The 136,147-nt window shown below is 38.1% G+C and overlaps 8 protein-coding genes, 3 long non-coding RNA genes and 1 pseudogene across 14 annotated transcripts; 6 read left to right on the forward strand and 6 right to left on the reverse strand.

The window, feature by feature from the left end:
- Positions 1–4,533: 4,533 nt before the first annotated feature.
- On the forward strand, positions 4,534–21,502 carry LOC112171137 (annotated as a pseudogene).
- Positions 21,503–21,732: 230 nt separating this feature from the next.
- On the reverse strand, positions 21,733–23,729 carry LOC112171138 (protein NUCLEAR FUSION DEFECTIVE 4). Its single transcript, XM_024308365.2, has 2 exons — positions 22,462–23,729; positions 21,733–22,295 (listed from the first exon to the last, which is right to left on the reverse strand). Exons 1-2 carry the CDS (start codon positions 23,661–23,663, stop codon positions 21,875–21,877), a joined length of 1,623 nt encoding a protein of 540 aa, XP_024164133.1. The 5' UTR covers positions 23,664–23,729; the 3' UTR covers positions 21,733–21,874.
- Positions 23,730–24,598: 869 nt separating this feature from the next.
- Positions 24,599–26,678, reverse strand: LOC112171139 (protein NUCLEAR FUSION DEFECTIVE 4). Its single transcript, XM_024308366.2, has 2 exons — positions 25,463–26,678; positions 24,599–25,305 (listed from the first exon to the last, which is right to left on the reverse strand). The coding sequence occupies exons 1-2, from the start codon at positions 26,665–26,667 to the stop codon at positions 24,888–24,890; spliced, it is 1,623 nt and encodes a 540-aa protein (XP_024164134.1). The 5' UTR covers positions 26,668–26,678; the 3' UTR covers positions 24,599–24,887.
- Positions 26,679–34,451: 7,773 nt separating this feature from the next.
- LOC112172566 lies at positions 34,452–37,710 on the reverse strand. 3 transcript variants are annotated; one of them, XR_002925311.2, is made up of 5 exons: positions 37,546–37,710; positions 37,165–37,211; positions 36,823–36,993; positions 36,292–36,456; positions 34,452–34,903 (listed from the first exon to the last, which is right to left on the reverse strand). It is a non-coding gene; the product is annotated as an uncharacterized LOC112172566 (long non-coding RNA). The 3 variants fall into 3 exon arrangements; XR_005801204.1 differs by having other exon boundaries at positions 37,086–37,211; XR_005801203.1 differs by lacking the exon at positions 36,823–36,993.
- A 415-nt stretch (positions 37,711–38,125) lies between these two features.
- Positions 38,126–47,809, reverse strand: LOC112172565 (fatty acid amide hydrolase). Of its 2 annotated transcripts, XM_024309956.2 has the most exons (20): positions 47,546–47,807; positions 47,356–47,465; positions 47,197–47,257; positions 46,909–47,099; positions 46,686–46,815; positions 46,453–46,530; positions 46,221–46,368; positions 45,186–45,298; positions 45,021–45,096; positions 44,415–44,486; positions 43,106–43,157; positions 42,548–42,628; positions 42,381–42,464; positions 42,158–42,261; positions 41,938–42,030; positions 40,729–40,797; positions 39,831–39,895; positions 39,453–39,514; positions 38,832–38,927; positions 38,126–38,567 (listed from the first exon to the last, which is right to left on the reverse strand). In XM_024309956.2, exons 1-20 carry the CDS (start codon positions 47,622–47,624, stop codon positions 38,505–38,507), a joined length of 1,827 nt encoding a protein of 608 aa, XP_024165724.1. In that variant the 5' UTR covers positions 47,625–47,807; the 3' UTR covers positions 38,126–38,504. The 2 variants fall into 2 exon arrangements, 1 of the variants encoding a protein (XP_024165724.1); XR_005801884.1 differs by lacking the exon at positions 39,831–39,895 and having other exon boundaries at positions 38,515–38,567; positions 47,546–47,809.
- Positions 47,810–52,395: 4,586 nt separating this feature from the next.
- On the forward strand, positions 52,396–53,556 carry LOC112171140 (protein FAR-RED IMPAIRED RESPONSE 1-like). Its single transcript, XM_024308367.1, has one exon. It carries the CDS (start codon positions 52,396–52,398, stop codon positions 53,554–53,556), a length of 1,161 nt encoding a protein of 386 aa, XP_024164135.1.
- A 6,725-nt stretch (positions 53,557–60,281) lies between these two features.
- Positions 60,282–61,993, forward strand: LOC112172171 (trithorax group protein osa). Its single transcript, XM_040508844.1, has 2 exons — positions 60,282–61,774; positions 61,808–61,993. Exons 1-2 carry the CDS (start codon positions 60,389–60,391, stop codon positions 61,850–61,852), a joined length of 1,431 nt encoding a protein of 476 aa, XP_040364778.1. The 5' UTR covers positions 60,282–60,388; the 3' UTR covers positions 61,853–61,993.
- Positions 61,994–74,701: 12,708 nt separating this feature from the next.
- LOC112171141 lies at positions 74,702–75,151 on the forward strand. The gene has a single exon (XM_024308368.1). It carries the CDS (start codon positions 74,702–74,704, stop codon positions 75,149–75,151), a length of 450 nt encoding a protein of 149 aa, XP_024164136.1.
- Positions 75,152–76,285: 1,134 nt separating this feature from the next.
- LOC112171142 (monosaccharide-sensing protein 1) lies at positions 76,286–78,811 on the reverse strand. The gene is made up of 6 exons (XM_040508505.1): positions 78,681–78,811; positions 78,161–78,505; positions 77,832–77,838; positions 77,436–77,580; positions 77,168–77,243; positions 76,286–76,458 (listed from the first exon to the last, which is right to left on the reverse strand). Exons 1-6 carry the CDS (start codon positions 78,757–78,759, stop codon positions 76,286–76,288), a joined length of 825 nt encoding a protein of 274 aa, XP_040364439.1. The 5' UTR covers positions 78,760–78,811.
- A 613-nt stretch (positions 78,812–79,424) lies between these two features.
- On the reverse strand, positions 79,425–79,862 carry LOC112170373. Its single transcript, XR_002925070.2, has 3 exons — positions 79,718–79,862; positions 79,559–79,595; positions 79,425–79,466 (listed from the first exon to the last, which is right to left on the reverse strand). It is a non-coding gene; the product is annotated as an uncharacterized LOC112170373 (long non-coding RNA).
- A 14,368-nt stretch (positions 79,863–94,230) lies between these two features.
- LOC121049807 lies at positions 94,231–95,211 on the forward strand. The gene is made up of 3 exons (XR_005801377.1): positions 94,231–94,281; positions 94,397–94,494; positions 95,160–95,211. It is a non-coding gene; the product is annotated as an uncharacterized LOC121049807 (long non-coding RNA).
- Positions 95,212–113,362: 18,151 nt separating this feature from the next.
- Positions 113,363–117,682, forward strand: LOC112169280 (putative disease resistance protein RGA1). The gene is made up of 2 exons (XM_040509193.1): positions 113,363–117,128; positions 117,435–117,682. Exons 1-2 carry the CDS (start codon positions 113,611–113,613, stop codon positions 117,448–117,450), a joined length of 3,534 nt encoding a protein of 1,177 aa, XP_040365127.1. The 5' UTR covers positions 113,363–113,610; the 3' UTR covers positions 117,451–117,682.
- The last annotated feature ends 18,465 nt before the right edge of the window (positions 117,683–136,147 follow it).

Raw genomic sequence — 136,147 nt, forward strand, 5'->3', positions numbered from 1 at the left:
TTTGGGAATGAAGAAGTTTGGGGAGAAGGAAGGAGTGTTAAACAAACTCAGAGAGGATGTTGATGCACTGGAGACTGAAATGAAGAGGTTAAGAGAGAGGCTATCTGTTGCTGAGGTAGATCACGCGTTTGCAATAAGAGACCTGGCAAATGGAGAGGAAGGCTTTGGTGAGGCAAATTTGAACAGCAAGCTCAGTTATGGGAGGCATTAGCCTCACTGCAGAATTCTTTCTTTGATATGCAGAGATTTGTATTGTGTGCAATATATCTAAAGATATGTAATTCAGTTTTCTAAATGTAAATCTATGTATCCCCCTGTGGCTTAAGCTCAATACATGAGAATAATGGAGACTGGTTTAGCTTGTAATCCATATTTGAAACCATTGAACAGATCACAATTTCCATTAAAAGCTAAAATATTTAGATAGAGAAACATGATGGCCTTTTGGTTTCCCTTAAGATTCAGGAACAAAAATCGATTTACTATTGTGCTGGTGAAATTGTTTACAAGTGGTTTAATTGCTTCATGGTTTAAAATAATGGCCATCATGTTTCTCTATCTAAATATTTTAGCTTTTGATTAATTCATGTACTGAGTTTAGCCTTCACATTTGTGCTTCTCGACAGTTCAGGCAAAAAACATACCCGCAGCATCGCACGGGCTTCACACCTAGTGAATATCTAAAGCATCAAAAGAGCATTCCACCTGCAACCAGTTTTTATAAAATCCTTCAATGTAGACCCTCTTTTGAGTCTCTTTAGCTGGAGACCCAAACACGTACAAGATACAGCTAAAGAATAGGTTATCCCTCCCTTGCTTTATTAAACGATACATACCAAGTTTGATTTGAAGTTATTGATTCCGGTGGAGAAATTCGTGTAACATGTTGAACAGAAACGCTCTACTATGCAATGTTATCCCAGTAAAAGTCATTGCCTAATTATTTTTTTGTGAGAAAATTAAAGTTGTCACATAAACATTAACCGATAACTCGTACAGGTAGTCGTCTAATTGGTTTTCAGCGAGGAAGTTCAAGTTATCATACAAACATTAAGCAACAACCTGCACAAGTCCTCACTTAATTGGTCATTTGCAAGAAAATTAAAGTTGTCACATAAATATTAACCGACCACTAATAGAAGTTGTCGCCTAATTGGTTTTTAGCGATGAACTTTAAGTTGTCACATAAACATTAAGCGACAACTTGTTGAGCTCGTCGCCTAATTGGTCTTTTGTGAGAAAATTAAAGTTGTCACATTAACATTAACCAACAACTCGTAAAAGTTGCCACCTAATTGATTTTCAGCGAGGAAGTTCAGCTTGTCACGTAATCATCAAGCTATAACCTGTAAAAGTCGTCACCTTATAGGCCTTTTGTGAGAAAATTAAAGTTGTCACATATACATTAATCGACAACTAGTAGAAGTTGTCGTCTAATTTATTTTCAATGAGGAAATTCAAATTGTCTCATAAACATTAAGCGATAACCCATTAAAGTTGTCGCCAAATTGATTTTTAGAGAGGAAATTCAAATTGTCACATAAATATTAAGCGACAACCAAATAAAGTTGTCACCAAATTGATTTTCAATGAGTAAGGTAAGGTTGTCACATAATCATTAACCGACAACTCACAGAAGTGGTTACTAAATCAGTATTCAGTGACAGAAATCTAGTTATCACATAAACATTAAGCGACAATTTATAGAAGTCGTCGCCTAATTAATCTTTTGCGAGGAAGTTAAAGTTGTCACAACAACATTAACTGAAAATTTGTAGAAATTGTCCCTTAATTGATATTTTGCAAGGAATTGGGCGTCGCATAATGTCATATGGGCAACAACTGTCAATTTCTCGCAAATTCCTACTTTATGCGACAAATTGGTTGTCGCTGATGGGATAATGTGCGACAACTGAAATTTCCTCATATTTTCCAAGCTTTTGCGACAAATTTTGAGTTGTCACAATGAAATTCCTCGCTTTTGCTATTTTCTCTTGTAGTGCCTGTTTGACATGTGTCATTTAGCTCCTTTACTCAATACATAGCTCCAATAGACCTATAAAAATAAACCAAGTTAAAAACTATACCGTAAATGTAAAAGCATAATAAAGTATGAGAAACAAACATTATAAACATCGCATGTCCAAAACAAAGCAAAGATCTAAAAAGACACAAAGAAAAAGCAACAAAATTTACTAAGTAGAGAAACAAAAAAATTGACTAAAAAGAAAGACTCTAAAAACTCTAACCCTTCAAAGAATTGTCTCAGGCATCTCATATTTTCATAGCATCAAGATTAGCACATCAACCAAGACTTAATGTATAGATATTCAAGAGCTAATTAAAACATATTGTTTAAGAGAGTGTTACCACTAGGAGATTCTTTCATCGTGCGCGCCAAAACGACCAATAGCTTGCACATGAATGGAAGTTCCCTGTGTAGAAGAGACACCCAACTAATCATTGTCATTCTCTTGGGAGCCCAAACTACTGTTGTAGCTACTGTTTGCGTTTCTACTACCATTATGTAGAGTGAATTTGCGTTCTCCAATTTGCTTCATCAACCAAGTCAATTGGACTACTGGTTCTGGATTTGCACCATGGATTTGATACTCCCCTATTCTTCAAACCCCACACCCACTTGCGTAGTAGAAATTTTGGTCTCTAACCTATGACCCATATCAAGTTCAAGAGAATTTGAAGAAGGTTCTTTAATAGTCACAGCTGGATTTCAAAATTGGGGACGTTCCCAGTGTTCATCAATCCAACACAGGTGGAGGAACAAACAAGTTTGCGAGAATGAAATGAGGTTGGTAAATGGTTGATGTAGTTGTGGTTTTAGAGGGGATGAAAGGCAAAGCGTTGGTAATCGATGATCGGATATCTTGTGGATAAGTGGAACCACTCGAATCAGGTTCAAGCTTGAGGTAGATCAGGAGCATTGGCATTGGGGGGTATTGATATGGTGAATGAAAATTTCTTGGATGTTGAGAGGTTGAGAATTGGAGAAAAAATGGTGACTAGGAGTTTATGGTAGTGAATAAACAGAATGGGTGGAATCGACCATACTACTCATATGAGTGTGAAATTGAGCAAATTTGGTAATTGGTTGTGGTTGCGGTGATGGTGGGTAGTATTGATAGTATTGCGGTGGTGGAATGTGAGGAGTATACGAATGCAGATAGACAGAGAAACCAGTAGGTTGAGCAGCACTGCCGTCCAACACCGCCGTTCTCGTTGGAGCAAAACTTGGTGAAACTTGATATTGTGCCACCACAATAGACAGCTTTGGGGCCTTTGCCCCATCAACCTAGGGCTTTGATACTAGCTGTTATGATCTCCGAGATCATAGCCATGAAGCGACATAGTTGTAAAAGCTAAAGAAGGAAAAACTAAGAGAAGACTAAGCAATTAGAAAAGCATATTTATAAATTTCGAAAATATCTAATTGAGTGAGGAAACGCTTCCCTTTTCTAGGAGCACCCAGGCCGAAACCCTAGGTTTCGTGAGAAAGCACAAAGGCGTTTCCGAGGATCCTCCGCCTGTGAGAAGGACGCTTTGGCGTCGAGTATCTAGGTCAGTGAGCGAAGCGGCGGCGGTAGATCTCGAAATCAGTTTCGGGTCTTACGCACACTCGGTTCATGGGGAAGAATAGCATAACCTTGCAGAGAAGAGGGAGTTTCTGATCAGCCTGCAGCAGCGATGCTGCGACTGGGACGCTGTTGTCCGTCTTCGGGAGGAGGCGAGCGGCTCTTTCCATATTCTGACTACGTCGTGTTTTCTAGCGTCAGCACACCGGCAGGTTGGTGCGCGATATGGAGGCCATGGTAGTTCCAGTAGGGCGGCCACCGGACTGACTAGGCGACAGCGACGGCTCCGGCCAACCCGTTAGGGTTCCGGTTCTTGCTAGCCTGGTGCTGGAGCAAGGGTGGGGGTAGTGAGTTGGGCTTTGTGTTTCAGCCCATTTCCCCTACTCTTTTTTCGGCCTGGGCTTGTTTCGGCTGGACCTCTTGATGTGTTTGGTGTAGGCTGGCCTAGTACCTAGCATTTGAATTCTAGTCTGTTGCTATTTAAGTTTAACTTCTCTAGTTGTACACCAATTGAGGTCTCTAGGCAATTAGAGTTGTTCTAGCAAGGGTTTAGGTAGTGTGGGTTTGTGTTCATCATGCTAGGTGCATAAATAAGTGTGCGTATTTTACAATGAGGGTCACTTGTCATTTGTTTGGCGGTTTGTGTCATCTAGTATGGTTGGTATGAACAACATGTGATGTATGTGCCTTCTGAACATGGATAAATTAATGAAGTTATCTATTTCTATAAAAAAATTAGAAAAGCAGAATTTTTATTGATATCCTTCTCTTCAATCAGACAATAGATATACAGGCAACTGACGGACATGATTAACCATAGTTACTCTCCCTAAGCAAAACGGGGCGTTTAGAAGATAGATAGCAAGACTCCTAGTAACACAAGAATTTGTTTCCCAACACATACGAACATAGAAATCAGTAATAGAGGGGGATCCACTCTCGCATGCGCATGCATCCTCACTTCAGATACCAACTGGTCACGGTTTGTTCAGCCGAGGACCCGTTCCGCAAAGCCCTCTCCGAGAAGGTTTCGAAGGTCGAGAGACAGGGCAACCAGGTCCCCGCTGTGAAGAAAGCCGGGGCCGCCAAGACGGTACTTGACGTCGCCATTGAGGCCATGAACGCGCTGAAGCTTGAGAAGGCTTCGATCGAGAAAGACCTTCAAGCAACGATCAGCGGCTCCGTTAACAAGGAGGCGTTACGTCAGGCTGTGGTTAATACTCTGGAGCCCTGTTTGTTTTATATTCCGTCTTTCTAGATTTACAGTGGCGGTGCTGGCCTCTACGACTACGGCCCTCCTGGTTTCGCCGTCAAGTCCAATGTCCTAGGCTTTTGGCTTCAGGTAATTGTTTATTGAATTTTATTCATGTGCCTTTTGTGCTGATTCTGTGGTGCTACTTTGATATGGATTCCTGTACTGGATTCTAGTCCTGTTTTTGAAAAGATACACGCGACAACAAATTGATACATTTGAACACCAAATAGAACTAGATAAAGATCAGATGCCTTTTCGCCATTATTTCCAAACTTCCCGAGTTGTAGTTTCTTCATATATTTGCTCCTGCTTAATTTCTTGATGTATTTGTAAAATTTACCCGTACTGGCAAGCGAAACTTAAGAGTAGTGTGGTGTTTCATGTCTGGTGGTATTCAATTTGCAGCATTTTTTGCTTGAAGAGAACATGTTCGAAGTTGACTGCCCTTGTGTCACGTACACCTGAGGTTGTTTTGAAAGCATCTGGTCATGTGGAGAAATTCACCGATCTTATGGTTAAGGATGAGGCATCTGGGACTTGCTACAGATCTGATCACTTGCTCAAGGATTACTGTAAAGATAAGCTTCAAAGGGACATCACAATTACTTCAGAGATGGCAGTGGAACTGAAAGAAGTACTTTCAAAATTAGATGTCCTCTCTGCTGAAGAGTTGGGTGAATATATAACGAGATACGGTATTACAGCCCCAGACACACAAGGAATCCTCTCTCGCATCCTTATCCATTCAACCTCCTGTTTCAAACATCAGTTGGTCCTTCTGGTGTGAGCACCGGGTGATTACTTAAAATCTCATGAAACATATTATTGTCCCATTGTTTATGCCATTAATTCTTTCGGAAATATTTGCTTTGGAAATTTTAGGAGTCTGGTTAGCTTGTGGGTAATTTGTTCAACTTCGGTGTTTGATGACATGTTGGTGTAATTGTTATAATTAAATTGATTTGGATTGATTCGATTTTTATGACATTGCTGATTTGTTTACTCATGGAAGTTGATCTCCTCTTTTTTTCTTTTTTTTTTGAACGAATTTGATTTCCTCTTTGGTATCCTGATTTGTTACCAAGTTGAATCATTAAAGTTTGGTTGGTTCGTTGTGTTTGCTATGCTGTGAGATTCGGAAAGCAAACTGCAGATGGAAAGGAGGAATTTTGGAGGTTTTGGTACATTTTACATTTTCTGTTTCTTTTTTGTGTTTCGAGTCTACTTAGGACTGAGGCGAGTGGTTTTTCTTTCATTCTTTTGTTCTTAAACAACCTGTTTTTAATTCATGTGTTTTCTTTTTTGTTTCAGCGTTTGGGATTCTTTTGATTTTGGTGTTCTGGGGTTCTGATGTCTTTGTTCTAAATTGATGTTGGAGGAAAAATTGATTTCCCATTGTTTATTACTTCTAGTTAAAATTGAAGGTGGTCAAGCTTTTCTTCTTTTGATTCTGTGATACTGCTCTCCTTGTGGGCACATATTTGTTCATGTATTGAATGGACGTGAAATTATAAATTAAAAATGGTTTATAATTTGTTGATTCTCCTACCAGCCAATGGTTCTGTGCTCATTCTTCTTGTAGGAAGGTCCAGATTCTGTTTTTTGTTGAACTTAGAGTTTATTCTTGATGCAGATATCACCTCGCCAAGGTCTTTTGAGGGTCCGTGAATTTACCCTTGCGGAGATTGAGCACTTTGTTGAGCCTGAAGACAAATCTCACCCAAAATTCTCTGATGTTGCACATTTGGAGTTTCTTATGTTCCCAAGGGAAGAACAGAAGCCTGGCCATTCTGCAAGGATAATCTCACTAGGTGAAGCCGTATCTTCTAAGGTTGGTTTCTATCTCATTTTACCTTACCTTGGTTTTGTTCTTCTCTGTATTTCATTAACGTTGTTGTTATTTAATAATCATTTAGGATTCTAAAATTGTAGACAACGAAACCCTTGGCTACTTTATTGGGATAGTATACCTCTTCCTCACTTGTCTGAGTATAGACAAGAACCATTTAAGGTTCCGGCAGCACATTGCCAATGAAATGGCTCACTATGCCCAGGACTGTTGGGATGCTGAGATTGAGACTTCCTACGGTTAGATTGAGTGTGTTGGTATTGCAGAAAGATCTGCATATGACTTGAAGGCTCATTCGGTAAGGATTTGTTAATTATTGCTAATGGACTTTAACAACTACAGTATGGATTTGTAGTAAAAATGTATAAATTGCAGTCTGTTCAAGTAAACCCTAATTTGTGACTGACCCAAACTCTAGGTTACTTGACCTAGTGGTAATAGGGTTAAATTAGAAGGATCTAGATTCCTATTCAATGTACGATTACTTTCTTTATATGATTGAGATTCTATACATTGTAATCCTTTATATAAAGATGCCCCTATTATCAATGAGAATATACATCGAATTTCTCCCAATTTTTGATTCTCTAAAACATGTTATCAGCATGAAGCCCTAACCCTGAATCCCTAAATTCGTAGCCTTCAAATTTCAGATACCACCGCCGCCTACCTTGAAGATCCAAGTTCCAGAAAGCCAGAACCGGCCTACAAATACCTGAACCGGCCCCCTGAAATCCCAGAAATCTTTCTGCCCTGTTCGAAGCCTTCCTCCCTGCCTACTGCTGCCATACTCCACCAGAAGCTGCAGTCTGATCCCAGATTACCGAAACCTAAGAATCATCACTGGAATCGGCCTCAAGATACCTGAACGGTCACCTGAAGATCCATTGCACTGAACCGCCGCCTGACCACCAACCCAGAAGAAAAGTCTACCCAGAAGACGCAGCCCTAGCCCCAAAAATTGAGGTGCAGCCCACAGTCCAGAAACAATCCTCTACCCAAAAGCACTGAAGGCCTGAAGCTCAACCTCTCAGCCCACTGACACGCAAGCGCCCAGTCAGCCTGCCACGTTAACATTAGAGTGCCACGTCAGCACCTCGGTCAACCTCAATCAACCCTCCTGTCAACGACCAGTCAACGCCGGTCTACCCCTTTCCGCCGACTTCCGGCGACATTTTTCCTGCCAACTTTTCCAGTCAAGATTTCCGGCAATTTTTCAAGGTAAACTTTTCTAAAAGTTCCCGTTTTTTATGTTTTTATTACTTTTCTCTTCTTTTTCTCGGGAACTTCCAACATCCATTCTTCTACCCCCATTTCTTCTTCATAGGGGAGACCAATAGCCGAACTGTGGGGGTTCGTGCTCACTCCAATCTTGGAGCTTGTAGAGTCCTCCAAACTTAAGTTTGTTGAGAAGAAAAAAACGATCGACCACATACATCATTGTTTCAATCTAATCTAAAACCCCTCTTGGAATAGGATTTTCTTGGAAGCAGCTACGTTCAGAAAATCCCTAATTTCTTGGAAGCAACTACACTCAGAAATTTTATAGTTTTTCGTGGTACCCTTTTTTGCTCCGAAACTAACCCTATTTTCTTGTTGTTTTTCAGGATGAGTAACCTGAACAAGTTGAGCTTCGCTCCACTAGAGACAACAGGCGCAGGATACCACAAGTGGGTCCGTGATGTGCGCCAGCATCTTAAGGCTGACGGGATCCTGAGTACGATCCAAGAGCCAAGTCAGGACGTGCTTACTCCTCAACAAGCTGCTGCTTTTGAAGCAAATAGAGCTAAGAGATAGGCGAATGAAGCTAAAGCCATCATTCTCATGACAAGGCACATGAATGAAGCGCTCCAAAATGAGTACCTCAATGAGGAAGACCCAAGAAAACTGTGGGTAGAACTCGAGCAGCGTTTTGGCAACATCCGTGATTCCCTGCTTCCAGACTTAGAAGTGAGATGGCATAGCCTCCGCTTCTGTGATTTCAAGTCTGTACTTGACTACAATTCAGAAGCACTTCGTATCAAGTCTATGATGGAATTCTGTGGACAGAAAATCACTGATACGATGTTGATCGAGAAGACTCTCCTCACCTTCCCCGTCTCTGCATTGATGATAGCCAAAAACTATCAAATTGATGTCAATGCTAGACACATCACAAGATTTCATGAGCTAATTGGTGCCATGAACGTAGCTGAAAAGCACAGCAACATACTTGTGAAGAACTATAACTCTAGACCTGTGGGAACCAAGTTAATTCCGGAGTCTAATTATAGTCGCACCTCCAAGGGAGGACGCAAGGAGCGAAACCCTAAGAATATGGATAACTCTGGACGTTCTGGTCCGTATTCTCGCCCCAAAGAGGAAGGAAACCGCCAAGATAGGGGTACATGAAAAGGTGGAGGGAAACGTGTGAAGAGAGAGAGAGGCCAAGCCTCCGGTTATGGTGGTAACACCACCAAAGGCAATAACCGTCCTCAAAACGCCCCTAGAGTGCCTCGATCAAGGGAACCTGACCATAATGATGCTTGTCTCAGGTGTGGACTACCAGGACATTAGGCAAGGGCTTGTAAAGCTTCCCAGAATGTTGCAAACGCATACAAGATGTATCGTGAAGCAAGGGTGGAAAATTACATGGAACAAGAAGATCAAGATGGCGATCTCGATCTAAGGGTGGAAGACTACAAGGATCAAGACCCAGAAACTGGAGATTTTGATTAAGTCTTTTTTATTTTCCAAGAGATGTAGGCAATTGCCATATTATTTTTGTAGTAGATGCCAATGGTATTAGTCCTTTTTCAAAGTAGGCGTACTCAATGTAAGTGTGATGTCTAGGAAGGTCTTGAGATAAGTGGTACTTAAGTGAGCTTTGCTCCACCGACATCTCTTTACTCACTTTGTCACATTTGCATTGGAATTACCGAAAGGAGTTAGACGACTACCATTGTTTTGCATTAGCTAGTTTATTAGATTAGATTTTCTTTAGTTAAAGAAACGATGATGTAATTCCGTTTGGCTTATTAATAAAAGTTGAGTTCTTTTCTTTATGACTCTTTTTAATTATGAGCTTTTCTTTTAGGAATGGATGAACTACAATGTCTTGCGGATAGTGCGACTACGCACACCATTCTACGACATAGGCAATTATTCTTAGAGATGTTGCCTACATATTCCTCTGTAACTACGATGGCTGGGCCATCAGGTTTAGTTCAAGGACATGGAATGGCCCAATTTCTATTGCCAAATGGCACCTTGATTAAAGTCACTGAAGCTCTCTACGCTCCTAAGGCAAATCGAACCTTATTGAGCTTTAAAGATATAAGAGCCAACGGATTCCACGCGGAAACACATAATGAGAACGGAAAAGAGTTCCTTTGCATTACCTCTAATGATTGCGGACGGAGACGCATCTTAGAGAAGCTTATGTGTCAATCTAGTGGACTTTATGTCACTACAATTCAACCAATTGAATCCAATAATGTCATAAGAGAAGATCTCTTGGATTCTGACACATATTGGCTTTGGCATGACCGACTAGGACACCCTGGTCGTGATATGATGCTCCATATACTAAAGACTTCACACGGACATCCATTCTTCAGAGTGAGAAGAAGCAAGAATCGAAAATTGATTCTTGGACTTAGCGAGACCACAACAATTGCAGCATCTGGTGCTGCAGCAGTCTTGGGGCACCATAGGGCAGCCTAAGTCCCATGTGATGACATCATCAATGGCACCAACCACGAGCATGACGCCATGGTTGTTCCTCCTAATGGCCATGACTCCATACATACTAATTCTCATGGCTCCAACGCCATGATGGGTGATATAGTCACACATTTTACTTCTAATAGCACTACAGACGCTCAAGCCCAACCAAAATCCTCATTGGTTGCTTCTAAGGCCCCTCGCTCATTTTGCAAAGCCTGTTCTTTCGGGAAATTAGGACCGAGACCGTCCTACGCAAAGGATCCCAAAATACTCATTCCGTTCTTACAGAGAATCCAAGGGGATATCTGCGGACCAATTCAACCATCATGCGGACCTTTTAAATACTTTATGGTATTGGTTGATGCGTCGACATACTGGTCACATGTCACACTATTGTCCACTCGAAATGTTGCTTATGCTAAACTCCTCGCCCAGATTATCCGTCTACGGGCTCACTACCCTGATCATCCTATTAAGTCGATTCAACTTGATAATGTTGGGGAGTTTACATCGAAAACATTCGATGACTATTGCATGTCACTGGGGATTGATGTAGAGCATCCAGTTCCCCATGTTCATACCCAAAATGGTTTCGCAGAAGCTGCTATCAAACGACTACAGATGATAGCGCAGACATTGGTTTATGCGCACCAATCTCCCTGTTTCTGCTCGGGGATATGCAATATTGCATGCAACGACGCTAATTCGTCTACGACCCACTGCAACCCAATCTTACTCGGTGTTACAGCTAGTGACTGGGTACGATCTTGATATCTCGCACTTACGCATTTTTTGGTGTGCCATTTATGTGCCAATTACGCCGCCACAGCGTACTAAGATGGGTCCACAATGACGAATGGGCATTTACGTTGGATATGAATCTCCAACCATCATCCGCTATCTTGAACTCTTGACAGGTGATCTTTTTACCGCTAGATTTGCGGATTGTCACTTTGATGAGACAGTCTTCCCATCGTTAGGGGGAGATAAGAACACATATGTTCAACAGGAACGACAAGAATTGTCGTGGTCTGTCCCCACTATGTCTCATCTCGATTCCCATATCGTACAGTCAGAACTTGAAGTGCGAAAAATAATCGAACTCCAGAACGTAGCAGACACTCTACCTGATGCGTTTTCTAATGTTGCCAAAGTGACGAGATCACACATACCTGATGTAAACATGCCTGCAAGGATTGATGTCCCAAATAATGGATTGATGTCCTAAATAATGGACATAACGCCACTCCTGTGATACCAGGAGATGGCGTCATTGCCCAGAATGGCAATGATGTGACGTCTATGGCCGCAGGTCCTACAAGGAAGCGCGGTAGACCGATTGGTTCAAAGGATACTCGCCCTAGAAAGAAATCGAATGATGCACAAACAAATCCTTTGATCATCAATGCTCAAAATCCATCCCATGAGAATGTTCCGGATTATGGTTATGTCCAAGAGACATCATTAGGGGACGCCTCAATGTCAGAACCAATCCCTGAGAACGTAGAGATCTCTGTTAATTACACTAGTGTACATGGGACGTGGGAAAGAAACTTCATTATCATTGATGATGTATTCGAGTATTCAATGGCGCGTGAGATTATTGAGACCGATGACATCGAACCACGCTCCATTAATGAATGCCAACGTAGAGCTGACTAGCCCAAATGGAAAGATGCGATCCAGGCAGAACTTGATTCTCTAGCAAAAAGAAAGGTATTTGACAATGTTGTACCAATACCGCCCAACACCAAACCAGTTGGTCATAAATGGGTATTCGTTAGAAAGCGTAATGAGGAAAACGAGATTGTAAGGTACAAATCTCGCCTTGTGGCGCAAGGCTTCTCACAACGCCCTAGAATAGACTATGAGGAGACCTATTCTCCCGTAATTGACGTCATTACGTTCCGCTACCTTGTCAGTTTGGTAGTTTCCAAAAAACTGAACATGCAGCTAATGGATGTGGTTACAGCGTATCTATATGGGGATCTAGATACGGAAATATACATGAAGATTCCAGATGGAATTCAGTTACCCAAATCAAGTGGCTCTAAACCATAGAGCGCGTTTGCGATTAGATTGAAACGCTCACTATATGGATTGAAACAATCCGGACGGATGTAGTATAACCGTCTAAGTGACTACTTGATTGGAAAGGGATATGTCAACAATGAACTATGCCCATGTGTGTTCATAAAAAGGACAAGTTCTGGATTTGCAATAGTAGCGATTTATGTCGATGACATGAACATAATTAGCACTTTTAAAGAATTAAGGGAAACCGCTGAACACTTGAAATCCGAGTTTGAGATGAAAGATCTTGGGAAAACATGGTTTTGCCTCGGTTTAGAACTTGAGCACCGTAGAGATGTTATCCTGATTCATCAATCAGCTTATAACTAAAAGATGCTTAGGCGTTTCAACACTGACAAGATTAAGCCTTCGAGCACCCCAATGGTCGTCCATAGTCTTGATCCAAAGAATGATCCATTTTGTCCAAAAGATGACGACGAAGAAGTGCTAGAGGCAAAAGTGCCATACATAAGTGCAATAGGCGCATTATTGTACTTAGCACAATGCACAAGACCGGATATCCCTTTCGCTGTGAACTTGCAAGCTAGATATAGCTCTGCACCAACACGACGCCATTGGACTGGTGTTAAAGATATATTGTGATACCTAAGTGGTACGATCGATATGGGCTTGTTCTATCCCTACAGAGAGAAGATGGATTCGAACCCATCAAGTCCCAGGGACTCCACACATGGTGGACTGCGTTCCCTCTCCCCATCCAAAAACGATATAAGTGTTTTGGAAAGTTTTGCTGATGCTGGGTACCTCTCTGATCTACACAAAGGTCGCTCCCAAACCGGCTATGTTTTCACCATGGGAAAGACCGCGATATCTTCGAGGTCTACAAAGTAGACCTTAGTCGCTACCTCTTCGAATCATGCAGAGATTATTGCTCTTCACGAAGCAGTTCGTGAATGTATATGTCTTCGATCCATAGTTACGCATGTTCGAAGCAATTGTGGTCTAAAGTCTACCACAGATGAGCCAACAAGCATTTATGAGGATAATGCTACTTGCATTGAACAAATGAAGCAAGGCTATATCAAAGGCAACAACACCAAGTACATATCGCCTAAATTCTTCTACAATCAGCAACAACAGAAGCTCCTCAATATCAAAGTGAACCAAGTTCGATCTGAGGACAATATGGCAGACTTGTTTACTAAGTCATTGCCTAAATCCACGTTCGAGAAACATGTAGCAAGAATTGGCTTGAGGAAATTATCTGAACTCCCATGATCGTAGTCATCAGGAGGATGCGCAGACATCAGGGGGAGATGTCTACATGTTCGTCTCGCATCGTGAAGGGTGTGTTGTGCTCTTTTTCCCTTTCGACCGAGGTTATTTTTGTCTCACTGGGTTTTTGTTACTCGGCAAGGTTTTTAAAGAGGAAACGAGAGAAGCACCGCGTTTGGACAACACAAGGGGGAGTGTTCAAGTAAACCCTAATTTGTGTTTAGCCCAAACTCTAGGTTACTTGACCTAGTGGTAATAGGGTTAAATTAGAAGGATCTAGATTCCTATTCAATGTACGATTACTTTCCTTGTATGATTGAGATTCTATGCATTGTAATCCTTTATATAAAGAGGCTCCTATTATCAATGAGAATATACAGCGAATTTCTCTCAATTTCTGATTCCCTAAAACATAATCTTCTTTTCAGTGATCATTATCACCGGATGGTAGGATTTTAAATCAATAAAGCAATTGTACGTCGTCGTTGTTCTAGTTAATACTTGTCTAGTTCAGTGGTTTGAATGTGGACAAAAATTTTACCAAAATGATCATTTACCCAATTTTAGCTTAAAAATTGCCCACTTACCCAAACACTTTAAGAGATTGCCCACTTACCCAAACACTTTAAGAGATTGCCCACTTACCCAAACACTATAAGAGATTATTTCCCTAATAGCCAATTAAGTATTTTTTTTATTCTTTTTTATTTATTTTTGGGACAATTTTGCCCTCTCCTTCTTTGTCACTTAGTTGGAGAAGTCAGCGGAGACCTTGCTGGACTCCGGTGACCAGTGGCTGGCCGGAGACTCCGGAGACAGATTCCGGCGACCAGTGACTGGAATCTGGCAATCGGTAACCGGAATCCCAAATCCGGCTACCGGACTAGTGACCGGATTTCGACATCTGAATTTATTGCCCCCTAATAATACCCACAGTAACCATATTATTGCCCCCCCCCCCCAATAATCATATTATTGCCTCCCAATACTCATATTATTGTCTCCCAATAATCACATTATTGTCTCCTAATAATCATATTATTGCCCTCAAGTGAATTGCATAAACTCCCAAAACCAAATTGAATACACTACAGACCCAATTGATCAGTTTATATGTTCAATTGTACATGTTCACTTTTTTTCTTTTTTTTTTCCTTCCCCATTCTCGAACTCTAAGTATACCCAAAAAAAAAAAAGTGCTTTGGGCACCCATAAATTGCTCTGGGCACCCACCGGAATGTGAGGCCGGCAATTCAGGTCTCTTCTGATCGAGGCTCTGGGTTCTCTGAGGCGAAGCGTTGGAAGTTGACGAGGACTTTCAGGGGCTTCTATTGGGGAGGCTTCGAAGGAAGACGAGGAGTTTGTCGGTACGTGACGATGTCGACGGACGCCGATTTCGCCTTCGCCTTCAACGACAATAACTTCTCTGACCAGATAGCTCCGGATCAAGATCATGGTCGGCTCTTCGAGGAAGCTAAGATCCTCGTTGTCCTCAACATCTCCTCCGTCTTCTCCTTCTCGAGCCTCAAAGCCAAAGGAAGAACAAGGCCGCTGAATCCATCGTTGATCAGAATAAACTCGTCCCCGGCCATGATTTGGCAGAGACAGCATTTGCTGGCTGTGGAAAAGGCGGCGGAGGAGCAAGTTCGATCTCCGGGAGGCGCTGACGATGTCATTTTCGTCGATCTCCGGGAGGACCTTATCCTTCTTGCTCCACGGCGATGGCGGTAGAGCCAGTAGCGACGGGGATGGAGTCCGGCCGGCCGGAGAGAGAGAGAGAGAGAGAGAGAGAGAGAGAGAGAGAGAGAGAGAGAGAGAGAGAGAGAGAGAGAGAGAGAGAGAGAGAGAGAGAGAGAGAGAGAGAGAGAGAGATTCTGAGAGGAGAGAGACGATGAGTTTCAATTTGATTAATGAGGCAAAACTATCAGTAGTTGTTAGATTGAGTAAGTAGGGTTAAAAAACTCTTAGTGGAGTAAGTGGGAAATTTTTAAGCTGAAATTGGGTAAGTGGTCACGACCCCTTAAATAAATTCATATACCCTCTAAATAGAAGATTGAAAGCATAACTGTTGCTATGAGGCTTGATATGATAGCTTTATGCTCATCGATTATTGTTTTTTGTTTTGTGGAGGAAAAAAGTAGAGTTCATCTTGAGGCACAAGAGAAATATTCTGAACCAAGAGAAGTTGAGGTAATGCTTTTCATCCTGTGCACCACCATTGTTTTCAATATACATGCTTTTTAATTGCCGGTTTGTTTTATGTTAGGATCCCTGGGATCCAACCAATGGTATGACATTGTGAAAGGAAATAGAGAGAAATTCTAGAGAAAACTAAGAAAATAGAAATGCAGATTTTCATTCATACTTCTCACCAAGATTACAAACGGATATATAGAGCAGTAGCAAGACACGTGCAGTGCGCAACAACCTACCAACAAAACGACGTCACTTGACTAATTAAAATGGTGCGTATCCATTCTAACAATTGAGCTCTTACTCAAATCTGGAAATCAATACTTAGATTCATAACAATCCATCCCCCCTCAGTAAAACTTGACCTCAAGTTTCAAATGAGAGAAATTGATAACTCCATACCAAGTAGTTAGCAGAAAGAGGGTGTAAATATTCAACGCTGCAATTATGTATATGAGAAGTACCATTTTGAAAAATTGGAACTCAAACAACCACTTGTAAGCTAGCTTATCCTCAAAGGTGGTCATCAATACTGTTGTCTTCCCATAGAAACATGAAGTCTCTGTTGCAATTCGTGTGAGACTTAAACCCTCTACATCTTTGCACAATGCAGCTATGATCTCAGTTTTCGAGTCCTCTTTAACACCCTTAATCAAATGCCAAGTAGCCAAAATAGGAAATCCAATCACCACAGATGCCACAACCTTCAAGTAATTGACGTTATGTCATGAAAATGATTGCTTCCATTCTTGCTTTTTAGAGATCAAAACAAGGCTTTCCCTTGTACCTTTCAGATCAAACATCATTTTCACAATTTTGTCCATTTTCTCCAACTTATCAGTAAGAAGCAAATGCACTTTCTCCAATTTATTCTCAAGAGGTAAGCAAAGAGCATTATCATTCAACAAGGCATTCAAAGTAGTTACAATACCAGCACTGCCTTGTCTAAGAGCGTCCACACCTAACCTATACCAGTGATCTTGTTCATCAATTGTTGTAGCAGATTCAACATAAATTTGAATACTTCCACTCTCTAATGCCAGATTGAATCGAGTTCTATCATCTTGCACAAAATGGAGAGCATGTCCCGCAACATATTCAGTACATAAAACTGGTGTTGTGGAGATTCCCTGCACAAACTTGGCAATGCAAGATGCAGGAGCCTAAAATATCACTATGGTTGCTTTACGGCTAGCATAATCTCTGAGAATGACAGAAAATGTAGGGACAGCGAACACCAAGGTCCTTTGACTTGCTATGTCAACTACAGGTTTGTAAAGGAATCGCAAGATCACAAGACCAACCACTTTACATTCAATTTGAGGCACATGTAACATAATTTTTGTTTCGTTCTTGTATTTGGAACAACCCCATGTAGAAATTGCTCCCTCAAAATTTTGCACTTTCTATCCCATTTCAGCTGTCATCCTACAGTAGGGCTCCCAATCATCTTGGTCAACGGAGTCTTCAATTGAGACAAGAGGATACTTAGTCACAAACAGGGCTAGTCCTGAGATTCTAACGGCCTGAGGCAAAGAATTAAAATGTGGCCTCCTACATATACATATAAAATTTTTTTCGCCAAATAACAGTACAAAATTATGTATTTTGAATAAAAGTAAATATGAAATTAATAACAAAACAACAGTATATAGATATCTACTCCCTACATAAATTTCTGAATTACAAAACTAGTTAAATATCTTTTCAAAAAAAAAAAAAATATATATATATATATATATCTTGTAAGCATCACTGAAACCTTGTTTGTCTCACATTTTTAGCTGCAAAAATACATATAGTCTTGTCATACCCATATTTTTTTTCAATAGACAAAAAAAAAAAAAAACAGTTGGCTGGGCTACTGAGTCCAAGAAAAATTAACATAAGTAAATGAAAAAAAAAAAAAAAAGTGCTGGGCCACAGAGTCCAAAATGGTGATTGAAAAAGATTTAAAAAAAAAAAAAAGCAAATGAATCATTCTTGTGATTTGAACCAGGGAGGGGAAGACACATAATAACTACATTTCCACCGGAGCAACACACCTTATTTGGTTTATGAAGGAAACAATATACATATATACTATCCACAACGTACATACACAAACTCCCGAGGCCCCCGGAAGCCGGTGGCCTGAGGCGGCTGCCTCAGGTGGCAGCCCTCAGGGCCGGCCCTGGTCACAAATGACTTGTAGACGTCCTCGAGAGCATTTCCGGAAATTTTCCGGGAATCATCAGTTTTTTCTTCCTTGAAGGTCAGGTCATATGTTTTATCTGTTCCATGAAACTCAGATGCAGCAACATCCATTTCAATGACAACCTTTCCGGTGTATCCAGCTTTCTCAATGGCAGTCTCAAGCAATTTAAGAGCACATCCCAATTTATAATCAAATTGCAAACATCTCAACCAAAGTACAACATTAGGATTATCACAAGTGAATAATGGAATATACCATAATGTAGGATATATCATGTTGAGGTCTTTAATGTTTGTCAAGGCTACATCAAAAGCAATACCATCCTCTGTAGTAAGTTGCCAAGTATGTATTAGTGCACATAGATGAACACTCACATGAGAATTAGAATTTGACTGCCATTGGTACGAATTTTGCATATTAGAAAAGACCCTCAAGGCTTCTCTATTGGGACAATGCAATAGATGGCTTGAAATCACAAATTCCATTATCTGGGAGTGCATAATTATAGTCAACAAGATAAGCAGAGGAGCCTCATTTGACTGCATGGGTATTGAAAAGAAATTTTGAGGAACCAATGCAAGATCTCCAAAGACAATTGCCACAAAGCCAAATTCAAGAAACCATGTAATCATGAAATCAAGGAAGTAAAGAGAGCAGCTCACATGAGAACAATAATTTCCATTGTAAACATCACCATACAGAATTTCAAGGCCTTGTTTCTTAGACTTCAAAGACACCAGCTGATTGATAGAAATCAGCACCACAATTCCAATGATATAGTGTTCATCTTCTCTCAATATTTTAGCCAGAGTAGGTCGTAATAACTGGATAGCAGCCATTGGTGATGAAGTCAACAATTTCCTCACAAGTGCATGAAATGGTGAATAAAAAATTGAAGAGCTAGTAGCCAAGAAAAACATATCCGTATGAACATGTCTCACCACGTATTGAAAAGACTTGTTCATATTAGTCATTAAAAATACACCATAATCTCTTGAAAGGAGTGGATCACAATAGTACCACATAAAGGATAACTCAGAATTGCTTTTGACAAAGTCAATAACTTCATCAATAGAAAACCTCCTTGATTGACATATAGCTTTAGTTTGGCAGAGTAAATAAAGTATAACCACTTCAATTAGATAAAGGTTACCTGCAATAACATCTTTCATACGCATTGTAGGCACAAGAAACTGGCCATCTGGTGAGAATCTAGCACATTCTGCATGACTTTTGGTCCTAAACTTACTTGTGTGTCGAAGTGTTGTTCGATACAAGTCGTCCACATCCTATTTCATAGCTGTCATTCCCCTAAATAAATCAGACTGTGGTCCTGGAGGATGGAATCCTCGGTGTTGCTGATTCTCTAGAGCCTAACAGATTAGAATCATTAATCTTGAAGGTGGCACCACAATAACCTCTGCAGCAAGTGCTCGAGCAGTTTGTGCATGTCGTTGCTCCTTTGTTGAATCTGGATAAGCCTCATTTAGATCGAAATAAGTTCCAGCATGGAGATGCTGCAGTTGCAAATATCTTTCCGGTTGTTCTTGCTTCAATACACACGTTACCTGAGTGTTTCTTAAAATTGAATGAGCAGTCTCTATGTCTAGAAGTTCAATCATTTCCAGTACCATCTGCTCATACAAACTCTCCCATTTATTCCTAGGCAGCTTAAGTTGAGCCACTTGAGGCAAAACTGCACTCCTTTGAATGTTCTCAAGCCAAGCCGAATTTGTTGGTCCACACTCTAAATTGACAAAGGGATTATAGCCAACTATATTGAATGCACTATCATAAAGCAACTCCTGAAATTCCTTGCTTTTATCTGGGTTGAATCCATCTATAACACCTTTTCTATCTATTTTCCGACTAGTATTGACACCACCCACAACTTCCATACTTTTATCACCACAAACTAATGTAGCAATTGAAGTAGTAGCTGTATTACCCACAACATGATTCATACTAGCATGATCACTAAATCCCAATATCACATCAGTGGAAGACAAAATTAAATCACTATCCACAGGGGTTTTAGGAATAATACCATTAGCAGCAGGAATAAGTGATGACAAAGAAGCCTCGGTTGCAACCGGAATCAATTCGGGTGTTGACGACGGCGGCGGAGAGCCAAACTTCAGTGGGTTATCAACTTGGCTTGCCGGAGATGGCAATGAACCCCTTAACATCGAACTCTGCAGCGATTCTTGCAATTTGCCTGATCCTTGTGGTGGTGAATGTGGTTTCTCAGCCCCCTTAGGCTCAGGTATGAGAGAGTAGCCGCTAGAGTCAACAATCGGGACCTCCCCATTATGTATCCGGTCAGTGTGAAGAGAAATTCGTGAAGGGCCGGACACGGGTATGGGACAGAATGGATTTGGATATGAAATTGTATGTAGTTGCTCACAAACGGGAGGTGAGATGAAGGAGCAGAATGGGAAATGGGTGCGTATCCATTCTAACAATTGAGCTCCTACTCAAATCTGGAAATCAATACTTAGATTCATAACATTTTATTATTTCAGAAATTGGCTATATCTCCTATAAAGAAAGCAATCGGTCCTGCTTTCAACAAGGACCAAAAGAAAGTAATAGAAGCTTTAGAGGTGAACTCACTCTATTGGTTTGTCATTCCATGACTTGATTGATGGTATTTTGTGTTTATGCAATTGCCCTGTGCATTTAAGGTCATGAAAGAAGAAGAAGCTTTAAAAATGAAGAATGATTTAGAGTCAAAAGGGGAGGTGGAGTTTTATATGTATGCACTCTAGGGAAAATGTAACTATTAATTCAAGTATGGTAACAATTTCAAAGGAGAAAAAGAGAGAACACCAGAGTTTTCACACCCTCTGTAATTGAGCCATCATTTGGTAACGGTCGGATAATATATTGCCTCTATAAGGACTCCTACTGCATGAGGCCAAGTAAAGATGGGAATGAACAGTCAAGCGTGTTCCGTTTTCCCCCTCTTGTGGCACCTAAGTGTACAGTTTTCCCGTTGGTTCAGAAGCAGGAGTATGAGGAAGTTTCTAGAGTCATTTCCAAGTCATTGACTGCATTTGGGATTTCCCGTAAAATTGACATTACAGGTACGGGAAATTAAGTCATTTTATGCTTGTAATTCCTAAACCAACTGAGTTTTTCAACTGTTTTATTTTGGACTTTCCTCTGGTGTCTAATCGGGAAACGATACACGAGGACTGATGAACTTGGTGTACCGTTTGCAATCACTGTTGATTCCACATATTCTGTGACAATTTGCGTAAGATACAGCAAGGATCAAATCCGTGCTGATGTGAGAGGCAGCATCTGTTGTCAAGGATATAGCTGAGGCAGTGAGGACATGGGCAGATGTTTGGTCGGCTTTCCCACACCAGTCTTCCGGTTCAGCAGAGGAGTAGATTTTGGGTTCTTTTGAAACCATCATAATCGACATATGCTGTAGCTTGGAGTCTTTGAGTATGGAATTTTGTTACGAGACAGAACATACTTGGTTGCTAATTGGATACATACATGTTAAAATAACTCCTCTATATTATTTTGTAACAAGCAATACCGTCAATAATGTCACTTTCACTATAGTTAAATCATCAATCCACTAACCAGTTTCTACTTTGTACCATACCTACCATGTATTTCTCTCCCTCTTTTCTCCCCTTCTTAATTGCAATCAATACTGATCACATGGTCATCCCGTTAGCGGCTTACCTATAGGGTAGAGCTACAAACTTTGCTGAAAAATAAAAAAAAGAAAATACTTAACTCTCCTAATTCTATGATATTTTGGAGTAGAACTTTCTTGTTCTTGCATATAGCACAAAAGCTAGAGTAGTCCCTAACATACAAAGACTACCCCAAATAATAAAGGAGCTCCTATAACAAGCCATTCCCAAGCAGCTACCATCTTCATTTCCTTCCTTGCGATAAATAAGAGCAGATGAGTAGCCAAAAAGAAACGACCCGATTGAGATATTAACAACCACCACATTGTGATTTATTGAGAAATTCTTGGTCCCGAATAGCTCTGTGGTTATGGACACTGCAATAGAAGTAATTGCTCCAGTGCACACTCCTATAATGGCGGTACTGATGATAAGGGAGACGTTAGCTGGGTTGAGAAGCAAGAAGAAAACTCCTGCTATTGGTGCCGCTAATGTCACTAGGAATGCAGGCCTTGAAATCATGTACTTGCTTCTGAAAAAGGGGAAAGGAGAAAATAATAAGTAATTAGCTTCCAAAAATTTATCTACTAAGCACATTATGTGTTTCATTCCACTCAAATTTGACAATATACTTTTCAAAATGAAATCTTAAAAAAAAAAAAAAAAACTGAAAATTAGGGACGGGACTACGAAGTTACCTTGAGAAGAAATAGTCCAGAAGAGAAGTCATGAGACGGCCAAAGAACCCAAATGAAGAAGATAAAGAAACCAGAGAAGAAGTCTTAGATGAGCCTCTTGACTCTGCTATCTGTCCCAAGGTGTTCAAGAACACAAGCCCAATTGTTGCACTGAAAATATACACTAGGAAATATAACCAGAAATCTATCCTTTTCACCATCAACTTCACTCCAATCTCCTCTCTAACACCAATCCCATGATGAACCTGAACTTCACCAACCTCATTATGAACCTGCACTGTACTATGTTCCTCTTCTTCTTCCTCTTTCACTACACCACTCTCTATGCTCTCAAGGCCTTTCTGATCTTCTATGCTGAAGTCATGCACTCTGTTCTCTCTGTCTAGGCTCCACCTTCTTGATAATTTTTCTCCGATTTTTTCCACAATTGGGATGACCAAGGGGATCAGTAGGAACAATACGGTACCTATCACACCCTGCAATGGCGATAAGTGGATAGACGACATTGATCCTAAACTGGTGATCACGGCATAGATTCCGGTGGCAATTGTTACCACAAACATTAATTTGAACCCCGCTGCCATATTTCTGGGCTCCCCTCTTCCCACATCAATGTCTCTCACAAATGGTGCCACTACAACAGAGACTAGTAAAGGCAGGAGAGAGTTTAGAAGAAGATAGGCCTTGGCTCTCTTATGAGGTGAAGAAGAAAAAGCAGCGCCAACGATATCTGTGTAGATTTTTGCACTCAATCCCTGGTAACTTGTTGTTAGTCCCACAGCAACCTGTTGGTGAAACGGAAAGTTTCGAATGCAAACAACATAGCAAACGGTGTTGATCCAACAGACACTATTTCCGGCCACCATGGTGAGCAAGAATATTTGCCAATATGCTGGAGATGAGATTTGGTTAGTTACGAATAGAAACTGGACACCGTAGCCAATCAACCCGAGAAGTGAGCCGATGATGAGGACTAGCCAGAGGGGAAGGTAAATAGCAGCAATGCCGGAAAACCAACCAAAGAGTTTCCCTGCGTCGGAGGCGAAGACGAGATTGTTGATTTGTAGTTGGGAGAGGAAGAGAGTGTTCTTGAGTTGGGATGAGTAAGCAGGGAAGGTGGTGTTCGTTCCGTTTATGGATTGAAGCCATATGATGCCCACAAGGCTTAACCATTGGAAAGCTTTTGATGAGGATGAAGACATGGCAAACTAGGAGTCAAGGTTAATTGGTTCGTTTGCATGCAATGGAAATTTATAAGGTTTAGGAGGAGAGGAGTCCTGTGTGAAAAGAGGACTGTTGTGTGAAATGAGTGCAAGGGTCTGAAATACTGGCAAAGCCGAATGATACAATCGCTACGCGATCATTTATGTATATGCATGCCATTAATTTATCCTATTCGAGTCAAAGAGACAAGTAGATAGTTGAATTGTTGACAAAAATCAATTGGTAGATGTTCTTTTTTTATTTTTATTTTTTCTCTTGGGTTATATATCATGTTCAATTACGAAAGTAATAATTCATCATTAGCTCTTGCATCATCATCATGTAATTCTTTTTTTTTTTATCATATCAATAACTAGTCTTTTTGTGAGTCGAACTCACAACCTCCTACTTACAAATGGGAGACTTATGCCACTAGACTAAATGGTATAATTCATCATGTAATTTTGAATGCATTTTCTTTTACCTTTTTTATTTTTCTTCAAAAACTTTCATGAAGAAATACAATGAGAAGTGTGAAATGAAATCTGAAAATAAAAATCAGCAATAGAAATATTGTGTTATTATTATTATTATTATTATTATTATTATTATTATTATTATTATTATTATTATTATTATTATTATTATTATTATTATTATTAAGTTTGGAGTGAGAAAAACAATATAATTTTTCTCAATAGTTTGCAGTGAGAGAACTAAAAGAATAATTCACCATTAAGCGCTTGCTATCTCACAAACATAGATACTAAAGAGTTGGTATGTTCTCAATAGCAGATTACAAATCGAGGTTTCATGGAACCCCAAATATATATTTGGTCGATTTAAAAATGCCCTAATCTCTTGATCTAGGGTTTAGCCGTTTAGGGGTGTTTACATGAACAAACATGTTCAGATTTCCTGCCTTTACACTATCTGAATTTGAATCTTTGGAGTTTAGAATGTAAATAAACATGTTCTCTGTTTCATTTTCCTACAGCACCTTACATGGCATGTGTCTGCCTTTACAATGTGACCACAAAGAACATTGGGTCCTAAAAATTCTCTCCCTACCATGTATGATACCTACCATGTATTTCTCTCCCTCTTTTTTCCATTTGTTAATTGCAATCAATACTGATCACATGCTCATCCCCATAACGGCTTAGCTATAGGTCTACAGCTACAAACTTTTCTAAAAAATTAAAAAAATATTCAGAATTATTCTATGATATTTTGGAGTAGAACATTCGAGTTCTTGCATATAGCACTAAAGCTAGAGTAGTCCCTAACGTACAAAGACTACCCCAGATAATGAAGGTGCTTCTGTAACAAGCCATTCCCAAGCAGCTACCATCTTCATTTCCTTCCTTGCGATAGACAAGAGCAGATGAGTAGCCAAAAAGAAACGACCCAATTGAGATATTCGCAACCACCACATTATGATTTACTGAGAAATTCTTGGTCCCGAATAGCTCTGTGGTTATGGACACTGCAATAGAAGTAATTGCTCCAGTGCACACTCCTATGATGGCGGAACTGATGATAAGGGAGACGTTAGATGGGTTGAGAAGCAAGAAGAAAGCTCCTGCTATTGGTGCCGCTAATGTCACTAGGAATGCAGGCCTTGAAATCATATACTTTCTTCGAAAAAGGGGAAAGGAGAAAATAACAAGTAATTAGCTTCAAAAATTTATCTAGTAAGCAAATTATGTGTTTCATTCCACTCAAATATGAGAATATACTTCTCAAAATGAACTCTAAAAATTACTGAAAATTAGGGAGGGCAGTACGTAGTTACCTTGAGAAGAAATAGTCCAGAAGTGAAGTCATAAGACGGCCAAAGAACCCGAATGAAGAAGATAAAGAAACCAGAGAAGAAGTCCTACATGAGCCTCTTGACTCTACTATCTGTCCGAAGGTGTTCAAGAACACAAGCCCAATTGTTGCACTGAAAATATATACTAGGAAATATAACCAGAAATCTATCCTTTTCACCATCAACCTCACTCCAATCTCCTCTCTAACACAAATCCCATGACGAATTTGTATTTCACCAACCTCATTATGAACATGCACTGTACTATGTTCCTCTTCTTCTCCCTCTTTCACTACACCACTCTCTATGCTCTCAAGGCCTTTCTGATCATCTGTGCAGAAATTGTGCACTGTGTTCTCTCTGTCTAGGCTCCTCCATCTTGATAATTTTTCTCCCATTTTTTCCCCAATTGGGACGACCAAGGGCATCAGTAGGAACAATGAGGTACCTATCACACCCTGCAATGGCGATAAGTGGATAGACGACATTGATCCTAAACTGGTGATCACAGCATAGATTCCTGTGGCAATTGTTACCACAAACATTAATTTGAACCCCGCTGCCATATTTCTGGGCTCCCCTCTTCCCACATCAATGTCTCTCACAAATGATGCCACTACAACACAGACTAGTAAAGGCAGGAGAGAGTTTAGAAGAAGATAGGCCTTGGCTCTCTTATGAGGTGAAGAAGAAAAAACAGCGCCAACGATATCTGTGTAGATTTTTGCACTCAATCCCTGGTAACTTGTTGTTAGTCCCACAGCAACCTGTTGGTGAAACGGAAAGTTTCGAATGCAAACAACATAGCAAACGGTGTTGATCCAACAAACACTATTTCCGGCCACCATGGTGAGCAAGAATATTTGCCAATATGCTGGAGATGATGAGATTCGGTTGGTTACGAATAGAAATTGGACACCGTAGCCAATCAACCCGAGAAGTGAGCCGATCATGAGGACTAGCCAGAGGGGAAGGTAAGTAGCAGCAATGCCGGAAAACCAACCAAAGAGTTTCCCTGCGTCGGAGGCGAAGACGAGATTGTTGATTTGTAGTTGTGAGAGGGAGAGAGTGTTCTTGAGTTGGGATGAGTAAGCAGGGAAGGTGGTGTTTGTTCCGTTTATGGATTGAAGCCATATGATGCCTACAAGGCTTAACCATTGGAAAGCTTTCGATGAGGATGAAGACATGGCAAACCAGGAGTCAATTAAGGTTGGTTCGTGAAGAAAACTAGACACACACTTGTGGAAGGTTTTCTGGTATACTACTTGAAGAAAAACATATTACAAGATTACGCTATATAGATATATTGAGTGAGGAAACAGACTTCCATCACCCCTTAAAACACTCAAAGAGGACTTTAACATTAATTTAAAGAACAAGCCTCCCATAACTATGTTAGCAACTATATCTTAACAAATCTATCAACAGTGGTAACGTGAGGTATGGTATTCACAGTAAAAGATAATGCTAGAGCCAGTAAAGTGATAAAACCATACTGCCAATACTCCTCCTCAATGCTACAGTCAGTAAAGTGATAAAACCATACTGCCAATACTCCCCCTCAAGCTGGATCAAGGGGATTCATTGATCCAAGCTTGCCCAAATTAATTTTTGTGAAACTGAGTAGTGGGAAGCGATTTGGTGAAAATATCAACCAACTGATCATGGCTTCGAGTGTAATGAGTATCCATGTTCTTGGATTGAACATGAGCTCAAATGTAGTGACAATCAGCCTCTATGTGCTTGGTTCTTTCATGAAAGACCGGACTAGAAGCAATGTGCATTGCAGCTTGATTGTCACAGAAAAGAGACATATATTGGTTGATTCCTAGGAAACCCCAAATCAAAGAGGAGACTTTTAACCAAATAAACTCACAAGCAGTGGAAGCCATAGCTCTGTATTCAGCTCTGCACTAGAGCGTGCAACAACAATTTGCTTCTTGCTTTTCCAACTAACTAAATTGCCACCAGCAAATGTGCAGAAGACAGTAGTGGATTTGCGTTCAAGAGAATTGCTTGCCCAATCAGCATCAGTGTATCCCATTATCCGAGTGTTTCCATTGTTTTTCATGAAAATGCCTCTACCAACAGAACCTTTGAGATAACGAAGGATTTTCTTTACAATGTGAAGATGAGCCAAAGTTGGAGTATGCATGAACTGGTTGACAATGCTTAAAGCATAAGCAATGTCAGATCGAGTGATTATGAGATAGATAAGCTTACCAACTTATCTTTGATAGGAACTTACATTAAAGAGTGGCTCACTAGCTCAACACATCAAGTTGCAGCTTGCTGTTAAGAGGAGTGCAAGCTGGTTTACAATCCCTTATATCTGCATCTTGGAGCAGATCAAGAACGTATTTTATATACCACGAAAATACTTAAGACTCCCCAAATGTTTAATAGCAAACCTACTTCGAAGAGATTGTTTGAGAGAATGAATCTTTTCAACGTTGTCACCAGTCACTATCAAATCATCAACATAGTTGAGCACAAGAAGTTTACTGGTTGAACCAATTCAAACGAACAATGAAGGACCTGCATTGCTTTTGTGAAAACTGACTTCTTCGAGTACTGAACTGAGTTGAGCATGTGGAGATTTTTTTAAGCCATAAATGACTTTGTGTAACTTGCGCACTATCAGGATCATGAGACTAAGAATGACCAGAAGGCAACTTCATATAGACCTCTTCTTCAAGATCACCATGTAAGAAAGCGTTTTTCACATCCATTTGGTAGAATGGCTATGCATGATTAACTGCAACTGATAACAAAACTCTAACTGTATTCATTTTAGCAACAGAAGCAAAGGTTTCCTTGTAGTCTACCCCATAAGTTTGAGTAAAACCATGAGCCACTAAACGATCTTTTATGTCTCTCTATAGTACCATCATAGTGAAACTTAGTCTTATAAACCCATCTACAACCTACAGCCTTCTTCCCTTTAGGAATTCGAACAACACTCCAAGTATTATTGTCATTGAGAGCTTGAAGTTCATCTGCCATAGCTTGCTTCCATTCATCGAGATGATTAGTTTACTCAAAACTTTGAGGTTCATGAGTATTATCAAGGGCACTCAAAAATCCAAAATGGGCAGAGGAAAGTTTCTTATAAGAGATGAAGTTTGTCATTGGATACCTTGAATTGTAGGTTACATAGTCATTGAGTTTTGAAGGAGGACCTTGTTCTTGTGGAGGATTTCTACGAAGAACAACTGCAGGTGGAGAGGTGGGCCCAACAACAGGTTGCATATCAATTTTTGGATCAGAAGTTATGGCTGGAACTTCTTGAATTGGAGTAGCAGGATTGATAGGCTGACTACAATCCTCATCAATAGGAAGATTAGGACTTGGAAAAAGATCAAATAAAAACTCCCCCTAACCAATATCACATGATTTTCTAGTGAAATAAGGGGTAACTTCATCAAATCTTACATCCCTGGAGACAATGATTTTCCTAGTAGCATAGTTGTAGTATTTATAACCCTTTTGAGTAGATGAATATCCTAGAAAAACACACTTATTAGCTTTATGATCAAGTTTATCACATTGATGAGCTTGAATATGAACAAAGCATGTGCAACTAAAGACTTTCAAGTCAGACAGATTAATCTTTCTACCTTTCAACACTTCAAGAGGAGATTTGAAACTGAGCACTCTACTAGGTAGCCTGTTGATGAGATATGTAGCAGTGAGAACACCTTCAGACTCAAGAACATTCATTTGAAACATAAGAGCTCTGATTTTTTCAAGAAAGTCTCGGTCAACAATCCCATTCTGTTGAGGGGTACCAACACAACTGGTTTGATGCACAATGCCTTGTGTGCTCAAGTACTGTGACATACTATTGGACATATACTCAGAACCATTATCGGATCTTAAAACATGAATGTATGATGAGAATTAAGTGATGACAATTTTTTGAAAATCCTTAAAAACATCCACAACTTCACTTTTGAGTTTCAAAAGATACGATTAAGTAATCCTCATAAAATCATCTACAAATGTTACAAAATACTTAAATCCATCATAGGACTCAAGAACTGGACCCCAAATGTTTGATTGAATGCTTTCAAAATGATTACTAGCTCTAGAAAGACAAGAAGTAAAAGGCAGTCTAGTAGATTTTGACAGATGACAGATATCACATTGATTGTCTGCTTTGCACATATTTGGAAACAAAAAGGACAACATTTTCTCTGAAGGATGAGCCAACCGTTGGTGCCATAGATGATGATCTTGCACTGAACTTGAACTGACTTGAAAAACCTTGGAAGCAAAGCAATTCTTGGACAGATAATAAAGACCATTAAAAAAGAAACCTTCACCAATCATCTTCTTAATGATAAGATCCTGAAATATGACATTATAAGGAGAGAAGATGACAAGACATTTCAAAGTGTTTGTGATTCTTCCAACATATAGGAGTTGAAAAGTGGAGGAAGGAACATAAAGAGCAATTGACTCAATAAGTCTAGAAAGTAATTTTGTTTTTCCTTTTCCCAAAACTGAGGCACCGTTGCCATTTGCCACGAGCACTTTAGAAGGGAATAGACATTTTTTTTCAAAATCATGCAAATTTGTAAGTTCATTTGTCACGTGATCTATAGCTTCTGAGTCTATAATCCAATAGTCATCCATAGCACAAAAATTGAGAGCAGTAGAGAAGGATTTTAGAGTACTTGAAGCTTCTTCATGTGGAACACAATCAGTTCTGCAAGAAAGCCAGCAAATTTTCCAAGAAGTGCAGTGTGACTTTTACTCTCAAACATGGCTATTTCTTCACCTCCACTATGCATCTGCTTCTTGCTGAGATAGGCATCAAATTCATTGATTAAAGCAGTAGGATTGGAGGTGAAGTTCAGCATACCCTCAAAAGAAGCAGCTGCAAGGTTTGCTATTAGTGGAGTATTCCAACTCTTTTGAGAACCCTTGCCCTCCTTTGAAGACTTTGGCTTTTGTTCAGGATAGAGAACCCAACATCTATCCTTAACATGTCCAACACCCTCACAATATCTGCATTTCAAGTCGAGCATCTTGTGCCATTGTACACTCTAACTTCAACTTGCCTGTGATTAGAAACATAAGCTCTAGTTTCAGATACACTTGTCTTGGTCTCCATATTCATCACCTTTTTTTGAACCTCTTCCCTTTAAATGGTAGCACAAACATTGTTGAAAGATGAAAGCTCAGTATTCATGAGAATGTGACTTCTTAAATCTTCATAGTCTGGGCTTAAGCTTGCAAGAAGTTGAAAAATCTTGTCCTCCTCAGCTCTCTTTAACAAAACAGTAGCCTCTGTGTTATGAGGTATATTCCACATGCTTGTAAGGCTACCAAGATGTTGCACAAAAGGCTTACCCTCTTGTTGTAGATCAGCAATATCTCACTTGAGTTGAAAAACTTGAGCAGCATTATCTGATTTCTATACATCTCTTTAACATGTTTCCAAATATGCATAGAAGATTCAGAAAAACTAAAAATCTCTGCTATTCTGCTCTCCACAGAGTTGAGTAACCAAGACATAACAAGTTGATCCTTGCACAGCTAAGAATTATAGGTAGAGGAGTTAGCTTTAGGATTCTGTATAACTCCATTGACATAACCAAGCTTGGACCTTCCTCCAAGAACAAGTGTAACAGCTCTAGCCCAAGAAAGATAGTTGAATTCATTCAAAAAAAAACAAAGCTAAGACGTTGGTTTGGATTAAACTTAACATTAAAAGGAGTTGAGGTTACAAGAGAACTCTCAACTTTAGAAACAGATTTCTCTACCATAATAAGCTGACAAAAATCAAGATGTAATACACCAAAAATTTGTTATCAATTTCTTAGAATTAATAAAGTGTTCGTTAGTAGGATTTCGTGGTTCAAGCGTGGAGCGAAATTGTTTCGGATGAATAATTACTCGAAACGTTGTATTTTTGAGGGGTCAAAGGATTGACTTTTCATTCGTTGAGCTTTTCTGAAAACTTTCTTCACGAAAGTTATAGAACGCGTTGATACGAGTTCGTGGAGATGCGGAACATGAAAATCGGAGTTCGTATGAGGAAATTATGGCCATCAAAAAAAGTTTCTAATTTTGGATAAATAGAAAAATTTGGGAAAAAAAATCAAAAAACTCTAGCTTTCCAAAAAAAGGAAATCGGGATCCGAGTTTTCTCTCTCTACCGCCCTCCGACCCGATTTCTTCTTCTGGCCATATCTTTGTCGTCCAGCCACTATTGGCTGCACCACTGATCTCATTGGAACCGTCTCTTCATCCTCTTGAAGTCTATGGTGGTGGTTCACAGTGAATCGCCGCCTGGACAACGCATCAAGTGCGGTGCCGCATTTAGGTCTGCCGTGAGTTCTCCCTCCTCCCGACCACCTCTGGCCGCACCACCGGTCATTTATGGAAGCCCAGGAGACACTGATCATCCTCTCCAAGTGGCTGGCTTGAACCAATTCGCAGCGAGGAGGAAGAATCGATCAAAAAATCCAAATTCGGGTTTTCTCCAATTTCTTGAGTTTCAAGGTAAATTCCGGCGAATCCTTTCATTTCTGGACTTCAGTGTAGTTGTGAAAGTTGTTGCACATGTTTTTGTGAAGATTTTGGCATAGGTATCATGACCCAATTCGGGGGTTGCAGGCGACGCGTGGAGCCCACGCACAGCCACTGTCGGCGGCGCATGGCGGCTCGTCTGGCCAGTTTTTAGGGTTCTGTTTTCAGAGTTGCCTCCTACGCGTTGATACAGGCACGTGGATATATTATGTGTTCATATTGTAATAATTGTTTTATCTTCATGTGATCACCTGAACCAAGTTATATGCAAGGATTATTATTTCTTGTATTGTTTGATCTTCATGTAATCACCTGAACTAAATTATATGCAGGGATTACTATATTATTTTGAATTGTTTGACTTTATTATTCCGGTCTACTATTGTGGTTCGAGTTTACTCATACGAGCTGTCAAAAGCTTACCGGATTTGTTATTGCAACCCGGTGAATTATTCTATGGTGTAGGGGTTGATCCTCCTGCATGTTAGAATAATCATGGCTGACGTAGGGGTCTTGCTGTTGCAACTATAGGTGTTCGAAAGCTAATTTTGTTGCTTTGACTTTTTCAGACTTTCGTTTGTAGCAAGGTCTGAAGGAGCTTTTACTTATTATTTTGTTAACTTAATTTGTAAACTTATGTAATGTAATATATGATTCTAAAGAATGAGTCTGTATTGACATTGTGAGTTCGGAACTTAGTTGTACACTTGTTTTAAAAAGAAAATTTTTCCTGGTATTTAGGGTCGATGTTCGAATCATCACACCCGGCGGGTTTGTGTTTGTTTATTTGGTTTATTATTTGTGTTTGAAAATCGGGCCGTGACACAAGAAAAAGTAAAAAGAGTCGAACCTTGAATTCCTGCTCTGATACCATAAAGAAAACTAGACACACACTTGTGGAAAAACACATCACAAGATTACACCATATGACATTGAGTGAGGAAACAGACTTCCATCACCCCTTAAGACACTCAAAGAGGAATTTAACCTTAATTTAAGGAACAAGCCTCCCGTAACTATGTTAACAACTCTTATCTGAACAAAATCTATCAATTGAGGTAAGGTGAGGTCTGGTATTAGTAAAAGATAACGTTAAAGTCAGTAAAGTAATACAACCGTACTGCCAATATTGCATGCAATGGAAAGTTTTTTTATATTATAAGGTTTAGGAGGAGAGGAGTCGTGTGAAAAGAGGAGGAGATGACTGTTGTGTGAAATGAGGGTTGGCAAAGCCGAATGATACGACGACTACACGATCATTTTGTATATGCCATTAATTGATCCATTCCAGACAAAATGACAGGCCCTGTCACTTTTTAGGATAGTTGTTGACAAAAATCAATTGTTCTTTTTTTTACGTTTTTCTCTTGCGAAGGTATTTATATGATTATATATAATGTACAATTAGAAAAGTAATAATTCATCATTAGCTCTTGCATCATAGTTTTATTCTTCTATAATTCACCATATAATTTTGAATGCATTTTCTTTTAATGATTTTATTTTTCTTCAAAAACTTCCATAAAAAAATACAATGAGAAGTGTGAAATGAAATCTGAAAAAATGGAAATGAGCAATAGAAATATTGTGTTTTTATTATATTATTAAGTTTGTAGTGAGAAAAACAATATAATTTTTCTTATTAGTTTGAAGTGAGAAAAGAACCCTCGCTATAGTTGGTGTGTTCTCAATGGCAGGTTACAAAACGAGGTTTCTTGGAACACTATATATATATATATATATATATATATATATATATATTGTCGATCCAAAAATGCCCTAATCTTTTGGGCTAGGGATTAGCTGTTTTGGGGTGTTTACAAGAACCAACATGTACAAATTTTCTGCCTCTACGCTATCTGAATTTGAATCTTTGGAGTTAGAATGTAAATAAACATGTCATCTGTTTCATTTTCCTATAGTACCTTACATCAGTGGCGGACACACGTTGGGACGAGTGGGGGCAGCTGCCCCCGGTGGATTTTTTTCATTTGCGCAGCAGCTTCATATATATATGTTATCTTCATTGGTTTGCCCCCAGAAATTATGCTGCCCTGCCCCCAGAGGAAGTGTAATCTGCTGCCTCACAACGATTAAACTAAAGACAGTTACACGTGTAAATGTGTTCAAGCATTTGCCTTTTATAATCTTACACGGGAAAGTTAGCTGCTTTTTCTGCATTACCAAGTTCAAATTGAACAAAGCATTAGATTAATACCCACAACTCCACAAGGCACGCCTTTTCCAACAACAAATGAAAAAGAAACTTCATCAAGGACTAGGCTAGCTAGCTAGCTTAGAGTACGTGCTAGCCTGATACCTATGGAAACTTACACGAGCAATCTCATGACTAGTTTGAACTAGAATAGGTGCCCGCACGCTGCTGCGGGTTTTGGAATAGAATCTGACAGTTTAAGGATGCAGAATATAGCTGAGAAGTAAGTTTTATAACAGAAGATATAGATCATGTTTTAGTAACATCACCACTAATGTAGATATTGTGGTAACGTTCAAAAGATAGTTACATTTGCTGTTCAAACAACTTGCAAAAAATAGGTACAGTAATAGGCTAACTTAATTACAATTATTGCTTGATGTATTTGTCAAAAACAGATGATGATATCTGTTAGCATATGTGTTGCCAAAAGGTTGTTAGCCTCATAGTTAACAGCTGTGGAGGTTGTCCAAAAAGTTACTTCCTCCAGTTCTTTGTACATAAAAAGTGTCATCACACTTTAGTTTGTTTCTCTTTGTTGAGGGTCTCCATGGATGATGATGCTGGTTTAATGCTGCCTTCCATGTCCTGATGTCAAATAAGTTGTGTTTTCTGTTGTTTTCCCATGTTACTTCTGTGTCACTGCAAATCATTTGATCACAAAGCTGAAAATGCACAACAAAGCAAAACAAAATTGCAAGATTTATTCAGAAATCAAACTAATCCAAATTTAATTGACTACACTTAATTAAAGGTCTGTACTTACTTTCGCGAGTACTAAATATTTTGGATCTAGAAATTGAGTCTGTAGTGGATGACATTTGCATATTGTTGTACCATCTAGAAACATTCAATTATGAAAATTGTATGTTTCATTGTGACAAATTCAGAAAGGGGAAGTGGAGAGCTCAATAAGGAGATTGTAAATTCTTATAGCAGAAAAAAGGATCAGCAGTTAATATATATGTGTCGTAGTTGTTATTTTAATGTTCAAAATCAATTTCATTTTATCAGTTAGATTAACTTTACGTACAGAAGTTGCAGTTGACACAAAATCGATATAAAAGGAGTGCATTGCAGAATAAAAACAGGAAGATTTGCACTTGAAATCCTCCAAGCAAAAAAGAGTTTAGTGGCAAAGAAGAGGAATATAAAAGCAGTTGTGAGAAGATTCATGTAGCAAAAAGGCTAAATGACAATGAGATAGATTTGTTTAATAGCATTGAATCAGGCCAAAAACCTAAAGCACAAACTATACAAAAATCAGATCCCACCTATCAACAGCATAATCAAATAAGATTCAAGTAAAAAACATAAACCAACAATTCCATTAGTAACAGAGAGGAAAAAACAATTGCCAATACATTAATTCCAGTAGTGAGGATAGGACCTAGAAGAGTATAAGCAAGGAGGGCCATTGATATTTTTGCTTTTTCTGCATGATCCCATAGTACTACCCAGTTATGCAAGTAATTAAGGTAAGAGTTTTGGTTTACAGCTAAAAGCCACACATGAACTCTAGAGCTAAACTAACTTTGCAGTAGTTACCTGGCCTTTTGAAACTTTAGAACGACACCTAAAAATGGTAAATTTTTGCATTTCAATTACCTGGGTTTGACTTGACTTTCCAACAATGCTTCTACTCTTATTCACTTTCATTGTTAAGTTTCTATAAGCTTGTAACTACATCGATCATTTTCATTATTCTATGCTCTTTTGAAACCTTAAACTCAGAAAAATAGAACGACACTTAATGGAATGAAATTTAGATGGTACACTTATTTCAAGGTTTAAGGCATACTATAAACATATCAAAAGTGTATAAAGATTAGCTTTCTTCAAGTGTTCTTATCTTTTTAATCACTGTTTTGTTCCTATTTTGGTAGGCCTAGGATTTAGTATGCTTCTCTATCTGTCTCTACGCTATTGAATTTATCTGGAGCTGGTGAAATTGATTCTGTCTGATCCATTTCTTTTAATGATAGATTCTAATATTATCCGAAACAGAAGAGGTTATGATCATGAAAATGAAACCAAAATATGTGAGGTTTACCTGTGGGGTTTTTTTTTTCTGTGTTGGTACCAAACAGCTCTCTCCTGCTTTTTTCAGGGAATTTTTTTTTCTCAGGCAGTGAATGAGCTGGTGTTGATGTGGTTGGTTGATGCTCCATTTGTTGTGGACCATGAATACTTGAAACCTAAGCTCAAATCTAAGTGCCTATCATCAAAGAAAAGAAAATCAAAATCAAATACCAATATGCTTTGCCAGCACTCAAATACCAAACTTGATGCCAACCCATAATATATACTGCTGAGAATTCCAAACCTTAGCAGCAAAAACATAAACTTGATTGCAGAAAGTGAGACAAACATAGTAATAGCAAAAGCCAACATCAAAATAAAGCTAAAGACCCAACATTTACATAAAAATGTGGGAAAAAATGAAAAGGGTTATTAAGACTAATAATCCTAAACCAAATAATCCAATTCTTCTATATCTAATTTGATCTAGTAGATTAAGAAATGAATTTGGAGCAAGAAATCATTTTCGTGCTAGGTATAGTAATCTAGTATCTGTGCGTACTTTAGAGTTTGTCTCAAAGCAGAAACAGGGTCATGGTGATGACTACCCTATAATGGAAACAAAAATTCCTCTCTTTCTATAGTCCTATCTTGAAATGTCTCTGTTAAAGTGTTTATAAGGGCACCCTCAGAACCATATTATCTTGACTGTGTCAAAGTGCATGTAGCCCATCTGCATTGTACAAATCAATTATTTCAGAAATTTGCAGGTAATATTGAAAATCACATAGATCCGAGTTTTCATCAATTTAATCAACGACTTACCAACACATGAAAATTACAAAGATCAATTATATGAATTATAGAGAGAATCCACAAATCCAACCAAATCAAAAAATCAGACCTCCTAATTGTGCACAAATGTCAGAGCTTCAATCACCAAATGCAACCCTACAAATCCCAAATAGCCAAACAAACCAAATCAGAAAACCAGCCCAACAGTAGATAAAAAATGTCACAAATTGAAAACAAACATAAACCTTAAAAAGCAAAAATCCGATACCACAGAAATAACAACAAAGCAAAAAACATGAACCATAATCAAATCCTCAGATACACACTAACACATGCATGAAACAATTTGCTGCCTTCCACTTTGTTGAAGGCCAAACATTCCCACAGAAACCACCTCAAACATAGGCCAAATGCAAACCCACCTTCACATGCACGACCGAAAATTACATGCATCCAAACCCAAAACAAATCAACCAAATAGAAAATTTACCTTAAACTCAAAATCTCAAAGACACTTGAGTGCTCAACTGAACCCTTTGATTTAATCAAAAAGTGAGAGAAAAGGGAGCAGAATGTATTTGAGAGAGTCGAGATTCAAGAGAGCAGAAAAGGGAGGGAGAGAGAGAGAGAGAGGAACGCAAGAGAAACGAAAGCAGGTCGGGCACAGACTAAAGAGTCCTTTTATACCTAGGGCTGAAACGAAGGGCAAAACAGTCATTTCACATTATCGGCTCGGCTCAAGCCGGCACTGTTACTAAACCGATGAACAGTTAACTGAGAATTAGAAGATTATAAATTACTTTGAAATATCTTTTACTATTCTCAAAAAAAAAAAAAATCTCTTACATTGTTTGGTTTTTATACAAGAAGATTGGATTGCTTGTATCCGGTGTTTTTTTTTTAATGCACGCTGATTTTGTATTTTTTTTTGTTAGGAAAAATAGCGAGTGTATTTTACAGTAAATAGATGGAAATAAATTATGTATCAAAAAATATATTACTTTAAAGTCATTTTATTTGTTAGGAAGTTAAAATATGTATTCATTGAAAATATTATCAATATCAAAAGATTGAAAAATTATGCTTCATTCATTGTAGTATTTTATATTTATTTGTTCAACCTTGTTTTTTTGCCCCCACTCACAAAAATTTCTGCGTCCACCACTGCCTTACATGGCATGTGTCTGCCTTTACAATGTGACCACAAATAACATCGGGTCCTAAAAATATAAGTTCATACAATTCCCAAGTTGGGACATTCGAGGCATAACTACACTCTACAAACTTTTGAAATTTTATTGAATGTCTGTCAAGCTCCAAGTTTTTTCTTGTTGGAAACAACTTTTTTCTTGTTGGAAACAACCGTCATGTAATGATAATCAATTGTCTTCCCATACAGAAAACTAAGAATCTTGCCTACAGGGTTGTTTTTGCTGTGAAGGCACCTCTTTAGTTAGATTTTAGAACATCAAAATATGATGCAGGCCTCTTCTTGGACTTCACACAGAGTTCCTGAAAAACATGAGAAGAATGCTTTAGAATGAACATTTCTCTTCTTCCACCGATGGTTTGCAGAATGCCTAAGCATTCCGAGCTGTATTACAGTATTCTTCTTCTTTTTTTTTTTTTCTTTTTGGATTACAAGAATTGTTCTACATGAAAGAACAATTTTTCTAATCCAAAAAAAAAAAAAACAAATATGTAATGAAGTGTCCTTTCCTTCTTGTACAAAGCAGAGTTCTTTCATCCACACAAAAGCTCAAACCAATTTCATACCTCTATTGCAGAAGCCAAACGCAAAATTGAAGCTTCCCCCCAGGGACGGCCAATTAGTTGCAGACCAATTGGAAGTCCTTGTTTATCATAGCCAACCTGAAGATTGAAGAAGTACCAAAATAGAGAAAATCAGCCTGGCAAAGCAGAGACCTAATAAAAAGGTCAATAACAACAATGAGACATTCATGCTTTGTTACTAACCAGAATACTTGCTATATAAACTTGTAAAGGCATGAGAATAACAACACAACAAATTCAAGTATGTGTGCATATCATAAGGGACTAATGTCTAAAACAAAAAAAAAAACAAAAAAACACCAAAGACAGATAAACCAATTATTCCTGCCTTCATGTATGTTTTCTGTAAACGTTTCACAAAGTCAAATAACTCTCACAAAGAGAATGGCTTTTCAATATCCCTGTGATTAATTTATTGCACCTTGGAAGATTTTCTCATACAGACGAGTAAGATAAACAAGATATTTGTTCATTTAGCAAGGAAGGGGAAGCCACATGTGCTCAACATATGTACACCGAGACTGACATCAAAGTATCTACGTACCATAACCAAATTACAACTATCCATATTAAAACCAAAGAAAGAAAATAAAAGATACTCACAGGTACAGAAATGGCAGGAAGTCCAAGAAGATTTGCAGCAATGATAAACTGCATAAGAAAAGCTGACACAGAGGAAGCCATGTATAAATTGAAGTTCAAAAGATTTAAAAAATTGTATCTTATCTTTTTATCTTCTTTGTATTCCTAGTGTCATACTGTTAGTGTGTCATCTAAACTGAAAAGGAGCATAAAAAACTCAAATAGAATCAATTTATATGTTTGAAAACCATATTAAAATGTATCTATTTTCATAGGCATCATGTCATTTGCTATGGGATTTTTTTAATTTTTTTGAAAGCGCTATGGAATTTTTTTACATAAGAAATAAAAGAATGAAAATCTATTCTGTCAAGATGCAAATCAGATTGAACTGCACACCCGTAACCTGCATGTCTGTCTCCCCATCTTTAAGAGCACTAGGTGGAATTTTGGGTGCTGTCATGCTGTTGTACATAAAAATAAATAAATAGATAATAAAAAATTGGAAAAGAAAATAGGGTATCTCATTTCAGTCACAATATTGAAAGAAAAAAATAATAATAAAATGCATGATAGACACAGAAACTATGTACGATCATTGACTTCTGAAATCTATATTCAGAAGAACATAATTTTAGCAACTTAGGACCCAGTTTGTACAGTTTTCAAGAAAATATCTCCAGAACCTAAGTCATAGAACAAATTAATTGTAGAGACAAAAACTAAGTATGATCATTGATTCCAACATCTGTCTTCAGATGAAAACAATTTTAATAACTTAGAACCACTTTGGTACAGTTTCCCAGAAAATATATTCAGAACACAAATAGGGAAAACAAAATATCTGTTCTCAATACTTTTGATTTTCTTACATAAAACGAAACTCAATATGTTGATGTATCCAAATTCAAAAGAAAAAAAAATTATAATTTTTTGCAGTGTATTCTGTCTGTAATTGAAAAACTACTTTTATGTGAAGAAAGACCATAGACACCCATAAAATTATATTAACGTATGTAATAAATAGATAACAGCTCCAACTCATCCACGAGCCTTTATGCAAACAAGAAAAGATATTTTAGGAATTTAGAATATACACAGACTGTCATAGTTTTATACTAGAGTGCATATCCTTGAATATAAGATAATATCAAAAATGACTAATCAAGTATCAAATGTCATTACCAAATTACTACCAAAATCATTTGGAATAAATTTGTAACTGAATGCAATAAATCATGTCATTGATCCGTTATTGAGTTGGTTGTAGATCAGTAACCAATCCTTTCACACATACCCAGTTGTGGGAGTCACTATCACGTCAACCTTCTTGAAGATTTCCATATGATGGTACATAATCCTTCTCCTGAGACAAATTTAACAGAAGTTAAGAGCACAGACATGGTAAATTTTAAGCTTACAGATTCCCCTAGGAATCTCACCTTTTTGCTGAGCAGCCATTCAATGACTTATTTTATAACCTAACTTCATAATATACTGCAAACATAGAAGGTACTTATTTTATAAACTAACTTCATAATATACTGCAAACGTTCATGGATTTTAGTTAAGAAAAAGACTGAAATTCACAATGTGCATGCTAAGAGGCTAAGAGCACATCTTGCTGGAAGTAAGCCAGGTCAACTCCATAAGCAACACAATTCATTACTACTTTACATTTTCCAAGAAAACCAAAAGAGGTTTTGAATAAGAAAGGTTTGTCGGAGAACATAAAAAACTGCCATCTTTTTGTAGTCTTGTTTCCTTGATCAAATGAAATGAAACTCTTGTTTCTCATCAAAATAAATAAATAAAAAACATCATACCAAAATAACATGGCAAACCTTTCCTATTTGAAACCTCTGTTGTTTCTCATCTTCTACAGAAGAGATACTTGTAAATTCAATTTCACTATGAGAAAATGTCATTGAAGTAATGATCTTTCACTTATACATGCCTGGTTAAAGGATCAGACACAAATTCAAGAGAAATGAACCATCAATGATCTCTTTTAGCCTTAATCACAATTTATATCCCAAATTGCAGGTTACAAGGAATTCCAAGCAAACCACAGTATAACAGGCAATGGACACTTTAGATGGCAATCTTCCAAAAACTATTACTCTCATATATTTGGGATAACTGGGGATAGAAAACTTTTAAGTTACATGTTTTTAATGACCTTACATGTTTCCCATTTGGTGGTTTTTTTTTTTTGTGTGTGTGTGTGTGTTTTTTTTTGGGGGGGGGGGGGGGGGGGGGGTGGGTGTGTGTGTGTGTGACACACAGAGAGAGAGAGCATATAATATTTGGTTGCCTTAATACGTCTTCAGTTAATATTGAATGCTTGTATAACTCCTTAGATAACGCAACAAAAATGAACTTAAATTTCATGTGTTATAACTTATAATCTTATAACTCACGAACAAGCTTTCAGACTTCCATGAGCAGGTATTCAAAACTTTTAATCCATATAACTTGTTTCCTGGTATGAACTTTGGCTCACCTAAAACACTGGGCAGTAACATAGTCTGACGCAGAAAATGATCGGAACAAGGCCATACTAGTCCGTGTATCATATGTCAACTTCACACCATTTCTACACACAAAAAAGGAAGAAAAATATAAAGGTTAAGAAAGAAAGAGGAGAGGCATTATTTCAGAATGATAAATCTCACAATCCGGACTTAGTGAACTGACACTATGCATAAGTCAAAGATACATACCCATCCTCACAATCTGGACTTAGTGAACTGACACATTCAGATCCAATTGAAACAAGATGAGCAGTACGCATTTCATGGAGCTCAGGTATAACAATTTCTACAATCTATGTAATAGGAAAAAGCAGTGTCTCAGTTTAATCACAATTAAATTAAAATGAAAGCCATTGTCCAATTTAGAAACAAAAATGAATAGAAAATATCAAGTACAATTATGATGACTTACTTCGCAACCATGATTTTTTGATAGAAGATTAAGAACATCCTCACACTTATCAGAGATATCAGTTGACTGCACGTCATTAAACCACTGCAAGGGAATGTTCGTAGATCTATAAGATGTTGTGCATTTATCTCAAGATATCAAATTCACCAAAAGAAAAGGGTAACTACCTCTGTATATTTCCCCAGTCGCAAGGATCCCAGAACATTCAAACTTTCATATAATGACAAATCTGGCACAGAAGGTGGGGACTACAGAAATAGTGTAAGATAATGTAATTAAAGAGAAGAGTACAGTTTATGAAGGAAATAAAGCTGATCAAGATGGTGTAGGAACTGAGACATTAAGAGGCTTCACGCTTGCAAATAGATGTGTAAAACGAGTGGTAAAAATTGAATCCAACAAGACGAATCCCACATAGATAGATCACATGTTCAAACAATATAACACAATCAACAGAGTACTCAATCATAACTAGAATCAAATATAAATTGATTCTTGCCATTACATTTTTAAAATCTGATATAGTAAAATATATATACAAAAGTGCCTTAATCTATTTTATGCAGCAAGTCACTTTCTTCAGTAAATAGTTTTTTACAGTTTGGCCATGAATATGGTATTTGTCCAAGTCAGTTGAAAAGAAAAATAAAATGAAAAGAATGATAAGGAGCTATTTCGGTAATATTGTTTAAGCATGTATTAACTAATAGGTTTTCAAAAGTTACCGGTTTCAAACAAATTCTATCTGCAAGAGAGGCGCCCAAAATAGCGGAGTACCTGATAAATTATTGAGTTAGTCAGAACACAAGTAAAGTTCAAGGTGACTGTTGTCAATGCACCAAAGATTAGGCTAACAGTAATTGGGGCTTTAAGAAGTGTGCAACGTGTTGATTTTCAAGACCTCATAACGAATAAAGTTGTGTTCTTTCCCAGATTAAACTAGGAAAAACAAGGGCATGAGAGAATCAAAACAATGACAAAAGGACCTGAACCAAGCATTGCAAGGAGAGTCCGTCTAAATAGGCCCAAAGAGGAACCGAGGGTTCTTTTTTGTTAAAAAAAAAAAATGGTGTATCTGATTTTGTTAACACTTCAGCCAACAACTCTTGAATTTTAAAGACTCCATGGCAATTTTCTGCAGGCTGGTTTCTGTAAGATTATGTATGTAGCTTTTGGTTTCTCTTTTTAGAAATGGAGGGAACACTTGAATGTAGAATGTATGTGTGAGAAAAGAAGAACAGATTTGAGGAAGGAGGGAGACAAGAGGGAAGGAGGAAGGGAGGGACGAAGCATACATTAATCAAAAACTGGAAATAGATAATACTCGTTTTTGGTTTTCGTTGTCTGTTTCCTTCCTCCCTCTCCATCCTTTTACCCCCATTTCCCCCACCTTTCTTCCCTATAGTCTCTCCATCTCCTAAGCTAAAGAGTGAAACTAAGTACTGACCATAAATGTTACCAAACCGGTTTCCCACTTGGTTAATATAAATCAGAACCATGTCATTCACATTTTCAGCGAAAGGAGGGGGGAAGGGGACAGGAGAAGATTACATAAAATAAAAACTGTAAAGAGAAAACTACTTGAAATTGTTTTTGTTTATTAGATTTTGTCTTCTGTTTTCTTCCTCCCTCCCTCCTCCCTCCATCATTTTTCCAACATTTCTCCGACCTTTCTTCCCTATGTTCTCTCCATCAACTATAAACTGACAGCATAAATGTTGCCAAACTGGACCGCACTTGGTTAACCCTTTCAGTGAAATTTCAAACTTGTATTTGTGCGTCAGCTCATCTTCAAATGTCATCCACACTTAGATAGCTACTTCTAAATTTTTTCCTAAAATAACCACTTCATCTTTGGCATCTAAACCATCATACATAATCAATGTAACTTACCCCCATTCTCATGCCTGTCTGCTCCAATTATGGACGAAAAGTAAAAACAAATCTGATAAGTTTATCATACAGCATGAGAAGGCTGGAACCAAAGACCAGCCAGTGCAATGGAGAACCTGTTCAGAAGGATGAATTACTTACACTAGAATAACATCCTCCACTGTAGAAGCAATTGGTCCAATAATTTCCACAGTGCCAGAATCACATAATGCCCTGTGAAGGGAAAGAACTCAATCAATTTGGCATGACACTTATCTCAATATAACATGAAGTCTGATGCCTTGGTCATTGCCAATTTGGCTACAAATATCATAATAGTATTTAGTTATCAAATTCATTCCATTGGATAAAACTTTTGAACACACTACAGAGAAAAGGGCCCTTATGCAGTTTGATAGGTTTTTTTTGTTTTTTTTTTTTTTTGGTACCACAGAGAAAAGGGTCCTTATGCAGTTTGATAGTTTTTTTTTTTTTTTTTTTTTTTTTAAGGTGATATTTTTTGGGTGATATATTTCTTTTGAGAGCAATATGCTAGGTCCTAGTAAGGATAGGATTCCTCTTAGTAGCTCCATTCAATATAGTACTCCTTGGTTCATGCTTTATGCTTTGACAATTAGCTTATAATATAAAGTAAGTAAGAATTCTTTGAAAATTAAACTGGTAGAAGGACAATAGAGGCTAAGGACAAAATGCAGCATGTAGTGCAGAAGTAATCTTTGACCTTGAACTTAACGAGAAAGAACTCACCCTCCTATATCAGTCCGTCCATATGTTGTCTTGAAACCCACTACGCCACAAAGCGAAGAAGGAATACGGATTGAACCTGCCCTTTTACATTGATTTAAGCATGAAAAATTAGAAGAGAATAAAATAAGAAATCATAATAAGCCTTCCATATGTCTTTAGTACAACCTCCACCGTCCGTTCCAAGGGCAGCAGAGCATAGTCCAGATGCTACAATTGCTGCAGGGCCAGAGGAAGACCCTCCTGTATACCTGTCTGGTGCATGGGGATTTCTTGTTGTTCTAATTAAACAAATTGAGAATAACAAATCAGTAATATAATATTCAAGTAACAAGTTCAACATAATTGTGAAACAAAAGAAAACATAAAGAAGGCAAAGGATGACAAAGGCTTTTAAAAATACAGAACTTATCAGTTCAAAGTTCAAAAGTAAGTACACAGGACAAAGGCTTCGTAAAAAAATAAGAGGATGATCATACTGGAAAGAATGACTGAATTAAGTATAAAGAGGGAAAATCAGATTGATATTCCAGATGGACAGTGGAGATACACAAGTAGAGAGAGAGAGAGAGAGAGGAAGATGGAAATAGCTTATCGGAAACATTCATACAGTAATAAGAATAAAATAACTCATGTATTTATTATATTTATCATTACTTTGAACCCTGAGGATCCAAATGAATTACATTTGAAATCCTGTATCTTGAGAAATCATAGCTGACATATAATTGAGAGACCAAAACAGATATATTCAGATCTCTTAAACTGAGTTGCAACACCATATGTTCTGCATTTTTCAAAGGACCCAAGTATAAAGAAAATGGTATAGAAAATCAGTTATAAATGCATCATAAAGATTGATAGAGTTGACAATAATATATATTTTCTTCTTGATCAATGTGCTAACATAAGGCCCTAAATGAAATGTATCCAAACGAGCATAACCAGATCTTCTTGATACATGTGGTTATCCATTGTGTAGAGGCTTTTAATCATTTGCATGATGGATAAATTAAGTTCAATGAAGTTATGAAGAGGTACATTATAAGCATAAGCATATATAAGGTCACCATCCACCATAGAGTTGCAGGTGAATGGGCATGGTTATAAGAAAATCTGAGGTTCTCAGGACATACAAGTTTTCCATATGAAACATCACCCCACATTAAAATCCATCAGCGGTTGCTAAGAAAAAATGCTTACCCATAATTTGGATTATTTCCAGTTGTACCCATGCCCATCTCATGCATATTTGCTTTCCCAATAAAAATCACACCACAACTACGCAACTTTGAAACGCAAACTGCATCCCTCCTGACAGTGCGAACCTCATGCACCCATGTTGTTCCACCTATCATGATAGACATAAGTAAGATCCTATACCTAACATATGTTATAAAGATATTGGTGATGTTTCAGTAACTTCTTGGTTTACCCTTGGACAGATGAGGACAGCAGTCTATATCATCCTTGATTGCCACGAAAATCCCATCCAAGATAGATATCGGATTGCCTACACCATCAAAACCAACGAGAATCTCAGCAGAATAGCAGACTATTAGAATTTACTCTGCTACAATCAACATACTCATAGCTGCCAACTTCTACCTTAAATAATTAGAAAGTTTAGTCGGAAGTTTGAAATTAATGGGATGCTTCCAAAAATACCTTCCTCAAACCGCTTTGTTGAAGCTGCAGCTTGGTTCCTCAATTCTTTAGCGTCAAAAGATAGCAACAAAGGTTGAGGAGGTTTCTTATTGCTGAATTCTTCTAAAGCTGAAATAATGTGCTCTGCAACCTAAGAATGTTGTGCAGTAGTTCAATCAAAAATAGAAAACAACCACATAGAAGAAAATGCAGGTTATAAATTAACAGAATCATAAGAAATTACCATAGATGGGGTTGCAATCTTGGAGCGATAAGCATAAGCATAATCGCGAATCTTCCAGTACCGGAAAGATAGACTTGCTTCCCCACTCAAACAGGTAGCAGGATCATAGTTTGGAAGACATTTCAAGGCCACTCCAACTCTGTCCTCTGGTTTTCCATCCTCATCCATAACAACAACCCCGGTTTCTGGTTCTGATTTCACATCACATTCACTCAGTCAATATGAATAAAAAACAAATTCCCTTTCAGACGAAAAAAAAAAATAGCAGAAATAAATATAAAAAAAAACCTTGAGGAGGAAATTCAGGTTTGAACATGGGTCCTTCTGGAATCACAGTGTTCCTCAATAACTGCACAACAATACACACAGTCCTTTCAGTTGTTCCAATCACACAAAAGGAAAGGAAAATAAAAAGGGGAAAGTGCAGAAAGAAAGAAACAAACAGACCTGAGTCAACTTATTCTGCTTCTTCAACACTGAGATGATCAAAGAACCAATAATGGGGACCTCAACAATCCATACAAACAACTTAAGAAAGAAACCCGTCAAATGCGGAGCTACAAACCAAAACCCAAATCAGTTACTATCAAGTATCAACGCTCATAGCAGTATTAGTGAAGAAGAAGAGTAAACTGACCCTTGATTTCTTCCTGCTGGTATTTGACGGCGGATAGGTCGATGTTCTCGGCGGGAACCATGACACGCTTCTTGGCCATTTTCACCCGCAACCCAAAAGGCTCAAAACTGTTCTGATCAACTTTCTGTATCGGGAGCTAAATAGTCTTCAGAGATGGTGAAGGTTGTTGAGAGCAGATGATTGTGGGTTTCATAAATGCTGCCGTCCGAGACGATGGCCATGTCTCTCGAATATGACGTTGTTTCCCTCTTACCCATTATTCAAGGCTTTTTTTTTTTTTTCCTTTTTTTATGATAAAAACAATATCGTTCTAGAAAATTGTGAAATCTTAGCAGTATTATTATTCTCTATTTTATTCCCATCTGGCATTCATATTTCTAAGCATTTATCCTAGCATGCTGTGGAAATTTTATTCTGATCATGTAAGCTGTTGCTAGAATAGATGTATAATTCTTACACTTATTTGTGATTCTTTTAGCCTATTTGACCTTAGAAGGTTCCTTTGGTTTCTGTGTTCTGTTCATGTATCGGTCGGTTCAATGTTTCTCAGTCTAAGAATTCCTTGTAGCTCCCACCAAGAGGAGAAAAAGTCACATGGAACGAGTCCCTGATCCATATGAAAGAGGGAAAAGAGGCACACTACTGACCTTGAAACCAATTTTGGTTTTTGTTATTAGCAATGGAGGAATTTGGATGTTGAAAAACATTGTAGATTCGATTACCTCCCATGTTAGGACAACTAACTAGCAGTAACAAGATGCCAACTCTAATGGGGGGGGACCAGGGTCCGCCCATGGATAAGGAAACTAAGACAATTACCATGGGCCTTACTCTTGAGTCTTGAGAATGCCTCACATAATCCTTCTTATGAAATGTTTATGTCTGATTTCAAAGTAGAGGTCTGCTATATGGGCCCAATAATAAAACTTTAAGACCTTTTAGTCAAAAACTTCCGCCCGATAAAATATTGAGGTCCTTTTTTGTCTAAATCAACTTTATTTACTTAAACTTGACGCTTTAGGACTTTGTTGGACATTTTTTGTAGGTAAAAAATTGTAAATAAGTTTAAATTTTTTTCCTTTTTCTCTGTTAAAATTGAGCCTTTTTTATACTCTACAATTCATTCATTCTCATATCTTGGAATTTTTTCCCTTTTAAAGAAGAAAATTCATTCAATTAAAATTTAAAAAAAGATGTTTGAAAAATGAAATATCTGTCTTGGTGTAAAAAATAAATAAATAAATTGCCTTAGGCTTCATATTCTATTAGGACAGCCCTGAATGGGACTAGCCAGAAGTTAGAACTCTTGTATCATTTGGTTATAGTTCTATATGTGTAATTTTTTGTTGTGAGGGAGCCAGCTTTTAAACATATTTTTTTCTTGCATTAGGAAAGATGATCATGGTGTTGGAACTTGGAAAATTTGGGTAGGCTCCCCCAAGAATATTCCCTACCTCATTCGAGCACCTGGTGTTGGGAATACTAGAAATGCAAAAGGTCTTGCTCAACAAATTGCAAGTGGTGGTGCGCCTGAAACTAATAGAGGGTAATTTTCAGTACTCCTGTTTTGGCATCCTTGTTTCTGTGTTAGGAAAGAGACATATTGGTGACCAAATCCAGAGGGTTCTTCTCATCACTGGAGAAGAAATGAAAGGTGGTAGTTTTTCAATAGACTTGATGGGAATCTTACCTTGGCATGCTTGTCTAAATTCAACATCAAGTTGTCAATGTGATTGAAGCCTAGTTCTATTTGCTACTATTAAGCATGAAATTTGGTCACATCAAGTACTTGCTAAGAACTAGAATGAGAAAGAAAAAAAAATATGAAAACAGGTAATTTCCTCTTTAGACAATGTTTATCTGTAACATGTACTATAAATGAGGTTTTTTACCACCAAATGCATTACATATATTATTTCAAGTGTGCAAATGCAACTATGGTCAAACTATTAAACTCTATAAAGGATATGCCAGGAAGTAATTTATACATGATTTCTATACAAGGAATTGATACACAATTTCTATTTCCATATAAGAGATCGATCCACAACAAGATTTCCATTTTATACAAGGAGTTCACACTACACATGATACAAGAATTGAGCTCGTAATCAAGGTAGTCTTGAACACCGATTAAACATGAACATCTCCCATCCACCGTATCTGTCCTCTTTGGCTCCCCTATTAAGATGTAACCAACACGCCATGGTCAGTAGCCACAATATGCCATGATCAATTAAAATATACAGATAAAACTCCACAATTAATTTCTGACATCTCCGGAATTTTTTCATCCAACATGGCAATAAGATATGTCTGAAACAAAAACAATAGTAACGGCAAGAAAAGTAACAACAAAAAGCTAGTGATTGAACATCATCAGCTAGCTTGCAACATAATGAATACCTAGAACTTGAAGATAACAATAATTAAGACTATAGGAAATTACAAGAGTGAAAGAATGCTCGAAGACTTTATGCAAGGCTTCAGTTTTGAGTTTTGAGTTTTAACCTTTAACCCATGTGATGCCATTATTGATCTTCATGAATGCAAAGTTCGTAGATTTCATTTCATTGAATATCAACGATTTTATTCTTCTGCTCTGTTATTTGGGTAAAAATATATTTATGAAACCAGAAAGATGAAGATAAAGGGATCCAACTCCTCTAAAGTGAGGAGCCGTAAATCATTATAAAGTTCATAAAATCTATATCCTCCAAGCGATCTAATCATTGGTGAAATTGCCACATCATGTCGGAAGACTTGGGTCATAGGGAGTTTCCTCTCAAACTATAGATAATGGTGCATCTACCCTCAATAGCGGAGCTTGCCCAAAAATTTTGGAGGGGTCAATGATATATTTTCTCGTAATTTTCAATTATTATATAATGTGTAATCTATGAAAATTATGACCAATCAAATGCAGCCACATTTGGATTTGGGGGGGGCCATAACCATCTTATGGCATAATGAAGCTCCGCCACTGTCTACCCTGCACTTTCTTTCGCTGACGTCCTCCATCAACCGAAGACAGAGAGATCAATATTCACCTACCTTTAGCAACTAAATCTCAACTCATGCATCTTCTCTCTCATTTTGTTCTTCTTTCTTTATCTCGTAAACAAATAAGTGTTTTCACATTTGATTATCAAAGGATATGTGATTTTAGTTATAATCAAAACATTTGGCATAAACACATATGCGCTTGGATCTACAACCTGTCAGATTCCAAATGAATTTGGGATGAAACAAATTTGAAACAGAACCCAAATGAATCTGGGTTTAAATGATGCTTCCATTGATCCATTGTCATGTGTTAGTAGCATCATGAAGTAAATCATAAACCAACCTAAACTTGGGTCAACAACTCCTCAGATCTCAAGAATAAGGAAAGAAATTGTTGTTTCTAAAGAAGAAGATCTTAGAATAAGTAAGAACAAGTTATCTAGTAAACTTGAAGATGTACTGAGAGAGACATGGTGGTAGGTTGAATATGAACTCATAGAAAGGATCGTAACGGCAAATTGTCGTTAGTTGTGTAGCATAAAACAAAATGTTGTGTAGGATGATGTGGTGTGAAACTGTGAATCTCAACTATTAGATTTTTGAGATGATCAAGATTTTAAGAAATTCAAGAAAACTGCAGAAAACTAACTTTAGAGGATCTCAATTAAAGATAAGAGTAATGCTAGGTGAACCACCTTTTGGAGAACCACCTAGAGCCCACCTTAGGTGGTAGTTTATGTGGCATATCCATATCATCAAAACATAATTTCTATCTTTTCATATTTTTATTTTTTCTCAATTATGAAAACTCTTTTTTTTTTTTTACTTTCTTGAAAATATCTTTTAAACCCTATTCTTTTTTCTTTCTGATCTGGTATATGAGACGTCTGCATTAGATGTTATCTTCTCACCTCCTCACACCGCTCCTCATCCCTCTCACCTCCTCTTCAATTTGATCAACGCCTTCTCAATTTGATTTTGGTTTCCTCGCAAGCATCGTCAACAAACACTCTTCCTAAACGCAGTTAGTTTTTTTTTTCCCTGAGTATGAAACACGAATAGCATAGCTTGTTTGGAATTAGGATTTAGGGGGAAGTGGATTTGAATTAGAATTTGGTATGTTTCTTGTGTTATTTTTTTTATCCTGAATTATTTCCAGCTAGAACTCTTTTTTCTTACTACTACTATACAAGGATTTCATAGATTGCTGCACTAGAAGTTTTTCCCTTTTGTTTACTATTATCGTGTTTCTTAATATGTCAATAGAAATTAATATGTGCTATGCAGTCCATCCGTGCTTCAATGTGTTTATAGAAAGAAGAATGATAGATCATTAGCAAACAGAATTATGCTTTTGTAATTTTGTACAAAATTACCACGTTATCGTACGGAGGTTGATCAAACTCCATTGGTTTTTTTCTCTTTGAACACTATAAATATAAAAGTGTCTTATAAGGATATTATGCATTTGACTACTGACCACTACTCAAGACAAAACACTATGTTCAGGTTGTGTTAGAACAATAATTAAGTTTGAATTTTTTTTATTGATAAATAAAATGTAAAGTTTGGCTTTGATAACTGGACAACATGGTCATGCCTTTATTTTAGCCTTTTTGTTGTGTTTGGAGTTTAGGATTGTTATATTCACCGTCTCATTATTTTGTTCAGGTGCTTGAGGAATGGAACGATTGTCCAACGAATCAGAGAACATTATTCTCACTAATGATCAAGGTATGTTGTTTATGTTAAAATTTTCCTGAGATAAGTCTGAGTTTTGTTTTGATGGCACATATGTGAATAGACAAAATTACTTAAATTGTCTAGGAACTTGTCTAGGAACAATGGATGATTCACCAAAGAGCTTAGAGAATAATCAAGAAATTAAGGTGGAAGAAATAATGCAAGTGCCCAGTGTTGAGATGAGCTTTGATTCTATTGATGAGGCATATGACTATTATAGAAAATATGGGAAGCAATTGGGATTCCCAGTGAGAAAGAGAACATCAAGAAAGGGAGATGATGGGAACACAAAATATATAACTATTTCATGCGGTCGAGCCGGAAAATTTAAAAGCAAGTCCAGTATCTCTCTAAAGTCGCATCCAAGTGTGAAGACTGATTGCAAGGTACTTATTAGACTTGGTAAATCCCTTGATGGAAAGTGGAAAATCAATTCTACAAAGCTTGAGCATAACCATGGTTTGAGTCCAAGAAAATCTCGTTATTTCTCAGCCAATAGTGAACTAAGTTCATCGATAAAAAGGAGGCTTGAACTAAATGATGTTGCTAGAATAGGGTTAAACAAGAGTTATAACTCAATTGTTGTTGAAGCTCAGGGATATGACAATGTGCCATTTTTGGAAAAAGGTGCTCAAAATCACATTGAAAAAATTAGGCGATTGCGGCTTAAGGAAAGTGATGCTACTGCAGTTCAGACCTACTTTTTGGATATGCAAGATAAGATTGCTAGTTTCTTCTATGCCATTGATATAAATGAAAAGGGCAAATTGAGAAATTTTTTTTGGGCATATGCAAGGAGTAGGGCAGCATATCAAGAATTTGGTGATGTTTTTACATTTGACACTACTTATTTGACAAATAAGTATGAAATGCCCTCTGCTCCATTTGTAGGGGTCAATCATCATGTGCAATCTATATTGCTTGGATGTGGATTGATTTCAAGTGAAGATATTGAGACATTTGTTTGGTTGTTTAAGTCTTGGCTAACATGCATGTCTGGGAATGCTCCTAGTGGAATAAATACTGACCAAGATAGAGCCATGAAAAATGCCATTGAGATTGTTTTTCCAAATACTAGGCACCGTTGGTGCTTGTGGCATATATTGAAGAAGATTCCTGAAAAATTGAAAGGATATACAGAATATGAATCTATCTCGATGACCTTGCTAAATACTATTTATGATTCGTTATCTCAAGTTGAGTTTGAAGAACGTTGGGATGAGATGATTAAGCAATATAAGTTGCATGAAAATGATGGTTGAATGTCATGTATCAGGAGAGAAATCGCTGGGTTCCCAACTTCGTCAAAGATTGTTTTTAGGTAGGAATGTCTACCACACAACGAAGTGAAAGTATGAATTCATTTTTTGATGGCCATGTCAATTCCAAGACTACCTTGAAACAATTTGTGGAGCAATATGAAAATGCATTGAGAAGTAAGATGGAGAAAGAGAACTATGAAGATTTCAAGTGTTTCTCATATAGTCTTCCTGGTGCAACTCATTATGACATGGAAAAACAAGCACATGATATCTACACAACTTCGAAGTTCAAAGAGTTTCGAGATGAATCAACTTGTATAATGTATTGTGACTTTATTTCAGTTGAAGTGGATAACTCAATTTTACAGTACATAGTTTATGAAGATATCAAGATTGGGGAGATGAAGAATACTACTCATTTTCATGTTTCATTCAATGAAGAGAATGATGAAGTTAACTGCAATTGTTGCCTCTTTCAGTTTAAAGGTATATTATGCAGGCATGCAATATATGTTCTGATTCGTCATAAGAAAAACATGATTTCAGATAAATATATCATGAGAAGATGGAGGAAGGATATGAAGAGGTGTCACACAAGGGTTAAAATCAGTTATGGCATATGAGATGCTAGACCTCAATCACAAAGACTTGACAAGATGCAGAAGAATTTTGATGACAGTAAGGAATTAGCATACGATTCTGAAGATAAGTGCATGATTGTTATGACTTGGTTGTACAACCTAAAAGATGAACTATCCAAACATGATTCCAAGAACATTGGTGCTTATAGTGGTGCTGAACCAACGCCTGACTCACCTATCAAATATGGGAGTAACGTTGATGGTGCTTCAAATCCAGGTCAATATATACTTACTCCATTAGTAAATAAGAGAGAAAAGGACGCCCGCCATCTAAAAGGAAGGTTTCTAAGGTAGAGGAAAAGGTAAGAAAGAAGCAGAAAAGAAAACAAAAGAACAAACATGGTGGAACAGTACTAATGAAGAATTAGGAGTGAAGGTGTGTAACTTAATTGTTTAAAGTCTTTTTTTTTTTTTTTTTTAAATTTGAGTTCCATATGTCCAAGAATAATATTGTATTATGTATTGTTATGTTTCTTTTATTGGGGTCAAGATCAAGAGGTCGCCCGTTGTTAAAGAGAAATGAATCTAAGAAAGAGCAAGAGCAAGAGGTCAAAAACAAAAACAAAAAACATAAGAAATGAGGCTCCATCTAATAAAAAGCCTAATCATGAAGGAGAAGGATTGAAGGTAAAGTGACTTTTTATTTGTGTTATGTAGGATCCTAATTTCCGAGCCTAGAGAAAAGAATTCTTATGATACATTGTGTGCTTGCATTTTTAAGGAATTTTCACCCTCACAAAGTGACGTCAATCCAAAAAGAGTCCGTATACCATCTAAAAGATTGTTGGAAACAATTTAGTGGAAAAAATGATAGAAGGTATGTATTCAAACTCTATGTATTAAGTTATTTTTTGTACATATTATTTTTATTGATACTCTTAAATTGATGTGATGCAGGTAAAACATGTAATGTAGTTCAGGTTCAAATGGTGACCAAGAGCAGAGCTAACGAGTGATTGAAGCTTGATTTCACTTGAACTTGCTGGAACTGATATATATTTTTTCTTTTTCATATGCAATCCATATTTCAGTTAAAAGATTTCGTACAAGCAGGTCTCGATTATTTCAACATTTTGTTTAACATACCTAATGCAATGTTTTTATCACCTTTTTTTTTTTACAAAACTTTTCTTTTCATTAGAAATAGAAGGTTCTGCATATCCATTTAGAATTTTTCTTCTGTAACACGATGACTTTGCTTTTTCTTCTCTAAAGACTTGAATACTGAAAAGAATATATAAAAGATTGACACAAGTATTGAATTAATAGTTCTCGTTAAAGAGAAATTGTTATGATAATTTAGGATCAATGAGTCGTTGACATATTATTTGGCCAAACTATTTATTATGATTACAAGGCTACAAGTAGTCAAGTCAAGTGCACTCAAACAACTTGATCTCATACTATAATTGTTACAGAGGTTTGGAGGAAAAAAAAATCAATACAACTCTTGCTTAGCATTAGTAGTAAATGAGACATCGGTCGAATCTTTGTCTTCAAAAGACAACTTGCAAGAGCTCTGCCAACATCTTTTCAACTCTTGCTTACCATTAGCAGGAAACTAAAATAAGATCGAGAAGGTTTCTGAGGTCTACGAAACCGAGATTTAGATTTCTAACTCTCAATGTCAATAAGCTTTTGGTCAATTTGGCAAACTGGCAGAAAATCATTTAATTAGTGAGTCTCAAGTGTTATAATTATCATGACATAGATATATAGCCAATATAAAGCATGGGATATTCAATGTCATATCAAGCAAAACTAATTCTGGTTCCATGAGACTATCAAAAGTAGTTCCAGGAACAAACCATATCAAATACAAAGTAAATTACATCAATCAACAAGTTTTCACCGGAATTTTTGTTTTCACGCCAATACATGTAATTGCATTGTACTCAAACCCAGTCAATTGTGTTAAAGTTTCCTGAGGTGCAAGCCTCATTGCATAATCAGATAGTTTCACCCATCTTGGTATGATTATGATCTAGTGCTGGATCTATTTATGTCTACATATATATTGACCAATCATAGTGACTGATATTATACCCCCTTGACAGGAGCTGGATCAGTCATATTGGATTCAAAATTTCAAGTGAAATGTATACCACCAAAAGTTGTTTGCCATGTTTAGATAGAGCTGCTAACATCGATGTCACATAACCCTTTCTATTAGATTAAAGGAACAAGACAAAACTACAAAAGCACAATTCTCTTTGCTAATGATCTACCATTCTTCTTTCTATAAACATATTGGAGCACGGACGGAATGCAGAGCGCATATTAATTTTTTATTATTTATTTTTTAACGAAAGAACATATTATAAAAAGAAGACAAGGTTTCAGGAAAACAAAAGAAGCTAACCAGCGTCAAAGTCCCAAGGAGCAGACTCCTTAGGGTTGATAAAAAAAGACTTGCGAAACTCTAATTCAAATCCACTTCCCCCTAAACCCTAATTCCAAACAAGCTATGCTATTTGTGTTTCATACTTTGGGAAAAAAAAAAAAAAACTAACCGTGTTTAGGAAGAGTGTTTGTTGACGATGCTTGCGAGGAAACCGGAATCAAATTGACAAGGCGTTGATCAAATTGAAGAGGATGTGAGAGGGATGAGGAGCGGTGAGAGGAGGGGAGAAGATAACGTCTAATGCAGACGTCTCGCATACCAGATCAAAAAGAAAAAAGAATAAGGTTTAAAAGATATTTTCAAGAAAGTAAAAAAAAAAAAGAAGGAATTTTCATAATTGAGCAAAAATAAAATATGAAATGATAGAAATTATGTTTTGATGATATGAATATGCCACATAAGCTGCCACCTAAGATTGGCTCTAGGTAGTTCCTCAAAAATTGGTTCACCTAGCATTACTCTTAGGTTTCCCAAAAGGTAGAACCCTAAATTATATTTTCTTGTTCTGAAACTAGCTAGTGGGCAGAATTGTTTACTTATAAGCAGCTCAGTATACCATTTTACCAATATGCATTGTCTTTTGAGTTGGAAGTAGTTATAGAGCCAAATAAATTACTACAATTCCAGTGTTGTAGGATAGTTGTACATCTTAAGTTTCTAGTAAATTTGATCACGTATCAGTTATATAAGGTGGGATGCAAGTGTTACCTAAAAATATGATTCACCTAGCATTACTCTATCTTATAATTTCTTGCTTTGTCAAACACAGACACCATATAATTGACAATGTGGTGTAACTTTTGCCTGTATGCAAATTGTAAAACGGGCAGAAAGCCATGTCTTCAAATTCGTTGCACCGTCCTGTCGGGAAACAATGCAGACAGTTAAGGACAACCACTTTGAGTTGCTTCAGAAACCTCCCATTTGGCCACTGTTAGAAGCATTTCGCAATGGCACCATTTCGAAATCAAAATGTAAGGATTGTCGAAATGAAATACTAAATATTATCCAAAAAGTTTGGCAAACTTTTAACTCAAAAACCACGAGCTCTTAGTTTGGTACTAGAGATGTTTCGTTAAGTATGGAAGACATCTTTTAGATTCTTGGACTGCCTTAACATGGTGAAAAATAAAAAACAAGCGTGTGTTGAATTCAAATCATATGACAGAGATTTTAAACACGCCGTCCCAATTAGTCAAAAACCATCATATAACAATTGTTAGTGATATAGTATAACTTGTGTTGTCTAATTAGATTTCAGTAATTTTTTAATTGTTGCGTACTTCCTAAGTTAACTATATACAGTCAAAAGCACTTGTTTATTCGTGAGTAACATGTTGAGACTGTAGTTGAGGAAGAGAAGAAGGGAGGCACATGCTCCTTGCTAGCTAGAAAATCTAGTTGTCTTCTGGTCAATTACAGTTAAGACTTAATTAAGAACACTTCAGGTGCTGTAATTATTAGTTATTCTTTACATGTTTCGATGCTCATGCACTAGTCTTTGATTAAAACCATGTTCTAGCTCACACAATAAGACGCATCAATTTTATAACCTTAATCTGAACACAAATAGAAATATAGCTTGGCTAGCTATATAGCAGCTTCTTGCTTCTGATGGCCAACATGCATTCTAGGTAGGGGTGCATGTAAAATAGTAAATCTGGAATCTTGGAACCAGGTTGTATTGAAGTAATAATAATACACAAAAGTTGACAGACTATACATAAGAATAATGTACATAAATCTAAACTCTTTTCTTAATTCATGTGGAATGAAGGACTTCTACAGCAGAAATGATATATTAATCATCGGATTAGAGTCGTCACACAACTCATTCGACTGCATATATCACTATATCAGTTTTCTTTTCTATTGCATGTTAAAAGATGTGCAAACTCATTTGATATTATTTTTTTTGTTTTTGTAGTTTATATATTTTGAAAGTTTCGAGCATTGAGAATAAAAGATCAATTATAGAGAGCTATCGTATATACAGCTTTCACGAATCATTATGCTAGTATATTTGCTTTATGCTATATGTTTAATACAAATGTGGGTGGACAAAAAAAAAAATTTCAAGAACTAGTGTTATTTCCGGTGTACATGAAGAGATGCTCGAGGAAAGATGATTACTAGAAATTAGAAGATTTAATATATATATATATATATATATATATATAAATTAGAAGATTTAATATATATATATATATATATATATAATCTTGCTCAGGTGCGGATATCCGCACCTAAGCAAAAACGTACGGATTTTGTGTTTTTCCCCACTTTTCGATCACACATTCACATCTTAACCGTTCAGTTTTTAGGTCCTAATGTATAGATCACCTCTGTAAAATTTCAGCCAATTTGGTGATCGTTAAGGCATCCAAAACTGCAATTTACACGAACGAACCAAATCTGTCGAACCGGAACCGTTCGTATATATTGTTGTAATTTGCAGTTTTGAATGCCTTAATGATCACCAAATTAGCTGAAATTTTGCATTAGGACCTAAAAACTGAACGGTTAAGATGTGAATATGTGATCGAAAAGTGAGGAAAAACACAAAATCCGTACGGATCGAAAAACTGCGGACGTATATCAACGAGTCCTGTTCCCCTGGTCAGCTATTGACCAGGAATTATTTGCTCAACTACCGTTCGATTGAAATCAGACGGATGACAGATCTCATCTCTTAAAAATCTAGATCTGTCAACCGTCCGATTGAAATCAGACGGTAGTTGAGCAAATAATCCCTGGTCAGTAGCTGACTAGGGGAACATCAGTGATATATCAACGGGTGACAAGAAATTCAAACTTTAGATAATATATATACCTCTGCAACCATTCGATTGGATCGAGAGAAGTACCTCACTACTAGACTATATGCTAGTAATCATAAGTCAGAGGATGGATCCACTGCAATGTTGGAATATGTAATTATGTGAATCACAAGGTTTTTCTCCAAATGAAATAGTGAGGAAAGCAAAATAGCATTGAAAGTCCGTTATTTTATAATAGATTATTGCTTTTGTTTCTTGAAAGTTGCATAATTTATAGTTAAATTGTATCAAATGGTCACTCAATTTTTACATATTCGACAATGACACCATTTGTTATCACAACTTTCGTAATGACATCATTTATTAAATTATAACGCTTCATTTTTCTTACGTGTACAGCGAGAAAAATGTGATGGCCATCATAGCAATGGTTGTTTTTTATGATTTGTTGCCATATTTGTGCCAATCATGCTCGCCGTTACGCTTTGTGGAAAATGAGATTTGGAGAAGAGACGCGTTTTTGAGTGGGGTTAGGATCATGGTCTGAGCACCATGCTCAATGATGACCCGTGTTTTTTAACAGTCTACAGTGAAGCTTTTTTTACTTTTAACGGTTTCACTCGGAATTGAAAAGGGAATCTTCCAAGTCAAATCCCAGTCAACACATCACTCTCTTATCCCTTCTCTCTCTCTCTCTCCCTCACCCCGCCCCAATCAATGACAAGTGGTCCCCACCTCCCAGCCCCAAAAGTCCTTCCAATCCAAGAGACTGATCTCCTCATCACCCCCACCCACGTCACCCTCAAATCACCAAACGCCACCTGTCTCCCGTTCCCTCACTGCATGTCAGTCTCTCATAACCCCAAAAAATCTAAAAAATATATCAACAGCTTCTCTCTCCCTCCTTTCCTCCATTCTCATCATGCACTCGCAAAACCAGACTTGACGAAAAAACCACTCTCTCTCTCTCTCTCTCTCTCGCTGTGAAACCCTCAAGTCTCAAGACCATGGAGAACAGCTACTCCTACAACTCCTATCCGGACTCCGGCGGCTCGTCGCCGCGGTCGCGTGAGATCGACTTCGAGAACCCGCCGCCGTGGGAGGACCAGCAGAACCCGAACTACAAGGTCAAGTTCATGTGCAGCTACGGCGGCAAGATCCTCCCCCGCCCCCACGACAACCAGCTCACCTACACCGGCGGCGAGACCAAGATCCTAGCCGTCGAACGCACCATCAAGTTCTCCGTCCTCGTCGCCAGGCTCTCCGCCCTCTCCGACAGCGACGTGTCGTTCAAGTACCAGCTCCCCGGGGAAGACCTTGACGCCTTGATCTCCGTCACCAACGACGACGACCTCGAGCACATGATGCACGAGTACGATCGCCTCTACCGGGCCTCCGCCAGGCCCGCCAGGATGAGGCTGTTTCTCTTCCCGCTCAACCACAGCGACAGTTTCGGCTCTGACAGGTCCTCCGATAGGGATCGCTTCGTCGAGGCTTTGAATTCCGGTCCAATTCCCGCGCCCGACCCGATTTCCAAGCCTCCCGTCGTCGTCCAAAATAACGTTGACTTCATCCCCGGTTGGGGCAAGGCCGGCGTTGTGGTAACGCCGCCTCCTCCGCCGGCGCAGCCTACGGTGCCCGAGCTCGTTGCGCCTCCGCCGGAGTTTCAAGTCAGATCAGGCCTCGGCGGCGACCGGGTAATCGGGTCGGATCCGGTAGTGAACCCGGTGGAGTTCCAGAGGCAACTGCAGGACTTGCAGAGGCTGCAAATTGGAGATCAACCTGATCAACAGTACCGAAGAAAGAGCGATGACAACCTCATCGGAGCAGGAGGAGGAGGAGGCTACGGTGCCGCCGCCGGTGATTATTACATGCAGAAGGTGCCGGAAAAGCTTCCTCCGGTGACGATGTCTCAGCAGATTTCGCCTCCGGCGGGTTACTGGCCGGAGAAGCATGTAGCGGGCGGCGGATTTCCGGGGACGGTGACGGGAGCACCTGAACAGCAACAGCCTATGTACATGATCAGCGCAGGCGGAGGCGGTGTGTATCACGCGCCGCCGATGGTGCGACCGGTGACTGCCCCAACCAATCAAGGGTACTACCACATGCAGCAGCAGCCGCCGCAGCAGCAGCAGCAGCAACAGAGAATGGCTTCGGACGTTTACCGGGACCAGCCGGTGTACAGTGCTATGCCGCAGCCACAGCAACAGCAACAGACGAGTAGTCTACCGCCTCAGCCGCCCAAGTACGTGGCGACGTACGCCGAAACGGCGCCGTATACTCAGGTGGCGTATGATAGCGCAACGGGGAGGCAGGTGTACTATACTGCGCAGGGTGGAGGGGTTGTGCAGCCGCAGCAGGCGTACTCAGCAGTGGGGCCCGCTGCGGTTAGCGGCGAAATGCGAGTGGCGGGCGGGTTGAGCCCGGAGGGTAAGGTGGTGGGTTCAAAACTTCCGCAAACTTCCGTGTGATTTTTTACTTTATTAATGTATTTTATATGATTATGAAAATATAATTACTAAATATCAGAAGAAATTAATAATAGTTTATGTATTATGTAAGAAAAAAAAAAAATATTGATCTGCTTCCATTTTGTGTTACTTTATTTTATTTAGTTGGAGAGATTATGCTTTTTATAATAAAAACTGCAACTTATGAATAATTTCTCTGGACCTATTTGCAACATGAGTGGTGCATATGGTTTAGGAAGGGAAAATTGTATTATGTTTAACATCAACTCGTTGAATTAGGGGTCACTGACCAGTGAAAGATGAAGGGCACGTTTACTTACTTGAAAGGAAAGGGAATGATTACGGGGTAAAAATATTCCTGAGTTTACTAACTCATAAAGGAATCGGAATAATTTCGGGTAAAAGAATTCATGCGTTTACTAACACACGAAGAAATCAGAATGGATGTAGGTCCCACATCCTTATTAGGAATCGATTCCTGAATACGCAGGAATTCGATTACGAAGGGGGGAGATGGGTTTAGGAATAATTCCTCCGGAATCAATACCGATTCCTTTCTTCTCTTATTCCACTTGTCTCCGATTCATGATTATTTTCCATTCCAAGTAAGTAAACGTGCTAGAAAACTATAAAACTGAATTGAGCTGTGTATGAGACTATAAGATAGAAAGACAGTTGGTTAATGGATGTGAAATTTTTATATAATTGGTATTTCCTCAAACGGATATATGCATCGTTTGATAATGTTGAGAATTTTTCTTGATCGTATGAGAAGAAAAATGGTATCCAATAATTTTGAATTTCTTTTGACAGAAAATAAAATCGTATTTCTACTATACAGAAGAAATGTTGGATTTCAAATGGTGTCAAGTAATTTGGACTCTCTTTTGACAGAAAAGAAAATGGAATTTCTACTATATATTCCACCTAATCAAAGTAATCATTAGAGTCCTCAAACATATCATCTTTAAACTTAGATTTATAAGATACTGAAAAATAAATAAGTCATGATTAATCCATTTATAGCATATGATTACCAAAATTAGATTTATAAGATAATGAAAAATAAATAAGTCATGATTAATCCATATGTAGCATGTGATTATCGGTGGTCTTATTTAATTGCTCACTCTAACAAAACAATTTTGACAAAAATGTATTACAAACAAAATTGTCTTTTATACCAGTCTCGGCTCATTTAAAATGAGCTTTCATATAGGGTAGGGTTAGATAAGTTTTTTATTTGCTGTTTTTTGTGTGTCTGCAGTTCCTTTAGGCTTTAGATTTGTTGGCTAGTAATAATATGGCTTCTTTGGGCAGTTTGTTCAGGCTACTTTGCGCAGCCTGTTTTGTACTTGTATTATGAGTGGTTTCTTGAAACCCTCCACCTTAACGCTGTGACATCGTAATATATTGGAATCTGATTCCATTTTCCTTAAAAAAAAAAAAAAAAATCTTTCATACTGAAACTCTAAATTTCTCTCCCCTTATAAAGAAGGGAGAGGATCCTCTCCTGAGTAAATTAAATACCTGAGCTTTGAAGCAGATGACGACACGTGGATTTATCAAATCTAACAGTCTAGGATTCTTCTCTTTTCCTTTGGTCACTTCATTCTTTCCTTCCTCTCTCTTCTGATTTCCCTTTCCTTCACTGCACGTTCTTCTTTTCCTTCCCTTTCTCTCTCTTCTGTTCTTCTTCACTCCTTATCAGATGAAATCTTCTCATGACAAAACCTCTATCTCTTTTAAATCTCTATTTTGCCACATCTAAGCTATCATCTCGCACTTTAAACAGTTCTTTCTTCTTCCTCTTCACCCTCTTATTTCCTGTCAATTTAAGGTCCAGCAATCTTTCATGTTCACTCTGGGACCAAGATTCAATTGATGAGTTGGGTTGGGATTCAATTGATGGGGACAATTTGTGGCTGGGGTTCAATTGTTGATTTCAATTTATGTTTCTTCTCTCTAATATTCCATTGCCTAAACCAATTTTTTTGCGTTTATACTTTGTAATTGATTAGTAGGCTTTCTTGGCATTTAAAACAACATGAGATTTGTTGTTTTGCAATCCACCCCTCTCTCTCGTCTTCATCCGGCTTCAACTTCCCATTCACAGTCGCTTGGAGAATCAAATCAAAAACAAAGTAGAGAACCCAGATAACCAAGGTCTCGAAGGATGAACTTCAAAAGATTCAATTTTTGGTCTGGGTACTTAGGTAGTAAGCGAAGAGAGAATGCCAAGGGTAAAACCTGAGATTCGGTTTTCATTTAGATTTGATTTTGCTGATGTTGAATGCCAAGGATTTCAATTTTGGATTGTTATTTTTTTGGTTTTGTATGAAAGTGAAGAGAGCAAGGAAGAAAAAAAAAAATCAAAGTGATCATGAAGAAAGAGAGAGGTTCAGTGGAGATAGTAGAGGTGGAGGACTGCAGTTGATTGAACCGCATAATGGAATACGAAGTTGAAGAAGAAGGAGAGAGAGAGAGAGAGAGAGAGAGAGAGAGAGAGAGATTGAATAGGCAGAGAGAGAATGAGAATGTTTTGATCGTTGGATTAAGCTGCAAAAAATGAAATAAGTGCAACAAAAGATTAGAACCGTTAGATGTGTTTTTGGACACGTGGCAGCTTATTATGAAAAGTTCAGGTAGCTCAGCTGTTTAATTTGCTCAGGAGAGGATCCTCTCCCTATAAAGAATCCACAATAATGCACGCGTGCTACACTATTGTGTAGGGCTGGGAATTTAGCCCGAAAACCCGAAACCCGGCCCGGAACCGACCCGGGACCGGCCCGAACGGTCCGGGCCCTTTAAAAAAATTTGACAATTTTTTAAGACCCGGCCCGAAAACATTATATAACGGGCCGGGCTCGGTCCTTAAAAGTTATAAAAAAAAAAGCCCGAAGGCCCGAACTGATGTATAGTGAGTATATTTGTTTAGTTTTTTATTATTCTCTCTCCCTCTTTTTCTGGACTCTCTTCTTCTCTGTCTTCTTAGTTGTTTAGTTTTTTACTTTTTTATTCTCCTCTCTTCCTCTTTTTTTGGACTCTCTTCTTCTCTCTCTTCAGAGTTGTTTAATTTTTTACTTTTTATTCTCCTCTCTTCCTCCTTTCTGGACTCTCTTCTTCTCTCTCTTCTTTCTCTTCAATTGCTCATGTTTTTTACTCTCTTCGAATCTGGACTCTCTTCTTCTCTCTCTTCTTTATTCTTTCTTCTTTCTTCTTTCTTCATTCTTTCCCGTCTCTTCTTGTTCCTCCCTCCCCACTAATTTTTTTTTTCTTCTCTCTTCTTATCTTCTTATTCTTCTCCCCAAACGCCTCCATTCAGTCCATTGTCTTTTTTTCTTTTCTTTTCCCTTCTCTCCCTAGTCCCTAGCCCTCCTTCCCCATAAGATCAATTGTAGATCTGATCCCCGAAATTTCTCTCTCTCTCTCTCTCGGTCTCTCTCTAGTTTTTCACTTTTTCTGTAGCTATGCCGATTGGAGGACAAATCTGAGCTATGGCTTTGGAGCAAGATCTGTTGTTTTTTTTTTTTTTTCTTTAGCCTTTTGGGCCCGAAAAAAACGGTCCGGGCCCAACTCGGTCCTAAAACTGAAAAAATATTATTTAGGCCCGGCCCGAAAATTTCGGTCAGGGTCCGGGCTCTATAAATTTTACACGGGCCGGGCCCAATCCCAGCCCTACTATTGTGATAATTTATAAAAGATAATAAAAATGGTCATGTTACAAAATTTAAAGTTCTAACTTAACTACTTATTACTTAAGCTACCTATAATTTTCAATTCTTTCTCCTACACTTTGAAAGATCTGAATAGAGTAGGACTTGAAGTAGCTAGTTCACACTACTATACCGAAACTCCAAATTCCTACTTATAAAGAATTCACAATAATGTATGTGTCCTACGCTATTGTGGTTTCTCCTACACTTTGAAAGATCTGAATAGAGTAGGACTTGAAGTAGCTAGTTCACACTACTATACTGAAACTCCAAATTCCTACTTATAAAGAATTCACAATAATGTATGTGTCCTACGCTATTGTGGTAATGTATAGTAGATAAGAAAAATGTTAATTTACTATATACTAAGCGTCCTAGCACTGTTGCAGATTGTTCCCCTCGACAGAATAATGATAGTTTCACCTTTGGTTTTTCCCTTCATTTGCAGTCCTGCCATTCTTATGCAGTTCTCTGCTGACTTCTCTCTCTTCTCTCCCGTCAGACTCTTTAGAAAACTCTCTCGAAGATTCTTCACAAAACTCTCTCGAGGTTGCTCATTTTTTGCTCACCGACACAACGTCGATCTATCATACCACATCATCCCCATTGTCCATCTTTCTTCTACTATTTCCAATCAAAACATGTTTCATTGTTAAAAAAAAAAAAAAAAACATGTTTCACTGTTTCAGAGAGAGTTGAGCAAACAAGGTAGCCTTCGAAAAACCCTACCATCGATCGCTTATTTTAATTCAAACCACTATTGCTATCATTATTACCGGGTTCAAATAGTTTTATTTTTCGGATTATTTTCATTTGCTATGGCTTTATCTTCAATCTGTTTTGGGAGATTTGATTGTGTGTGGAGCTCAATTTGGATAGTGGTTAATGTTAATAAAGTTGAAGTTCAACTTAACGACTTTAGCTATAATTTTCAATTCTTTCTCCTACACTTTTGAAAGATCTGACTAGAGTGGGACTTGAAGAAGCTATTTCACATTTCACACTACTATAGATATTTGGAAGAAATAAGGAACACTGGAAATTAAACATAAATTATTTCCTTCCTTGTGATGAAACCCACTATTGCATGCAAGGAAAACAAAACGAGTTCGTTGGTTGCAAATAATGGTGCATTGTCCTGACTCGCAAAATATCAATTAAAACAAGAATATCTCCTAAACATGTGCCCATGCCTCAGTTGAAAAGCAACACATATCATATGCAATTATGCACGTAACCATCAAAGTCGTCACTTCAACATTACAGGTGTGAAGGTGTAGTTAGCCGCTAGAAAACCATCCAAATCAAACTCGATTAATTTCAGACTGAAAGAGACCCCCAAATTTAAACTATGAACACCTCGAAGACAGGTGTGCATTTTCCGGCGAAAACAAACAGAAAATTACTAGTTTACTACCCCACTTGGTTACTACCTATGTCTTTGAAGTCAAGCAAGGAGGATGTATCCCTTTCTTATCTTCGTTTCCTGGCAACTGCTTCTTCATCTTGATAATCATCACCTCCACTCTAGGGACTCGTCTTTGTGGGTACGTTGACATGTTTTAACATAAGCCAATTGGCTGCAGCTACATATTGGTGTTTGGTTGTGGTTAAATAATTATTTTTCTTTTTTTGACATTTTAATTTATGATCGATTCGTACGGATCATCACTCCATTGGCCATCTTATCCTCATTACTTCACCTAGTTATTGTACTGCTGTGATTTTTCAAATTTCCGATGGTCCGGTGCTTGATGCGGCGGTGACTTCACTCGTGGTCTTGGTACCGTGCCTCTAAGGTGGTTCATTAAGCTTTGGTGGTGAATGTGCTCATGCTATTGATTTGGTGCTTGTGGACGGTTGTGTTGGTGCCGATGGTGGCTGAACAGCAAAATTAGTTTTTAAAACTCAATTATATCAAATTTCAAAGTGTTCTGTTTTTTTTTTCTTTCATAAACCTCGATAAAAGAAGGAAGTAACCGGCTAATTCTTATTTAACATATCAAATGAGTCAATGACAAGCCTAATCCAGAGTTTGAAGCTTCAGTGTTTAACAAAAATGTGTGTATAGTTAAATTGACCAACAATAATGCGCACCAGTATCTTTTTTTTTTTTTTTTTTTATTTGAGAAGAAATTGTGCACCCATATCTACTATTAGGAAAAACAAAAACAAAAAGACGCAGTTTGTTTTACAAAGTGTTCTGCTTTTTTTTATTCTTTTTTTTTAATTTTATTTGATAATCACGACTTGATCTGTACAAGTTCAAACCTTGAAGAACAAATAAAGTGAAAATTAATAATAGAAAATATTTAAGTTAACCTTAGTAACGATGATTACTTAAAAACTCTCAAAGAGTAATGTATGTCAAGCTAGCTTGTTATTTCAGAGAGAAAAATTTTCTAAAATTCAAATCGAAAGCGATTCCAACCTATTATTGATTGTATCAATAAAAAATGTGCAATTCATGCATCTCAAAATCATCATCCAATCCATCAAAAATCTTGCGGCCAAGTTCCAACACATTTTTCACGAGTCTTTGGTCATTGTATTCATTCTTCCTACCTCTCATCGCCTTCAGTCAACAGGCTTCCTCTCTGCGCTCTCTTAGGTTTCAAGATCAATTTGGTTTAGATTGCTCTAATAGTCTTCAGGTTGTCGTCTAGCTAGCTAGTTTTTGTCTTTTTTTTTTTTCCTTATTACAAACTTCCATAAAGGATTTAGGATTCTGCACACGTCTGGTCACGCCTAAACTTTCTTGTACACCTATGTATGATAGGTGTTGTTTGTCAGCATATGGAGAAAGCACCTTCTAACCTAAGATGGGGATCTCCAGACCAAAAAAAAAACCTAAGATGGGGATCAACCATGATAAGTTTAAATTACGCACAAACCTAACGATGAAATTGAATTTTTTTTCATAGTCAACCAACAACCTTTGGTTCTTCCAAGCCTTCACCAGTTGATCAACCTAATTGAACTTCCACTTTTTTGGATCTCAAATCCATTCATTTCCAAGTTCCAACCCCCCAACCATTTCATCTGAACCTTGACCTAGTTTTGCTCCTAGAAATGGCTGACCTAGATATCGCAGTGCTTCCCATGGTAAAGTCATAACCCATTTGGGAGCGACCTTTGTGAGGGTCAGAGAGATACCCTGCATCACCAAAACCCATCAAGACATCATTGTCATTTTGATGGAGGGGAGGAGGAGCACGGAAGGTGACGTTTTGCCTTGTGGAGTCCGATCCCACACTTCCGTTATTTCTCTTCTCTCTATAGGGATAAAACAAGCTCATATCAATCGTACCTCTCAGGTATTGAAAAATTATCTTTACACCAATCCAATGGCGGCGTGTTGGCGCAGAACTATGTCGAGCTAACAAGTTCACTGCGAATGAAATGTCTGGTCTTGTGCATTGAGTTAAGTACAATAATACGCCTATTGCACTTAGATAGGGCACTTCAGCCTCTAATAAAGTCTTCGTCCTCATCCCTTGGACGAAACAGATCTTTTTCAGGCTCAAGACTACGACCGATCATAGGAGTACTCACAGGCTTTGCTTTATCTTCATTAAAGCGCCTTAATAATTTTTGAGTATATACTGACTGATGGATCAAAATCCCATCACTACGGTGCTCGATTTCTAGTCCGAGACAAAACCGTGTTTTCCCAAGATCTTTCATCTCAAATTCGGATTTGAAGTATTTAGCAGTTTCCTTTAACTCATCTAGAGTTCCAATTAGGTTCATGTCCTCGACATAAACTGCTACAATTGCAAATCTAGAACTTGTCCTCTTTATAAACACACATGGGCATATTTCATTATTGACATATCCCTTCCCAATCAAGTAGTCACTTAGACGGTTATACCACATCCGTCCGGATTGTTTCAATCCATATAGTGAGCGTCTCAATCTTATTGAAAACGCGCTCTGTGGTTTAGAGCCACTTGATTTGGGTAATTGAAGTCCATCTGGAACTTTCATGTATATCTCTGAATCTAGATCCCCATAGAGATATGTTGTAACCACATCTATAAGCTGCATGTCAAGTTTTTCGGAAACTACCAAACTGACAAGGTAGCGGAACGTTATAACGTCCATTACATGAGAGTATGTCTCCTCATAGTCGATTCCAGGGCGTTGTGAGAAACCTTGTGCCACAAGGCGGGCTTTGTATCTAACAACCTCATTTTTCTCATTACGCTTTATAACAAAGACCCATTTATGGCCAACAGGCTTTTTACTTGGGGGTATCAGCATTATAGGCCCAAATACCTGTCTCTTTGTTAGGGAATCCAATTCAACATGGATCGCATTTTTTCATTTAGGCCAGTCTGCTCTTCGTTGACATTCTTCAACGGAGCGAGGTTCGATATCATCATGTTCTATAATTCCTTGAGCGATAGAATATGCAAACACGTCATCAAGGATAATAGAGTCTCGACTCAACGTCTCATGTACACTAGTGTAATTCATGGAGATCTCTCTATTCTATGGAATTGGTTCTGACATTGGAGCGTCCCCCAATGATGTCTCTTGGACATAACCATAATCCTGAATATCTTCATGAGACGGGTTATTTATGTCGATGATTAATGGATCTCTTTGTGCCAAACTCGCTTTCTTTCTCGGGCGAGAATCCATCGAACCTTTGGGCCTCCCACGTTTCCTTGCTGGGAGCCCGGCCTGAGCCACATTGCCATCACCATTAGTGGTGGCAACGCCATGCTCAATACCCCTAGGGGTGGCGCCATGTCCACTATTTTTAGGGACATCAATCCTTGCAGGCATGTTTGCAGCAGGTATATGTGATCTTGTCACTTTAGCGATATCAGAAAACGCATCAGGCATAGAGTCTGCTACGTTCTGAAGATCGAGAATTCTCCGCACTTCAATTTCAGACTGTCCGGTTCGGGGATCAAGATGAGACAAAGTGGGGACAGACCACAACAATTCCTGTCATTCCTGTTGAACATTATTGTTCTTATCTCCCCCTAACGACGGGAAGACTGTCTCATCAAAGTGACAATCCGCAAATCTTGCGGTAAATTGATCGCTTGTCAAGGGTTCCAAATAGCGGATAATGGTTGGGGAGTCGTATCCAACGTAAATGCCTAATCGTCTTTGAGGACCCATTTTGGTGCGCTGTGGCAGCGCAATTGGCACATAAACTGCACATCCAAATATGCGTAAGTGTGAGACGTCAGGCTCATATCCAGTAACCAACTGGGACGCAGAAAATGGTTGAGTGGCAATAGGCCTGAGACGAATAAGCACTGCTGCATAGCCCTAAGCAGAAACAGGGAGATTGGTGCGCATAACCAATGCTCTAGCAACCATTTGAAGTCTTTTAATGGTGGCTTCTGCGAGACCATTTTGGGTGTGAACGTGAGGAACAGGGTGTTCAACCTCAATCCCAATGGACATGCAATAGTCATCAAAAGTTTTTGATGTAAACTCTCCAGCATTGTCTAGACGAATTGACTTAATGGGATGATCAGGGTGGTGAGCCCTTAACTTAATAATTTCTGCTAGGAGTTTAGCAAATGCAGCATTTCTAGTGGACAAAAGCATGACATGTGACCAACGTGTCGATGCATCAACCAACACCATAAAATATCTAAATGGTCCGCAAGTTGGTTGGATAGGTTCACAAATATCACCTTGGATTCGTTGCAAGAATGGAATATTTTGTTTAGTGTCCTTTGCATAGGATGGTCTCGATCCTAATTTTGCTAAAGAGCAGGCTTTGCAAAATGAAAGATGGGCTTTAGAAGCAACCATGGAACAATCCGGTTGAGCCACGAAGTCACAATTGACTTTAGAAGTAGAGAAAGGAACCAAGGAGGCATTAGTTATGTCAATACCACTGTTGGGCCATAGGGGGTAGGCGGCTTTGGCCCTACCTTAGACCGAATATTTGTTCTGACTTCTTTTCGTTTTGAAAAATGGATGTCTGTGTGAAGTCTTTAGTATACGGATCATCATATCACGACCTGGGTGTCCCAAACGATCATGCCAAAGTCGATATGTGTCAGAATCCCATGACATGGTTGGATTCAATGACTCGAATGGTGGTTGCATACAACCCACTAGAGCAACACATAAGTTTCTCTAATACTCGTTTATGTCTGTAGTCATTAGAGGTGATGCAAAGGAATTCTTGTCCATTCTCACAATGTGTTTCCACATGCACACATTATGTCGACATCCTTTAACATTCCTGCGATTGAGGAAATTTATTGTCAACGGATGTCCTAAGTTAGCACATATACTGTTACCTCCTTCACTTCAACATTTGGAGTTGTGGGATTGTAATCCAACATTGAGGTCCGTTGCAAATTTAGATTTGCTTGCTGTGCTTGTAATAGAAAGAGTTCCTGAGGTATCCTCACTTCCAGAAGGGCATTTTGTATCAGCTTTTCTCTCTTGTCTGAAGATTTTGTCATGCCCCAAGCTTCGTTCACTGCCTTTGGAGATGGGAAATTGCCTTATTAGTATGAAATCATTGACCATTGGTTGGTGTCAAGATCTTTCGTCTCTGCCTGAGAGATTACAAAACCTTAAAGCCCTGGAATCACTGGAGATTAGCTATTGGAGGTTTGAGTTCCCTTCGAACTTTGTCCATTGAGAACTACACTAGCCCAACTTCCTTGTCCTCAAGTTTGGAACAGCTTAATTTCCTTGAGCACTTGACCATTATGTATTGTCCAAGTCTTGGTTCTTTTCCAGAGGATGTGCAACACCTCTCTGCCCTAAGAAGTTTAACTATTTTGAGTTGTCCTTGGTTTGACTCTCTGCCAAATGGCTTACAAAATGTTAGGACACTGCACTGTTTGGAAATTAGTAGCTGCACAAATCAAAGAGCTTTCCCAGAATGGTTTGAGAATCTAGATTCTCTTAGATCCTTGACCATATCTGCTTGTCCTAATTTAGAAGCATTGCCAGCAGGTCTAAAGCATCTCACAAAACTCCAGCACCTCTCTATCCAAGAATGTCCTGAGCTTGAGGAAAGATGCAGACAAGGAAGCGGAGAGGATTGGTTCAAAATAGCTCATGTTCCACATAAATACATCGGCACTCCTCAGGTCAGTCAATCTAGCGAAGCAAGCACCCCAGGTGGATCGTCTTCTTGTTAGATCAAAAGTGGACTCATCACAAGTTATCCTAGAGCAACTAGGAAACCATCCAAGCATTAAATCGAATATAACATGGATTTGGAAAAGAATCAACCTAGATATCTAATGTGATAGTGTATTTAGCATTGGATTAGGAATCCATTAATTGGACTACAAGAAAGTCCTAAATTGTGATGCATTAGGAATCTAAGATACAAGTCTTGTTCTTCAAGGAAAATCTTTATGGGAGGATTCCTACGACTTGAACTTGTATAAATAAGAGGTTAGGGTCCCTGTTATCACCACTGTTTTATAAGCATTGTGTTCTGCCCATTTAGAAGCTTAAGTTGGTGAATAGCAGAAGATCTCAACCTCGTCTTCATCCTTGTTTCTGCAGCTGCTACAATGACTTCAACTTTTGATGTCAATGGTATGTTTAATCTCCTCAAGTTATTGTTGAAAAAATATAATAGTGTGAGCTTGTTTGTAATTTAGTTTTACAATTGGTATCAGAGCATAGGCTCACAAATTGTTCTTCAAATTTATTTTTTGATGTAAAAATCGTTTTAGGTTTTCAAAAAAAAAAAAAAAAAATTTGCTTTGCAATAAACAGGCCACGTTTTGGCCACCTTAAGAAAACCCTTCTTGACCCAAGAAGCAACATAAGCTGATCCGAAGCCCAGACCCAGCCCAAAAGGCTCTTTCAGAAACTAAAGAAAGTGACCCTTATCACAACGGTCACATGAACTGGGGTTGGTTCTGGGCATTCAGAATCGGAGACGCACATGATGAATTCATCTTATAGGGATTCAAAGCCCCTATGTTGCCTAATTAAGATGTCAAGAAGGATGATTTGCTGCCTTATGTTTTGAATTCATGCTTCCGCAAAAGGTATTTTTGCAGCAAAACTGGGAAAATATTGCAAATTAAGATAAAGTTTTTCACGAAATTCAGTTTTCAATTCAAATTTGGTTTTATTGATTGATGAGCACAAGAACCCTAGTAGCATTCCCGGCATGCGCATAGGCTAGAGTAGATGGTGACCGAAGGAAATTTAATTTTCTTGGATGCTTTTGTGTTTTGTGAAATCGAAATTGTGCTTGCATATCTGTGTTGATTGTGTTTGTGATTTGATATGCATGTTTAAAGTGAATCCTTGAGTTTTGTATTTGTAATTCATGATATGACAATGCATGCAAAAAACTCCCAAAATCTTAAGGCATTGTTAAAATCTAACAAGTACAAGAGCTTAGTTCTTATTAGGATTATTAATCCGGATAGAAAATCAAGTTTTCAAGCTCAATTTGGTTTGTGTTTTCTGTAGGTTTGAATGAACATATTGCACAAAGCATTCTTCATTAATTCTTGCAGAAAATCTTAAGTTAACAAACCAGAAAGTTGTATCTTGTATTTTAAAATTGTGCATATAATTTTGCTTCCAAAGAAGTAGTACAGTATGATTTTAGAATGCAGATAGCAATATGCATATTTCTTCTTTTCAAATATGGATACTTAGAATTCAAATTTCTGTCTAAAGATGTGATTTGTATTCTTTGGATAACTTGAATTGAATAAATGTGGCATGTTAATATGGAACCTTCAGAATATTATGTCTTCTGCTCAAAAGTGTTGCATGATATTTATTTTGGTTAAAGGGCTATTGATATGTGACATTGTTTGTGTTTTGCTTTCTGTTTGCATTGTTTTGGTTTTGATATTGCTTGAAGTTACAGAAAACATAAAACTTAAAATTTTAAGAACTTTATAGATGAAAAACTCACAAAACTTTATTTTGTTTTTGCTCTTTAGGAATCCCTACTGTAACCTTGAACACCATTAAGCTCTTAACTGGATATAATTACAAGAAGTGGAGAAATCAAGTGGACTTTTACCTAGCCATGAACCAGAATATGGACCTTTGCTTAATTGAGGATGAACCTGAGATGCTTACTAGTGAAAGCTCAGATGAAGAGAAGAAATATTTTGAGGAGTGACATAAGGCTAATAAGATGGCAAAGAATGTTATTAGGACTACCATGTCAGACACAGTTAGGGGTAGTATAGAAGAACCTGATCTAGCCATGGATTTTTTGTATGCCATTCATGATATGTACCGAGAAAGTGATAAAGCTGAGGCAGCTAGGCTGGCAAAGGAGTTTAACGACCTTAAGTACAGTGGAATAGGAAAAGTGAGAGAGCATATCATGAAGCTTATTGAGATTAATGCTCAGCTAAGGGACCTCAACATGGGGGTCACTGATGATTATGTAGTGCACACTGCACTGCATTCCTTGCCCAATAGTTTTAGCCAACTAAGGACCAGCTACAATGCTCAGAAGGAAAAATGGAGCCTCAAAGAGCTGATTGCCATTTGTGTAGATGAGGAGGACATGATTAGGAAGGAAAAAGAGCCGAGCACCTCAGTGTACCTTGTTGAGAAACCTAAGAAGAAATACTAGAACTAGTCTAAGCTCAAGCCTACCAAAACTATCTACAAAGGATCTACCTCGGGAGCAGCTAAAGCCAACAAACTGTTTAGGTTCAAGTGCAATTTCTATAAGAAAGTAGGGCACATGAAGAAAGACTGCACAGGCTTTAAGAATTGGTTGATCAAAAAGGGTAATTTTTCTAACCCACTGTTTTCTTTAGAAATTAATTTAGTTAATGTTGAACCAAAAACTTGGTGGATTGATTCAGGAAGCCCCTTACATATTACTAATTCTCTATAGGGATTCATAAGGAAGAGAGTCTCAAGAAGTAGGAAGTCACTACTACAAAAAGGTCATCAGACGACGGTGGATTTGTGTTGTGTGATGACCAAGCTCACCGTGGTCTAAGTGAGTGTTGTGTGATTGAAAAATCAGACAACGGTGATTTCACCGTTGTGTGATAATAGTTTTCTCAACAGAAATGCCTATTTCCGTTGTGTGAGTTCTGCGCAGCGTGTGCCTGGCATGGCATGCACGGCGATGCCTCGGCACATTCAGACGACAGAAGATGAAATTTTGCCGTTGTCTGAGATTCATAACACACAACAGGTATGACTTATTTTTTGTTGTCTGAGATTCATAACACACAACGGATATAACTCATTATTTGTTGTCTGAGATTCATAACATACAACGGATATAACTCATTATTTGTTGTCTGAGACTAATAACAGGCAACGGATATAACTTAATATTTGTTGTCTGAGATAAGTAACACACAACTGAAGTAAAATTATCTCCCTTGTCTGTTAATTACTTAGACAACAGTGATAATTTTGTTTCTGTTGTGTGTTATGAATCTCACACAACAGAATTTTGTTTTCTTTTGTTGTTGGTTGTTAGTTCACACAACAACTATATTTGGTTATCCGTTGTGTGAATATTGTAATCAATTGGGTACCAACCAGTGACTGTTGTAGGAGAAGCCTCAATTTTGAACTCTTTTATTATCATACAACACATGGTTTTGCATTAAAGAGTTGCATGACTGAATATTAGATAGTAATTAACACATAAACAGTACTCTAATCCATATCATTCAATCACCATTTTTCAAACATCCATACATTCAAGATAGATAATGTACCAAACAAGAAATCATTCCTAACTACCTATACATGAAACAAAAGCTGGTATAATATCTTTTCGCTTCAACAAAGTTTCCTTTTGAAGAACAAGGGCAGTCACAAGAGACTTGGCATTTGGCCTCTCACGAGGTTCATACTGCAAACACCATGATGCTAACCGCACCAGCTCAATTCCTGGGATCACTCTTTCTGCCAGAGAAAAGATATTAACATTCAGATCAACTAAAAAGTTTCACCTCAATCAAGAAATGTGTTCAAAACTCATCCATACAAATTGTACATAATTGTAGCACATCTACAAGTGCATAATTGTACTTAGGTTTAGGATGTCAAATTTGAAATATGCAAAAGCTGAAATCTTGTTTAAAGAACCTTAATTAGTAACGAATTTTAACTGAAATAAACTGGGAAATAATTCAACCGAAAACTGAGACTAGATTGATCATGCAGCAGCAAGAAGCCAAGAGGATGATGTATGCTTTGTCGCTTGCCTCTTTATGCAGAGAAACTAAAGCCCACCAAATTTAGAGGCTTGAGAAACCTAGAAAGAATAGACAAAGGAAATTAGAATCCATTATCAAGTAGCATGACATGGTAACCGCCGAAAAGGCACTACATGCATAGTGTAGACAATACCTGGAATGATTAGTTTGCTAAATTCTTGTACAAACGGACCACAATGCATTATCTATCTGCAAAAATACTCTAACAGAAAGGATTCAGAAAGCAATTAACCTACTCTCAACTTCTTTTCTAAATTCGAATCCTCAGCACCGTACATTATGCAAAACATGCATAGTATTGAGTGAGTTAGAATTTAGAAAACAACAGAGATTACGGAGTTAACAACCTCCTCCAATGATTCTTTAATCCAGCATTTAGCACAACTGAAACTAACTGTTTTGGTAAACCAACTGGGGCTTCTCTAATATCTCTCTCCCCTCTTGCCCCTGTACGCTCTCACTCGCTCTCAACTACCAAAATAGACAGATGGATGCGAAAGACAGCAGCTATAATCAATTGACAGCAGTCCAACTATATCTACTTCCCTTGTTTACCAGATCAAGCATCAAAATACCTTTCTGGTCACTAGTCCAACTATATCTACTATCCTTGCAGTTATACGACTAGTAAATGTGCAGTGAGATTTCTGAGTAAGAGGTTACCTTTCTGGTCACTAGTTGCTTTCCAAAGTCCACCCATTTATTCTTTGCAGCCTGGGCGCAAGCTATTTTGAAAACCGATGCATCAAACTTTTTCTGCAAGTCACACCAGACATGGTAGCAGAAATCAAATGGTTCAAATCGCCAACTGTACAAAACATAATCAATAATCAGAACTCCAATCCGAATATCAAATGACATCAAAGTATGTATAAACATGTTTATATATCAAAATACCAATTCAACAATTAAAGCATATCAGTCTGTACCAACATGACCATATATCAAACACCAATTCAATAATAAAAGGATATCACAATTTATACAAAGATAACCACATATGAAATAGCCATCCAACAATCAAATGATATCACAGTTTGCACCAACATAAATATATACCAGAAACCTAATTCCACAATCAATAGATAGCACAGTTGTACCAACATAAACATATATCAGAATTTCAATTCGTTAATCAAAGGATATCACAGTTTATACCAACACAAACATATTCCAAATCTTCACAGTTTGTAGCCACATAAACATACATCAGAATCCCAATCAAGATTAAAATAGAATCAGAATAGGATCTTACAACTTGGGGTACTGAGCTTGAGTGTGTGGAAGCAAATGTCATAGAGAGCTTCGGCTTAATTTGCCAGCTTGAGTGTGCGGAAGCAAATGTCACAGTGACATCCCGAAAACCATACAATATGACAAAAACATGCCTCCTGAACCAAGGAACTGTGTAAGAGTATTCAACGATCCCCTAATATCTGATGGGGCGGTCTCGGATATGTAGACTGGGACAAGAGTAACCGCTAAACCAATTCCAAATCCATCTAATAGCCTTGCAAGACATAGTACATACACATTGGGTGACCACAACATCACCAAGCCACTCACAAAATAAAGAACTGATGATGCTATTAGCATTGGCCTCCGACCAAGCCAATCTGATATGGCTCCTGAGCATGTTGTAATAACTGTTGCCCCGATGAGTGACATGGCCACAACAAGACCTTCTACCGAGCTACCTAAATCAAAATCATCCGTGATGTAAACAATAGCCCCTGAAATATGAGCACTAAATGAGAACAAGCAAAAACATGAACTGAACACAACAAAATGGACAAACTCTGATTGAAATGCGTAAACTAGATAAAATTACTGGAAAGATTCAATGAAGCACAATGCACAGAGCCTACGAAAAACAAGAATTGAAGAAAGCTAAAAAATTTCAAATACCAGCAATTGTAGCATTGTCCCATCCTTGCAGAAAGTTACCAATTGTAGCAGCAAAAGCCACAAGCGCAGCTCCCTTCATGTTTTCACCAATGAATGAATGTAACCCCCAATCTCAATCAAACCTGAAAACTGAAGCACCAACATTGTAATGTCAGAATTAGGAACCACACGAGTGCAACTTAAACAAGGTGATTAAGACAACTAAAAAAGAGTATAAGGGTTCAGAGCCGCCGGGGCCTAAAACCTTTGGCTGTTTACCATCTGGGAACAACTCTGTCACATGTTGTTTGAGCTTTTTCATGTCTTTGGCATATTGTTTAGCTTCTATTCTTGCACCTACCCCACTCCCACATAACTCGTTTCCTGTTAAACCACACGTAGTAATCAGATTAACAGACCAAAATTGTATCTATATATACAGTCAAAAGTAAAAGTGATTTCATATACCAAGCTCATATGACTCAACAGGGTAACCCTTTGAGATGGTGTACTCCATGAGATCACGAGCGTTTTTTGCGTCCCAATCACCAACCCAAAGAATCTTGTCTTTAGGGTCCGTTTTCTTCCCATGAAGGGCATTCAATCCAAACAAGAGTTTGGCTTGTGTTTGGTTGAAGAACTCATGGATCTCATCCCATCTTTTCGGCTGAGGACAACCGCCACGGAACAAGAAAGGCCCAAAACCATCTTTCATGATTTGGTTGCAGTCTTTCACTCCATAACCAAAATTATAAATAATTTGGTCTTGCAATGAACGTCCAATTCTGATCCTTATTGTATTGAATGCTGAAATTTAACACAAGAGTCAGTTTCTTCTGCAACACTTCAACAATATCAGTGACCCTAACTTCCACTCAAAATATTAAGAACCTACTCACCCTTTACTGCATTGATCAAGGTCTTGTTCTTCAAATCCTGCAAATTAGTTTCCAATTATGCAAGAAGGTTAACTCAGTTCCTCATCACTTGTTAACAAATTAAACAAGATGAAACAGTGAGAAAGATATATATATATATATATATATATATATATATACCAGATTAAAAATTCCAGCTTTTCCCCAAGGACATTGATTGTAATCACATTTATCAGTTGGCCACCAATCCAGGGTTGCACATATGAAATTGTCATCTGTGCTAGCTATCGAAACCACTCCTCGAACCCTGACATCGACATATTCAGCTAAAGCCACTGAGAACAATGACAACAGAATGCAACATGCGATAGCACTCGACCCCATTTTTCACAGAAAGGGAAGCTGATTCTGATGAATAACCTCAATAACATAAGAGTACTTATATAGAAACGAAGACTAATTGGTGCTTATCTTTTAGTAGCATATGGATAGGATCAGATCTAGCTATGCATTAGATATGTGTATCTCAACATAACTGTACTAACTCAGTCTTACTAGCAGTCTAGCTCATCGAATCCATATTGAAACCAACATGTTTAGCATTCCGTAATTTAAAACGCAACAACTCCATAACATAACCAAAATAAGATACAAGATGGGGCCCGAATTTACCTTGTTGCCTTGGGTGTGGAAGACTCCTCCAATTTCAACAAAACTTGAGCGTTGAGATTCTTCACTAGGGTGTCCAAGTTCTTAAACTGTGATGAGTAATTACTACCCTCATTTTCTTGCACATAATCACCAACACTGCAAAATTGTTTAAAGAAAAAACCCAAAACCCAATTAACAACCAAGAATTCAAAGACTACCCAATTCCAAAACAAACACAGAATCAAAGCAAAAACCTACTTAAATTCACAGTGAACGTTCTGAGAAGCCCCATCAGCCAAAGCATCTACACTTAATGTTCCATCAATCACCTAAACCTTCTTCGAACCCTTTTCTGGGTTCAAATACATGAACACATACTCATTCTCGAACTCGTTCCATTTCTCAATACTCACTTCCTCTACAAAACCCCCCAAAATACACAATTTATTTAGGGTTTGGGGTTTTTAGGACAGAGCAGGGTTTAGTACAATTCAAAAGGGTGAGTGACGTACCTGGCCGTTAGATTCAGTAGGGTGAGCGGCGAAGCCAAGAATGAGAGTGAAAGGAAGAGGGAAGAAGAAAAGCTGGGAAGCAATGCCTGTAGACGACGAGGGACCCAAACGACACCACTTTTGTAGTACCGGAACACCAAGTCATTGAGCCAGAGGTACCAATTGAGGCGGAGAAAAACCGAAACTAGCTAGTACGAGGCTCAGGCTGTTGAGGATGGTGACAGCGTGGGAGAAGAGGCTGAGAGGATGAGAATAAGGAGCGGAGTACAAAGCTTGAAATTGAATCCATTCGCCGGAAAAGGGTTCGAAAGAGAGATGGGTTTTTTGTCCAGCTTTGTTTGGAATTTTCAATCTATGAAGAAGAGGACTGAGATCGAGATGGGTTTGTAAGAGAGATGGGTTTCTAGGTTTAAGAGGCTGAGATTTCGTTAGGGTCGAGAGAGAGCTGAGCGTCGAGCGTCAAGTGTCGAGAGGAAGGCTTTCTTCTTCTTCCTTTCTTTTGGACACGATGGCAATTAAACCTAGATAAAAAATTTCAAAGTTATTCACACAACCCAAACCTTACTAACTGTCGTCTGAGTGCAGCACTAAAAATCAAAATGTGAAATCATGGAGGGAAACATGGCGCCTACATCATTTTGGCTCAAAATGTTGCCGCTCAGTTCCAAGTTCACACAACAGAAAATCTTACATCTGTTGTACAATTTCTATAGCTTGCACTAGGCCTATCTAGGGGAAGACATTCAAGCAAGCTTCCTCAAAACTTTGATGCCTAGTTTTTCAATCACACAACGGAAATAGTAAAACCCGTTGTCCTAGTAGCCCAAATTTCAGTGTTTCAAGAGCCAACCAAGACTCGAAAGTGGAGGGAAATCTGTCGCTAAAGTTTTGAAGACTCAGACGACAGACATTACTTCATTTCCGTTGTGCCATGTAGTTATGATAAAAAAGTTATCACTTAGTTGACATTCACACAACAGAATATAAATAAAACCGTTGTATGATAGAGCTTACTTAAACACACAACAGATGATTTCTATTCCGTTGTGTGATTAGTGTTGTGTGATTAAGTTTTTGTAGTAGTGAGTGAACCTGTGTGTAGGCAATGGCATGAGAGTGGCAGTCAAAGCTCTTGGAACCTTAAAATTAGATCTTGGTTTAGGAAAGTTGTTAGTTTTGGATAATGTTTATTATGTACCTTCCATGAGAAGGAATTTAGTTTCAGTTTCTCTTTTGGTTAAATCAGGATGTAGACTTCTTATTGACAATAATGGAATTATTATTTCTAAACATTCAGTTCAAATTAGTTCTGGTGTTATATTGAATGATTACCTACAGTTAAATTGTTCACACAATCAACAAGAAATTTCTCTTGTTGAAAATAATAACACATCGAATAACACTTTAACTGGTGTTAAAAGAACTAAATGCAATGAAAAGTCTGCCTATTTGTGGCATAGAAGACTTGGCCATATATCAAAAGAGAGATTGAAAATTTTGGTTAAAAACAATATCTTGAATGAACTTGACTTTTCTGATTTACAAGATTGTGTTGAATGTTTTAAGGGAAAGATAACTAACTTAAGGAAAAAGACTCCATACAGAAGCCAAGCACTTTTAGAGCTCATACACACTAACATTTGTGGTCCATTTACAACTCAAACAATCTGTGGAAATGTGTATTTCATAACCTTCATCGATGACTTCTCTAGATATTGTTATGTTTATCTACTTTCCGAAAAATCTCAAGCACTTAAAGCCTTTCAAATATTTAAGGCTGAAGCAGAAAAAAAACTAGAGAAGAAAATCAAAACTGTTAGGTTAGATAGAGGTGGTGAATTTTATGCAAAAATACACAGAGAGTGGACAATAAAAGGGTCCCTTTGCCTTCTTTCTACAGGAACAAGGCATTAAAGCTCAATATACCACACTATATAATCCTCAACAGAATGGTGTGGCTGAGAGAAAGAATAGGACACTTTTGAATATGGTCAGGAGCATGATGTGCACAACAAGCCTACCTAGGTTTTTATGGGGAGAGGCTTTAAGGACTGCAAACTATGTTTGCAATAGAACACCTAGTAAAGCTATGGAGAAAACTGCTATTGAGTTATGGTGTGGCAGAAAGCCTAGTCTCCACTATTGTCATGTGTGGGGTGCCCTGCAGAAGCTAGAATTTACAATCCAAACATTAACAAGCTTGATCCTAAAACTGTAAGTTGCTATTTTATAGGCTACCCTGAAAAATCTAAGGGTTATAAGCTTTATGCAGTCAATACTCACCAAGAATTTTTGAAACACATCAAGTAAAATTCTTGGATGAGAAAATTTACAATACAAGTTTTGAGTATTTATCTTCAGAATTTGAAGAAATTGTGGATAATGAGCATACTGAAAGTATATTGCCTATAGTTCATGATACACAAGCAGCCATTAGTGTTCCAAAAACTCAAAATGCACAAGATCAACTTGTTGATCAAGAAATGCATTTTGCAGATGATCAAGCTAATCCTGAGCCCTCAACTGATCAACCACAGCCTGTAGAACCTCAAGATCAGCCTGCAGAACAACACCAAAATGTAAATCCCAATTAAGAAGGTCTAATAGAGCAAGGAAACCAACTTATGGGGGGGAAGATTCTGACTACATTATTTATCTGCAAGAACATGAAATTGAAATTGATCTTGCAGATGACAATGAACCAGTCACTTTCAATCAAGCTATTGAAAGTAGTCAGTCAGATGATTGGAAACAAGCTATGGAAGCTGAGATTGACTCCATGAACAAAAATGCAGTTTGGGATTTAGTGAAACCTGACCCCAAACAAAAGGCTATAGGCTGCAAATGGGTGTTTAAAACCAAGAGAGATGCAAATGGGAATATTGAGAGACATAAAGCTAGGTTAGTTGCCAAGGGTTTCACACAGAAGGAGGATATTGATTTTACTGAAACCTTTTCCCCAGTTTCAACCAAAGACTCTTTTAGGATCATTACGGCATTTGTAGCTCAATTTGACATGGAGCTACACCATATGGATGTTAAGACAGCCTTCCTAAATGGAGAACTCGATGAGGTTATTTACATGAAGCAGCCATAAGGATTTATTGAGCCTGGAACTGAAAACTTAGTCTGCAAGTTAAGAAAATCTATTTATGGTTTAAAACAGGCCTCTAGACAGTGGTATAAAAAGTTTGACTCTGTGATTTCTTCTTTTGGATTCACTGAGAATTTAGTGGATGAGTGTGTTTATCTCAAAACATCTGGAAACCAATTTATATTTCTGGTACTTTATGTTAATGACATTTTGTTGGCCAGTAGCAACTTAAAGCTACTTAAAGAAACCAAAGCTTTTCTGTCAAAGAATTTTGACATGAAGGATTTAGGTGAGGCATCATATGTACTAGGAATAGAAATTATAAGAGATAGGGCACAAGGTTTGCTAGGTTTATCCCAGCAAAACTATATTGCTAAAATTCTGAAAAGATTTGGCATGGAGACTTGTGCATCAGGGGAGGTTCCAATGTCTAACGGAGATAAGCTCACTAAGAAACAAAGTCCAAAGAATGAAGTAGAAAAGGTGGATATGGAGTCCAAGCCTTATGCAAGGCTTGTTGGCAGCCTAATGTATGCTCAGGTCTGCACTAGACCTGATTTATCTTTTGCAGTTGGCATTCTTTCTAGATTTCAGTCTAATCCAGTTCGTGAACACTTGGTAGCTAGAAAGAAAGTACTCAAGTACTTGCAGAGGACTAAGAACCACATGCTTGTGTATAGACAAGTGGAAAAATTGGAGCTTGTAGGATATACAGATTCAGACTTTACAGGGAATTATCCTGATTCCAAGAAATCGACTTGTGGATATGTTTTTATGCTTGCAGGAGGGGCTGTTGCTTGGAAAACTATGAAACAAACCTTAGTGACAACACCTACAATGCAAGCTGAATTTATTGCAGTATATGAAGGAATGTGTGAAGGGCTATGGATTAGAATTTTTTTTATGAAAACTAGGATTTTAAGTCATATTGTTTCTGATGCTCTTATGATTCATTGTGATAATAAGGCAGCTGTGTTCTTCAGTAAAAACAGTAAAAGATCAAACAATTCAAAACATATTGATCTTAAGTACTACAGTGTTAGAGAGAGAGTCAAGCATGGTGAAATTTCAGTGTTAAGCATTAGCACATACTCTCAGCTTGCAGATCCCTTCACCAAAGCATTGTCAATAGCTGCTTTCAAGAGACACATTGAGAATATTGGTGTTTTACCTAGTTTAGGTTCTTGAGTTCAGTGGGAGCCTATTTAGTAAGAGCAAATTTTTATGAGTTTTGTATTTTCTGAGTTCTTGTAAGTTTTTGGTAGTTGTGATTTTAAGTTTATTCATCATCACAACTTTATGTATTATTGAATTTTGATTATCAATAAAATTCTCGAGGTATTTCACTCAACTTGTGTTACTGTAATTTTATTTAAATTTTCTGTAACTTTCATTTTGTGTTCTTGATTTACCTTGATAACAGATGGTCTTGTAACTTCAGTGAACATGTTCTTTCAGTTTAAAGTACAAGCATTAAGACCATCAATATTTTCAGTTTTTGCTTGAGTTTCATTTTGAAACATTCTGTTGGACCATTTAGGTATATGATCTTCTAGTAATACACGATGTTCATATACTGTATCATTTTATTTTTAATAGCATATGTGGAATGCAAGAGCTTATGTTAGTGGTCTGGAAGTGCTGCATTTTTGTTAAAGTGTATGCTTTTCCTTGCTCTGCATAAGCACTGTGTTTTAACCATGCTGAATGGATTTTGAGACTTTTCCTTATTCTGGTGCACACTTCAGTTGGTTGTAAACGAGTTGATGTTATTCAGTTTTGGTTGTCCTTGATAACAAGTGATAGTCCAAGTAGGAGATTGTTAGATCAAAAGTGGACTCATCACAAGTTATCCTAGAGCAACTAGGAAACCATCCAAGCATTAAATCGAATACAACATGGATTTGGAAAAGAATCAACCTAGATATCTAATGTGATAGTGTATTTAGCATTGGATTAGGAATCCATTAATTGGACTATAAGAAAGTCCTAAACTGTGATGCATTAGGAATCTAAGATACAAGTCTTGTTCTTCAAGGAAAATCTTTATGGGAGGATTCCTACGACTTGAACTTGTATAAATAAGAGGTTAGGGTCCCTGTTATCACCACTATTTTATAAGCATTGTGTTCTGCCCATTCAGAAGCTTAAGTTGGTGAATAGCAGAAGATCTCAACCTCGTCTTCATCCTTGTTTCTGCAGCTGCTACAATGGCTTCAACTTTTGATGTCAATGGATGTTTAATCTCCTCAAGTTATTGTTGAACAAATATAATAGGGTGAGCTTGTTTGTAATTTAGTTTTACACTTCTCAGACATCTGCCCAGTAAGCAACTTCTCTTTCCATCATCATTAATACGGCATAATAACTATGGCCATCGTCACTGCTTCTGGCTCTGGTGCTCTTGTATTATTTATTTAGATGGATGAATTGACCGCAGAGAATTAATTCCTTTTGCTGTATAATTTCAACTAGTAATAAGTCATTATCAGTCTATTTCTAGCCATTTATCTATGAACTGAACAAGAAATGAGTGGAAGTTTAGAGTTTCAATTCATTTCCCAATCTTATACCGTTCTAGATTATGTAGTGTACAATTGCTTCACATACATTGTAGTTACTAGTTGCTTTGTATTAAACAGTGGCATGAGCAACTAATCAATCAGAGAAGTTAAGATCGAATGCTCCGTCATCTCTAAAAGCTACTAAGTTTGTCAGTTTGGCTTGAGTTACCTAAATGCCCCAATTTCCATTTCTATCTATGACAATGTCTTACGCTTCATCCTATTCAACAGCCTTCACAGCATAAAGACTGTTAATACCCCTACTTTGTTTCTCTGGGTACGTTTTTATTACCATAAAGACTTCCAAAAGTGTGTAAGTAAATATAGAGCTGGTTCAGCAGCTATCTGCTAGTCCTTTGATTAAATGGTTTTGAGTTTTCATTTTAATAATAGTCTGTGGTAAGACTGGAAGATGATCAGATGGAATGTGTTTTTGGCCCAAGAATCTCCAGGTCATCATCAAACAATTGGGGGTTGGAACCTTTAACAATCTGAGGATTTGGAAGAAACAAATTTTGTATTATGAATGAAAAAAATGTGTGAGCAATTTGAAGAACACAATAGCCTGCTTGAAAAATTCATTTCATGAATAGGTGCTTTAAACACTTTTATTTTCATAAGAAAGTATGTTCTGAAGTTGAACGAATGAGTTCTGTTAGCAGGTTTTGACAACACCGTGGTCCTGGGCCGAAGAAGAGGATAAAATCAGGAGGAGTCCTAAGTAAAGAAGGAAACCTATTGCGTAATGGTTGTTAAAAAAATTTTCGCGTTTAAGTTTGTTCTATAATTTTAGTTAACATCAGAAGATTCTACATCTTTCAAATTGACTTGCAGAATCTCAACTCAATTGCCTGCATTCCTTGAGACCTCAGATTTTTTAAGGACTTTCTCTAATTTTTATTGGGACAAAGTAGATGCCATAAACTACACACACAACAACGAAAAAAAAAGTGCGACCATATAATTGAATGGGGCATTTAATTCCACTGGAACTCAATCCAGATATTGACATTTCACTCAATCCAGGCATTTAATCTCCCACTGAACTTGACATTGCTTGGAAGTTGGATGCACAAATGCACTGTCACATATATAAACTAATCTGCTAAAGTGTGCACTGTAAGTTTAGATACTCAAGTTATTCAAAATTCATCAGTTCATATTCTGTCAATAGTGTCTAACTACAATTAATGAACCTAAGAATCATAGTGAATGAAAATGAACACTAATGTTCCAAGATCACATTGCAGCAGACTAAACTCACATGAAATTTCCATCATATGAATTGCAATCTGTACATGTACCACTTGATTTTAGCAGGTGCTTAATAGGATAAAACTTAATAATATATTTGCACGTTATTGATCATATCACAATTAAACAACAATAAAGTCATTAATTATACGTACTAACTGGTGATAATGCTGACATGTACAATTCAGCATTAAATGATGTCTGTAATTCCCATATTTGTAGCATGCTTAACAAAATCAGCTACTGGTAAGGCTTTTGTCAATGGATCTACCAACTGATCTTTTGTTCCAATCTTTACAACTTCAATCTCTTCATCTCTAACACTTTCTCTCACTGCAAAGAACTTGATATCTATGTTCCAAGAACCTGAAGACCTCTTGTTGTTCTTTGAGAAGAAGACTGCTTATGCATTATCACATTAAATCACCATAGGCCTTTCCACATAACCTATTAACTTCAAATGAGAAATAAAATTTCTCAACCACAGTGCATGGCCTATTGCTTCAAATATAGCAATATACTTAGCTTGAAAAGTTGATGCTGCTGTCAAGGTCTATTATGCAGTTTTCCATGAAATAGCTCTACTACTAGAAGAAAGATGTACCTGATGTTGACTTCAAATCATCCATGTCTGATTTTTAGATGCATCTGTGTTGACCTCCACCTCAAGTTCTTGCTCATCAATCTTTATGTAAACCAACATATAATTTTTAGTCTTCTTCAGATACCTCAATACCTTCTTTCCTGCTATCCAATGTTCATGGCCTGCATTTGAATGAAACCTTGAAAGCATATTTACTGCAAATGATATGTCAGGCCTTGTACAAATCTGAGCATACATCAAGCTTCCCACCAATCTTGCATAAGGCACATTCTTCATGCTTTCTGCTTCCAACACATTCTTAGGACACTATCTCCTTTAGATATTGGTGCATCACCTGATTTGCAGCCTTACATCCCAAATCTCTGCAATATCTTGTCCACAAAATTTTTCTGAGATAAACCTAGAGCATATTGCTTTCTATTTCTGGTTATCTCAATGCATAGCACATAATGTGCTTCTCCCATGTCTTTCATGTCACACTGACTTAACGAAAAAGCTTTTGCTTCTTTCAACAAACAAATGTTACTTATCAAACTTGAGGTACCATTGCCTGGAAGCTTGCTTAAGACCATATATTGATTTCTTAAGCTTGCAAACCTTGTTTTCATCTTTTGCAAATCCATCTGGCTGCAACATATAGATTTCTTCATGAACATCACCATTTAAAAATGCAGTCTTGACATCCATCTAGTGTAACTCAAGATCAAAGTGTGCTACTAGGGCCATGACAACTTTGAATGCATCTTTGGTTTGAGACTGGAGAGAAAGTCTCATTATAATCAATTCCTTCCTTTTCATTGTAGCTCTTAGCCACCAACTTGACTTTGTATCTCTCTACTTTACCATCTACATCCCTTTTTGTCTTAAACACCCATTTACATTGACAAGACCCACCCCGAATTCCACCCTGGAATCCGAAGTGGCCATGCGGAACCCACCTTTAAAGGAGGTTTACCAAAAAATTTCTGCATAACCTCCATTAAAAATGGATAACCCAAAATCCTGCGGAAAACTAAAATTCACTTCTAATAATCCAACCACAACTCCTGGAGCCACCCTGCTCCCATAATTCAACCAATCCCATCTCAAAGCTAATAATATCATACATAATCTCCAAAAGGTAAAAGTTCACTATGCCAAAAAAGCTATCAGACAACAGAGTTCAGACGACAGAATGGTCAATTTCTGTCGTCTGAGTGTTTCAGACTAAACTCAGATGACACATAAATTAAATGTGTTGTCTGAATACAATGAGAAACCATGCTTGTTTCATTTTGAAGATATGGTCAGACTCAGACGACACTTAAATGTCATCTGAAAAGATGAAAATTTTCTTAGCAGAAAGTTTAGATTTCCCTCCAACAAGATTAAGTCTTTTCCCTCCCAAATGCCCAAACCCTATCGGTGACTAGTCAATGGAAAACTATTCAGACAATAGAGCCAATAAATTCTGTTGTTTGAATAAGGTGAGTTTGACTTTTTTTTTATTTTAAGTCTCTTTTGACATAGCACAAAACCTAGCTTCGTGTTTTTCATTCCCACAAACATTACCTCTGTCTAAAACTCTCTTAGCAACCAGAAACTCGAAGCTCACAGCATCTGGAGGAAAACTTAGCCATCTATACCTCTCAAAAATCGGCCATCTCTCAAATCTAAGAATCCTTACCCAAAACTCGAAGAGAGGTGAGAGAACCCTATTTTCTGGGTTACAAGTCAAAACGCGAAACGCTCCGTCACTCTCTCTTCTGGGTTTTGTCGCTCCGTCGCTCTCTCTCTCTTTTCTACACTCTCTGTCGGCCAGTCGCTCTCTCACTATTCGACAGGCTCTCTCTAGATCAGTCGATTGACTCGATTCTCAGTCTTTCTCCAGCCAGCTCTTTAGCTCTCCAGCTCGGAGGTAAACTCTATTCTTAGTCTTTCTGGGTTTTACTCTCAATCGAATTTATGGGTTTTAGTCTCACAATCTCACAATTTCTGGGTTCACACTTTTCAGGGCTTTCTAGGTTTGATTTTGGGCTGGATTTCTGGGTTTGATTTTGGGTTGGGTTTCTGGGTTCAAGGCTTCAAGGCTTCAAGCTCGGTGATTCTTCAACCTCGAAGCTTGGTGATTCTTCATTCTTCAAGCTCGATTTCTGGGTTCAAGTGGTGATTCTTCAGGCTCGATTTCTGGGTTTTGGATTCGGTGTTTCTGCAAGCTCGGTGAGTCTTGTTAAGTTGCTGGGCATTGAGTGATTTCACTGATTTGAGTCATAATTGAAGTGATTCTGGCCTTCTGCAAGCTCGGTGAATGTTATAAACTTAATTGAATTGTAGTTGTGTATCTCATAGTCAAGCTTTGGATTTTGGACTGTGGTGTTCTGATTCATGATTGTTGGAGCTATTTTGGACTTTGCTTACTGCATTGTTTTGAGATGATGATATTTGTCCTCTGTATCTATTTTGGATGGGAATTGAATTAGTTGATTAATTGAATTGCATCTGTTTTGGCCTCTGTGAATGGGAATTGTATCAATTGATTCATCTATTTTGCATGATTAGTGATTGATTACTGCCTATGCTCAGTTTTTAATTATGCTCTATTATGGACTTTTTGAGTTTTTGGTAATTCATTTAAGTTTTGAATTACGCTCAGTTTTGGTAAACTGAATTGCATATATAGAAATGGTCAAATGGCTGATTGGTTGTTGAATGTTGAATATATAGACTTCCTAATCGTTCTTCGGTTAAAATTTCATAAAATTCCAGTCCGTTTTGAAGCCTACATGATTTTCTCAATTTGGGATAGAGGTACAGGATTTTCTGCCTACAGAATTAAAGAATGCCTTGTAGTTGTCAGTTGAAAGGCCAAATGATTTATTTCAGTCTTCAAATTTTTTTGGGATGTTTATCTTTGTGTTTAGTTTCTTTTTACAAATTTTCAAGAATTCATATCTTATAGTTATTTTTTTAAAATTTCGAAAATCATCTGAACCATGCATGTTTAAGTTGAGACATTTGTTTCGGTTGCGGTTTGAAGGGAAACTTTTTGGGGTCCATGGAATGATGGTTTTGTTCTCAAATTTTTAACGTGTTCTAATTGTTGAATCTTAAATGGTTTTGTTAAATTTCAATAATTTTAAGATGGTATTGAAACCTATGGAGTTTTTGGAATTTCCATTGACAGTGATAGTTTTATTTCTGGGCAGCAACAGTGGTCGTTTTTGGAAAATTATTTGGACTAGTTTTGCTCTTCTTTTGACTTGATATTTTTACAGTAGATACTTGAGGTTGTTTAGTTTTATCTTGTAAATTTTTCAAGGGGTTTAGTTTATGAGTGTAGCAAGTGAGATTTTTCATTTGGACATAGGTCCTGCTAAGGTGCTTTTAATGCAGATTGTAAGGTGCTTTTAATGTAGATTGTAAGCTCTGATGCAAAAACTTCATTGAGATGGCTTATTTCCTTAGTTCCATCCACAGAAGATGGCTTATTTTCAGCTTTGATTCCATTACCTCTGTTGTTCATTGGGTAGCTGCATAAAAAATATCAACCTGGATTAGTAAATGGGTTTAATTGATGTTTTGGGGATGTCTAATAAGTTAAATATTGACAAAACTATTTCAATCATTCTTCACTTTGGTATGCTCTAGAATGTTATGCATTTATGCAATTTTCTGATATTTGCATTTTTTGTCTGCCTAGGAGAACTATTATGAGTTTTAGTCCCATATTTGGGGAAGTTTGGAGCAATGTTCAGAAACTTGTGCTGAGAGTTTAGGTGAGACATTCTACACTGAGGCAATGAATACTTATGTCGAGTAAATTATTTTCAGTTTTTGTTTTACAAAGAAGCATAGAAATGAGGTTTCAAGTCCTTTGCAGCTTGGAAATTGGACAATTTCATAATCTTGCTGAGCTTTTCCATAATGGGGAAAAGTATTTGTTCTGATTTGAGCTATGTAGTTGACTTAATTGATTCTTCTGAGCTACATATATATAGGCTGACAATTTTGAGGTCCATTTTCTGCCTAATCGTTCATCAATCATGGCCTTATGACAAAGGACAGCTGCTTATTAGTTAACATGTATTCATGTTTAAAATGCATGAGTTTATGATTTGGAGCAAGTCCATATTTAGTACTTGAGATTGTATCTGATATGATTTCGGTTCTTGGTATGGAAAAGTTTAAACAATTTGAATCCATTGAATTTTTGTAATCAATTTTTTTTTAACTTTCCTTCATATATAGAGCTTACTGGTGTTTTAACTTAGAGTTTGAAACTTCCCCCCTTCAGATATATCTTTCAATATGAATGGTATCGATGGTTTTGTTGGTTCGGGTGAGGAGGAAGTTTCTGCTTGAGAAGTGAGTGACTCTACATCTTAAATTATGTTTTCTTGATTTTATAATTTTCTTTATGTTCTTTATGAAAGTGGTCTTGTGATTGTGAGGCTATGAGATTTTGGTGTGGAGGGTTTCATTCCCATTTGTTTTTCATCTCTAAGTTTCACTATGTTATATTCTTACTAGTAAGAGTTAGCAATTGCTCACTGAACCTTTTTCTAATTTATCCTGGCACTTGTTCTTGAGGGTTTGGGCTTTCTGCTAATATGGTTCTTTAGTTGAAAGATATTGAAATTTGACTTCATTAGTTAGTTTTGAAAACCATTTAGCTAGTTCTTATTTCTTCATTTAGTTGCCTATTTGTTTTATGGAGAAAGTTGTCCAAATGTGGGTGCCTTTTTGTGCAAGATCATTCTATCAATACTTTGTTGGTCATAATTCACTGATTTGTTTGTTTTGTCAATTGGTCCGGGTATTACATTGTTAACTGTTTATCGAATTGGGTGATGAGGAGTAGCTTTTATTTGATTTCAGCAAACTAATTACTTATGAGCTGATTTTCTTTACTCTGTCAAAGAACAAGTGTTGGCAAATTGTATTTTTTCCTATAGTGTGAAATCTGAGCTCTTGTTCTAGTTAATTTAGTTCCTAGAATTTGTTTGCTCCTTGATTTGTTATATATGCAATTGTTGTTTGTTTTCTGTTCTTTCATGTCCTTTTTCTAAATTGATGTTGATGAAAAGTTGTTTACAAATTGTTTATTTCTTCTAGTTAGAATTGATAGTGGTTATCTATAGTTATTTCGATTGTTTAGCATGCGCAATCTTATAAACCTATTTTGGGGTATGTGTTGTTTATACTTTGAAGAGTAATGTGTTTTGGTTTAATCTGACTTTCAGACGTAGTCAAAAGAGTAGAGAACCTTTTATTTCTTTCTCTTTATTTCATCTTTATGTTCTGCTTGTGGTCTTGCAATTGTCTATGTTAAGAGTTTTTTGAGATTATACATTCTGTTATATTTGTGAATCTTGTTAGTCTTATTAGAGGCTTTTGATAATCTTTTTCAACCAATATTGTTAAAATGATGACAGATTATGAGATTTATTTTTGCTAGGTATTTCATATATGTAACATAATTGAATTTAAGTTGTAACTTGACCAATCCTGGTTTTGCTATGGCTGTAATTGTTATGGCTAAAGCCATCCACAGAAAATAATTAGAATGCCACAAAAAGAGCTAATCAATTGATACTCCTCGAGCATAGCTTAAAGTATTGGGTGCATTTTAGTTTAGTTTTGTGTATGATCAGCATGATGCCACTACAAGTAAGGGTACGATCATATTTGAATTGTGTGTTTGCTTTTGTAAAAATTTTGGTATTACTAGATTTGTTATTCTCTATTGCACATAACTTTTAATACCATTCTATAGTTGTCACTATACTGTAAAAGTATGATAGCTGAATTGGTTTCAAAGTATTATTTCTTTTATAACATATTCAGCACCTGTTTCCTCTTCCTTTTTTTTTTGTTTTTTTTTCTTTCTCTAATAACTACTTACTTGCATTATTATTCATTATTGACAGGTGATACTCACAATGGCAATCGTTTGAATACGAGATATCCAGCCTTTACAGACTGACCTACAAATCAAAGGGCGAGTCTGCAAGGTGTGGAGAGTGAAGAAATATAGACCTGTTCCTAGAAACAATGGTCTTCAGTTTGTTTTAGTTAATGAGAAGGTAATAGCTACCATTCCCTTCACAATCTAATTATAGCAGCAACTCATTATCATACCTCAACAATTATCATCATTAAGCTAACAGATACTTTTTATGTCCCATTTCTCTTACACAGAACGAGGGAATCCAAGGATCTTTTCTAGAAGCATACTACACCACAATAAGGACTGGTATAATAATCTGAAGTTTACCTTATCTATTCGAAATGAGATGGTACTTACTGTTTCAATTGGTTTCTAATATAACTTTTACTTGCCCAAGTTATTTCAGGTAATTGATAATAACTTTTACCTGGTGAAATTAAAAGCATGCCTCTAGAGTTTTTGTTGTATCTTTAGGATTATTTGTGATAAATAAAGACAGCAATGTATGAAGTGCTTAAAGCTGTTGACTATGAGTATGCATATAAACTTTGTTAATTTTCGCTTCTTTTACTTGCTACCTATTTACCAATTTCTTTCTCTCTCGTTCTGTTGGTATCATATACCAAAGCTATTCATGTGTTATTTGATGTGCAGATGTTTGAGTTCTGTACTTCTGTATATATGTTTTTTTTTTGGGTCCAGGGCATAAATGAAATAAATCTAAGAGAAGATTTGCATTTGTTGCTTTAAAGCGGTTTCCCTTAACATGATCTCTCCTTCAAAAGAGAAGAACATAGTGAAACTAATCCATATTAATAGTCTGTGAACTCTATGTAGCATGTTTCAATGAAATGATCAATTTTGATTAAACATTAAAACTAATATACATTAATAGTCTCTTTGAATCTGCACTACTGGTTACTAATATATATAAATATCAACTCCTTCCAATTCTGATTAATGTTGTGAAACATATCCATTCACATCAATTTGTATTTTTTTTAATACTTGCAGTGGGAAAGGAAAGCAAATCACTTCTACACACAAAAAGACATTGATCAGGTCCACACTTTTCAGTGGGCAAAGTATGTCAGCCAATTTCAACAAAGCTAGTGTGTCGAGAAGATTCTAATTTTGGACATGCATCATCTATAACCCATATTAACTAGTTATGCAGTTGGTCTGAGTATCTATTTTTGGCCTGCAAGGACAGTTTATGATCAGTAGTATGAGATATCAATGTTTTTTGGGTTACATTTGTTGATCATGCCAACTGCTATGGGTTATTGAAGTGATGTTTATTAAGTTTAGCTCCATGATGGATGTATGCATAGCTGCAGGAACAGATTGATCAAATATTAGTATTTTTGTGAATGGATTTCATATTTGATGAATGCATTGTGTTGTTCCCAGATTTATATGATTATGGCACAACAGGGATACCATTATGACATCTGGAATAGAAAGCAACAACAAAATGATGTTGTTGGACGCGTCAAAGAACAACAGAAACAAGAAAAAATGTGTTCATATTTGGACACTATCAAACAACAGATAATTGTCGTCTTCATGTCAAAACAAAGACAGAGTCGAAAATGAAACAACATTTAACTGTCGCTCAAATTAGCTTCAAGCAACAAATAATTGTCCTATCTGTGCTCTTCAACCTTCAGTTAACTGTTGTAGAGTATAAACCACAATAATAGATAAATGTAACCTTAACAACTTTTAAACCACACTTAATTGTAATTCCAAGTTATATGCCACAACATATAACTATTACTATAAGTTAATAAAAACCACAGACAACTGTTATTTATATTCCCTTTAAACGTCATTTAACTGTCATCTGTGACTAAAATCAAACGGTAAATAAATGTAGTATTAACTAAGTTCAATGTACACTTATCTGTGACTATAATGCATATAAAACAACATATAAATGTTATCGTAGGCGACTAAAGACGATAGATAATTGTATTCTAAACTGAATAAGAATGACAGTTAACTGTTATTGAACTGGAATAAAACAACACTTAACTGTTATTATAAGTCCATTCAGACCATAGAAATTATAAGGAACTGTTATTTGTTTTTAGTTCACACGACATTTATCTGTCGTTTGAATTCACTATCCTCATGTCTTGATTTCATCAGACAACAGAAGACCTAACAAATTTCTGTCGTCTGATAAATAAGACGACAGAGGAAATCTGTCATCTGATGCCCCAAGAGACGGCACCGTACTAGACAACAAAATTTTTTTTAATCAGACGACAGATCTCCTCTGTCGTCTGATTGCTTTTCTGGCATAGTGGTTACTACAATCACCAAAGTTAGGTCATAGACCTCAAATATAATTCATACAAGTCTGAGTCACATATCTCGTAGTAATCAGAGCATTCTAGGAATATAAATGGACAAGGAGTGTAGTAGGTTAAACAGGTAACCTACAGAATGTGATGGCGGAAGCAGGTGCGGTCACTATGGCTCACACTCGTACACCGAGCAGCAATACTGCAATCTGGGCATTTGAAACCGAAGGGCCCAGGGAAAAGTATATAAAAACGTTAGCGTGAGTGGACAAAAATAAATAATTGAAAGGAAAAAGGAGTTTATACTTTTCCACATTTATATCAATAAAACTCCCGATGCATGCAATAATTAAGAAAACCACGAGAAGCTCCGCTCAAGAAAAACCGACCAGCCCCGCTAGTCAAGAACAACAACAAAAGGATATGGGGAAAAGAGTTCACCATACGGGAATGGAGCCCCTCAGGCTCAACCTACCCTCGACTGCCACTCACACATAGATTGTGCGAGGAGGAGAACTAATAACCTCAACTACCACTCACACATAGATTGTGCGAGGAGGAGAACATTACCTCGACTACCACCCACGTGAGGAGGAGAAAGCTACCTCAACTGCCACTCACAAACACAAAGTAAGTGAGGAGGAGACCTAATCACATGACCCGCGTATGGTGAGGAAGAAGATCGTCGAAAACCATTAAATCTGTATAGTTTCCCCCACATTTTTCACAAGATAAGAATCCAAGTGTGCAAAGACGTGACCCCGCACGCCAAGATCATCTCAAGTTCAAAATAAATAGGATATAAATAAATATAAAGTTTTACTTCATTGAAATCTCATTATAATCTCAATTCGCCGCATATAAATATAATATAAATAGTATAAATTCTGAATCCGCATAAATCAAAGTAATATTAGAAATCAATCATAAATTCGGAAACGTAATACGATAAACAATTTAACATTCGTAAGCAATAAATGATTGCATGCATCAATCCTTGAAAATAAAAGTCCACTCACAGTATGCGGTCAATCCTGACGTCGCTCGTGATTTTCCTCGTATGGAGACTCCTCTCGTCCTGTACGAATAGCATTCATAAATATATATTTCACAGGACGGAATTTTAACTTTACGATACTTAGAAATGGAAATTCAAAACATCCCCCTTCCAAAAATCCAACTCCTCAACTCTCCACAATATCCATCCTTAATACTCCAACATTAATCTTTCATCGATGTAATATCTAAAGTGAATTCGAAAGAAATTCAGCGATCGAACTCACGAAAATCGATAATTAATCCTTTAAACTCAATTCGTAATTCCTCCGATTTCCACCAAACTTCATGTATCAAATTCTACAATCATTATAGGATTTATGGAACTAAAATTACAATTAAAACGCAGCTCAACGCGCCACCTACAGTGGCAGCGCGTGGGGTCCACGCGCCGGCGACCACTACCTCCAATGACCACCAAATTCCGGCAATAACATCAACACAACAGACCTAACAATTTTCCCAACAGCAACACATTTCAATTTTACCTTGAAGTAGTCGAATCAAGCCGGTGAAGAAAAGCCCCGAAACCTCAAGAACCCTAGAAATGCAAAATCGTTAATTAGACATCTACAATGCAAATTGGAATGAACTACTTTAGGGGAAATGATCTCCATCAAAAACCGAACCTTCGACGTTAACTTGGTGGTCGGAGGTGGCCGGAATTGCCGGAAATCGGCGAAATCCCAAAACTGCAACCGGAGCGAACCTTGCTTCGATCTGGACTTTCATGGCCAAAACTCCAAAATCCCAGGTCACTAGGGTAAAGAGAGGGATGAGGCGCTCCTATGGTGGCCGGCTGCACGCCGGTTGGTGGCCGAAAAGTGGGGAATCAAAGGGAGGAAGAAAAACCCGAAGGGAAGGGAGAAGAGTCGGGGGAGAGGAGAGAAAAAAAGGGGTGGGTTTCCGGTTTTGGAAACCTACCCGGTAACTTTCCATATTTATCTAAATTTTTACCATGAATAGTAACTTCCGTATTTCACTCATAGCTTTTGCATACAAACTCCGATTTTTACGTACCACATATGCACGCGCTCGGTTTAACGTCCTCTACAACTTTCATGAAGGAAATTTTCTCCAATTGTTAACCCATAAAAAGTCAATTTTTAGCCACTCCCCTAAACGTTAAAATTATAACCGTGAATGGTAAACATACAGAAATTCGTGTAACTCAGTAAAAAAGGGTACATCAGATGTGGGGTGTAACATACATCCTATAGGCTTAGCATTACATGGTTTATCAACCAAAGTCCACACATCATTTTGTGCCATGCTGTGAAGCTCATCCTCCATTGCCAACCTCCATTTTGCATTTTTTACTGACTATATAGCTTCTGCAACTGAGATGGGATCATCTTCATCTCCGAGGTCAGTTTCTTCAATTGTCAAGTACAGCTTGTAATTAATCATCTAGTATGGCACATTTTCTGGTTCTTGTAGATTTTCTCAAGGCCACAGGTTGAGACATTTGGTGCTGCACTTGCTTCAATTTGTTCCGCATCTTGCTGATCAACTTACTGCACTTGCACTTCATTATTCACATTTTGTTCATTTTGAGCAACTATAGTTGCATTAACACCCTCAACAGTGTCTTGCATTTCAACTCCAACTTGATGTCCTGCAATATCAGTTTGCTATGATCCTGGAACAAGATTTGAAAACAGTTCAGTTAAGTCATTTTCTTAAACTGAACTGGAACTGCAATTCTGGCTTGGGATTGATCAGGCACTGCAATCCTGATACACAAACTATTCTTCAGAAGCATTGATGTTGTTCTGCAACTTTTCCCTTTGTTCTTCTGTTTCTTTGCTTGCAATGTTGTCAAACAGTTCATCATAAAATGTGGCTCTATGTGACTCCACAATCCTTGTGCTTTTGTTTGGACAATAAAATTTAAAGCCTTTTGATTTTTCACAATAGCCAATGAAATAACCATTTACAAATTGAGAATCAAGCTTTCCATCTGCCACATTATGAACTCTCACTTCTGCATTACAACCCCACACATGAAAATGGTTTAAACTAGGCCTATAACCACACCATAATTCAAAAAGGGTTTTCAGCACAGCCTTGCTTGGAGTTCTATTGCAAATATAATTTGCTATTTTCAAAGCTTCTTCCCACAAATATTTTGGCAATGCAGAGCTCACTATCATGCTTCTCACCATACTAATCAAGGTCATATTCCTCCTTTCTGACACTCCATTTTGCCGTGGATTGTATGGAGTGATGTACTGTGCCACTGTTCCACATTCCTGCAAATACAATGCAAAATAACCCTTGTGTTGTCCTTGTTCTGTATACCTACCAAAGTATTCACCTCCCTTATCTGATCTGATAGCCTTAATCAATTTTTCAGATTGTTTTTCAACCTCAACCTTATAGATTTTGAAAAATTCCAAAGCTTATGATTTTTCTAAAATTAATTCTCTTCATGCTTATTGTAATATGGGGTTCAGGTTTTACGTCCCCCCCCCTTTTGTATTATGAAATTTCATTAATCAAGGCTTGAGGGAACCGCACCAGCCCCATTTCAAAAAAAAATACCTTGAAAAAATCATCAATGAAAGTGACGAAATAGCAATTTTCACAAATTGCATTGACTGGAAAAGAACCACAAATATCTATGTGAATTATCTTTTTGAACCTATTTTCCTAGCATTTGTCATCTTGCCTTTCAAGCAATCAACACAAGTTTCAAAATCTGTAAAGTCCAAGGCAGGTAAAATCTCTTGTTTCACAAGTTCTTGCAATCTTTGTTTTGAAATGTGGCCAGGTCTTTTGTGCCACAGAAAAGATGAAGAATCAGAAAACTTTTTTTATGAACTTGATTTTCTTAAAAAAAAAAATTTCTTCCTGTCAATAGTTTCAGTCAAAACATTTTCACAGTTTGCACACCAATAACCATTCAAAAGATTTGCATCACCAAAACACCTTTAATCATAATAGAAATTCATAAATTTATTATTACTTGAGAAACTGAAACCATTGTCTGCTACAAATTGTGAACCAGAGATTAAATTTCTACTGATACTAGAAATACAATACACATTCTTTAAAACTAATACATAGTTATTCCTAAGCTTGGGCTTGACAATTCCTACAGCCTTCCCAGCTACTCTTTGGCCACTTCCAGTACAGACCCTTGTCTTATTCTTTCTTAGGTCTGACAATTCCTATAATGAATTGACAATATGAATAGGGGAACTAGTGTCAAACTACCAAGAGTTGTCATTAACAAAAGCATTTGGCTCAAAATTGAAAATAGACTTGAAAGAAAACTACCTTTCTTTTTCAGCCAAACTTTGAAACCTTCATAATCTTTCTTAAAGTGACCAGGTTTCTTGCAAAAGAAACACTTAATGCCACCTATAGGTTTGTTTTTTATTTTATCATAATCAGATTTCACAATGAATTTATAGGTGCTTACAGTTGTACCAGGTTTGTGGTTCTTGTTGTTGTTCCCATATTTCTTCTTGTATTGAATTTGGACATCAGATTCACAACCATTTCTGCACCTTCTTGCTTTTGCATTTCATCTTCAACTTCCACACACAGTGAAATCAACTCATTGATGCTCCATTTCTCCTTCTGAGTATTGTATAGTGTCTTGAGTTGGGAATATTCATTTGGAAGTGAGTCCAAAAGCATGTACACTAGAAGAGAATCATCAATAGGCAAACTGTGAGATCCTCAATTTTGAAGTTGGTGAATTTTATTTTTGAGGTTGAAAATAGAAAGTAGAGGTCGCCAAGAGTTTGCAGTATTTTTCTGTCAATTTTTAGGATTCCCGAGCTATTTTTAAGAAATTTTTGAATTTTAATTGAAGGAAATTAAATGCAGATGTGGCAACTTGTGATTGGTTACTGTGGAAATGTGGGTGCACATAAAGAATGATCTGTTTATGGAGGATAACGTCAGCCACTTTGGCTAGTCATCTGATACATGTCAAGTGTTACGTCCCGAATCTCAAGTTACAGTTTTACTAGTCTTTCGGACGGTAAACGAGAGTTATTTTTATTTTCGGCTCCGTTTCGACCTTTTATGGGGCCCTGAAAGTTAACTTTTTGTTCGGATCAAAATTTGATAAAATTTTCTTCATCAAAGTCATAGAGGATGTTAAACTGAACGTGTGCATATATTGTACATAAAAATCGGAGTTCGTATGCAAAAGTTATAAGCGAAAAGGTAAAGTTACTGTTTATGGTAAATTAGTATATATTTGAAAATTTACTATAGTAGATCATATCCTACCACTCTCTCTCTCCTCTCCGTTTCTCTCTCCCCAACCCTGTCGTCTTTGGTAGGCGGTTTCTCCCTCGTCGGGCAACGGATTTGGACAAGGCCGGTGGCTATGGAACCCTCTCTTCCTCCTCTTCACGTCTGTAGTATTTTGGTGGCTCGATTTGGGCCATAGGAGGTGCAGCAAGGCGGTGACCGCGGTGGTATTTCCGTTTTCCAGTGATTTCGCGTTTTCCAGCAATTTTTGGCCGTTCCACCACCTATAACATGGAGTCCTCGTCTTCGTGGTTCGACCCATGCCAGTGGGTAACCTCAATTTGGGCGGATTACGACAAATCGACGGCGAGAACGATATCACAGATTTGAGGTAATTTTGACTACTTAAACTTGAAATTGAGCTTGGCCACAGTTATGAAAGATGTTTAGGATAATGAGACGATGTTGTGGATGAAATTTGGTAGCCAGATATGGTGGTTGACCGGCGGCGCGTGGGGCTCAAGTGCAGCTGCCTGTGGGGGTGGGTCCGGCCGTTCCTAGTGGGTTGTTTTGGTCTGTTGGATAGTACTTATTGTTACGAATTTATAGATATGAGTTTGGTGGGAATCGGAAGAGATTTGGTATCGATCGGAATTTCCGAAGTTCAATAGTTTGGTTATTGATTTACGAGAATTCCACAATCGGATTTCTCTCAATTCTGCCCTAGAAATTTTGAATTAAAGAATTGGTGTTAATGATGAAGTTTTGGTTAAATCGAATAAGAAATAGAAATGTTGATTTATGGGGATTTGATGTGGGAATCGTATTTAATTTCTGGATTGTTATTCATGAATTATAATTGTGTACAGGGCGACATGCCGAGCTACTGCTCGATGTAGGAAACCGGTAGCGTGGTCGTCTAAAGAATACTGTGAGTGGACTTTTGTTTTTAATGCATGCAGTATTATTATTATTTTCCAATTGAGATTTAATTTATTATTTGAATTATTGAATTTTATGGTTTTATGAGCTTTGATTTATTTATGAATTACGAGATTAGTATTGAAAATTCCTTCCCGAGGGCTTTTAGTAGATTTTCGAGATAGTTATTTACGAATTATTGAGTTGGGAAATGATTTTCGGGAAGTGATTGATTAAGAAAATATGATGAGAATTATTGATTTCGAATATCGATTTATATGATGATATACGAATACAAATGATTTATCAAATATTTGAGCATGATTGAATTATCGAGATTTCTTGAGTTTTGAGCTCCGCACTTATCAGCTTTGAAGTTATATTGAGATTTCTTTCTGAAAGCATTTATTGATTTACCGAGTATTTGATTTATGTTTTCGAGGATTTATTGAGATATTGAGCTTTGAGTTATCGAGATATTCTTAAGTTATGCTTTCGGTGAATTATTGATGATTTATTGAATTAATATCGGGTTTCTTTCCGAAAGCAATTATTTTAAAAAGATTGATTCCAGTTTATTGAGGAGGTAAATAAGTCAGCGCATGCATGCATTACCTGGTTGGCAGTTCCCTCCAGGTAAGTCTGGTCGGCAGTCCCCTCCAGACAATATTCTGGTCTGCAGTCCCCTCCAGAATATTTCGGTCAGCAGTTCCCTCTGATGCGTCATTTAGTCGGCAGTTCCCTCCAGATGGCATGAGGTAGTTAGTCAGCAGTCCACTCTAACTACCTACGGTTAGTCGGCAGTCCCCTCTAACCATCACCTCCTCGTCCGGTCGGCAATCCCCTCCGATGCATCACTGATCGCCATTCCCCTCTAGGTGGCATGAGATGATTGGTCGGCAGTCCCCTCTAGTCATCGCCTATTTAAGATATGAATAATTTAACGAGATTTTTGAAATATCATTATATCTTTTAAGAGATTTTGAGATGTTCTACATTACATAATTGAGATTTCAATAAAAATGATGATTAAGAGTGTTTCCAAGAATTCTACTGCATGCAAGGTTTTAGAGAATAACTCGGGAAAGCATTAAGTTTCACTTATTCATTGGAAATTATTTATTTTTCGTCCACTCACTCTAACGATTTTCAAATGCTTTTCCCCTATGCCTTTCGGTTTCAAATGCCCAGTTTGCCGGCCAGTTTAGCTAGAAGTCGAGCGTACATGGGGTTGAGGCATAACTGTCATAGCTTCCGCATTATAAAAGTATCGGTCCTTTATCTTGTATTCTATCCTCTTGTACACCTGTGCATTAGATGGCTCTGATAACCCATGAGATTAATATTCTTAAGTTCAGAATTGTTTTGTGAAATAGAAGATGTTGTGATTTAGGGAGCAGGGTGGCTCCAGAAGAATAAGGGTGGATTATTTTAGAAGTGTAAATGTCTTTCTACTGTCTTTCTACAGGTTTTGGGTAGTCCACTTTTAGAGAAAATTCCGCCAAATTTTGGTAGAATTTCTTCTGAGGTTAGCCCCACAGGGCCACTTTGGATTTCAAGGTGAAATCCTAGGCGGGTCCTGTCATCAAGTGTGAAGGAGGTTATGCAAATTTGAGTGACAAGTGGCACAAGCACTTTGTTGTGTTGTTGTTTTGTTGACATGTCAAACATCTGTCCAAAAGGTGAGGAATTGGGTGACACATGGTGGTTTTCTATTGGATCTATTTCCCTATATATAGGATTTAGCCCACAATCTCTTCCGAACCAGTTTTGGAGACTTTCTCTCACTAGTATCTCTCTCCTCAATTTCTCTCTCTACATTTTCTCTCTCTAGTTTTCTTTCTCTAAAAACTTTTGATCCTAACCTGGATTCAGGATCTGGAAAAGGCTACAGATTGGTCTTGACGAGTTGTTTCTATCCATGGAGGTTGGAGTTAGATCCAACGGTGATTTTTAGAAGACTCCTTTTAGGAAGCTCGGTTTACCATCAGTATTTTAGGAGGTGATTCGTATTGTCAAGGTGAGTGGGATGTGTAATATGTTTCAAATATTCTTCTTTGCTATAAAAATGGTGGAAAAGCATGATTTTATCTATTTTTGAAATATCTCTCTATTTTCAAGTGAAGCATGTCTATTTGCAAAAGATGCGAAGTTTATATATATTTGGTGTTGGATCCATCGTTTGACATAGAACATGTGAACTTCTTGATTGATTATGTCATGGTAAGGATGTGTCACACGGTGGTATAGGGCTAGAGAAGGCTATTAGGGTTCCCGTTAGTACACCAGATTGAAGGATAATCAATAAGAAGGATGATGTGATGCGATGAATTGCTGTGAATTGATGTGTAAAGTTTCAGCTCATTTGGAGTTTATTTGGTCAGGATGCGCCGCTCCTCCTTCCTTGCCTCACTCGGTTTCTCCTAGCCGGAGTAGGAAAATGTGCTAAAGTTGAGTTTTTAGGGCATTTTCAAGTTTCTTCATCATTTCCTAGCATGATAAGGAAAATATATATATATATATATATATATATATATATATATATATAAACACAAAGGTTAAGCAAAAGTACAAGATTAGGAGAATAATTACTAGGTAATTATGGACCTAACATACTCTTTGACACTAGTCGTGCCATTGAACTTCATTCTTGCAAGAGACCTCACCAGATTTTATACCTCAGCTTTGTAAGAAATCTTGAATTTTTCTGCAATAGAATTGAAGAACTCTTCTGCCAGTTCTGAATCAGGTATACTTCCCTTCACATTCTCATGCATGCTTTTCTTGATCATGATCAATGCCATTTTATTATGCTTGTACCATTTGTCATGCTTCTCTCGCATCTCTGCTAAAGCTTTCAGTTAATGCTGCTGGATGATCTTCCTTTAACACAGGGTCATAATCTAATATCCCTAGATTCAGTTCTATGTCTCCTTTCCATTTCTTAAAGTTTGAGCCATTCAGAAGCTCAATCTGATTGATATTATCACGTCCCGAATTTTGAATAAATGAATTAAAATCTGAAATGCAATACTACAACAAATCGCCCAAATGCTTAGATTTTTTTTTTATTTAACAAAGCAACAAAATAAACTAAAACCACAAATGTTAATACAGACTCAATCACTATAGTCAAATATTACATTTGTGGTTTCAGTTTATTTTGTTGCTTAGTTAAATAAAAAAAAAAATCTAAGCATTTGGGCGATTTGTTGAAGTATCGCGTTTCAGATTTGAATTCCTTTATTCAAAATTCGGGGCATAATAGTTTGGTATCAGAGCGTAAGGTACATATTTGGTGATAATCAGTACTACTCGAGTGATGGCTTGTCTACAGCGAATCCATCACCAACTGTCAGGCACCGCCACAATACTGGTCACCAACACCACGAGCAAGATCGGTACCATTCTTAACACCCTGAACTCGAGCCCAGAAAGAGAAACTGAACCTGTGCTCAACGTCACCAACATCAGTGAGACGAGAACCCAGCTAGAAATCCTCTGATCGCTGACGTGACTCATCCCTGGCACCTTCGAGGACTCTAGCCACACCACTAGTCCTCTAATAGCCTTCGCCGACCGTGCATATAAGTTTCTTATCTGGTAGAATCGGATCCAGAAACCACCACCCCAAACCACTTACCTTAGAAGGAGCCCCAAAAGCACTTCCTTCACTCACAGCCGCCAACACTGATCGCTCCATACACGCACAAGATGGACAAGCCTAAGCCTGCTAAGGCCACCACCGACAAAGGGGAAGGTACGTACAAGAGAAAACAACCCAAATGAGAGACTCTCTCAAAACCCTAGCAGAGTGCTAGGTCATACACCTCCAATACTTATGTCTTGGGGTATCAATTTATATTAAAAAAAAATCGATACGACAAAATTCTGAAAAAAAATAATAATAAAAAAAAGGAACTCAAATATGAGCACTCTGCTCCTCTCCCTCCCAAACCTTAGCCGTCAAGGCTCAAGAACTCACCGACGTCGAACTATGCAGATGTCAAACCCAATTTAGATAGGTTTACATTTACTGTTATTCAAGAATGGACATATATTTGTATTTGTTGTAGGAGAATGGAATTGTGTGTATTATTGACAATAGGAGCCCTTTAATTAGGGAGTTACAAGGTACCAAAAAGGTAATAGAATCCGATTACAATTGAATACCTAGAACACATTCCTATTACAACTCTAAACCCTAGTTTGCAGAGGCACACATTATGTCGACATCCTTCAACACTCCCCCTTGTGCCGCTCAAACTTGGTGATGACGCTTTGATTGTTGCATCGTTAAAAACCTTGCCAGGTAATAAAAACCCTGTGGGACAAAAAGAACCCTGGTCGAAGGACAAAAAAAGCACAACACGTCCTTCACTCTTCGAGATCGAACATGTAGACATCATGCCTCCCCCTGATGTCAATATCTCCCCCTGATTGCTACAATCAGGGGAGTTCGGATAACTTTCTCAATCCGATGCTCTTCACATGTTTCTCGAAGTTGGATTTTGGTAATGACTTAGTAAATAAGTCTGCTACATTATCCTCTTATCGGATTTGGTTCACTTCAGTATTTAGAAGTGCTTGTTGTCATTTTGATGGAGGGGAGGAGGAGCACTGAAGGTGGCATTTTGCCTTGTGGGGTCCAATCCCACACTTCCGTCATTTTTTTTCTCTTTGTATGGATAGAACAAGCCCATATCATTCTTACCTCTCAAATATCGAAAGATTGTCTTTATACCAATCTAATGGCGTTGCGTTGGCGTGGGGCTATGTCTAGCCAACAAGTTCATAATAATTGAGGTGTCCGGTCTTGTATTGTGCTAAGTACAATAATGCGCTTATTGTACATAAGTAAGCACTTCTGCTATTAACATGTCTTCGTCATCATCCTTGGGATGAAACGGATCCTTTTTAGGGCCAAGACTACGGACGAACATGGTGCATCTTTGACTTTATCAAAAATGTCTATTGACACGGTATACAAGTTCTGAATCTAGATAAAATCGTGTTCTCCCAAGGTCCTTCCTCTCAAACTCGGATTTCAGGTGTTCAGTGGTTTCCCTTAACTCTCAAGGGTTCCAATTATGTTTATCAACATAAACCGCGACAATTGGAAATCCGGAACTTGTCATGGAAACGCGTGGGCATAGTTCATCATATCCCTTCCCAATCAAGTATTCATTTTTGTGAGCATTTCAACCTCGTTGCAAATACGCTCCGTGGTCTAGAGCCACTTGACTTAGGTAAATAAAGTCCACAAGAACCTTCATTATATTCCGTATCTAGATCCCCATAGAGATACGTAGTGACCATATTCGTAAGTTGCATGTTCAGTTATTTGGAAACTACCAAACTGACAAGGTAGTGGAGTGCAATGACATCCATTACGAGAGAATATGTCTTCTCGTAGTCGATTCCAAGGCGTTGTGAGAAACCTTGCGCCATAAGGCGAGATTACCATCTCTTTTTCTCATCACGCTATCTAACGAAGACCTATTAATGTCAATAGGTTTTATGTTAGGAGGTGTTGGCATCTCAGGCTCGAAATCATTCCTCTTCGTTAGTGAATCCAATTCAACCTAGATCGCATCTTTCCATTTAAGTCAAGTTTCTCTACGTTGGCATTCTTCAACGGAGTAAGGTTTGATGGATGTCATTGGTCTCAATAATTCCACGTCTACATGTACACTAGTGTAGTTCATAGAGATCTCTATATTCTCAGGAATTGGTTCTAACATTGAAGCGTCCCCCAACGATGTCTCTTGGACATAACCACAATCCAAAATATTCTCATGAGACGGATTTTGAGTATCAATGATCAATGGATCAAGTTGTGCCAAACTCGCTCTCTTCTTAGGGCGAGAATCCATCGAACCTATGGGTCTCCCACTCTCTCTAGTGGAACCCATGGCCTATGACGCCATTATGCCACTTTTGTGGCGTCACCATACCACCATCCATGGTGGTGTTGCCGTACCCATCTTCTGGGTGGCACCATGTCCTCTTGTGGGGACATCAATCATTGCAGGCATGTTTGCAGCAGATATATGTGATCTCGTCATTTTTAGGGGATCAAGATGAGACATAGTGGGGACAGACCACGACAATTCCTGTCGTTCCTGTTGAACATTGACGTTCTAATCTCCCCCTAACGACGGGAAGACTGTCTCATCAAAGTGACAAATAGAGATCGCCTGTCAAGGATTCTACATAGCAGACTTAGAGTTGGAGACTCATGTCCAACAAATATATATATATGCATTCGTTGCAATGACTCATGTTGACGCACTGTGGCGGTAATTGGCACATAAACTGCACACTCAAATATGCATAAATACGAGATATTAGACTCGAACCCAGTCACTAGCTGTAATGCAAATAAAAGTTGAGTGGCTGCTATGAGTCGTAGACGAATGAGCATAGCTGCATGCGATATTGCATAACCCAAGCGGAAATATTGGTGCGCATTACCAATGTCCGAGCTACCATCGTAGTCGTTTAATGGTGGCTTTTCTACGAGACCAATTGGGTGTGTACATGGGAATATTATACTTGATATCAATACCCAATGATATGCAATAATCATCGAAAATTGTCAATGTAAACTTTCTAGCATTATCAAGTTAAATTGACTGAATGGGATGATCTAGGTAGTGAGCTCGTAGCCATATGTTATGTGCTAGGAGTGTAGTATAAGCAACATTATGAGTGGATAATGGCACAACACGTGACTAGCGTGTTTGCATATCAACCAACACCATAAAACATCTATACGGTCCGCAAGTTGGTTGATCAAATCCATATAATTCCCTTAGATTCTTTGTAAGAATGAATTATTTCCTCAATCTTCTTTGCATAGGATGGTCTCAATCCTAAATAACAAGCTTTACAGAATGAAACATGGGCTTTATAATCAACCAATGAAGGTTTTGGTTAAGCCATAATGTCACATGGACTTGAGAAGTAGAGAGAGAGCAGTTTATGGCGTCAATGCCATGTATTTGCCGCAGGGGGTAGGCGGCGCAGGCCATGTATGGCCGGTCTTTGCACAATCATGGCGCCATGAGGCTCATGTGCAGCTCCTCGAACCAATTCTTGGTTCTTACTTTTCTTCGTTCTGAAAATGGATGTCCGTGTAAAGTCTTTAATACACGGATCATCATGTCAAAGCCTATATGTGTCAAAATCCCATAAGTCATCTCTCATCACATGGTTGGATTCAATAACTCAAATAGTGGTTGCATACAACCCACTAAAGTGACACATAAGTTTCTCTAATACTCGTTTATGTCCGTAGTCATTAGAGGTGATGCAAAGGAACTCGGTCCATTCTCATAATGTATTTCCACATGAAAACCATTGGCTCTTATAAAGTTCGAATTAAGGTATATCCAAGACATTAAGTAAAAGAATTAACACTTTATTAATAGTCAATGATTACATCAAAGTTTCCAAAATCTAATCTAAAATAAAATCAAAGTAAGACACATTATAGTCACTCTATCTGTTTGGTAATCTCCAATCAAATATGACCAGGAAAGTAGAGAGAGACGTTGGTGGAGCGAGGCTCTCTTAAGTACCAATAATCTCAATGACTTTCCTACACATCACATTTTATTGGGTCCGCCACATAAGAAATAGTTAATACAATTGTCATTTATTGACTAAGGCAAATTGCCATTACAAAAGTTCTTGGAAAAATAAAAGGACTAATCTAATCAAAGTCTGTTGCATCCTTGTGCACTTCATTTTCAGCTTTGAAGTCCTCTATGGTGAGATTGACATCTCCACCATCTTCTTCTTCTTCTGCAAGGTACACTTCTTGCTCTCTCAGGTCCCTGTATGCCCTGTATCTTTCGGCTAGTTCCTCGCTTGCCTTGCATTGCTTGAACCAATGCTCAATTGATCCACATCGATGACACTCATCATTGTGGTTGCCTCCCTTTAATCGAGGTGCACGTTGTGCACGTTTCGGGCGTTCCATAGGAGGGTTGGTGCCACCACCACGACCCATGTCGTCACTATTACGGCTAGGGATACCACGACCTCTTCTCCCACGTGTGGCATTACCACCACGTGTATCCACACCAAACTTGTGGTTTCCTTCCTGGTTAGGGCGGTTGTATGGGCCCATACGTCCCTCATATCCCCCATTCTTAAGGTACCGCTCCTTGCGCCCTCCTTTGGGTGCATTATAATTCACCTCATGAACGCTCTTAGTTCCAATGGGCCTTGAATTATAATTTCTCACGAGTATGTTATCATATTTCTCAGCTACAGATATAACATTAATAAGCTGATGAAACCTCGTGATCCGTCCAGCATTGACTTTAGTACGGTATTGCTTTGATACCATAATGGCTTAAACGGGGAAGGTGGAGAGAGTTTTCTCAATTAGCTCTTGCTATGTGACAGGTTGTCTACAAAACCTCAACATGGACTGTATGCGAAGATCTTCTGAATTATATTCAGCAACAAACTTGAAATCAGAAAAGCGCAGATTGTTCCATTGAACCTTCAAGTCAGGGAGGAGGGAATCTTGGACATTGCCAAAGCGCTCTTCTAGCGCTACCCATAGCTCTCTTGCATTCTTGATCGACATATACTCCAATCTGAGTGCCTTGTCCATATGACGTAGCATCAAGATAACTGCTTGAGCATGCTTTGTAGATGTTCGCACGAACACAAGATCCGGGTTAGGTGCTTGGATTATGGGTAATATTCCCTTTGAAGTGAGATGGTTCTCAACATCGGTTACCCAACTATGGTAATCCGAGCCTGTTGAGTCAAGCATGGGAAAGTCGAGTCTAGGTTCATTCGACATCCTGAAAATAAGAAGAGAAGATATATTAGTTTCGGAGTTAAACTTCCACGAAAACTAAAACAATAAGATTTCCGAGCTATGCTACCAAGAAATCAATTTCCAAGAATCTCTTTTGGATTAGACCAAACAATAATGTTTTAATATGGTCACAATTTGATGCTTACGGACGCTCTTAGTCCAAGCATTGTGAACGCTCTTAGTTCACACGAACACTCTTAGTTCGTTTAATTATGAACACTCTTAGTTCATACGAACACTCTTAATTCGTTAAGCGTGAATCCCCATAATTCCGCTTTGTTAAATATCAAAATCATTTGGCAACATATATTCCAATATTTGCAGAAAATAAAAGGAATTTAAAATACATGGAAACAACAACTTTAATTCACAAAAACTTACGTGATGGTTCTTGGCTTGAGGACATGCGCATGTTGGAGCAGGCGTGTTTTTTTTTTTCTGGGCCGTCTGTTCTTTGGGCTTTCCTCTCTTTTTTTTCTTCTTTCTTTTTCCTTTTTTTTCTGGGCCGACCAGGTCCCCTCTCCTTTTTTTTTTTTTTTTGGGCCAGGTCCCCTCTCTTTCTTCCCTTTTTTTCTTCTTTCTTTTCCTTCGGTCTTCTTCATCTTTTGTTTTCTGGTTTTTTTTTCCTTTCTTTGCTGGCAGAAGGTGTGCAGCTTCGGCAGCAGCAGGAGGTTCGAGTAGGTGTGCAGGCGGGCTGCAGGTGCGTGGGATGCTGGGCGCTCTGGCTGCAGGTCATGCTGTTCGCGGCTTGGGCTACTGAAGGCAGGACGTGTGCGGCAGGTCGCAGGACGCAGGGAGGCTGCAGGGAGGCCGGCTGGAGGCTGGGAGCGTGCGGCAGGTCGCAGGAAGCAGTGCGGGCTATGTAGGGACGCAGGTAGGCAGGCAGGGCGCGGGAGGGCTTGCAGCAGCTTCGGCAGGCAGTAGGCAGCAGCAGCTTCTGCAGCAGGGCAGTAGTGCAAGGTAGCAAGCAGTCGGTGTGCAGAGGCTGCGCGGGCAGTAGGCACTCGGGTGCGCAGGTGTGCGGGCTGGTGCGGAGTTTGCAGGGGGTAGCAGGTTCGGTTGCAGCTAGTTCGGCAGGAGGCTGCAGCTAGTTCGGCAGGAGGCTGCATGGGCAAGGCTACAGTGCTGGGCAGCAAGTAGGTTGGTGGGCTGCTGTGGTAGTGGTGTGCAGGCTTGTGGCAGGGAGGCTGCAGGCTGCAGGGGTAGCAGGGCTGGGCGTAGGGGAGGCTAGGGTTTTCGGTAGGAGGCTGCAAAGCTTGCGGCAGTTTTCTTGGTGAGGGATTTTTCGGTAGTTTTAGGTTTTTTTCTTTTTTTCGGCTAGGGTTAGAACTCGTGCTGATAACGTGTTGTAGGAGAATGGAATTGTGTATATTATTGACAATAGGAGCCCTTTAAATACTTTAAATAGGGAGTTACAAGGTACCAAAAAGGTAATAGAATCCGATTACAATTGAATACCTAGAACACATTCCTATTACAACTCTAAACTCAGTTTGTAGAGGCACACATTATGTCGACATCCTTCAACAGTATTTGAATAAAACGTAATTCTGTTTCTTTTCTGGGTGCTTTATGGCAGCATTCTTTTAAGAAAGTTGAATAATATAAGTTTGAAAAATGGCCAATATTCTAGTACTGCATTTTCTTAATAATAAACGTCACTAAATGTAGAATAATGGTGCTTGACTCGGTTATGATGTGCTTGTTACGTGAGCTGCAGCACAACAATCTTGACAAAGTGCAGCTCTATATCCACCGATCTTGACAAAGTTGTCCATACTACATTAAGGCTTTGACAAAGATGTATATGTAAACTTCCCAACTGTAATATTGATAGGATAATTATGGTACGTAGGAGCTCAAATCAGTAAGAATATGCTTGAATATACAAATACACATTGCCAGATTTGACAGTGCTTGTCCACATTAGGACCAGAATATGCTAATCGAGGGATATTACGTAAGTTACTAGTCTACAGACTTTAGATTGAAAAGCCCTGGCTTCAAGTCAACCATCCTAGCAATTTCAGAATTTATCCATTACATTTCCGGCTACAACCATTCTCATCTCATCTGAGCCTTGATTGTAGTTCTGTTGCGGCTAGAAATGGCAGACCTGGTCTTATGCCCAGCTTTGCAAGTGATCCTTGACAGAATAGCATCCCCACTCATAGAAAAGTTTGCTAACATGTGGGATTTCAAGGACAACCTCCAGAGCCTAAGAGAGACCTTGATGTTGATTCAACCCACTCTCGAGGATGCGGAAGAGCAACAATTCTCCAACAAAGCTGTCAAAATTTGGTTGTCAAAGCTCGAGAAGGCAGCTTATGATGCTGAGGACGGACTGCACTACTTGACTGCTAAAGGTATGATCCGTATCAATTGTGTTCAACTTCTTGATCTTATGACTGCTTCCCACATTAAAGAGATGCTTCTGGCATTAGAAACAACTATAAATGAGGGACTTGTTAAGTTTACTTTTACAAGGCCTAATATGGTAGATCATCGATCTTCCGTGTGGGAGACTAGCTCTTTTGTCATCAAGTCACAGATATATGGAAGAGATGATGACAAAGACAAGATCGTGAGACTGTTGCTGTCTTCTCAAGCTTACCAGGAAGGATGTGCATCTTGTATCGCAATAGTTGGTATTGGAGGAATTGGTAAGACCACTCTTGCTCAATTAGCATATAATGACGAGAGAGTAATCCAAAACTTCGATGTTAGGATGTGGATTTATGTCTCTGATGATTTCAATGTCAAGAAGATCATGAAGACAATTATCGAGTCAGTAACAAAGGATGAGTGCAGGTTCTCAGACATTGAACTTCTTCAGTCTCAGCTTTGGCGTCTGCTGCACAATAAAAGATACCTCCTCGTGTTGGATGATGTTTGGACTTCGCATCACAATGACTGGGACAAACTAAAACCTTTGTTTAGAGGGGGTGTTGATGGATGCAAAGTCATTGTTACCACCCGCAATACAAAAGCCGCACTCATGACAGACTCTCCAAATTCCCCTTTTTATTTGAAGGGCTTAGAGGAGGAGGATTGCTGGGCTTTGTTCAAGCAACAGGCTTTTGGGCGAGGAGAAGAAGAGAAATATCCACACCTTTTGCCAATTGGTAAGCAGATTGTCAGAAAATGTGGAGGTGTGCCATTAGCAGCAAAAAGTTTGGGAAGTATAATGCGCTTCAAAAGAAATCAACAACAGTGGTTGTCTGTGCAAAATACTGAACTTTGGAAATTGGATGTGTGCGAACTAGACATTCTTCCTGCCCTGATGTTGAGTTACTTTTATCTACCATTTCATCTTAGAAGATGCTTTGCCTTCTGCTCAATGTTTCCAAAAGGTTATGAATTCAGCAAGTACAAGTTAATTCATATGTGGATGGCTGAAGGCTTATTATTGGAAGACGCAAGCAAGCGACCTGAAAATGTTGGTGATGACTGTTTCACCAATTTGTTGTGGATGTCTTTCTTTCAAGAAGTAGATCGATGTGATGGTGGAGGTGTGATTTGGTACAAAATGAATGATGTCATTCATGACCTCTCACAGTATGTTGCAGGGAACACAACCATGATACTTGAAAATGGTTTCCAGCCAAAGAATTTAGAAAAAATTCGCCACTCCTCTGTTGTTTATAGATATAGAGCAATTACAATTCCACAAGCTCTGTATGAAGCAAAACACCTGCGAAGTCTGTTATTTATTGGAGAATCTGGCTTGATAAAGGACTTTCTTTATAGAATCTCTTCAAGTTTTGAATACTTGCGTACGCTAGATCTGAACAGTTGTGATGTTCATGAATTGCCATATTCAGTGTGCCGCTTAATATGTTTGAGATATCTTGACCTGTCTTACACACCTATATTCACGCTTCCTGATTTCATGGCATGGAAACTCGCGTCTCTGCAGACTTTAAACCTACTCGGTTGCCCTAATCTGAGGCGTTTGCCTCCCTTGGGAGTCATGACAGGCCTAAGACATCTCGATATAACTGCATGCGCAAGTTTGACTCAGATGCCTAAGGGTATTGGAGAACTACATCAACTTGAGACATTGCCATTGTATGTTTTTAGCTACAACGGCGGGGCCCTTGAGCTGGGTGGTTTGAATCTTTATGGCACGTTGAATCTCACACATTTGGAAAATGTAACAAAGGTAGTAGAAGCGAAATCAGCAGGATTGAGGATGAAGGAGAATATCGAGTCATTGGGACTATATTGGAGAGGCGAAGAAGTGGATGAATCAATCATGATAAAAGTACCTAAAGCCCAACAAGAAGCAGTCATCTCAGGATCTCAGAGAGTGCCACAGAATTCTGACCCTGTGGAAGAAATTCTTGAAGCCTTGAAACCGCACGACAATCTGAAGATGCTAGTTATAAATGGGTATCCAGGAACTAGACTTCCTGATTGGACTCTCCCGAATCTAACTGCAGTTTATTTGAAGGAATGTAGAAATTGTCAGAATCTTCCAGCTGTTGGGAATCTCCTGATGCTTAAAACTCTTTCTTTGCAAGGAATGGATTGTCTGAAACACGTTGGTGCAGATTTCTATGGTGATGGTACCAGCATACCATTCTTGTCACTTGAAGAGTTATCGCTCTGTGATTTATCCAACTTGGAAGAGTGGTCGAGTGCAAATAACATGACTTCATTCCCGAGATTGAGGAAGTTAACCGTTAACAGGTGTCCCAAGTTAGCACATATACCATTATCTGAATCTCTTCAACATTTGGAGTTGCGGGGTTGTAAACTACGTTTGATGTCCATAGCAAATTTAAGTTTACTTTCTGTGCTCGTCTTGGAAAATATTCCAGACCTATCCTCTCTCCCAGAAGGACTTATTGCATCAGCTCATTTGTCTTGTCTGAAGATTTTGTCATGCCCCAAGCTTTGTTCACTGCCTTTGGAGATGGGAAATTGCCTTACTAGTCTGAAATCATTGACCATTGGTTGGTGTCAAGATCTTTCGTCTCTGCCTGAGAGTTTGCAAAACCTCAAAGCCCTGGAATCACTGGAGATTAGTGACTGTCACTACATAATCTCCATGCCGGATGGTGCTATTGGAGGTTTGAGTTCCCTTCGAACATTGTCCATTGAGAACTGCACTAGTCTGACTTCCTTGTCCTCAAGTTTGGAACATTTGACATTCCTTGAACACTTGACCATTATGTATTGTCCAAGTCTTGATTGTTTTCCAGAGGGTGTGCAACACCTCTCTGCCCTTCGAAGTTTGACTATCCTGAGCTGTCCTTGGTTTGACTCTCTGCCAAATGGCTTACAAAATGTCAGGACACTGCACTGTTTGGAAATTAGTAGCTGCACAAATCTAAGAGCTTTGCCAGAATGGTTTGAGAATCTTGACTCTCTTAGATCCTTGACCATATCTGCTTGTCCTAATTTAGAAGAATTGCCGGCAGGTCTAAAGCATCTCACTAAACTCCAGTACCTCTCTATCCAAGAATGTCCTGAGCTTGAGCAAAGATGCAGACAAGGAAGTGGAGAGGATTGGTTCAAAATAGCTCATGTTCCACATAAATGCATTGGTTCTCCTCAGGTCAATCAATCCAGAGAAGCAAGCACCTCAGGTGGATCGTCTTCTCAAACATCTGCTCAGTAAGCGTCTTCTCTTTTCATCATCATCAGTACGGGCATCATCACTATGGCTATCGTCACTGCTTCTAGCTCTGGTGCCCTTGAATTCTTTATGTAGATGGATAAATTGACCGCAGAATTTTAATTCCTTTTGCAGTGTAATTTCAATTAGGAACAAGTCATTATCAGTCTCTTTCTAGCCATTTATCTATGAACTGCACAAGAAATGAGTTTAGAGTTTCATTTCCCAATCTTATACCGTTCTAGATTATGTAGTGTATAATTGCTTCACATTCATTGTAGTTACTATTGCTTTGTATTCAACAGCGGCATGAGCAACTAAGCAATCAGAGAAGTTAAGTAATCAACAGCCTTCACAGCATAAAGACTGTTAATAGTTTAATACCCCCTACTTTGTTTCTCTGGGTACGTTTTTATTATCCTAATTAAAGACTTCCAAAAGTGTGTAAGTAAATGTATAGCTGGTTCAGCAGCTATCTGCTAGTCCTTTGATTAATTGGTTTTGTGTTTTCATTTTAATATTAGTCTGTGGTAATTAAGACTCTGGAAGATGATCAGATGTTATGTGTTATTTGGCCTAAGAATCTCAAGGTCATCAAACAATTGGGTGTTGGAACCTTCATCAATCTGAGGATTCAGGGGAAACAAATTTTGTATTATGAATGAGAAAATGTGTCAGCAATTTAAAGAACATTACAGCCTGCTTGAAAAATTCATTCCATGAATAGATGCTTTAAAAAATCTTTTGTTTTCGTAAGAAAGTATATTCTGAAGTTGAACAAATGAATTTTGTTAGCAGTGCTGACTAAAAATTTTATCACCTTCTTACCAAAATTTCATCATATTCGAGAAGAGTTAAATGGCTTGATGTAAACAATGGCCTTGATACTGAAGTGTCTACAGGATGAAAGCTAAGAAGGGCTTATTCAGATCATCATTTAGCCACTATTAATGCCAACTGCAGATTACTGATGTGACAAGTCCTAGGAGAGAATGGAGGCATAGCTATAGAGAAGAAGACTTTTGTAAATGTCTTGGTGTGATTGTACTTTTTTCTGGTGTTAAAGACTTGTGAAAACTAGTCTAAGGCCTTGGCATACACATTGAAGATGTTGCCTATATGAAAAGCAAATCCTATGCTAGTTCTTCAAAATTAAATGATATTTGAACAGCATAGGATTTGCTTTTCATATAGAAAAAAGTCAGTAATCCCATCATTTCAATTTTAGTATATCCCATTACTTTCCCTTTGTCGCTGTCCATGACAATTTTCTGGTTCTTTTATATTTGAAGACCCAAACTCGTTGACCTATTGAGAACGCATTCCAGCATCCTCTTCTCACTTCTATCGGAAGGTAGCTGCCGAGACCAAGAAGAACAGTCTGCAGAGCTACCGCAGGAGCAGCTGTGCAATAAACTGTTAGAAATGTAGGCCTGAGCCCCTGACCCCTTTCATTTACCTTGTGATTTTACAGAGGTATGCTAGTCACTGATTAATCCAATTTGTCAGTACAGAAGGTTTAAAATAGAAATGGAAAATAAAAGTTTGCAGATTTGACAAAAGACCTGTACATTGGAAGGATTGTGCTACACATCCTGTATTGGGAGATATATCCTATGTTCATTCCAATATGAAGAGAATGGGTGCACTCCTTGCCAAGCTAGAAGTAAACTTGGTTCTCTGTTCAGATGACCTTTTGTTGAGATCAATTGACGACCAAAGAAGGCAGAATCTGCCTGGGGTGTAGTTTACAAGGGAATACTTTTGTGGTTGCTAGACTACATACATAGATGCACAAGATTTAAATACTGGGAAGGGGCATGCACAAACAGACAGGGCTTCTGTTCAGAATCTGGAACCCAAGGTAAGCAGATTAATGCCACTACGGCAACAGAGTGCAACTGTTACCTTCTGTAAATGGCCAACCATGATACCATGTCATGAAACATATCAAGATGCTAAAGCTCTGAGAGAAGCAGCCTATTTTCAACAGGTCCATTAAACTTTTCAACAAATCCAAACAGCATTGAATCCATTAAGTCTAATAAAACCCACATATCAGGGCATAAAATCTAACACCAACAACGTTAATATCAAGCCATGAATTGTTCATTAAATCACTACTCCAAGTCTTCTTCACAGATCCTGAACGCTCAAACCTATAATAAGAAAGCAAAACAAAACAGTTAGTCCAGCTACCTTGATGAAATAAGAAGAAACTTAGCTGATTAAGAACATGACAGATATGAGAGAACGACTATTGATTCTATAGAAAATGCAAACGGGCCGTCCTGGCCCATTTTAAGTGAGTCTAATCGTACTTCGTGCTATGCTCATGCCAGCTCATTTATTATAGTGCCGGCCTATTTACTTAAACATGAAGCCCGGTCTGGCCCATGGCTCGAGCCCATATCGCGCTGGGTCAATGGGCCGTGCTCGTGCCTACCCTCATTAGAAAGCACGATTTTAAAATTTTAATTTGAGTAAATAAAAATAAATTTTATTTAACTATTTAAAAAATTAAAATAAATAAGGGAAAATGCTCATTTACCCAATTTTAGCTTAAAATTTGCCCACTTGCTCCACTAACTGTTTTTTAACCTCGTTTACCCAAAACACTCTAAGAGATTATTTCCCTTTTACCCAATTAATTCTTTTTTTCTTCTTTTTATTTATTTTTGAGACTTTTTTGCCCTCTCCCCCCTCACCGATTTCTCTCTCTCTCTCTCTCTCTCTCTCTCTCTCTCTCTCTCTCTCTCTCTCTCTCTCTCTCTCTCTCTCTCTCTCTCTCTCTCTCTCTCTCTCTCCAGACGACGTCGGATTTCTCTCTCCCTCCCTCCATCCCTCCAGCAGGTCGCCCACGACGCCTGCTCTCACCATCGCGGCGCCGAAACTCATCGTTGTGCTCTCCGCGGCCAGGCTCGACTCCAAGCCAACGGTCCTCGTCGCTTAGAAACTCGGCGAGGCCGGGGTTGACCTTCTGAAGGAATCGACGACGGACTGAAAACTGTTATCTGGGACTGAAAACTGCTATCTGCTATTGTGCAGTCATAACCATAAAAGTTGTTATATTAGTGCCCCCCAGTAGACTTTATATTGGGGGCCAATGATGACTGCTTTATTTATTGACAGACTGAAAACTGCTATTCCAAAGTAAATGTAGTGTTAAATTGCAGTAGTCAATAAATGAAAAAAATTGTGTGGTTTGTGTCAGTCTAGTGGGGGGCAGTAGACAGAATATTGACCCTCAAAATGTGGGTTTTTAGACATTATCTGTTGTTTTGAGTGTGAATAACTTCTATAATCTGTGAAACATAGGAAGCGGTGTAATGTTTGATGGTCTATTGGGGGGGCAGTAGACACATTAGTGCCACCCAATAATGTCTTACTTAGGAGATAGTAATCATCTCTTGTTGATTTGTTTGTGATAAAGTGCAATACACTGTGAATCCTTGAAACTGGTGCAAGTTTTAATGGTTTAGTGGGGGGCAGTAGACACATTACTGCCCCCACATAATGTCTTCGTTTTAAGTCAGAACCCTTCACTTAACTATCATTGACAGATTATTGTACTTTAATAAACTCAAAACAACATAAGACTTATCAAAACTCTAATTTCAGTGATTAATTAACCACAGTTAAGAAATTAGTGGGGGGCAATAATCTGTCTATTACCCCCCAATAGACCACAGTTTTGACGTCGTCCGAGACCTGCAAGGGAAGCCCAGACCCGATTCCGGCTTGGAGAGCTTCCCGGACATCTGACAAACAAAACCGGCGAAGCCCAGAGGGGTTGGGATCGTGGAGTTAGATGGCGTCATCCTCTGGTGGTCAGACGGTGGAACGGAGCGGCGACGGTGGAGGCCGACATCGACGGTGGAGTGGTGGGCGTGGTGGCTCAGAGAGAGAGAGAGAAAGAGAGCCTGAGACGAGGTTAGAGAAAGAGAGAGAAAGAGAGAGAGAAATCGATGAGGGGAGGAGAGAGAGATATGAGTTTAATTTGTTAATTAAAATGAGGGCAATACTGTCAAACACTGTTAGATTGGGTAAATGGGATTAAAAAACTCTTGGTGGAGTAAGTGGGCAATTTTTAGCCAAAAATTGGGTAAGTAGTCACAGATTATTCTTTTTAAATTAAAAATTAAAAAATTAAAATTAAAATACAACATTATTCTTAATCTTAGCTTTTTAAGATTAGTTTGGACCTCCAAATTTGATATTTGGATCTCTCCTACTTATTAAACCTCCAATTCAAAAAGCTAAGTACACCTCCTTAATTTTATCAAAACACCCTTAAACAATTAAATTTATATCTTTAACAATCTTTATCAATTGGATCATGAAAATTTTTGCCTTTATTTTTGTTTTTGTTTTTGTTTTTTTTTTTGCAATATGAATGGTTGTAGATAAGACTTTGGTTCTCAAACAAATAATAATCAAGTAAATCCCTATTTGTGTGTCTGTCCCAAACTCTAGGTTACTTGACCTAGTGGTAATAGGGTTAGAATTAGAGATAATATCGGAGAATCTTGGAGATATCCAATCAATTGTAATATTACGTTTCCTTGTAGAACTCTGATTCTATGCCTTGTAATCCTCTATATAAAGATGCCCCTATTATCAATGAAAGTACAACTCAATTCTCTCCAATTTCAGTTTTCCTTAAACACGTTTTCAGCACGAGCTCTAACCCTAACCCTAAAACTCTTCTCACTTAATCTGTCGCAAGCCCTAACCTCGCTCGCTGCCTCCGCAACCACCGTACATAGCTAGCCCACGCTAGCATCTGCCCCCCGCAATCCTCAACCTTACAACCTGCCCCCGTGCACTCTTGCGCGACCCTGCAACAGCCAGCTTGCTAGCGCGCCCCTGCGCCAACTACGTGCCGGTGCAATCAGTGCCACCCGTAGCTCTGCAGCATCCCCCTGTTGCAACTCAACGCTAACCCTACCAGGTTAGCCTAGCTGCCCCTACAGTGCCCGCGAGCACTCACCTGCTCTCAATCTCGCTTAACCGCGACCCCGCGACAACAAGACCTCGCGACCCAGCGATTCAGGGATTCGTGACCCCGCGACCATGCGACTTCGCGACCCCAACGGAAAGTCTACTTGTTTGCACTAGGACTGAAGCTCGTCTCTAATCCTACGATAAGGACCAACTACGTTCTGCAATCCTAAGAGGTATGTTTTACTATAGGTTCCCATTTTTGAGTTTTTCCTCTTTTTCTCTTCTTTTTCTCAGGGACTTGCAACCTCCCTTCTTCTACCCCCCTTTCTTCATCATAGGGGAGACCAAATTAAGCCGAATTGTGAGGGTTCGTGCTCACTCCAAGCTTGGAGCTTGTTGAGATCTCCAAACTTAGAGTTTGTAGAGAATTTATGATCGACCACTTATGTCATTGTTTCGATCTAATCCAATACCTCTTGGAATCGAATTTCTTAGAAGCGACTACGCTAGGAAATTCCTAATTTCTTGGAAGTGACTACGCTAAGAAAGTTTGTATGTTTTCGTGGTAGCCTTTTCGCTCTGAAACTAACTCTAATTTCTTGCTCTCTTTCAGGATGTTTCTTGTTCTCTTTCAGGATGAGTAACCTGAACAAATTGGACTTTGCTCCATTGGGAACAACAAGCTCTGGATATCACATGTGGGTTCGTGATGTCCGCCAACATCTCAAGGACGATGGAATCCTAGATACGATTCTCGAGCCTAGCCAGGACGTGCTAACTGTTGAGCAAGTTCAAGCTTTGGAAGCAAATAGAGCAACCTTAGAGGCAAATAAGGCGAAAGTCATCATCCTAATGACTCGTCATATGGATGATTTGCTCCATGGGTCTCACTCGAATAAAGATTTAGCAACGTCCATGACTCCCTGCTTCCTGACCTAGAAGTGAGATGGCATAGCCTCCGCTTATGTGATTTCAAGTCAGTTCTTGACTACAACTCGGAAGCACTTCGCATTAATCCTCAATGGAATTTTGTGGTAAAGAGATCACAAATGCGATGTTGATTGAGAAGACTCTCTCTACCTTCCCCGTCTCTACATTGATGGTTGCTAAGAACTATCGAATCGATGTTACTACAAGACGGATCACAAGGTTTCATGAGCTTATTGGAGCCATGAATGTCGTTGAAAAGCATGACAATATCCTTGTGAAGAACTATAATTCAAGATCCGTGGAAACAGAGCATATTCTGGAATCCAATTATAGTCGTGCCCCTAAGAGAGGGCTCCAAGAGCGAAACCATAATCTTAGGGATACTTCTGGACGTTCTAGTCCATATAACCGCTCTACTTGGGAAGGTAACCACCAAAATAGGCGAATAATCAAACCAATATTTCCTATGTTTTTAGTGCATTTCTCTTTACATTTTATTGAGTTATTCTCTTAACAATATCATTTCTAACTTACTTTGTTCTAATTAGGTCCATTTGAGCTCCAAACGCAAGAAATGAGCTACGAAGAGCTGGAAATGAAAGAAATGAAGGCAAGGAGGAAAAGTGGCATAGAAATGGAGAAATGAAGCTTTCCTAATTCTACCAGGAAAAGGAATCCCAGTTGAAGTAGGAATCCTAATGCAACTAGGAGTGAGCTTGGAAAAATGGTGTTCGGAAATGAGAAATGACAGAGTCCCAGTTGGACTAGGAAACCTGTTGACACTAGGAGTCCTGGTGGTGCTAGGAGATGTTGTTGCTTCAAGATGACTCAAGATTGCTCAAGAATGTTCTAGAATGCACAAGAAATTTCGGCAATTGAAGAATGAGCTTTGAAATTGTCCAATTGAGAAGCCTGGCCCAAAGATTGAAGCATGTGACTTGTACATGAGTTTTTAGACCCTTCTTGACATCTTGGAGAATTCGTAAATCAATTCTAGTTGGTTTTTGCCGTGAAAAATAAAGAATATTCAAGAAGATTTCGGAAATCCCAAAAAGGGAGAGTTTTTAGGAATCTGCCTGTGCAGATCAGTCAACTTCGACAGAGTCCTGAGAGCATCTTAGAATGAAAAAAATTTCGATCTATATATGGTTGGAAAGCTACGGATGTCTAGTTTCCATAACTTTTACATTTTGTCAATATCAATTTTCTAGAAGAAGTTATGGGTGATTTAGTGCGCAAAGGTCAATCTGCCCGGAAATCGGTTTTGTGTGAATAAGGAGAGTTTGGATGTGAATATCTTTTGGGACGAGTTTGGGAAGGTCTCTACTCCATATTTGATCTTATTTTGAGGATATATTGCAGCCATGATGATGTGGACCAATGAGAAAATTCAAGAGGAAGTCTACATCAACACAAAGAATGAAAGAGAATCAGAATTGAAGACAGAGAGCTAGGGTTTGACGTCTAAAGCTTCCTCTATATATACACACCTATGTTGGACGTTTTTGATATATTCCTTCACTCCATTCAGCCATCTCTCTCCCTCCATACACGTTCATCCCTTCCACAACTCAAAAATCTCTCAAACCCTAAATCAAATAACACAATTCCTCCCCTTTCCTCTCTAAATTTCGGATCCTCTTCATTGTTCAAGCATTGAAGCCGTGAAGAAAAACTCCATCATCTCCAACACATTCTTGCCGTAGTCCTCATGAATGTCCACCACATTTGAAGATCTTCTTGCATTCTTGAATTTCTTCAAAAGTGTAACCATGTTCTTCTATCTTTTGTTTTCGGTTTTATTGTCTTGTAACTTAAAAATCAGATTCTATAGCATTCTATGTTTTTGGTTTTATTGGATGTTTTGATATTTTGTGAGAATAAAGTCTATATTTTGATGTTTAGTTTCCAATAATCATGAAGCATGAAAACATTTTAGGTTTCTAGAAGACATAAATTGCGATTTTGATATGTGATGATGTAAGTTCATTGATTTTGTGCTTCAATCCCACCTTTTATGTGTTTTGTGTTCTTTGGTGTACAACTTAGAATATTGACCATGTAATTGAATCCAAATTAAGATTGCTAGCGTTCTAGGTCGTAATTGCTAAGTGGAAAACCTATAATTCCTTAGGTAAATCAATGAAGAGTCTTGCATACATGTATGGCGTTCCAACTTGTGTTCTTGGCTTAAATCAATCAAACTTTCAATGTGTTTACTGTGTTAAGAATGTTTTTGTTAGTGATTAGCTACCACTAGTAATTGCATGATTAATAGAGTTAACTATGGTGCATTCATCTAGTTAATTTAATTAAGGAAAGTAAAAAGAACTTTGTATGCGTTCATATTTGTTCTTGATTGATTTCTTCATTCACATGTTTCGATCCGTGATTTATGATTAGAAAACCGTTTTTGTGTTAATGATTGTTAACTTCATCATACATATTTCGTATCACCCCTTATCTATTTTGATTCATGGATTGATTGATCATTGTAATTAGTTAGTTAGATATTTAGTTTAGAAATAAAAACAATTTGAAATCCCCTTAATTCTTTGTAATTTTCGTATATATTGTGTACTTGTAATTAATTCTTCTTATTTTGATGTTTAAATGACAGGAGCACCCTCAATCCTCGGCTAGAACGATACCCTACTTACTCATACTACAATTCGATGCAGGGTTTAAATTGGCACTCATTTCGAGCGTATCATCAAACATGAAACCAAAGAGGTAACGTGGAAAGAGATAGGGAGGCAACGCCTCTGGCCATGTTGGTGGCGCCACCAACACTAAGAGCCATCTAAATGACGCTTTCAAAGTGCCTCAATCAATCGAGTTTGAGCAAAGAGATGTATGTTCTCGATGTGGAGTATCCGGTCATTGGGCACACATTTGTAGAGCTCGTGAAGAAATTGTCACCGCCTGCAAAGCATATTGTGAAGCAAGAGAAGCTCACTATGTGGAACAAGAAGATCAAGAAGATGATCTAGAATGAAGGGTTAAAGACTACAAATGTGGCTTGGATCAATAGATCACCAATTCTGTTTAAGTCTTTATTTTTTCCAAGAGATGTAATAGGCAATTGTCATATACTTTGTAGTAAATGCCAATAGTTTAGTCTTTCTTCAAAGTAGCTCACCAAAAGTAAGTGTAATATCTAGGAAGGTATTGACATTAGTGGTACTTAAGCGAGCCTTGCTCCACCGACATCTCTCTACTCACCTGGTCACATTTATTTTGGAATTACCGAAAGAAGTTAAACGACTACCATTGTTTTGCATTACCTAGCATTTTGAATTAGATTTTCTTTGGTCAAAGAGACAATGATGTAACTCCATTAGCTTATGAATAAAATTTCGAGTTCTTTTCATTATGACTCCATTTTGATTCTGAGCATATGACTTTGTGAATACGATGGCTGGGCCATCAGTATTAATTCAAGGACATAGAATATCCCAAGTTCCCCTTGCCAAATGGCACCTTGATTACTATCACAGACTCTCTCTACACTCCTAGGGCAAATCGCACCTATGAGTAGCCAACGGATTCCATGCAAAAGCGCATGTAGGAACGAAAATGAGTTCCTTTGCAATGCCTCTAATAATTGCAAACAAAGGTGCATCTTAGAGAAGTTTATGTGCCTCTCTTGTGGATCCTATGTCACTATTCGAGCTATTAAATCTAATAAAAGTTATGAGAGAAGATCTCTTGGATTTAGACACATAATAGCTATGTCACGACATGATAGGTCATCCTAGTCATGATGATCCATCTACTAAAGACTTCACACGGACATCTATTTTCTTGAGCCAAACGAAGCATGAATCAAAAGTTGATTCTTGGACTAAGTGTGACCGCCACCGCAGTCCACCACCAGCTTAGGGCTGGCATAGTCCTTATCCATGATGTCATGGATAGCGTACATCATGGTGTGACGCCCCTGGTGATGTTGCAATCACCAACTTTGCTTCAAATAGCGTTTCAGACGCTCAGGCCCAACCAAAATCCTCATTAGTTGCTTTTAATGCCTCTCGCTCGTCTTACAAAGCCCGTTCCTTAGGGAAATTAGGAATGAAACCATCCTATGCAAAGGATATGAAAATACTCATTATGTTCTTACATAGAATCCGTGGAGATTCTGTGGACTAGTTCAACCAACTTGCGGACGTTTAAATATCTCATGATGTTGGTTGACACGCAAACACGTTGGTCATGTGTTGTGCTATTGTCCACTTGTTAATGCTGCTTATGCTACACTCCAAGCACATATCATATGACAACGGGCTCACTCCCCGAATCATCATATTCAGTCAATTGGATTTGACATTGCTAGAGAGTTTACATCGAAGACTTTCGATGGTTATTGCATTGGGACTGATGTTGGACATCATATTCCCATGAACACACCCAAATGGTCTCGCGGAAACGACTACGATGGTAGTCCGGACATTGGTAATGCACACCAATCTCCTTACATCCGCTTGAGGTGATGCAATATTGCATGCAGCTATGCTAATTCGTCTACGACCCACCGCCACTCAATGTATCTCTGCGTTACAGCTAGTGACTGGATACAAGTATTTCGTACTTACGCATATTTGAGTGTGTCATTTATGTGCCAATTGCGCCGCCACAGCGCGCTATGATGGGTCCTTACAAACGAATGGGCAACTACGTTGGATTTGAAATTCCAACAATCGTTTGCCACTTAATGACCTTGCAAGGTGATCTCATTACCGCTAGATTCGCGGGTTGTGACTTTGATGAGACAGTCTTCCCGTCTTTAGGGGAGATAAGAACACAGATGTTCAGCAGGAAAGACAGGAATTGTCGTGGCCTATCGCCACTATGTCTCATCTCGATTCATGTTAAAGTGACGAGATCACACATCTGCTGCAAATATGCCTGCAAAGAAGGACGTCCCTACAAGAGGATGTAGCGCCACCCTACACTGAGGTAGGCATGCGCCAAAGCCAAAGAGAGTGGCACTCTGGCGTTATAGGCCATGGCCTCAACTAGGATGCATGGGAGGCCCGTGGGTTCGAAGGATACTTTGGCACATTCCAATCCTTTTATTATCAAGACTCAAAATCCGTCTCATGAGAATCTTCTGGATTATGGTTATCGTTGGGGGATGCCTCAACGTCAGAACCTATTCTTGAGAATATAGAGCTCTTTCAAAATTACACTAGTGTACATGAGACGTGGGATAGAAACTCCATCATGATTGATGATGTATTTGCGCATAAGTTTGTTGAGTTCGATGATATCGAACCACACTCCGTTGATAAATGAATGCCAACGTAGAGAGATTTGGCCTAAATGGAAAGATACGATCCAGGTTAAGTTGGATTCTCTAATGAAGAGGAAGGTTCTTGAGCCAGTGATGCCAACACCTCCTAACATAAAATCTATTGACTAATAGGTCTTCATTAGAAAGCGTGATGAGAAAAATAGATGGCAATCTCGCCTTATGGCACAAGGCTTCTCACAAACGCCCTGGAATCAACTACGATGAGACATATTCTCTCATATTGGATGTCATTGCACTCCACTACCCTGTCAGTTTGGTAGTTTCCGAATAACTGATTATGCAGCTTACAAATGTGGTCACTATGTATCTCTATGGGGATCTAAATATGGAATATACATGAAGTGTAAAGTCCCGAACCTAAATTCATCAGTTTACTATTCATTTGGACGGTAAATGATCTTTACTTTCACTTTTACTATCGTTTTAGTACTTTTAGTGGCCCTAAAATTTGACTTTTTTGTTCGGGTCAAAATTTGAGAAAATTTCCTTCATGGAAGTTGTAGATAACGTTACACCGAGCGCGCGCATATGTGGTATGTAAAAATTGGAGTTCATATGCGAAAGTTATTGCCAAAATACTAAAGTTACTGTTCATGGTAATTTTCTATAAAAGGCCGAGTTACTGTGCTCGGAAATTTACCGAGTCTTCCTCTTCCTCTCTCCCCGATTCTCTCTTCCTCTCCGACCCCTTCACCTTCTTCCAGCTACATCTCCTCCATCCGGCGACGGATTTTGACTCATAAGGTGTCGTTCGAAAGCTCTCTTCCTTCTCTTCATTTCTGGGTTCGTTTGGTAGCTTAATTTGAACTGTGGAAGGTGCAGCAACGAGAAGAAGTGGACTCTCACTGTATTAGATTGAGGTCAATGCCGGTTTCTCTAGATTACGGCCACCACAAACGACAAATCTTAGTTCTCTGGAAGTGCCTTGAGACGTAGATGATGCTCCCCAAGTATTTTGTAGCAATTTGAAGCGTGGAGGAAGAATTGATGGTTTGAAGTTTGGGGGGTCACTATTCACAAATCGGGTTCAATCTTCTCCTTAATTGTTGAGGTACTTCTACTCGTTTTCTGACTTTGTCTCAGTTGAGAAAGTTGTTGGGTCTGTTGAGTAGGTGATGCTACCAAAGTTTGGTGTTCATCGGAGGTGGTGGCCGTCGACACGTGGGTCCCACGCGCTGCCACTGTTGGTGGGATATGGAGGCGAGTAAAGTAGGTTTTTAATTTCTGTTTTAGCCCAATTAAATCCTATAAATGTTGTGGAGCTTGTATATGAAGTTTGGTGAAGATTGGTGAGGTTTTGAATGTATTATGAATTTTCAAAAATTATGAGTTTCGATTATTGATTTACGAGAATCCGACTGTCAGATATCTCTTGGTTCTGTCTTGGAACCTTTAAATTAGCGAATTGGTATTAATTGTATAATTTGGACTGAGTCCAAGAAGAAGTGGAGATGTGATTATGAGGATTTGATTTTAGGAATCGTATTAAATGGTCGAATTATTATTCACGGAATATAATTGTGTATAAGGTGATGTACCGAGCTATTGCTAGACAAACGAACTCGGATGCGTGATCGCCTAAATAATACAGTGAGTGGAGTTTTGTTTTAAATAATGATGCATGCATTTATTTTGAAATTATTTATTAATTTAATTATCATTTTATTAAATGGTCGAATTATTATTCACGGAATATAATTGTGTATAAGGTGATGTACCGAGCTATTGCTAGACAAAGGAACTCGGATGCGTGATCGCCTAAATAATACAGTGAGTGGAGTTTTGTTTTAAATAATGATGCATGCATTTATTTTGAAATTATTTATTAATTTAATTATCATTTTATTTATCGAGCATAATATTTTGCCTTGGATTATAATTTTGACATCGTTTTTCCATATGAATTTCGGTTACGAATCTATTATGCTCGGATTTGGATTTATGATTTATTTTTGGAAATATGATTTAATTTTCGGAGATTAATTATGAATTATTTTCAATTATGATTCGGAAATGGATTTTGAGCCTTCGATAAGTATCTCCGATATATGGCTTTTATTTGAAATCATGATTTTCGACGAATTATTTTCCGAGGTGATTTACGGAAATTCATAATACATTTCTATTCGTCGATATTGAGATTTCTGGAATATTTTTCGAAAATAGGATTTTCGATGGAATTATATTTATCGATAATTTCTCGCCTAATGGTTCATTGACTTGAGATTATTTTGGCGTGCGGGGCCACGTCGTTGGAATATGTCTTTTCTCGTGAGTATTGGGGAAACCTTACTGATTTTCGAGTTTTCGTATAGTTTTAAACCACCATACCTGGGTCGTCATATTTATTGCTAGCTAGCTTATTAGTACTCCTCCCTGCTTACTATGTGTTCGTGGGTGAGTAGAGCAGAGCTTGAGATGCTCCAGAGTGTGGGACACTCTGACCCGAGTCTGGGAGGCTCCCTTATTTGTATGGTGAGAACTTCTTCCCCATATTTTACTGATACCTTCAGCTATCGGGGCTAGCTCGATTTCTTTTGACCAGCGGGGCTGGAATGTTTTCACGAATTTTCGTGTTGCGAGAAATATAGGCCTGGGCACGGGCCGAGCCCGCTACATAATTTGCAAGGCCCGGGACCGAGCCCGAATTTTTCGGGTCGGGCCCAAATTTTGTTTTTAAGTGTTAGGGACCGGAAAGGCCTGGACCGAAAAAAACCTGGCCGGTCCTCGGGTTTTTTCGGGCCCAAAAAGCTAAAAGAAAAAAAAAAAAAAAAACAAAACAAAACTAAAGATATGAGAACAGATCTTGCTCCAAACCATTCCTCCGCCCTCCAAAGCCACCTATCCACCACCATTGAAAGTCTAGGTTTATAGAATCAAGCTCAAACTTCGATCCTCTTGCTCAAGCTCGGACTTCGTTATCAAATCAAGCTCAGACTATGTTATCCAATCAAACTACCAGACCTTGCACAACTCAGATTCGTCCTCCAATCAGCATAGCTACAGTTGATCTACAATTGATCTGATGGGGAAGGAGGACTAGGGAGAGAAGGGAAAAGAAAAGACAGTGGAGGCGTTTGGGGAGAAGAAGAAGAAAGAAGGAAAAAAGGGAAAAAAAAAAGAGGAGAGGGAAGAACAAGAAGAGACGGGAAAAGAAAGAAGAAAGAAGAAAGAAGAAAGAGAAGAGAGAGAAGAAGAAAGAGTCCAGAAAGAAGAAGAAGAGAGAAGAACGAAAGAAGAAAGAGAAAAGAGAGAAAGAAGAAGAGAGAAGAATAAAAAACTAAAAGAATGAAAGAAGAAAGAGAAAAGACAGAAGAAGAGTCCAGAAAGAAGAAGAGAGAGGAATAAAAAACTAAAAGAAAGAGAGAAGAAAGAGAAAAGAATGAAGACGAGAGGAATAAAAAACTAAAGAAGTATGAGTAATTATACCTAAGTTCGGGCCTTCGGGCTTTTTTTCTTTTGATTTTTAAGGACCGGGCGCGGACTGTTTATATTATTTTCGGGCCGGGCCTTGCAAAAACTGAAAATTATTTTTTAAAGCCTGGACTGTTTGGGCCGGTCCCGGGCCGGTTCCGGGCCCGGGCCGGTTCCGGGCCTATTTTCGGGCTTTCGGGCTAAATACCCAGCCCTAGAGAAATATGTTTTATCTACGTTGCATGCATCGAGTTTTTAAAGGAATAAATGTGGGAAAGTATTAAAGCTTTACTTTCATTTGAATTAACTTACTTATTTATTTTTGTCTACTCACTCTAACATGTTTTAAATTACTTTCCCCTGGGCCCTTCGGTTTCAAATGCCCAGCTTGCAGGCGAATTAGTGAAGGTCGGGCGTACATGGCATTTGAGGCATAATTGTCACTACTTCCGCATTGTGGGATCCCTTAATTGATCTTTTGCTCTTCTTTTTATATCCTTGTGTATTAGAATTACTCTGATAACCTTTGGGATTAGTATTGTTGAGTTTTGTGTTTTGTGAAAGTGGAGTTGATGGTAATTGGGAGCAGGGTGGCTCTAGGAGTATAAGGTTGGTTTGCTTGAAGTGTTTTGTGTGTTTTATAGGTTTTTGGGTAGTCCATTTTAGGGGTGACTTTGCCGAAATTTTGGTAGAGCTATTCCTAAGGTGGGCCCCACAAGGCCACCTCGGATTTCAGGGTGAAATTCGGGGCGGGTTCTGTCATGAAGGTTCATGGTGAACTTCATTTACCCAAGTCAAGTGGCTCTAGACCATGGAGCGCGTTTACAAAGAGGTTGAAACGCTCACTAAAGTGACTACTTGATTGGGATGGATATGCCCGCGCGTTTCCATAACAAGTTTCGGATTCTATCGAGGTTCATGTTGGACATGATCTTCATTGGAAGCCCTTAAAGAGTTAAGGGAAACCATTGAACACTTGAAATCCGAGTTTGAAATGAAGGATTTTGGGAGAACACGATTATGTCTCAGTTTGGAACTTGAGCATCGTGTTGATAGATGCTTAGGCATTTTGAAAAGGTCAAACCTTAAAGCACCCCCATGATCGTCTGTAGTCTTGATCCTGAAAAGGATCCTCTTCGTCCAAAGGATGATGACGAAGATGTGCTAGAGGCAGAAGTGTTTTACTTAAGTACAATAGGCGCATTATTGTACTTAGCTTAATGCACAAGACCAGACATCTCATTTGCAATGAACTTGTTAACTAAGGTATAGTTCTGGGCTAACGCGACACCATTGGATTGGTGTAAAAAGATATTTTTCGGTACTTGAGATATACGATTGATATGGGCTTGTTCTATCGCCACAAAGAGATGATTGATTCTGACCCATCACACACTAAGAACGCCGCCAACACTGGCCTGCATCCACTATCCCCATCCCAAAAACTATAAGCATTTTGGAAGGTTTTGCTGATATTGGGTATCTCTGTAACCTATACAAAGGTCATTCCCAAACTGGTTAAATGTTCACCATGAGTAAAGACCGTGATATCTTGGAGGTCTACAGAACAGACCCTAGTCGTTATATCTTCGAACAATGCAGAGATTATTGCTCTTCACGAAGTGGTTCGTGAATGTTTATGGATTGGATCAATAATTACGCTTGTTCGAACAATTGTGGTTTGAAGTCTACCACATATGAGCCTACGAGCATTTAGAATAATGTTGTTTGTTTTGAACAAATGAAGCAAGGCTACATCCAAAGTGACAACAACAAACTCTCCTCAAGATCAAAGTGAACTAGGTTCGATATGAGGACAGTATGGCTGACTTGCTCACTAAGTCATTGCCTAAATTCCAGTTTCGAGAAACATGTTGGTAGCATCGTTTGCGGAAGTTATCCAAACTCCCATGATCGTTGTCATCAGGGGGAGATGCAAACATCAGGGGAAGATGTCTACATGTATGGTCTCGAAATATGAAGGTGTGTTATGCTCTTTTTCACCTTCGACCGAGGTTATTTTTGTCCCACTGGGTTTTTGTTACTCGGCAAGGTTTTTAGCAAGGCAACGAGAGAAGCACCACGTTTGGGCGACACAAGGGGGAGTGTTCAAGTAAATCTCTATTTGTGTGTCTGGCCCAAACTCTAGGTTACTTGACCTAGTGGTAATAGGGTTAGAATTAGAGATAATATTGGAGAATCTTGGAGATATCCATTCAATTGTAATAAGAGGCCCCTATTATCAATGAAAGTATGACTTAATTCTCTCCCAATTTCAGTTTTCCTTAAACATATATATATATATATATATATATATATATATATATCGATTAGATCTAATTAAATGGAGTTTTCTTTGGATCTTAATTAGTAATAGCTACACCAAAATATTCAATAAATTTAGTTTAAGAAAATTTCAAATCAAATTGTTTTGAATTTACTTTTGTATTATATGATAGGGCCATATATAGAAATTAATTAATTTTATTTAATTATTTTAGGTAAATTATAAATTTATATAGGTAATATAAGGAAATTTCAAAACAAAAATTAAAATTTTATATTAATGCGATTGTCCAAAAAAAATGGAATGTTATATTAATGGGGGAGGTAAGAAGAGCTAGATTTTTTTTTTTTCCTCTCTCTTTGTCCTTATTTGTCTTTTTATATGAGTTGACAAAGTCTATTGATAATTGAAAAAAGATAGAGGTCCAAATATCAAATGGGTCTTTCTAAATGTACCAGCAAAGTTCTAAGTATACCCACCAAAATATTTTCTTTTTATTACCTTTAATTTATGTTAAATTTAATCAATTGATTTACCTAAAATGCCCTGAAAAAAAAAATGTACCCAGCAAAACCAAACATACTCTGTGACTCTACACGTCTCTACCCATATCTTTATGCTTGTTCATCCCCATCATGCCCTAGCCTACCCAGATTGTAAGATCATATTGAACTAGATATATAAAGCTGGTATGCACACGAGTTGCAGCAGCAGCAGACAAAGAGAATGGAGCTAAGTTATTGGGATTTAATAAAACATTGGTGATTTAATTAAGTTGTAAAATCATTAATGAACACTTGATTAAAGCCATCTGATTTGAATTTAAATATTCAAATTATGCATTGATTAGGATAAGGGCTTGTCTGAATAGATAAGAAGTTATGAGCAGTTTCCTTGTTGGAAGGAACTGCTGTAAACTGCAAAACAGTTATAAAACTGTTTATCAGATTTGTTGATTCCCCTGCAAGAACATAAACTAATCTCCATATATATATATATTCCCATCAATACAAGGAGACGTATCATATGGATCTTGGAGAAGGAATGGACAACACAAATCGAACTGGTTAATTACTTAAACTCTATATCTAATCCTAGTCTGACATAGAAATATGTTTTAGTTTATATACATGTTCTGCATTTGAGTTGCAGTAGGCTAGTTTCAGTTTTACAATTGGTATCAGAGCCATCTATGCTTAGACTAAGATTGATATATCTATGATTCTGAAATTACATGAATGCTAATACATGCTTATATGATTATATTGATCTGGTTGTTTTTAAATTTTGCAATATTGATATGATAAAGCCTGTATGCATAATTAAATTCTGTTAGAATAAATGCTGTGTGATTTCATTGAAGTTCATATGCTACCACAGTAGTCATGAATAAATTGACATGTTAAAGTTCATGAAATGTCATATAAAGAACCAATGTTGTTATACTGTATGCTATCGAAGTAGTCACAGTAAAAGAACATTATAGTTTTCTGTAAGAAAACATTGATCAAGATAACATTATCTGAATTGTTATATGCTTCCAAAGAAGTCATTTCAATTAAATCAGTATGATGATATGTGTATATGTACGAAAGAACTTTTAGTTGTCTTTTGAGATTGTATATCACAAATGATATCACTCTTATTTTGACAAATGTTTATCTTAAATATATACACTGTATGAAATGCAAATTATCAATTTGCAATCGGGAAATTATATTGAGTCAATGGTATATAGATACCATACTGAATACATCAATACATATTGCAGCACTGCATTTTCCAATGAGCATCAGTAACTTTGAACTGCTCAATGGATCAAACTACAAGAAATGGAAGGGAGACATTGAATTGAACCTGGGAATTCTAGACTTTGATCATGTGCTAAAAGAGGATCCACCGCAAGAGCCAGCTGCTAATGCAAGCAAGGAGACTAAGGACAAGTACCTGCAGTGGCATAGGCATAATAGAATGGCCTTGATCTGCATGAAGAAAAGCATGACAGATGCAGTGAAGGGAGGAATTCCAGATTCTGAAAATGCAAGGGTGTTTTTCAACTCCATTGCAGATAAGTACAAGGTGTCTGACAAAGCTGAGACTGGAAATTTGATGAATAAACTGAT

Source organism: Rosa chinensis, chromosome 6 (genome assembly GCF_002994745.2).
Source record: "Rosa chinensis cultivar Old Blush chromosome 6, RchiOBHm-V2, whole genome shotgun sequence".
In the NCBI taxonomy this organism is placed as follows: domain Eukaryota; kingdom Viridiplantae; phylum Streptophyta; class Magnoliopsida; order Rosales; family Rosaceae; genus Rosa; species Rosa chinensis.

Coding starts and splice junctions, on each gene's coding strand:
- LOC112171142 (XM_040508505.1), bottom strand. CDS start 78,759: ATGAAGGGAGCTGCGCTTGTGGCTTTTGCTGCTACAATTGGTAACTTT. Junction 78,506..78,680: donor GGACAATGCTACAATTGCTG/GTATTTGAAATT, acceptor CTCATATTTCAG/GGGCTATTGTTTACATCACG. Junction 77,244..77,435: donor AGCAACTAGTGACCAGAAAG/GTAACCTCTTAC, acceptor CTATTTTGGTAG/TTGAGAGCGAGTGAGAGCGT.
- LOC112171141 (XM_024308368.1), top strand. CDS start 74,702: ATGGCAAAGAATGTTATTAGGACTACCATGTCAGACACAGTTAGGGGT.
- LOC112171140 (XM_024308367.1), top strand. CDS start 52,396: ATGGATGATTCACCAAAGAGCTTAGAGAATAATCAAGAAATTAAGGTG.
- LOC112172171 (XM_040508844.1), top strand. CDS start 60,389: ATGGAGAACAGCTACTCCTACAACTCCTATCCGGACTCCGGCGGCTCG. Junction 61,775..61,807: donor TGGGGCCCGCTGCGGTTAGC/GGCGAAATGCGA, acceptor GGGTTGAGCCCG/GAGGGTAAGGTGGTGGGTTC.
- LOC112171139 (XM_024308366.2), bottom strand. CDS start 26,667: ATGTCTTCATCCTCATCGAAAGCTTTCCAATGGTTAAGCCTTGTAGGC. Junction 25,306..25,462: donor CTGGACTATTTCTTCTCAAG/GTAACTACGTAC, acceptor CCTTTTTCGAAG/AAAGTATATGATTTCAAGGC.
- LOC112171138 (XM_024308365.2), bottom strand. CDS start 23,663: ATGTCTTCATCCTCATCAAAAGCTTTCCAATGGTTAAGCCTTGTGGGC. Junction 22,296..22,461: donor CTGGACTATTTCTTCTCAAG/GTAACTTCGTAG, acceptor CCCCTTTTTCAG/AAGCAAGTACATGATTTCAA.
- LOC112169280 (XM_040509193.1), top strand. CDS start 113,611: ATGGCAGACCTGGTCTTATGCCCAGCTTTGCAAGTGATCCTTGACAGA.
- LOC112172565 (XM_024309956.2), bottom strand. CDS start 47,624: ATGGCCAAGAAGCGTGTCATGGTTCCCGCCGAGAACATCGACCTATCC. Junction 45,299..46,220: donor GGAAATAATCCAAATTATGG/GTAAGCATTTTT, acceptor TTGTTTAATTAG/AACAACAAGAAATCCCCATG. Junction 40,798..41,937: donor GTTACTGCCCAGTGTTTTAG/GTGAGCCAAAGT, acceptor AATTTGTCTCAG/GAGAAGGATTATGTACCATC.